At 38.2% G+C, this 119,472-nt stretch overlaps 3 protein-coding genes and 1 non-coding gene across 11 annotated transcripts; 2 read left to right on the top strand and 2 right to left on the bottom strand.

Moving 5' to 3' along the window:
• Positions 1–1,870: 1,870 nt before the first annotated feature.
• Positions 1,871–3,827, bottom strand: LOC113047615 (relaxin-3-like). Its single transcript, XM_026208979.1, has 2 exons — positions 3,487–3,827; positions 1,871–2,369 (listed from the first exon to the last, which is right to left on the bottom strand). Exons 1-2 carry the CDS (start codon positions 3,647–3,649, stop codon positions 2,107–2,109), a joined length of 426 nt encoding a protein of 141 aa, XP_026064764.1. The 5' UTR covers positions 3,650–3,827; the 3' UTR covers positions 1,871–2,106.
• Positions 3,828–5,686: 1,859 nt separating this feature from the next.
• Positions 5,687–32,659, top strand: LOC113046668 (MHC class II regulatory factor RFX1-like). Of its 8 annotated transcripts, XM_026207554.1 has the most exons (20): positions 5,691–6,044; positions 10,835–11,175; positions 12,457–12,566; positions 14,570–14,665; positions 14,937–15,093; positions 15,178–15,260; positions 16,746–16,843; positions 18,710–19,148; positions 20,715–20,914; positions 21,064–21,183; positions 21,267–21,400; positions 21,626–21,744; positions 21,849–21,958; positions 25,300–25,451; positions 25,682–25,779; positions 27,296–27,445; positions 28,749–28,957; positions 29,293–29,446; positions 29,630–29,675; positions 30,865–32,659. In XM_026207554.1, the coding sequence occupies exons 2-20, from the start codon at positions 10,839–10,841 to the stop codon at positions 31,023–31,025; spliced, it is 2,973 nt and encodes a 990-aa protein (XP_026063339.1). In that variant the 5' UTR covers positions 5,691–6,044; positions 10,835–10,838; the 3' UTR covers positions 31,026–32,659. The 8 variants fall into 8 exon arrangements, with proteins under 8 accessions (XP_026063336.1, XP_026063335.1, XP_026063338.1 ...); XM_026207551.1 differs by having other exon boundaries at positions 5,687–6,044; positions 14,937–15,260; positions 20,733–20,914; XM_026207550.1 differs by having other exon boundaries at positions 5,687–6,044; positions 14,937–15,260.
• Positions 32,660–38,331: 5,672 nt separating this feature from the next.
• LOC113046667 (glutamate receptor ionotropic, NMDA 2C-like) lies at positions 38,332–102,786 on the top strand. The gene is made up of 13 exons (XM_026207549.1): positions 38,332–39,367; positions 61,973–62,414; positions 71,530–72,128; positions 80,617–80,731; positions 85,697–85,908; positions 93,252–93,420; positions 94,252–94,405; positions 95,378–95,503; positions 95,983–96,212; positions 98,449–98,609; positions 98,708–98,895; positions 98,972–99,204; positions 100,558–102,786. Exons 2-13 carry the CDS (start codon positions 61,989–61,991, stop codon positions 102,142–102,144), a joined length of 4,200 nt encoding a protein of 1,399 aa, XP_026063334.1. The 5' UTR covers positions 38,332–39,367; positions 61,973–61,988; the 3' UTR covers positions 102,145–102,786.
• Positions 102,787–118,253: 15,467 nt separating this feature from the next.
• Positions 118,254–118,361, bottom strand: LOC113047685 (U6 spliceosomal RNA). The gene has a single exon (XR_003276343.1). It is a non-coding gene; the product is annotated as a U6 spliceosomal RNA (small nuclear RNA).
• Positions 118,362–119,472: the final 1,111 nt, after the last annotated feature.

The following is a 119,472-nucleotide window of genomic DNA, read 5'->3' as shown; positions in this document are numbered from 1 at the left end:
GTAACAACACTTTGACCCCCAACTTTATACACAAATGTAGCATACCTTTTAAATAAATAAACGATAAACTTTAGGCTTATATTTTAATTTTGAACTCAATTCTACTTGCCCTGTCTCTTTGCTTTGGTGTGGCTGGTTAAGTGAATGACCTCTGCGTGACGGACAGATCATTAACGGTTTGTCTATGTGGTAATACATCGGGCAGGACATCCAAAAGTCCACCTATCTTTCATAGTCCTCAAATATAGCTTTTCATCTGAAATATGTATGTAACAACTTTACATGGCCGCTCAATCTAATGTTAACCTACAGAAATATGCGCTATTGAAGTGTGTGTGGAAACTGCACAGCAGCGCTCACAGCAGGACAGATGCTCTCACTTGCTCTTAAAATACTCCTTCATTTTTGGTCATACAGATAAAAGTAGTACATTTTCAAATCTGTATAGATTTATTTGTGTGCACTCAGAATAACAATGAAACGGAATAACAATGGAAAATGTGTGTGTTAGCATGGATGATTTACATTAAATTTAATGTGTGCACAATGTGCATTGTTTAAGATTGCTTTCAGTTCAATAAAACAACAACAACAACAAAAATATTGTTATTTAACTTAAGTGGTCATGCTATGATCTGTACTGTATTATTTTTCTTTTTAACTGTAACTAACAGATTCTGGCCAAAAATAATACAGCACAGGAGTGTGAGGGAATGGAAGTCATTCTTCTGGGATTGAAACGGGACAGGAACTTCCCCCAGTTTTTCCGTGGGATTGGGATTTTTTTTTTTTTGCAGAAGTGGGACGGGAGAGATTTGAAAATTCACTCCCATGTCACCCTCTAATAAAGACCCCATTTTCATAAATAGAATAAAACAATGGTATAAGTTGTTATAGGGGATGTCCCATACTATATACAAAGCCTACCTCACGTGAAAACTTTTTACTGCAACTTTTTCCAGATATGGGACATTATTACACTTTAGAAGGCTGTAAAGACCTCATAGAAACCCAATGTTCAGTTCTTACAGGTTATGTCCCCTTCTATCGACACACCTCATGTAAAATCATTTTACTGCAGCGTTTAAAGATTTTTGTCATTTTACACTGTAGAAGGGTATATAAATCTCTAATTTCTGATAAAGTTGAAGACACTAATAGCCACTTCTTGTAGGGGATATTTCAGATCATATTATGGAAACCTACATATGAAGCTATTTTGGGCATCTATGTGAAGGCGATCTGAAAGTGCACTCTTTCTGTGTTGCTTCTGAATCATAATCATACTAATTCACGAGCACACTCATTTCATTCGCGGCTGGCTAGACCGTGTTTCTTTTAACTGCAGCTGGCTTTACCACAGTAAAAATATGTGCTTCATACTGTAACTTCTAAATGAATTGACCTGAACTGAACTGAACTGAACTTTTTTTTTTTTTTTTCGGATGCATAAATCAGAAAGGACTTATTTATTTTGATTTTACTTCTTTTGATAGGCAAATTTATGATCAGTCATAATTCCTGCATCAAGCAAGTGGTCTTTAGGAAACACATTTTTTTCTCCTTTTGAATGGAGCTGACATTAAAAGGATCCGGACGTCTGCCGACACTAATGAGATACTAATAATAACTTGTATTTTGGATTTTTTCTAATTTAAAACAACAACAGCTGAACAAATTGAGTGAAAAAAAAACATAATTTCACACACACACACACACACACACACACACACACACACACACACACACACACACATATATATATTATTAAACGTTTTCATAAATTGTTATGGCTAATATGGTTAAATATGCAAATGAGCACAAACTGATTCATTAGTGATTAATGCAAATAATCATTTTTATTCATTTACTCTAGATAAAGATTAAAAAGTGAACACATTGCATTGAATGCAAAAAAATGACATGACTTTATAACAACAAACATTCTAAAATCTTTAGTTAAATTAACTGCAAGATGCACAGGAGTTCAATGCAGACCATTTACAAGTCTCAAGCACAATATATGAATGGAGATTGAAAAAGTCAGCACAGGAGAAGTACACACACACACTTTTTATTCACTCATGCTATAGAGCAGTTAGTCTCTCAGCAAAGGGAGCTGATTTCTCCTTTGCTGCAGCCCCACTTGCAGCAGGCGTTGGACAGTCCCACCACTACATCACGTCCTTTTCTGTCCACGGTACGCAACGCTTCAAGCACCTCCTGTGAAATGAGAGAGCGTGCTGGCCTGCTGAACTTTTCCCCTTGTGCCAGTGATGGAAGATTTGAGTCAGGGGCATGCTGGGAGGATGGTGCAGCACTGTCTGGAGCATTGCTTTCATACGAGCTGAATAAGTCCAGTATTTCATCTGTGAAATAAGAAATGCTGTTGCATGTAATAGTTGTAAAACTATGAATCACTATGATTTCTGGTGAAGAAACTCTATTCAACTCTTCTTTTTCTAAGTTTTAACAATTCATTAAAAAGAAATAGCAAGTTACACATTGAATTAAACATTGAATTTTGAAAAAGAAAGACTAGTGTTTTGCTTGTGGAATGTACTCCAGTAATGATTTATGCACAACTCCTAAAGAATATATTAAGTCTGTACGCTTTGATGAATTTGAAAGATATCAGGGTTTTGACTAGTTTTGAACTTTTTTCCGATCATACACCACTGGAGTTGATAAGATTTGTTTTTTTTTTATGCTCACCAAGGCTGCATTTATTAATTCAAAATACATTAAACACAATAATATTGTGATAAATGATTACAGTTTAAAATAACTGTTCTATTGTAATGTCTTTTAAAATGCTTGTTATGCAAGCAGAATTTTCAGGATCATTACTCCAGTCACATGACCTTTCTGAAATAATTCTTCTATGCTGATTTGCTGCTGAGAAACATTTCTTAATATTGTCAATGTTGAAAATGTCTGTGCTGCTAAATATTTTCAGGATTCCTTGATGAATAGAATGGTCAAAATGTGTATTTTTTTTATAACATTATGAAAATGTGTTTAATGTCACCTTTGAGAAATTCATTGTGTCTTTATCGAGAAAAAAAGTATTAATTTTTCTTTAAAAAAAAAGAATGAAAGAAAGAAATTTAACTTTTGTCCAAACTTTTGAATTTTGTTATTCCATAAGTGAGTCCATAGTTTAAAACATAGTAAAAATAGAGATTAAATATGTATATCTACATGTTTGTAATATTGTCACAACCTAGAATTCTGCATTTTAATGTTTTGTGTTGCAAAAAATTTCAAATCCAGCATTTTTTTTTCTGTATTAAAATGAATTTTGTATTTTTAAAATGAAATCTACTATTGCTCAACATAGTTAGAGATTAAATATGTATATCCAAAATATTTAACTTGCAGTGTATTTGTAATATTGTTCCAAAATTATTATTTATTATTATTATTTTTATTGATATTGTTTTTAAATTTGACAAGTTTTACCAAACCTGCTCTACAACTAACCTGTGTTTGTCAAGGAGCGTTTCCACCGAGAGCCTCCGCAGGTGAAGATGACAGCGCGGATGAACTCCCGGCCGCATAGTTTGACTCCATACGAGGGGCCGTCCAGTGCCTGTACTCCAGCCAGCAGCAGACACACTGCGAGCGCTGTGGTTTTCCACATCATGCTGAGAGCAGATCTCCAATGACAGCAGCTGTTGATGTTCAGAAGCTGTTTCCTGCTGAGCTCCCTTTGCTTTGGAACCAGGTGCCTGTTTGATGGCGAAGTTCTGTGATTTTACACAGACCCCTGTATCTGCTTATAAAGAGGTGAGGGGCACACTTGCACAAACCCCCCCAAGCAGGAGTCACAGATAACCCTCTGAGATAGTGGCAGAGACCTTTCCAGTAACAAAAGCATGAGCAGGAAAGGTGGATGTGTAATTATAAGGGCATTCTGTTACACGAAACACTCTTTCTTCATTGAAATCGATGAATCATATTTGCCATACGACTCATGTCAGGACATTGCATTACGAACATCAGTGATTTCTCTTTACATGCAGTGATTTAATTAAGATGTCTGACTGTTTTTTCTACTGTATTAAATTCATTGCAGTTAATCTTTTTATTTACATTTTAATGCATTTGGATGATGCTTTTGTCAAAGTAGCAAACTTATTTTGCATTCAAAATACACATTTTAATAGTGTTTCACATTACATGGGACTCGAACCTATGACCATCAGTTCTACTGTTTGAGATAGTGAAATGCTTTATTATTTTTATCAATTAAAAATAATGAAATTAATAATGAAAGTTTTATGTACATGTTGTATATAATGCTTTAATAGGGACTTACATTGCATTCAAGATACACACTTTATCAGGAATCGAACCCATGACCTTGATGTGCCTGTTTGAGCTACAGATTTATTATTTTTATTTAAAATGTTTCAATTTAAAAAATGATTAAATTCATAATCAAAGTTAAAATGTTTAGGTGATGTATTTTTATTAGACATATTTTAAGCCATGTTTGTTTCCAGGTTTTGACCTGTGAGTAAAGTGTGTTTATTTTTAGAAATGTATTTTGCCAAATATGACAGCTTTATTTATATATTTATAATCTATAAAGATTTTATCCAAATCAACTTACATTGCTTTCATGATACACATTTTATCTGCATTATTCATTACCTGGGATCTGAACCCATGACCTTGGTGTTGCTATAATTCTCTATTCTTTGAATTACAATGCTTTATTATTCTTAATTAAGAATAGTTACATTAATAATTAATGTTAAAATATATAGTTACATAGTTATAGTTGTATTTTCATGTTCAAAATTTTAAGGCATGTTTTGTTCAGGTTAAATGTAAAGTGTGTTTTATATATGTATGTAAAAAAGTGTTTTATGTTCATATCCACCAGGTGAAAAGGCATATCACTTATGAAAGCAAGAGCACAGCCCCCCAAAATCTGTGTCCTGAGTTCACCCGAATGCTTGTTTTACATTCTTTGCACTTCACTGCATAATTTATTTTTACAATTTTTTTCAACAGACCAAGTGATGACTGTGAGCTGTAGAGGTTAAGAGACAAAGAGATGTAGTGAGCATGGCATTTTCAAAGTGTGATAACACAGTCCATTGCACACGAGCAATCCTTGCATCCACATGGACAAAGGTCACCAATTTCCAAAATGACAACAGAATAATGAATTTTTAATGAATGGGAAGATAACAATGACAACATCGTGACATTTAGAGAGACATTATCCACAATATTTGACGCATGGAGGATGCATGGTGGCCATGCAAATATATGTATAATTTAATAGCATATATATATATATATATGTGTGTGTGTAGCATATATTATTTGAAATCTTATCAAGAAGAAGTCATTTTCTCTGGATTTATTAAGTTATTTTAAATATATGCAGTTCATTCAAAAAACAATATGAGAACAAAATTTTATGATGAACCGAACCATGAACCTGAATTTCGTAATTAAAATGAATTCAAGTGTAGGTGATTTAAGTGTATTATTATTTTTTGAAGGTCAAATGGAGTAGAAGTGTGGCTGGTTTTCAAAATACTTTTGTAATACATCACATTTTATTTCATATATTTCGCTTTATGTGGATGAAGAGTGTGTTGGATCTTGTGCTAAAAGCTCTTATTCAACGAGGATTCAGATCAGATTTCATTCTGACGTAAACCCCACGGACACGACTGATTTGAGATCAGCACACAAAAGCGTGAGGCACGGTTATGGTTATGATTGACACGCTTCAGACGAACCCGGTGACGTGTGTCACATTTGCTGCCCGCTTCCACCAATAAGAAGACGCGGCGTTATACTTATTGTACCCAGGCCAATCAGAGCGAAGGAATGGGGCGGGAACGCAGCGAGTGGGTAGCAACAGTTGCCCGGGTGAAGACGAAGCGCCATAGCCACGGTAGTCGTGGTGACAAGAACCCAGCAACGAGAATCAACAACAACAACAAACCGATTCACTGAAAAAAAGCGTATTAAATCCAGAGTACCGCTGGAAGAGTCACTGGAAATAAGAGGTGATTCCGTTTTTTATATTTCATGTGAGGTCTCACTGTGTGGAAAACGGAAACAGGTGCGAGGATGATGATGTTTTCAGCGTCTATCGATGTCCAATAATCATGATCGGTGAGCGGTCAGATGCGTCTCTCTGAGGACAGACATTGTTATTATTACCAGCCTCCTCCAGAGCTGCTCGTTGTTATGATCATATACTAGTCAGGTTGTACAAAATGGCGGGTGTTGTTTGCAGTAATACGTGAGTCTCCATACACACACATCGCTGGATGTAGCGCTCGGCTAGCGTTGCTATGGAGCTAGGTGTGATAAACGCTGTTGGCATAGTTACACCGTCGACCACGGTGACGAAGCTGCCGTTATTGGCGGATAAAGCAGACGAGCCCCTGCTCTTCGCCTTTACTGACCACTCGATGTCTACTGGATATGAAAGCATCTGTAATATAATGCGCCCGGGTCGCATTCGAGTCAGTCAGTGCATTGTAAATAAGATGCAAAGCAGGAGCTTTAACTGCGCAGGTCGAGATGTTCGCACGAGCACGAGCAGATTGTTTCGTGAGGTGTACACTGTGTCACTTCATCCGTTTAGGTTATGGATATACTAACCAGTTCATATTGTTTATTTATTGACATTTCTATTGGTTGTAAATATGCCTTATGGGTGCATATGCGTATGTTATAGAAGCCAATACCTGTTCATTTATGTAAATAATACATTTCTAAGATATATATTAGGTTTTATTATCTATCTATACACACACACACACACGTAACGTTATAAGGAAACAAAAGCAGCAAGGTGTATACAGGCTTGATATGATTTGATTATAACATAATTTAATCATCAATTTTGCAGATTAGAGTAACAGCAATGAAGAAAATTAGTACTGACACATGGAATTTGACATTGATTTAGATTTTTTATTGACATTGATATTTGTGACCCTGGACCACAAAACCAGTCAAAAGTAAAAACACATCTGTTCCATCTTTATTTGACCCTCTAACTCTAGCACTTTCTATTCTATTTTAATTCTGCTTTATATATTTATACATAATATGTATAATGATATATATATATATATATATATATATATATATATATATATATATATATATATATATATATATATATATTAAGCAGACGCTTTCATCCAAAGCGACTTACAAATGAGGACAACCGAAGCAATCAAAATCAACAAAAGAGCAACAAAATGTAAGTGCAAATGACAAGTCTCACTTAGCCTAATGCAGTAAACATAGCAAAGTATATATATATATATATATATATATATATATATATATATATATATATAATTACGAAATTGAAGTCAGGATCATGATTCGATCATCACAGAATTTTGTTCTCATATAGTTTTTTTGTATGAATTGCATATATTTAAAATAACTTAATGAATCCAGAGAAAAATGAATTCTTCTCAATAAGATTTAAAATAATATATGCTATATATATATATATATATATATATATATATATATATATATATATATATATATATATATATACTTTGCTATGTTTACTGCATTAGGCTAAGTGAGACTTGTCATTTGCGCTTACATTTTGTTGCTCTTTTGTTGATTTTGATTGCTTCGGTTGTCCTCATTTGTAAGTCGCTTTGGATGAAAGCTTCTGCTAAATGAATAAATGTAAATGTAAGTAGCTCAAGTGTATTTGTAGCAATAGCCAATAATACATTTATTACAAAAATTATCTATTTTTCTTGTATGGCAAAACTCATTAGGATATTAAGTAAAGACCATGTTGACCTATGTAGAATGTACATTTCCTACTGTAAATATATCAAAACTAAATTTTTGATTAAATTAATATAGCCTACATAGTTAAGAGCTTCATTTGGACAAGTTTAAAGGCGATTTTCTTGATATTTAGATTTTGCACCCTCAGATTCCAGATTTCAGGTTGTATCTTAGCCAAATATTGTCCTATCCTAACAAAAAAATTTCAGATTTTTCCAACAGATTCCTGATGATGTATAAATCTCAATTTAAAGAAAAAAAAAATCTTTATTACTGGTTTTGTGTTCCTGGGTCATATTTAAGGTTTTACAGACAATGATATTGGATTTTCAAATATCGAAGACACTATTTTTATAGAAATGCACCTACTATTTTTTGTGTGTGTGTGTCCATGTCCCACTTTGTGTTCTTGGCAATAGTGTGTGCCCTCATTCATTTGCATTCGTTAAAGTGATCAGATTACTGGTAATAGGACACCAAACTCTCAGCCTTCCCTCCTCTTCTTTTTGCTGGCCCAACAATGGTTGTAGTCTTTAGGGCTTTCCTGGAACCATATGGTGGTGCCAAGGTGGTGATTAGTGATAATAATGAAAACTCAACTAACTTTCTTAGTGTTATTAGCTATGGAAAGCATCTTCATTATTATTGTTCATACTTAGACTTCTTACATCAGGGCATAACTCATCCTACACTATTGACAATGGTGATTTGCTACACCTAGCAAAAGATGAAATAAAGAATTGAGTGCACGGCTCTCTCAAAAGCTTGATTCTGACTGCTCATTTTGCATCATTAGAGGTATAATATCCCACAGTAACGAATGCTGTTAAAAGCATTGCTGAATAACGGACTGCTCATCCAGTAAGCTGAGGCCAGAGCTTCTTCCATGTCTCTCATATCACACCTCTAACTTGCTCTCTTCATTCATAGAAATGCAGCTGCTACCATCTTGAGTCTCACTTATCCATTGTATTGAAACTGAATTCAGAAAACTGTATTATTAAAACTATTGTTGTATTGTTTCTTGTTGCCAGGACAACTGTTTTACATATTTCTAATGGTTTACGGCAATAAACAGATACGATTTTAACTGTTTCAGCTCAAACCAGTGTTTTATTCAACATATTTGGTGTAAAGCTGTGTAATAATTGGTTTGACTGTACGTATGGTTTGATTTGTTTGCTTGTCTTGATAATATACATTCAGTCAGGTGTTATCACAGAATAAACCCCTAAAAAAAGGGGATCCGGGCCCTGATGTGAAAAATTATGTCTTGCTTATTTATTTACATTAAGACACCTATTGCCCTAGCAATACATAAGAATACAGCATTTCCAATCATACAAATGTATCTACTGTGCTGGGAAAAAGTGTTGATTCCTGATTTCTTATTTTTTTTGCATGTTTGTCACACTTTAATGCTTCAGATCATCAAACAAATGTAAATATTAGTCAAGATAACACAAGTAAACACAACATGCAGTTTTTAAATAAAGGTTTTTATTATTAAGGGAAATAGAATCCAAAACTACATGGCCCTGTGTGAAGAAGTGTTTGCCTTCCTGTCAAAACTGTGGTTTATCACACCTGAGTTCAATTTGTCTAGCCACGCCAGGCCTGATAACTGCCTCACCTGTCCGCAAACAAGACATCTCTTAGATAGGACCTGCCTGACAAAGTGAAGGAGACCAAAAGATCCTCGAAAGTTAGACATCATGCCGTGATCCAAAGAAATGAGAAAGAAAGTTATTGAGATTTATCAGTCTGGAAAAGGTTATAAAGCCATTTCTAAAGCTTTGGGACTCCAGCGAACCACAGTGAGAGCCATTATTCACAAATGACAAAAACATGGAACAGTGGAGAACCTACCCAGGAGTGGCCGGCCGACCAAAATTACCCCAGAGCACAGCAGCGACTTCCCAAGAGGTCACACAAGACCCCATAACAACATCCAAAGAATTGCAGGCCGCCTCGCTTGCCTCAGTTAAAGTCAATGTTTATGACTCCACCATAAGAAACAGACTGGGCAAAAATGGTCTGCATGGCAGAGTTCCAATACGAAGACCGCTGCTGAGCAAAAAGAACATAAAGGCTCTTCTCAGTTTTACCAGAAAACATCTTGATCCCCAAGACTCTTGGGGAAAATACTCTGGCGAGACCAAAGTTGAACTTTTTGGAAGGTGTGTGTCCCATTACTTCTGGTGTAAAAGTAACACCGCATTTCAGAAAGAGAACATCATACCAGCAGTAAAATATGGTGGTGGTAGTGTGATGGTCTGGGGTCAGGACCTGGAAGACTTGCTGTGATAAATGGCACCATGAATTCTGCTGTTTACTAAACAATCCTGAAGAAAATTGTCTGCCCATCTGTTCGAGACCTCAAGCTGAAGCAAACTTGGGTTCTGCAGCAGGACAATGATCCAAAACACACCAGCAAGTCCACCTCTGAATGGCTGAAGAAAAACGAAATTAAGACTTTGTAGAGGCCTAGTCAAAGTCCTGACCTGAATCCTATTGAGATGCTGTGGCATGACCTTAAAAAGGGGGTTCATGCTTGAAAACCCTCCAATGAACAATTACAATTACAACAGTTCTACTTAGATGAGTGGACCAAAATTCCTCCACAGTGCTGTAACAGATTTATTGTAAGTTATCGCAAATGCTTGATTGCGGTTGTTGCTGAGAAGGGTTGCCCATCCAATTATTAGGTTTAGGAGGCAAACACTTTTTCACACAGGGCCATGTAGTTTTGGATTCTGTTTTCCCTTAATAATAAAAACCTTCATTTAAAAACTGCATGTTTTTCACTTGTCTTATCTTTTAGTAATATTTAAATGTGTTTGATCTGAAACATTCAAGTGTGACAAACATGCCAAAAAAATATGAAATCAGGAAGGGGCCAACACTTTTTCACACCACTGTAAATGGGGCTTTCTATTTTCTTTTGTTTTGTTATATTGTGTATATATTATCATGTGAATCTGTGATTTAATTTTTCTTTCATTGCCTTCAGTCCAATGGCAACTCCAGCGTATGTGAGGGAGCTACAGCAGACCTCCCAGCCTCAGGGAGGCGGTGTGACTCCCACATCAGGCCAAGCTGCCACCGTGACGGCAGCTCCCCAACAATACCTGGCTGAACTTCAGACTACAGGGGCCACGGCATCAACGGACCCGCCCACCGGCCAGACCACACCCCCTCCCTCTCAAGCACAGAAGAGCCAGGCAATCGCCCTGGCACCGCCCGCACAAGCCCCGCCCACTCAGACTCAATATGTCACGGCTGAGATTCAGAGCTCAACTACGCAGTCCAGCAGTCAGACTACACCACAGTACATCGTTGTCACAGTTACAGGTAAGAGTAAAAGAACATCTTACCTCAACCTAAGAATAAATGACGCGCTATAGTCTCTGCTCAGAAACAACTCCAGCTACCAACTCCAAGGTCATGAGTTCGATTCCCAGAAAGATGAGGATAAAACATCTGTCTAATATTAATACTAGGGGTGCTCCGATCAAGATTTGAGGCCCATCGCAGATAACAAAAAGCAGTATCTGCCGATCCGATCACCGATACTGATATTTTTAAAGCCTTCTTTTGTCATGTAGAATTAATTATTTATAGTGATGATCCAAATCATGATTTTTAAACATTGGTTCAGGGCCTGAATTTCATTTTTGAAAATTGATTCCTCTCTAAGGTGACTTTTGTGAGAGGATTTAAATGTTTTTTTTTTTGTTTTTTTTTGAGGGGTGGAGGGGGCCATTTTTAAAAAAAATATGTATTTTTCTCACCTAAATGTTGGATCATGCTCTGTATTTTTGTTTTTACAACTGTGTAATTGTTGCACAATAGCTTACACAGCACAAGCCCGATTTTGTGAGCTGTATTTGAGGTGCGGTTCACACATGCTCTGTTTGCAGTGTGTTTGTAGTCCATCTGTGGTACAGAAGCAGCACAGACTGCCCTTTCACACACGCGTCTGCTCCTGATCCAGGGCTGTTTACCACAGACACAACATTTATCCATTATTTAGATTTTAAATCCAAACATTGTTACCTAAAAAGCTTTTTCAACATTGTGATTCTTTTTTACACAGTGCAGTAATACAATCTTTCATCAATTATTCAGTGCTTTTTACTTTTGCATTTACTTTTCAAGTTTTAAAGAACTTTAATTAAGAACTTCAAGAACTTTAAAATTATTGCCTTGTTTATCTAAAATTACTCTTTTCCTTTAAACCTAGCCAAGAAACCTTAGTCTATGTACTGGCTGTGAAGTAGACTTTAATTATATGCATTTATGGTGTAATTACTAAATTTTTGTGTCAGTGCATGTTCATATTTACCACAAACAATAAGCTGTTACTTTAATTAACTGCGTGCAGCACAGCAAAAAATAGACTCTGTGTGGAAACTATCCCCGAACTGTTGCAGACGCTCCACTCCTTAAAACACTGCCAGACCGCAACCGTGTGTGCAGTGAACGCTTCAATCCGTTAACATGAGCACTGCAAAAGGAGTGTGCCTGAGCATTGAAAACTGTTTATTTAGCGATTATCGGCCGATTGTGATCGGTAGCCGATAAATCGGAGCACCCTTAATTAATACACTCCTCCATTTTTCCTTCCAATAGAGGGTTCTCTTCACTCCAGTGACTCTGTGTCCGATTCTAGTCCCCCTGCTGCTGTAATCCAGACTGGAGTTCCTACACAGGTGGTGCAGCAGGTGCAGACCTCCCAACAGGTAACCCTAACCCTGTGTGTCCAAATACACAGTAAAGCCACCTGCACCACCACTCCCCGAAACAAGCACTACTTGGATTGCACTGAAATAGCATCAAGGGTTAAATCAAGAAATAACTGAACATATACACTTCTGTTATATTCAGCACGGATGCACTGAACAGCATTGCTATCACATGAATAATTACTGTTTGAAATATATTCAAACAGAAAACCGTTCTTTCGAATTGTAATAATGTTTCAGGATATAACCTTGGTGAACCAAAGACAGGTCTTTCAAAAACATTTGAAAAACCTTCCAAATCGAAACTTTTGAACAGTAGTGTAGATACTGTAGATGAACAGACCGAAACACAAATCTTTGGAATTATATGGCTTCAAATTCAAGGTTATGATAACAAAATATGTCAGTGAAGCATATACTGTATCTGTATTGAAATGAAATAATTGAAATGTGTTGAAATGAATGGATTATAATTTGTTTTTTTTTCGACATGTAATATCTAAAATTCTAGAAAATACAGAACTTTTCTTTCATACTTAGTGCTTTTTAAAATAAAACTTCAATATGGTTTAATTAAATGAGATTTGATCCAATCAGAAGACGTGTTGTTGAAGCTTAGAAAACAGTTTTTAAACACCTGGGCCTCAGTCAGTCCACAGATGGAAGAAATTCAGCTCTGCTTGTTGTTTGAATCTGAGTTTTGTAGAACGGCAGTTCTTAGAAAAAGGCTTGCCCTGCAGTCTTCAAACACGAGTCGTGACGATTGAGAGATTTTGCTGTTGTCTACCATCACGAATACCCTGAAGGGAGGTAACCACAGAGTAAACAGCTGCTCACAAAAAACAAAAATGTGTTAAAGACAAATTGGTGGTTTAACAGTTCTGCTGGAATGTCCAAACGATTCTGGTAAATACACACCGAGCTAAATAACCTTTTCTACAGGATAACAGCTGTATATCATCCACAGTTGAGCAACTGTATGTCCAGATGTACTGATGCAGACCATCACGCAAATCCATATAATGTGCATTTTTGTCTTAGATTTAACAATAAGATTAATTTTAAGGTTTAAATGAATGTTCCCGTTTAATCATCACTAAAGCTTCCATTTATAAATGCATTACTGTAATAATTGCTTTTATAAACTGTAAGTCATACACTACTGTTGAAAAGTTTGGGGTTTTTGTATGGTTTATTTTTAGGAAAAGGAAATTAATTTTTGTATGGTTGCATTAAATTTGTTAAAGGTAACCATAAAGGGCATTTATAATATTATTAAAAAAAATATTTCAAATAAATGCTGTTCTTTTGAACTTTTTATTCATCAAAGAATCTTGAGGAAATCGTATCACATTTTCCATTATATATATTAAATGGGTTTTTTTTTTACATTACAATTTTTACTGTATTTTTGGTCAAAGAAATATGGTCTTGGTGAACGTAAGAGACTTAAAAACATAAAGTCTTCTCGACTTAATGGTAGTATACCTAAAACATACTTAAAGGATCATTTAGTCTTATTGTGTTTTGGCTAGGAAGTTTAGATTGCCCAATATCATTATAGAAATACTCTATTCACAGTAAGCTGCAGTTTATTTCTCCATAAGGGGAAGGTTCTGAAAACAGGAGGGTTACTGAGGTAAACCAAGGCTATTCAGGTTAACATGTGATCATCTCTGCCCCAAATACATTTTATTAGGCCACTGATATGATATGATTGATCTTATTTTAAACACAAGTGCATTTCTTCAGGGGTAAAGCTTTTTAATGAGAAAAATAAAATAAAAAATAGTAAGTTACGTGTCTGAGAAGATTCTTTTCTGTAACTTCTTTCATTCTGTGAAAGTACACACACACATACAAAGCGTCAGAGCTGTACACCATGGCCCAGTTTATGGAGAAATAAGATTGCCGTTTGCAATTCTCACTGTAGTTTTCTTTCTTTTTTTTTTTATAATGCAAGCTAATGTTTTTCATTCTTCCCTGTAATCTATTACCAGAGGTCAGTAGTTCAAGCCACATCTCAGACAATGAAAACCGAGCCGGGCACGCAGCTGAATGTCACCAGCCTACAATCAGTGCACCTGACACAGGAGGTGAGCGCTCGCACTCATATAAATGTGTGTTGTTCTGTCAGTAAAGACTGGCTTTGCAGTCAAATTGATGCCAATGATGTTGTCCAAGTTCTCTCTCTTTAAAATGCATTTTATGTGACTCACATTAAATAGTTTGAACGTTCACAATCAAATCATCTTCAAATGTATTGCATTAAAGGAATTTCTCATCTAGAAAAAGTGGCTTAACTATTCCTTTAATGCAAAGTCCACTAAGCTTGCCGTCGTCTAACCCTCTGACGGTTGCTTTCAGAACCCTTTTCTCAGACAGAGAGGAAGGGATGCACAGAGAGAGAGTGAAGTGAAGAGACAGATAGAAAACTGGTTGGAGTGTAGGCCAGCAGTAGTACTACTAGAGAAAAGCAGTAACCTGTTTGGAGACAGTTTATCCTATGCATCTGTCAGTGGAGGTTTGCTGGATTACTCATCCTGTTTCCCCTCGTCTCTACCTGTGGCCTATTCACCCATCACCTTCTCTCTACCCGTCATGTCAGTGAGCTGGGAGACAGACAGGGTCTCCTACACCTCTGCTCCGGTGCCAGATGTGCACCTCTTTGAGATGTCCTCAGCCCATAGCGTAGGTGACTCTAGTTAAAACAGTGTTGTAGGTATGTCTGTGGTCAGCCAGTGAGAGTAATTTGATTTTGTTAGATCATTTAGTACAGTGATTTGCAACCCAGGGTCTAAGTCTAAATAAAAAAAAAAATATGATGCACACAATATTGTTCAAAAGTTTGGGGTTGGTAAGATTTTTTTTATGTTTTTGAAAGAAGTCTCTTTACTCTAATCAAGGCTGCATTTATTTGGTTAAAAATACAGTAAAAACAGTAATGTGAAATATAATAAAAACTGTATTTTATTTTAATACATTTAAAAAATTTCAGCTGCCATTATTATTACTCCAGGCTTTATTGTCACATGATCCTTTAAAAATAATTATTATATGGTAACTTGCATTTCTTATTGTCGTCAATGTTGAAACAGTTGTTGTTTATGTGGAAACAGTGATTTTACTTAGATTTCATTTAGTTTCTTATTTTTTTTCTTTTCATTGAAAGCTCAAATGAACAGCACTTAAACAATATAAATGTATTTGCTGCCACTTTGATCAATTTAATAAAAAATAATCATAAAAATGGTACTGACTCCAAACTTTAGTATACAGTAGTAGTCTAGATATACATACTATCTAAATATATTAAAATAATTTTCAGACCCACTTTATATTAAGTGGCCTTAACTACTATGTACTTACATTTTAATTAATAATTTAGTACAATGTACTTGTTGTCTACATAAATGTTTTTACATTGTACTTATATTTAAAAAAAAACGACATGTAATTACATCTGTATTTAATTTCTGTAATTACATTTATAATTACACTGTTGACCCATACTTTACACCTTAACCCACCCCTAAACTTACCCATACCTCCAACCCTCTCCCTGACCTTACCCCATCCCACCTCAATAGCAGCAAAAGTGTTTTACAATACAATATGAACACAATAAGTACATTGTACTTAATTTTTTATGTAAGTACATAGTAGTTAAGGCCACCTAATATAAAGTGGGACCATAATTTTGTTTTTATAAAACAAAAAAATGAGTTAAAAAAAAACATTTGTTTATATATTTTCTTAATTAATTTTATATTATCAGTAATATATTTTATATTAAAACGCTACATAACTTTTAAATCTTAATAAAAGCTAAGTAAAATAATCCTAATAAACTCTATTTATAGACTTTGTGAGTCTATTTTTTCACCCACAGTATTGATTGTTTTTATTTAAAAAGTGAATTTTTGATAGTTTCCATTATGTTAATGATGAAAAATGCTATCCAGTGTAATATGAGTTTAATGTTGAGGACAAGCACTTGAACCTTACTGCTGAGGTTGTTTTTTGGAGTGTACATAAGACTTAGGTTGGGAAACACTAAATTAGTGCATTGAATGTGGCTGCAGGCACGTTTTGATTGTAGATGTAAATTTATTGCAGAACTGTGATCGCCAATTTTGCCTTCTTAATTTGTGTTTTGGTGTTTGTGCGCCGCAGGTACAGCAGCAGCTCCAACAGGTGCCAGTACAGCATGTGTATACTAACCAGGTGCAGTATGTGGAAGGAGGAGATGCTAACTACACCACCAGCACCATGTGAGTGTTTACAGGAACCCACATTCAGCCCCAGTCCTGTGCACATGTGCAGGATCAGCTACAGGACTTCCTGAATTAACAGCTAGCTCATGGTTAGCCACTGTTAACCATGGGTTAGACAAACCTTCACACTTGTATTTGAAAAAAAGATCAGCACTGCTTGTAAAATATGAATATCAATTGTGGTGTCAAAAGATATTCAGCATGAAAAAAAGTTGTGCTTGTTTAAAAACAGACAGCCAACTAGTGCGTTAAATCATGATTAATCGCTTCCAAAATAAAAGTTTTGTAATTAATAAAATTAACAGTACACATGCATATATTATGCAAACAAATCTTTTATTTTGGATGCAATTAATCACAATTATATGTTTGACAGCACTACAGCCAACCATAAACTGTCATTGAATTCAAGAAATAAGCCCCAAGAACACTGCACATTGTGCCTAACAACGCCCTTTAGTTGTTATCAATTCACTGTAAACCATGGCTTCACAGGGCATATTGCTTTTATAAAACCGTTATTCCATATGCTCAAATATTCACTGAGCAGCAAATCAGCATATTAAAATTATTTCTGAACGATAATGTGACACTGAAAACTGGAGTAATGGTGATGAAAATGTAGCTTTGCATCACGGGGATACATTGCAATTTAGGGCCAGTTTTACTAAACAGGGCAAATTAGCACGAGAGCGCAATTCCAAAATCGCACAGATGGGAGGGGAAATGTCTGTGGGTGATTTACAGACAACACGTAAATTAAACAACACTGACGCAACATCTCATTTACATATCGACTAATGCAATATACCAAGTGCAGTGCAAATTAGCGAACAAAGAAATAAAGAAGCCATATTACGTTTAAAAGAACCAGAGGCCAAAAAAATGAAGGTTTGCAAGAAATTTTGATAGACCTGGTATTGCGTGACTAGTTGGGGGTTCCAAGTCGTCTTTTATTTCCTGAAGCAAATTAAAAATAACATGGCTTGGGAAACGATATGTTTGGACAATGTGTTCTTCTTGCTTTCTAAATCAATTAATACATGTGGAAAAATCCTCTCCCTTCCACCACATGTCTCTGTTCTCCGCGGTGCCTCCTAGCAATGATAATTGTAGCCTTTTCAAGCGCAAAATAGTTTAAGACATGCTTTATTTGGGCGTTAAATAATGGCGCAAATACCATTAATTTGATCTGACAAGTGTAAACGTTAGTAAAACGCATTGCATGATTCATTTAAATACTCTCCACCCATACACTTTTCGTCTGAAAGAGAAACTCCTAGAAATGAATATTCAATAAGTTCAGGCACAAAAATAACTGTCCATTCTTCACTGACATCCTGACAGTACTTCCAAATCCTGACAGTACTATTTTAACTCCAAAAGATGGTTTGCCCTGGCGAAAGCTGTTAGTATAACCGCCACTCTTATATATTTTGAACAGTAATTATAAATTATAATAATGTTTTATATAGTAACTGTATTATTTTCTATCAAAAAATCTTACCAAACCATACCTTTGAACATGTTTTTTTGTCTCTGTAATTTTCTTCAGAAATCCAGACAATATAAAATATTACGTTTTTTATTATTAATTTAAAAAATATTTAGATATGAAGTATTGAAATAGTACTTATTAAAAAAGGTCCTTGTGCTTAAATATGTAGATAAATAATCATTTTAACACAGGATTTGAAAAGTTTTAAATCTCAGAACTACTAATTACTAACCCAAGGTTACATTTCAAAAGATTTAAATATGCAACAAGACTGTTTGGAATTTTATGTCTGAGCAGCCCAAGGTAGTAAAAGTTGTTCAAACGGAATACTATTCAGAATCCTAAGCCTCTTCATTTTCTCCCAGTCGTTCCAGCAGTTTCCCGTACACAGAGACCCCTCTGTACACCCAGACCACTGCTGGACCGTACTATGAGACCACCCCTGCCTCTGGTTCTGAGGCCACGTCCCCCGGCACCCCTCTCACTGTCTCCGTGACCACGGGATCCCCCGGGGTGTCCATGTTTGTGGCGGGGACGGGGCAGATCGTGGCCAATCCCACGACAGCGGCAGTCACAGCTGTAGTGGCAGCCACTGGGACAGCGTCGAACGGTTCTGGAGATTCTGGAGGCGAGGCTAACGGTAGCAGCGGGAGCTATGTGATTCAGGGCGGCTACATGTTGGCTGGCAGCGGGACCGGCAGCAGTGGAAACGGTCACGGTTATCCGCACCCCACTCGTGCCTCTCCAGCCACCGTGAGTATAAACGAAGGCGAGGACAATAGCGTGCCGTCGGCAGACAAAAAGGTATGACGACAGCAGGGGCGGGGCTTAGTCGTCGCTCATCGCCACTCACAGATCCCCACCTCTTCCCGCCACCCAAATGATTTTATACGCATGGTGATCTCATTGCTCTGTTCCACATGTCAGAGAGCACAGTGTTACTTCCAAGTCCAAATTTATTTCATTTTCAGTTTTATTCTATGAAGAAAAAGTCATCAGATAGACTTGTCGGAACAGCATGCGTTTCAGTGATGACGCATGTCCAGTTGACATGTAGCTTGTCAGTGGCGCTTGCTAAGGCTTTCACTGTGCTGTCATATTCATTGTTAAAAACATTCAAATTCAGTCATAACCATATTCATAACGTCCATGAGCAGCTTTCCAGTTTTGCTGCGCATTCGGTTTACAAAATTCCTTTAGTTTAGCATTTTATTGATTTATCGTTTCATTGCATACTCGTCTTGTATGCCACGGCACGCAGAAACAGTTGTCGAGAGGCATACAGAGCTGTGCAAAAGTGTTTGCCCCCATCTGGTTTTCTGTATTTTTGCATGTTTAGACACCGAATGTCATCAGATTTTTGGGGATGCATACCATTCTGTAAAATGTGTGCATGTCATGTTATGTTTCTTTAAATACTAGAAATGAATTAGTTATTAAGTTAATAGAAACTAATACTTGTATTCAGCAAGGATGCTGTAAATGAATCAAAAGTAACAGTAAAAACATTTATATTGTTACGAAAGATCCTAGATAGATATTTCAAATTGTAATATTACAATTTTTACTGTATTTACAATCAAATAAATGTAGCCTTACTGACTTCTTTCAAAAACATGAAAAAATCTGGCCCCAAAAAAGTTGACTGATGGTATGTGATTTTTTTCACCAAAAAACAAAACAAAACACTTTGTTGTTATGTCTACCGAACAGTTCTGCTTTTGATTCATCTGTTGGCGCACTACTTCAAACTTGATTTATTGCACAACTGAAACCTTGAACTCCAAAGAAATGAAAGACCAGAAACTTTGTTCCTCTTTTACCACCAGACTGTATGTTAACACAATCATATATGCAATAAACATAATATAAAATGTGCACAGACTCAGTGAAAAAAAATCAGACAAAAGACCTGTTCACAGCACTGTATGCTTTCATGAAGCTGTCAGAACGGAATGTAAAGACATTGCTAAATAATGCCATTTGTTGTACATTCAAGGAAATTGTATTCATTTAAAGTCACCATGAATTTAAAAAACTCACTGCAAACTCACATTTCGGGTTTAAAACATCTGCTTCTCATCATCCAATCAACTCGTGACAATAAAATCAAGCCCCGTTCAACATTGTTTTCCACTTTGAGTATTTTGTTTCACTTTAAAATGAACTAAAATGTGGTTTGTGAATGTAGTTTACTGTTGACTTTAAATGAATTACACTATGCATGAGTGTCTGATTACAGTCCGCATGCAAAAGGATATGCGCGGGTTTGCAGCTGGTTGTTTGTGTGTTGTCTGTTCTAGGACATCTTTTAGCCTGGGCTCTCTGTCTGAGTGTGTGTGTGGCTGTTTGTGTGTCTTATCCCGGCAGCTGTCCTCTGGCCCTCAGGTGCAGTGGTTGTTGGATAATTATGAGACAGCGGAAGGGGTGAGTTTGCCCCGTTCTACTCTCTACTGCCACTACCTGCTGCACTGTCAGGAGCAAAAGCTGGAACCCGTCAACGCGGCATCCTTCGGAAAACTCATCCGCTCGGTGTTCATGGGGTTGAGGACCAGACGCCTGGGCACACGGTGAGAGAAAGAGAGACAAAAAAAAATCTACAGAATCCAAATTCTTGAATGGAGAGTCATGCATATAGATGTATGTGTGGATAGAAGCCTCCATGATCCTCTGGTTCAGGTCATGCAGGTGCACTGAAGCTTTGGTGTGTTTGTTCCAGAGGGAATTCCAAATATCACTACTATGGACTTCGGATCAAAGCGAGCTCATCTCTGCTCCGGCTGATGGAGGACCAACAACACCTGGCCATGAGGCAGCAGCCATTCTCCCAGAAACAAAGGTGGACACATGTGCTCTCTTTCATTATTTGCTTTCAGTCTCGCTGGTTCCTGTGTTTCTCAGTCTGGTCCTGTCTCCCTGAAGGCTGAAGCCGGTACAGAAGGTGGAGGGAATCACTAACGGAATGTCGTCAGGATCTGGACAGCAACAGCAGCAACAGCAGAGCTCGGGTCTGTCGGACATCAGCACCCAGGTCCAGCAGTACCAGCAGTTTCTAGGTAAGTGATATCAGTGTGAACTTTTAATGTCAGAAGCGTAAACTGATATGCATGCAAAAGCGGTGCTGATCCCACTTCTAAGTTACAAATGTGAAACGTACCTTTACCCCGGGGTTTAGAGCGGAGTTTCGAAATACCCATAACCCAGGGTTAAACGTGTGAAAAGCCCTCACATGGATTTTTACAACAAATCATTATATTGTTTCTGTTATCACTGATGTTTAGATGCGTCCCGAGCTCTCCCGGAATTCCCTGATGTGGACCTGCAGGGTAGGGCTTTACCCGAGGGCATTGAGCTGGAACATGTTAAAAGCTTTCAATTGCTCTACAGAGAACACTGCGAAGTGAGTCTTCTCTGTTCTTCTCTGTTTGCAAACAGAGATTGACTGTCGACATCACAATGAATATCTGTGATATTGATTTTTACTGATGTTATGTTTTTCTTCAGGCCATTTTGGATGTGATGGTCAACCTTCAGTTCCCTTTGGTGGAGACTCTTTGGAAAACGTTTTGGAGGTTCAGCGAAAGTCAGACAGGAGACTCAGCAACCCTAGCTGTGTAAGTTTGCTTCTCAGTTCAGTCATGTCAAGGTTTTCACAGTTTCCTGCTTTCAGGAGGATTTTATCAAGATGGTTCTTGGGGGGTTCTACTGAGCAAGGGTGGCAATTGGAAGTGCCTGTAATACCAAGTTTTAGACATTGTTCAAATAAGTACAAGATAGAAAAAGAAGGAATAAATAAAGAGAACGTTTTTACGATAAAGCCAAGTAGTTTTGAAAGACATGAGTTTTCAGCTGTCGCTTGAAAATTGTCAGGGATTTAGCATTCCGAAGAGGTGGGAAGATCATTCCACCAGCCAGGAAAGTGATTTTGAGCCTCTCTGTGATGGTACCACAAGGACTCACTCACTAGCGGATCACACTTCTGGGGGGATGTAGATTCGTAATAGGGAGTGGAAGTAGGTGGGTGCTGAGCCTCTGACTGTTTTATATGCAAGCATCAATGTCTTGAACTTGATGCGAGCCACAAACGTTAGCCAGTGCAAAGAGAGCTGTAACATTGGCTCTTTTGGGTTCGTTGAAGACCAGTCATGCCATTAAATTCTGAATAATTTGTAGATGTTTGATTGTGCTTGATGGAAGTCCAGCCAGAAGAGCATTGCAGTAGTCCTAGAAATGACAAGTGCCTGGACAAGAAGTTGTGCAGCATGCTCCGTTAGAAAGGGCCTGATCTTTCTGATGTTGTGCAATGCAAACCTGCAAGATCTAGCAGTCTTTGAAATATGGTCTTTGAAGGTCAGCTGGTTATCAAAGGTTACACCAAGATTTCTGACCGAAGTTGATGTGGAGTTGTAGAAGAGCCTAGCTGGATGGAGAAATCATACTATAGAGTTGGAGTGGCAGGGAAGAAGCTCAGTCTTTGCCAGTTTGAGCTGTAGGTGATATTCTTTCATCCATGCCGAGATGTCCGCCAGACAGCCTGAGATCCGTGCAGCTATCATTGGATCATCTGGTTGAAATGAGAGATAGAGCTGTGTTTCATCAGCATAACAATGTTAGAGAATCCATGTGCCTGAATGATGGGACCCAGTGATGTCGTGTATATGGAGAAGAGGAGGGGTCCAAGAACTGATCCCTGAGGAACCCCAGAGACAAGTTGATACCCCCCCTCCTCAAGCCACCTGAAAGACCTATCAGTAAAATAGGATTTAAACCAGTAAAGTGGGATCACATCTCTGTGAGGGCAGACAGGAGGATCTGATGATTGACAGTGTCAAAAGCAGCAGATAGATCCAGCAGAATACAAACTGATGATTTGTAATCAGCTTTTCCAATCCGCAAGGCTTCTGTGACTGACAGTAGTGCAGTCTCCGTTGAATGGCCTCTTCTGAATCCTGACTGGTTAGCATCAAGTTTGTTGTTCTGTGAAAGAAACAATTATATCTGGTTGAAAACAACTCTTTCATGGGTTTTCACTATAAACGGAAGGAGAGAGACCGGTCTGTAGCTATCTGTAAGAGATGTGTTTAATGTAGGTTTTTTGAGCAGTGGGGTTACCCGAGCCTGCTTGAATGCAGTGAGGAATGTGCCTGTGAGGAGAGATGTGTTGATGATGTGTGACTGCTGGTAAGAGTGTAGGAGAGATTGCTTTGAGGAGGTGTGAGGGGATTGGGTCTAAAGGGCATGTTGTAGGATGGCTGGAGGGGAGAAGTTTAGATGTTTCTGCCTCAGTGAGGGGACAGAAAGAGAAGATGGGAGTTTTAGCAGTTGGTGTGGTTGGTTTGAAGTCCTGTATGTGTGGGGCTGAGAACTGACTACTTATCATTCTGGTTTTGTCTGTGAAGAATGTGTTTTGAAGAGATTACGTGTGTCTGGAGGGCTGTTGATCTTGTTGTGGAAGTATGAAGATTTTGCAGTATGAACTTGACAGAGAAAGATGAAAGCAAAGACTGATACATCCTCAGGTCTGACGGATCCTTTGATTTGCACCATTTTCTTTCTGCTGCCCTGAGTTTGGTCCGGTGCTCTTGAAGAACATTAGATAACCAGGGGTTAGAAGGGCCAGCCCGTGCTGGCTTGGGGAGAGAGGACAAATATCGTCTAGAAAAGAGGTTAAAGTAGAGCATAAAGTGTCCGTTGCTGCATTCACATCCAGAGATGAGAAATGGGTAGGTGAGGGAAGAGAGGAGGATACTACGGAGGAAAGATGAGAAGGGGAAAGAGAGCGAATGTTTCGTCTAAAAATCAACGGTATGAGGGGTGGGGGCACACAGGTAGCAAAATGTAGTTTAAATGTAATGAAGAAATGGTCAGAGATATGTAGGGGTTTTACCAGAATTATGTCTGCCATACAATTGCGTGTGTAAAGTTAAGTTGGTTGCCTCTTGCCTGATTTGTGCGTGCTTGTATTGGGAAGTCATTTGAGATCAACAAAATGGAAGGTCTGTAGCATAAGGCTTATCCAGATAAATGCTGAAGTCACTGAAGTGAAAAAAATCCCAAGTAAGTGCAATCAAAAATGCAAACGGCAACGAATATACAAAGTAGAAATTTGCAGAAATGAAGTATTCCTTCCTCGCAGCAAGTGATAATTCGAACAGCAGATCTATAAACAAGTATTACGCAAAACACTCATTCGCAAGCCTCCGTTGATTTTATATATATATATATATATATATATATATAAAAAATTATAATAAAAAAAATTATATATAATTTTTTTTTTTTTTTTGCAGAAATACTGTATTTAAAAAATTGTTATGCTAAATTTAGGCAAAATGAATATGATTACATATTCCGTATGGTTTTTTTTTTTTTTTCATGTTAAACTGAACTTCAATTTTGACAGGTTGCTGTGAAGACCTTTAGGTTTCTGTATGTACATGATATGATGATAGTTTTTCATAAAATAAATGGTTAAAATGCTCATGAATTGAGATTGTAGAAATGATGTTCATGTGTTTATGTACTCTCATATTTTTAGTTTAACATGCAATGCAATGCAGCATTCCTCAAAAGCCTGATGGATTATATTTGGTACTCACATTGTAATACCATTTTTCTAGAAAGTCGCTTCAGTCCAGTAAGTGTTTGTCTTGCAATTTAACTAACAATTATAAGTTATTCTTATGTTTACTTAAAAAAAACTGATTTCACAGCAAAAGGACATGTGTACCATGCCCTGAAGGTGGATGTTTTTAGAATGAGACTAATAAGAGTATCAGTCAGACAACAGATTGTAGCTGGTTTTTAATCAGTTGTATATAATCATGTTCAAAATTTAGAGACCTTATAAATTTGCATATCAGATATGATACAGTAGCTTTAGGGTTTAGGGTTAATGAATAATAAGACAAACTTTATCTGTTTTTTTTTTTATTTTAATTTTTGGCTGTCTTAGGCATGACGAGTCTGAGAAGAGGCTGCCCAAGTCATGTTTGGTGGTGCTCTGTAAATATGATCCAGTGCTTCGCTGGAGTCGTGACTGTGATAACACACTGTACCAGGGCCTGGTGGAGATGCTCATCCCAGACGTTCTGAGACCTATTCCCAGTGAGTTCCGGCATGTTCTCTCAATACAGATTTACTTATTACTATGCAGCAGTATGTGCCAGAGCTGGTGGTGATCCATCAGGTGAGTCACATTCTGCCAGGAGTGGCCTATTTTTACTCGCATTGACATTCGCTAGTTTAGATGTAGGTCGACATTCAGGCTGCTGGGGCACCAATTACTGCCACACAACATCATTTATTTTTCTGAAGTATCTTAATTCTTTCTCCAGGTGCCTTAACGCAAGCCATCCGAAACTTTGCGAAAAGTCTTGAGAGCTGGCTGACTAATGCCATGATGAACATTCCTGAAGAGATGGTCCGCGTGAAGGTCAGTGATCGCAACAAAGTACTAATATTTAGTAAGGAATAGCTCACCCAAAAATGAAAGTTTGCTACTCACCCGCTGAACATTCAAGATGTAGGCGAGTTTGTTTCTTCATCAGAAAAGATTTGGGGAAATGTAGCATTTCAACACTTGCTCATCAATCCTCTGCAGTGAATGGGTGCTGTCAGAATAAGAGTCTAAACAGCTGATAAAAACATCACAACACAGCGGTTTTCGCAGAAATATTAAGCTGCACAGCTGTTTATTGAACAATAAATCAGTGTATTAGAAGAAGGATCATGTGACAATAAAGACTGGAGTAGTGACTGCTGAAAATTCAGCTTTGCCATCGCAAATAAATAACATTTTAAAAATAACAAAAATATTCATAAAAAAATTAATCTTACATCCCCTAACTTTGAACTGAAGTGTACGCCTTATTTGCTTTCATTACATTTTATCAGCGACCTTTCACTCTGGTATTTCCGACATTAGTCAGCCACTACAGTCAATACCACAAAACTCCTGTTTTATGAATGACTAATGAAAGTTAGTGCTGACAGGAAGATAACATGGTGTGCTTGTGACGCATAGTCAGAAATGCAGTACTTTTTTAAAATAATTTTTACATGTCTCTAAGGTTTACTTAAAATAATAATAATAATATAATAATAATATTAATATAGTTTTTTGCACAAAAATCTAATTAATAATATTTTTATAACTCTCATTTTGAACCTAATCAGACACTGTTATAATTGGCTAGCGCCACTGCATAGGAAACAGTATCAACGCCCCCTTGATATTGCATGTGTGTTTTCAAAATAAAACTATCATTTCCAGACATAGCATTATGAAATAACTGAAATAACTGTTTGTGATGCAGCTGCAGTCAGATCTAGTACTTCACGCTTTCAACAAGTATTTCTTTGTGAACTCTTCGTAACACTGTGCCTCATTTACAAAACAAAATGTTCCGATCAGTCCTTTGACATGATCTGGTGTGCCACTAAAAATAACTATCCACTTGTTCTTTATGTTGGATGATATCTGTAAAAATATGCGAATGAGCTTTTTAAACCAAACGGGTCAAAGCGAAAGTTCTTTCAATCGATTTGTCCTACTGACGACAAAGCAAACTCACATCTGTATACTTTAGTACTGTAGTACAATTACAGTGATTGTAATTTATATTTGCTTTTGACGTGACGCGACACTTTCGCATTCCCATTCAGCGTAGTCAAGTGTCAGCCGTTAAGCGACTGAACGGCAGTGGGCGGGGCCTATGGTGTCTTGCTCTAGAGGCAGTGTTTATACAAACGACTGTGCGCAGGTGACATCATATTGCCCCTCAGATCTTGATTAAATACATACTTTGTTTATAATGAGGAGGATGTTTGAACCTGTAAAAATTGCTGGATGTATTAATGGTACAAAGACAGAAAGAAGTGAAATATATGGCAAAAATAGATTTTTCTTTCTTATTGCCTCCTTTCTCTGTGAATTGGTCTTTGTTTAGGTGACGTCCGCAAGTGCGTTTGCTCAGACCCTGCGCAGGTACACCTCTCTAAACCACCTGGCCCAAGCAGCTCGTGCCGTTCTGCAAAACACGGCACAGATCAACCAGATGCTCAGCGACCTCAACAGAGTGGATTTTGCCAATGTGCAGGTGTGTGTGACTGGACAACTCCCTCATGTTTCCAGGCAGAGTTGAGGCTGTATTTATGATAGACCGTATTTATGAGGGCTGACCTAGTGCTATAATCAGTCACCATCTGACATGAACTCACTTTTTGACATACAGTTGTGTGTTTGTGGTCTGTCTAGCTGTCAGGGAACGGAAACACAAGTGAGTGTTTAGCATAACATGCAGTTTCCTTAAGTCATTTAAAAAGGGGTTACGTTGTCATTAGTCATTTAGGCGATGATTTTATCCAAAGTGACTTACGGTATACATATTAAAGGGACAGTCACCACAAAAATGAAAATTCTTTCACTGTTTACTCACCCTCATGTTGTTCAGACATGTATGAACAACATGACTTTTTTTCCTGAACAACATAAAAGAAGATATTTTGAAGAATACATGACTTTTTTTCCTGAACAACATAAAAGAAGATATTTTGAAGAATATTGGTAACCAAACCATTTCTCTTCCCATTGAATTCCATTGTTTGGTCAAAAAACGCAATGAAAGTCAATGGGAACTGAAATTGTTTGGGTGCCGGTGGTCTTCAAAATATATTTTTTCAGGTTCCATAGATAAAAGTAGGTCATACAGGTTTGGAACAACATAGGGGTGTTTTTTACTGTTTTATTGTACAAGTTACCAATCCTGGGTGAGGTGTCTTTGTGGGATGCAAAACATTTTGGGTTACAATTTGGTCATAGCTTTAACCGCTACACCATACCAAAAAGGGAAATACTAGCCTTTCGAGAAATTTTGAGAGGAATATCAATGTACGTGGCCTTTGCTAAAGAGAATTGAGCTATAGCTTACAGACCAGAATATCATAAAGATATGGGATAATGTAAAAGTTCATTGTTAACCTGCATGTTATCTTCCGGCCATTTTGACTGAGATTTTCCAAAAAATGCTACTTAATGTTATTGCACTGGTCTAAAACTTACTGACTTTGCTCACACAGGGAACACCTTCCTTCAAAAATTTTTTCATTTTTGTATTTGTCATAATTTTTTCCCCCAACACTTGTGCCTGGCCTACAAAATGTATTTAAAAATTTCTCATTATGCTATATTAATATCTGAGAAATTCTCCTCAGTTTTTTTGAGCGACCATTGCCACAATTATCCACAAATAATCTTTCTTTCACTCCTTAACTGAGGCCTCTGACCAATCACGCAGCACAAGTCATTTTGTAAAAGGTAAACTGAATTAGGTAAAGGCTTCTCAGCTCAGCACACGGGTTCATGGCTGTTTGGTTTAGTCTGTGTTTGTGAATCTCTTGTAGGAGCAGGCGTCCTGGGTGTGCCGGTGTGAGGACCGGGTGGTGCAGCGGCTGGAGCAGGACTTCAAACTGACCCTCCAGCAGCAGAACTCTCTGGAGCAGTGGGCAGCCTGGCTGGACGGTGTGGTCTCGCAGGTCTTAAAGCCCTACCAGTCTAGCTCGGCCTTTCCAAAAGCAGCTAAACTCTTCCTGCTGAAGTGGAGTTTTTACAGGTGAGCCTCCAAAGGTTGTACCAACATTAGGTTTGTGGACATCACAGGGAATTTGGCACGAAGGACAAGAAGATCATGTGACGAATCAGTTCAGTTCTTAATCCTAGATCTACTGTCCACAGTTGATACATAACACAATATTGAGTTTTTAGTTAATTACATTAGAGTCAAAAATGTATAACAGTCTTCAGATCGCGTGCTTGGTTTTAGAAGAGAGTTGTAATGACTGTTGGACCCAGTAACTGTAATGTCAAATATGTTTCTCACTTTTACTCATCAAACTGCTCTCTTCTGGTTTCCACACTTCCTGTATCTTTTCTTTGTTCTCTCTTTAGCTCTATGGTGATCCGAGACCTGACTCTCCGCAGTGCCGCAAGCTTCGGCTCATTTCACCTAATCCGCCTGCTTTATGATGAGTACATGTACTATCTGATAGAGCACAGAGTTGCCCAGGCCAAGGGTGAGACTCCCATTGCTGTCATGGGAGAGGTACAAACACACTCAGAAACAGAAATCTTTACCTGATCTTAGATGCACTTCTCATTTCAGTGTGTAAGACAAAACAAAAGTGCGTCACTTCTCTCATAACAGGATATTAAACTGAGGAACTGTGACAGACAGATTGTGACTGTAGTGTTTTATATTTCATAATTCTCTCTTTTGCTTCTTAAGTTTGCAAGTCTTGGTCGAAGTTTGAACCCACTTGATCCCGATAAAGGTTAGTAGTTTTACACCCAAACGCCAAAGACACAATAATCAAGTCACAGATTTGTAGTAGTTTCTTCTTCATTTACTAAATTGAGGTTTTAGTGGGAAAAAACAACAACAAATAATTCATTTCCCAAAGCATGCAAACAACCACATAGGACTGCACTAAAAACTCAGAACAACACATAGCGACCAACAGGCAAACAGCCAATTAAAAAAAAAAAAAATATTTACTTTATTTTACTTATATGTGATTATAATTTGAATGCAATTTTAAAATTAAAACTATATAATATATATATATATATATATATATATATATATATATATATATATATATATATATAATCCATCTTATAATTTTAATTTTAAAATTGCATTAAAATGATAATCATATATTATAAAGTGTATATATATATATATATATATATATATATATATATATATATATATATATATATATATATATATATATATATAAATTATTATTTACAGTAACGTTTAATAAATGTACGTTGAATAGAGTCAGTTAATGTATTTCAAAGCAATAATAAAAAATATTTTGAACAAATATTACAAATAAAAATACAAAAATGTATATTGATTTGGTAAAATGTATATATATATATATATATATATATATGTAAAATAAAGTAATTATTATTTTCACTAAATTTCTATTTTGTAATTTTAAAATATTTAAAAAGTCTCAGATGGATTAGACATATTTTGAATGAAGTAATAATTCTTATTAATATTAATGAGCAATCATTTTTATTTGTGATTTTAAAATACCAGATTATCATTATTTTGAAAGAAAATTCAAAAATATTAATTTAAAATAGTAAAAATATCAATATAAAAATACATCTAATTTATGATAATATTTTAAAATTGTATATGTACCAAAATTAAGTGGTTATTAATTACAGTAATTTATCATTTAAATTATGTTTGAATGTAATACAAAATATTAAATATATTATTAATATTTTGAAAACAAAAATATTACCAACATTGATTTGGTAATAATAAAAATTTATATGTATTTAAAATAAAGTAATTATTATTTTCACGAATGTACAAAGTAATTTTAAAGTTTATTGTCATTTTAAAAGAATTTAAAAAATATCAGATGGATATCCAATGTTTTTCAGTACTGAATAAAATCGATATATCTCTATGTCTTTGTGTCTCAGAAGAGGAAGAGGAGGAGGAAGAAGACAGTGACGATGAGTGTCAGGAGTTGTCTCTGCAGTCTGATGGGGGCGCTATCGGGGACGAATCTCTGGAACCGCCCGCTAAGCTGGCTCGAACCGACCAGAGGGTTCTGTTCAGCACAGGAAGCATGGAGAACTAAGAACTTGAATACACACGTGCACCTACAAGCACACATCACATAACACTCACCCAAAAACAGAAATGCTGCCGCTGCATACTTACACAACATTTCAGATGCTCATATGTACATTTCCATGCCTGTCGACGTCTCTAATGCACATATACACAAGCGTTCACTGAAACACAGAGACACATATAGCGCCAATCCACGCCCTCACACACACATTACATGAACACCATCACCGATCACATATCAAGCTCTTAGACAGGGTGAAGAGGTCACTAAAAATAGCTCTCGAGTCTCGAATCTAATCCTGATTCTGTCTCTTTTAGCTGTTAAGACGCAAGAACACACACAAAACCTGCTGCAACTGGATCCTAAGAGTCGTTCGCGATGGACTGCACTCTGATTGGCTACTGAAATCTGAATCAAACTGTCAGGCAAGCTTTTTTAACCTGAAATGGTTGTTAGGGAGAAAAGATGGACTGTAAGTGTGAGTGTTGTGTGTTGATGTATACTTTCTGCCTATCCGCGTGTTGTTCGTGTGATTGTGAGTGACCCGGGACCTTACCGTTTTTAATCGGCTAGCGCCAACGCGTGTGTTTTTGTGCATGTGTGAACGACCGTCCGTGGTTCTCAAGAAGTGTTGATAGTTGTTTTCGTCAGTGGTACCTTTTTAAGTTCTTGATGCCTTCAGTGACTGCCATGTCATTAAATGTTTTAAGCATATTACAGCCCGGCTCTTTATAAACTCAATTTCCCATGAGTCTACTGGGTGTACGTGAATCAGCTGGGTTGTGTAATGTTGCTTTTTTTTTTTTTTTTTTTTTTTTAGGGCTAGTCTATACATACCTCTGCAAATGAAAGCAGTTTGCCAGAAATAGAAGGAGAGGGTTTTTTTTTTACTGTCTGGGTTTCCTTTCACTTCTTACTTTTTATGTGTTCTTTTTTTTTTTTCTATTTTGTTGCACTTTTCCTCTTGCCAAACGTCAGCCTGAGCTTGGCACAAGACATTAAATGTTTCTGTCCTTGCATACTTTTTTCCTATGGTCAAAAAGTGTCAATCTCAATGTGTACAGCGTTGTCTAACACTGTGTAGTGCATATTTGCTGTGTGTTGGAGATCTGGATATTTTACTAGAACCCTTCAAACAAACTTGACACCACTGCCCATAGTAGCTAGGAAAAGTAGAGAGTGAAATGATCTTTGGGCCATTTCCTTCTCAAGACTCATCCGTTCAATTCCGTTCTCGTGTCGTGGCATATTTAATGATAAATTTGAGAGAGCTACAGGACATTCAAACTCTAAATCCCATATCATTCAACATATGTAAATGATTTCTGCTGTAGATGCTGACTGATCTCAAACCAGCATGATGCTTTTCTTGCCCTTTGATTCTCTTGACAGAGCCACAGGAAACATATCAGAAGATCTGGAGATCCTCTCTGTATGACAGCCGCTTTCATAAAAAAATGAATTTCCCTTTTCACTTTTTTGAAGTTGTTTCCATTTCTCGCTCAAAAAAGGGGGGGGGGGCAGTGTTTTGAGTAATCTGAACCATGAGAATGGTTGTGCCTTTGCAGTTATCAAATGAAGTCCAGATGTTTTTAATTTAAAAATACGAATAAATTAATAATTTCTAAAATTGTGAATTGTGTCGACTGTCTAGTTGTATGTACTGGCATAATTTATTTTTTTGTCAACTACGGTTGAAACCATCACACCTACGCTGTGATAATGATTCGTCAGTGCCTTACTAAATGCAGGCTTCACATAAGTGTGCCACATCCTGTCCAAAGCCAGCGAACGTGACAAGGAAACATCGCTTGTGGTAAAGAGAGGGGGTTTATGAGCTCACTTGCCAAGGTACTTTCCTGTCAGATTGTCACGTTATGTATCTCCTAGACATTTCTGAGAAAAGCGGCCCATTGATATCGAGAAAAAAGAGAGGGCAAAGCCAGCCACACTTGATGGTACAAAGAACCAACAGAAAGAAAACTGACTTCCTTTCAGAAATGAATTACATGTGTTTATATTACATACTTCGATCAGAAGTTAGCAGTCAGTTTAGAAACCTCTTGTACTCACCACACACAGTACAGACCAAAAGTTTGGACACACCTTCTCATTCAAAAAGTTTTCTTTATTTTCATGACTATGACAATTGTAGATTCACACTAAAGGCATCAAAACTATGAATTGACACATGTGGAATTATATACATGACAAAAAAGTGTGAAACAACTGAAAATATGTCATATTCTAGGTTCTTCAAAGTAGCCACATTTAGCTTTGATCACTGCTTTGCACACTCTTGGCTTTCTCTTGATGAGCTTCAAGAGGTAGTCACCTGAAATGCTCTTCCAACAGTCTTGAAGGAGTTCCCCGAGAGATGCTTAGCACTTGTTGGCCCTTTTGCCTTCTGTCTGCGGTCCAGCTCACCCCTAAACCATCTCGATTGGGTTCAGGTCCGGTGACTGTGGAGGCCAGGTCATCTGGCGCAGCACCCCATCACTCTCCTTCTTCAAATAGCCCTCGATGCCTTCAGTGTGACTCTACAATTTTCATAGTCATGAAAATAAAGAAAACTCTTTGAATGAGAAGGTGTTTCCAAATTTTTGGTCTGTACTGTGTCTATATATAAATATATATATATATATATATATATATATATATATATATATATATATATATATATATATATATTTATTTATAGGAACTCTGTTGTTAACTAAAGCATTGCAAAGGCAGGGACTTGTTCCCTATAGATGCCTCTGTGGTTCACATTGCAGGAATGTTTACAGTAGAGAGAAGTTCAGAAGGTCGGGTGGAAATTTTCAGTCAGACCACAAAGAGCTGGTTTCTTTTGCTGTTTGCTCACTTGTAGATTTCCCGGTTTCTTATCAGTTGTTCGTAGGAAAGCATTCTGTAATTTCTTAAAGATCTTAAAACTGAAAACTTTGTGGTAGATTTTTATCCATCCATCCATAACACGTGTTTAGCACAGGTACTCCGGGGAGCTTCTATGTGCCATCAATAGGGGGCAGAATAATACTGCTTGATTTTTTGGCAGTGTTGTTGGCACATGGCATAGGACAGCTATAGTGGGACATTAAAATTAGACATCAGACACCACAGTAAGCTGTGTGTTTATCAAACCTGGCGTATTTTATTTGAATTGCACACTCATAAAAAAATAAAGGTTCTTTATTGGGATAGATGGTTCAATGAAGAACCCTGAACACTGTTCAACTTTTTCACTGCACAAAACATTCTTTATAGTTGGGAACATAAAAAAAAAAAAAAAAAAAAGATTCTTCATGCTAAAGTTGTGTCCCAAATGACTCCGCACTATACACTATGCACAAATTCAATACACTTTTTTTTTTTTTTTTTTTTTTAAATCAGTGCCATCATCTGGTGATTTGAAGTGCACTTTTTCTTTTTGGAGTGTGAACACACTTATAACACTTTATATATATATATAAAAAATGTAATCGAATGAAAAATAAACAAAGTATTTTGACTTCACTTGGTCCAAATTCACAGGTTAGAGTTCACCAAACTTGAGCTTTGGCTTCTTTGCATGTGCTTGCGTTTCAGGTCTCCTGCATTAGCATTCGCATGCATATGCATATTGATTCATATATGAACACTGGTCTGTGGAACGAAGAGTGCACACCAAGTTTAAAGAAGTGCACAACTTTAATGTAGTTTAAGTTTCATCTAATCTGGCACCATACAACAGCTCCAGTACTTGGCTGCAGCTGTTTGCCCAGATGCTTAAGCTTCTCAATTATATATTTATATGGTAAGTTATATGTCTTTAATTACAGCTGTACTTCAGAGTTATTATATCATTTAAATAGTTTAAGCCCAAGTACTAAAATCACAAGACATGTCACTCGGCGGCCATTTTTGAAACGCCTCTCAGGCAAGCAAGCTTACAATTAAATTTCATATTTGAAATCGACAATGCAATCTGATATCAACTGTATCATAAAAGTTGTTTATTTGGATCATATGGCATTAAAAAGTTTATTTTTCAGGCTAATCCAGCCAGTGTGCATGTGCAGTCCTAAGCGCACGTCTCAGAGGATTGACTTTCTATAACAACCGGGACTTCGGTAGATGCAATGATGTGCTGACTTTACTGGTTTAGGTTCATTCAGAAGGCGGAGCTTCATCTGATAGAGAGGCCATATTGACCGTTGCATTTTTCCCCATTCAGAACCATATGAGTGACGTGTCTTTGATGATACTACTGTACTTCTGATGTGCTTCCTAAATTAAGCACTGGACACTTTTATTCATTACTTTTTATCTGTTAACATTTTTATATGCACTTGTTAACCTGGACGAAAAAGTGGTACAGTTGATGCAGCTCAACATATTTCAAATGGTGAGGCAAAACACACTTTACTCTGCTCCTGCGACGACGGAAAACAAAGATAAGTCACAGAATAGAGAGCAAGAGGGCACTGGAAAGAGGGACGTGCAGGTTTGAGGACGTAAGCTGAGCTGCTGTTGTTCAATACTCCGAGACGTCTGGCTATATTTGGACGTCTCCCCTGAGATCTGGTCCATGCCAAGTTGGGCCTTTCCCCCCTCCTTTTCTCGTTTTCCGTCAATCCCCTGACAAATAATACCAATTTTTCCACATGACGAGGAAGAAAGCTTTCTTTACATGTCAAGATTTCAAACGCACGTGCCTGCGCTGCCTCTTTTATATCTCTCTCCTGTTGTTCCTGTTCGGCGTTCTAGTGTGTGAAACGCCTCGGCCAAGTCGTGGAGAGAGAGCATATGCCCATCTCTGCCTCTCTCTTTCTCTCATCCTGACATGTGTGTCCTCCTCCGCCCAGCAGCCACCTGTGAGTCTTCCTGTGTCCCTTCTGCCATTGCTCCGCAAACGTTCAAGCTAATCTCCAACTCCTCGCCAGCGGGAACTGCTGACGTGCTAACGGCCGCAATCAGCGCTGACGTCCGACCACAGCTACTGCTAAAGGATGTCCTTCTCCAGGCCATTACATTCTTATAATAAGAAAACCACTTTATTAAAATACATTTGGACTCTTCCGAAGAAAATATAAAAGTTTTTTTTTTGTCCATTACAATGATGGGTGGTTTCATAGTGTAACCATCATAGACTTTAAGGGGTTTAATGTCCACAGAAGCAGAGTGCTTAAAGTGTCAGCGAAGTTTAACTAGGTAAGATGCGAGTCGCGAAACATTTAATATATGACAACTCAAATGTTATACGACCAGCGGTAATATCTAGTGATGCAAAAACTTTCTTTCTTCCCAAATATGTTTAGCTACATTGTGTTTCATGTAAATTAATTCCTAATGGAATGTGACGAGACAAGAAACATTTTTCATCATCCAAATATCCTAGTATTCTCTAGGACCAGATTTCTTTTTGTGGGCTTTTAGCTTGTATTTTTAGGGCAGCAGAGAGAGTCAGGAACAGTAGTGAGGGAGAGATGAGATGAGGAAATGAGCCAGGCCTCAAACCTGGATCCCATGAACCAACAGATTGTACTGTCCACACCAACAGATGTTATTTTTTTAAAGGTCTTTTTAGACCTATAAATATAGTCTGGATATAGTCAAAGCAAAAGGGTCTTATTATGACAAACAATGTGCATTGGCCATATAGCCATTAGTATATCCACTTATTTTTGACTCCCACGTCCCACTAAATGATGTGGATTAATTATGTGTGAGTTTTGTGATTGGTTCAAACGCTTTGACAGAAGATGTAGCATAGGTCATAGCATCCTACATAGCATCATAGAAGATTATAGCATCCTAAATTTGTACATGCTCATACTTTAAAGGGGTCATTGGATGCAAAATTCACTTTTGTGAACTGAACTGAAGTGTATGTGTGTGTGAGTTTTAATCCTCATAAATCATTACCACTTTCTCAGATCAAGCTGTTCACAGATTCTTGGATCTGTGACGTCACACAGATTGAGGTGTTTTGTTGTTGGATGTAATAATAAACAGCAATCATCATTTACTCCCGACATCTGACCCACTGAAGATACAGTGGATTAACATTACTATTGTTTCTGAAGGGAATGCACCCCCGATCTACTGAAATGTGTCTATGTTCGCGCAAATAATTTGTGAATCATTTGTTTCACCTACGGAAGAAGTGTGTAAAAAATTTTTTTATTAATCTTTGCAAATCACCTTTCCTATTAATGTACTAGTAAGTATTAGTAAGTAAATTTCACAATGAATGCAGCAAAAGTTTACCCAACCCACGGATGAGAGGGGCGGGGTGAGCAGAGCTCATTAGCATTTAAAGATGAGATCTTTTAATCAAGGTATGCTGTAGACTTTTCATTAAGACCCTAAAGAATCAAATAAACTTGTGATATTTAGGAAACGTGCTAAGTTCACATATTTGTTTCTCCGAAAAACAATGCTACAGCCAGTTATTCAACTTTGAAAATGTGCATTCCGTGTCGGAATGTCTGTTTTTGATTTGGTCTGTGTGATTCCTCCCACTGATAGTTTAATCAATAATATTTAGACAGTCCAGGTTACCAGTAGGAGGAAAAAACATTGTAATGCAGCCATGAAAACGAGCACATGAACCAGATCAAATATCACACATTATATCTGACATATGAATGACATGTGAGACATGTGAATGACATGTGAGTGACTAAATGAGGATAGAATTTTCATTTTTGGGGAACTCTCCATTTCTAGAACCAATATGCACTTTAAAGGTAAACAAGTTCTAAAGAGGTTTTTACAGCAACAGCTTCAACAATTCAGTTCAACAGTTCAACAAGTTGAACTTTGCATATTTGGATGCCAAGATTCCTGAATTAACCAATCAGCACCCATGACCAGAATAATGGATGGATGAATGAATGATGATTGCTTGTACTTGTGTGTTTTCACTTGCATAATTCAAACATGTAGGATCTCTTCTGCCTCTCAACGGTTTATAACACCTTTTTCACCATTAAAAAAGTGAGTCAGCGAGATAAATCCACCTCCTGAGCTTTAGCACAGAGAGAAACTTCAATTAGGCTACAGCATTTGAGCTGTTGGTAGCAAAACCCAAACTAGATGCTGTACACACAAGTATATGGATACAAACAAGATTAGAAAGTAAAATTTGTGGCGATGCCGAGAATATTGCATTCCCCGAGTATGAAATTGCCACCAATATTATGTCTGGACTTCAAAGAATGAGAGTAGAAATGCCTCCCAATCACAGAAGCCATCTGTTTAAGAAGAGTTATTTAAAAAGAGAGAGAGAGAGAAGATGGTCTAGAGGAAGGGAGGAGGGAGGGAGGAGGGTTAGAGAGAGAGAGAGAGAGTTAGAATAAATCCTTACCACATAATGATTACGGCTCACAAGTCCTGCCTCTGATATGGAGTGCAGAAGGAGCCGGGATTACAACTACAGTAATCTGAGAACCGCAAGTGCACTCCACAGCCACAGACCAACACATCAACTCCAACAAAACATCAAGGGTCAGGCGAAACCGAAATGAGACATGTGCGAACGGGACATCGCTTTACAACTACAGAAGTCTAGAAAATAATTACAAACTCCAGAGAATCAGAGGCTAAAATATCTGCTGGCTAGCATTCAACAGCCGGCTAAATCAGAAAGCTCCGCTTGCCGGCCTATGCCACCTGTGTGCCCTTTTAACTGTCAGTTTTTGGAGTAATCCATAGCGTCTTCTACTGGAATGAGGACTACACTTGAAGAACATGTTGGAAACAAGTTAACAAGGTAAACAAAATTTGTTCGTTGGACCGAAAGGACTTTGAATACACAGAAAATTCCATTTTGGAACAACAGCCAATTCAAAATTCTATTTCACCCTAATGTTCTTTTTAACACAAAACTGCAAATTTATGAAAAGCACTGATTGCTCTTATCTGATTTGGACCCGTCCAATGAGAGTTGAGACGCAAGCGTCCACGTAACCAGTGACCATCCTGGACAAGGAGCTCTATGCGCGTCTGCACCAGGACACTTGTGGACAGCCGTCTCCTGCCTCTCATTTCTCCTCTGGCATCCGCTCTCCCTCCATCTCTCCACGCCACCTCCTCTTTTCCTCCCCCCACCTCCCTCCATCCGTCCCACCCTCCCCTCACGGAAGATGATGTGACCTTCTGCCAAACTGCTAGAGACCATGCCACTGTCACAGTGGGCTGTTCTGTCTACACTGAAATAGAATCAAACAAGAGCCACGAGAGAGAGAGAGAAGGAGGGGGGGACGGGGGAAAAAAAGACGAAGAAAAAAATCAGGACGAGTCACGGAGGAGAAAATGTGCTGTCGGGCGTCCGGGCTGGATGTGGTTTGCCAAAGCAGGTAACTGATCACCTTCACTTCGGGCAGGGATGTTGCTGGCACACACATACACTAAGATGCACTTTAAACAGGATTTTTTTTCTTTTTTTTTTGAAGTTGCGTACCTGTTAATTTGGGCTTTTAGTGACAGAACTGGTAATTTGTGCAGTGTGAAATGAATGCTAAGTGTGTGGGTTATGAATCATCCTGAAAGTGCCTTACTGTGTTCGGACAGTGCTGCGAAACTGTGTCATCTCAAGTGGGTGCACCCACAGGTTGGATGCTTGTTGAAATAGTAAAGTTTTCATTCATTCGCCAGAAAACGAACCTGTAGATGAATGCATGTTGTTGCTGTAGTATGTCACTCTGTGGATCCTGACTTGCAGGTACAACAAAGATCAATCACTTCTCACAGCAGATGGAGCGCGTTTCCCATTAAAGTCGTGTGCTGGAATGTTAAAGCGACAGAAATTGAATTCCGTTGAGAGGTGAACTGAGAGATCTTGGATAGGAAGCAATGAAAGCTTTCAGTAATTACTGTTGGGAGCAGTTATTATGGAGCACACACTGACGCATTTGGGATTCGTCCTGCTGGAGCTGTGATAATGTGCCACTTTCGTAGTGAGAAGAGGGTGCTTCATAAGAACAAGGTGGATGATGGAACGAGAGCTAGCCTATTTGGGATGGCTAGAAAAAGACAAAAGCTGGTCTATCAGATACAATCACAAGTAATCTTGTACAAAATGTTCATGGAAAGTTATTAGGAAATCACAGTGGTGGGTGACAGTTTCAAAATTAGAAAGAGCCCGGCTAAATATATGCTCCAGGGCAAATGGAAAAACATCATCTCGATTATAATTATAACTCTTCAGGCATCACTCATATCAAGATGATTTTCAGGAATAAAATATTAAATAGTAAAACAGGAGATGATTAGTAAAAACAACTGTTGTTTTCAGTGGAATATGAGTAGAATTGTAATTTATTAGCATTTATGTGAAAAATTGAAAGATTTTGTAGAATGACCTGATTGCCCTTGTATCCTTGTTCTCCTTCAGAGCTGTTTTTTTTTTCATAGAATAATGTTTTCTGAGCTGAGATATGACCTGATATGATTTTACTTTTAATAATAAGAATGAACTTTGCCCTCACAGGAATAATGTCTATCATTAAGCTCATTCGCTGATGAGTTATGTTGTATAGTTATAAGCAAGTAGACTGGATTGAATTGTCTCTGAAAGCATATTTGCTGCAAAATGTACAGAAGATCTGGCACTGCATGTGTAGTGTGTGTGCTATGAAGGACACAGTGTACATTGTAGAAGTGTAGGACAGTTACGTCAAGTGGCCGGCTGTTACGTCAAGACTATGAGGTGTTCTCTCCTCATTCGTGATTTAATTGCAGATTCTTTACCATCTTGTGTAAATCAGTTGAGAAATCATGTCTAGTTTTTCAAAACTGTTATGAAGCACTTCACCAGATTTCTCAAGGTTAACCTCTTGTAAGTCTGCAAAAACTATAGCTTTATCTTGTCATTGGGCTAATACACTCAAATGTTCGCCTTTGTTCCTAATTAACCCTTACAAGGAATATATTAGTGCCTTGGGGGTGCATATTATTACCTTGATTATTAGTTGATAATGTGCAGATCATGCACAAAGCTGTACCTTTGAGGAAACCGTCCCAGTAACAAGCTAAAGCTACAATTGTTCACATTTTTCACACAGACAAGACACTACAGAGTTTGCAATTTGCACTTGCCGCAACAATTGCTAGTTGGTTGTTTATTGGCCAAAGGTAAAAAAATTAAAATAAATAAAAAATATGAACAAAAAAAAAAATTCCAGTCTATGATATTTTAGGTCCTAGATGTGGCTCAGTTTCCTCCTTTGATGTTTGTTTCCTAGTTTGATGTTTGTTCAGTTGTAGAGCTAATTTAAAGCCTTTTAAAGCCTGACATTTAAAATAATAGAATATTTCTGAACCTTTAGATCAAATATATTTTTTTTTTATCTAAAAATTCATATGTAATTTTTTGTTGAGTATCATATTTGATGCATCTGGCTTTTATGGCTCATATGATATAAGTGAGATCTTTGTAACAGTATAGCAGACTGAATCATTTGTCACTCTTTATCTCCAATATTTTGTCTAAGTAAGATCATATTTAAATGCCTAGCTTTATGATCAAAGCTCTGAGGTTTTTGATTGTGGGGCACATCATATAATAATACATGCCATAATAATACAATGATAATCGAGAGACATGCAAATAAACATTGCTCAAAAGCCTGATGTATCATATTTTCACTTTTTAACATGATTTTTTCTCAAATATTATGAATGGATCATTTCAATTTTGCTCCAGTCAAGTAAGTTATTCTTACAGTACATTTACTTTATAAAAATCAGTAATAATTTGACAGCAGGAAGTAGCACGTGTACCACAACCTGAAGGGGGATGTTTTACTAAAAGCACTTTGATTTGGTAAAAAAATATTAACTATCGGAAGGCATCTACTACAGTAAATAGTGTTTTTCAGCAAAGGTTTGATTATATTGATAATTTAGAGACTTTAGAAATGTTGTGTATCAAATATGATACAGTAAGCTTTAGTAAGTATCAGCAATAGTAATAGAAACATACAATCTTCAAAAGATCCAAAATTGTCCGTCCCAATTAAAAAGAGTGAGGATGATCAGAGGAAGAGCTTGGGAAAGTTGAGCCAAGACATGGAGAGGGTGAGTGTGCGCTGGTTCTCAAATGCCCTGTGCTCTTCTGTGTGTGTGTGTGTGTGTGTGTGTGTCCGTCCACCCTGTTGTGTGGTGGACAAGTCAGTGCGGTGTGGAGCCAGCGAACCCTGGGATCAATGCATCTGTTCTCTCCTTACACAGAACACAACCAGCATAGAGCCGACCTAAAATTAAAATGAAATCCAAAAAAACAAAAACAAATTATATATATATATATATATATATGAATCAAATCTAAAATAGTAATAATACTAAAATAATCCTGTTTGCAATACACTAGCATCAAAGTGGCAATGTTTGCATGAACAAGCAGCACTTTATTTCTTCATGAACTTTGTATTTCGAATGTTAGAGTTGTTTTCTGTGTAACAGGGTGTCGACTAGTGCAAATGGGTCAAATCAGCAGTCAAACAGACATTTCTAAACAGATGCTGTCTTAATCCCTACTACGGCCGAACATGCACCACATATCCACTAAACACACACACCCATATTCCTCATATTAGATGTGCACAAAAACCTGTTTGTGTAACACAGAGTCAGTAGCGCTATTCACCACAGGTGAACAAACACACTTCTGTAACAGTGGGACTGTTCACCAGTTGATGTGAGGAATTACATTATATTCATTACGTTGTCTGAGATCAGCCAATGCGACAGAACGACATTCAATCTTTGCACAGAGACGCATGGAGTAGATGAATTACTCTGGGGCAGCAGTGCTGCTCTTGCTGGCAGTTTAATGAATAGATGTGGTTTTATGGAGACGCCGCTGAAAGCCGTAATGACAGTGCAGTAAATGCAATGACCGTTTGAACTATGACTGGTCACCAGAAATTACAATTCTGTCCTCATTTACTCACTCTCGTGTAGTTTTAAACTCTTATGACCTTCTTTCCTTGGTGCAGCTCAGTGGGAGATGTTTTACACAATGTTCACGCAGCTCTTGAGTCTAAGTGACGCATAAGTATTCCACATATTATGAATTCACACAGTAGCTTAGTGTGAGGATCTGACCCAAACTTTTCACATTAGGTAGTGTTCTCAAAGTGTGGACAAAAAGTCTTACAGGTTTTGAACGACAAGAGGGATTCAAGAGTGAATGGTGATGTTTTATTTTTGGTTGAGCTGTTTCTTTAAGAGGGTTTTGTTGTCCAGTATTTGAGATGAGTGACTGGCACTGCTCACACCGCTTGATGAGATCCGTCTCTCAGAAACACGACCAGAGCTGCATCACACCGCACAGGACAATGCCTCGTCAGCAAGTTGTTACATTATGTGTTGCCCAGAGCTGATCAGCTTAATGAAATGTTTCAATGACACTTAACTGACTCCATCGGTGAGGAGAACCTGAAAACAACAACACACACTTAACGGTCCTTCTCAAAATATGGAGAAATGTTTTTTTTGTTTTAACAACCAGCTGTGTTTGGAGTACCATACTAACATTCAGAAATGCAAAATAAATGTTTTCAACTACAAGAATTAAATGTGCAATGTGAAGTAATGATAATAATGCAGCATAGTATTTTTGAAACATTTATGCAATAATACCTGCTGTCTCTGTTTTTAAATGTACGCACCATACAGTTCATATTGATAAATGTGCAAATATATACTAAACAGTATTCAGTGAGCTAGCATTCCATTCTGGACACATTTGTCCGTTCTACCTCTGAATTTGACTCTGAATTTTTTTTAATATATTTTTTAATATTCAGTTGTTTTTAGATTTATTTTTAATTTACATTAAAGGTTTTTTTTTTTTGCACTAAAGCTTCTCCTGAGTGATCTAAATAAAAAGAAAGATGGGTGGATGGATAGAATGACTGAATGATAGATAGAACTACAGAAAGGTAGATAGATGGATGGATGATGGGAGGGACAGATGTTTGTTACCATATTATGAGAATGGAAATACACCTGATTGTAACGACTCTTTATTATGAATTTATGTTAAAGGGTAGAGAGGTTAGTGATGCAAATGAGCCCAACCCAAAAATATTACATGACAAGCGTGACACAGCCACTGTGGGACAGATGAAAGAGCAGAGCTTGCAGGACTGCTCCAAGGTCATGTAGGGGAAACTGTACATTTTTTAAGCAACAAGCTCCCATGGCCACATAATCTGTCAATCAGTGTAATTCCTTTGAGAAACGAGCTGGAAATGAACATTTCTCCTTTACTACAGGTGGAGATGTGATTATGCACGTGTCTCTCTCTCACACACACGAAGCTCCGTTGGCGGAGGAACCTCCGTTGGCACTCAGGTGTAACTGTCAACAAAACACGTGTTTGTATTTGTATTCAGAATGCAATCCAAGTGCACCTTGTCCACTATAATGTCCTCTGGCAAAGAAGAAAACAGAACACTGTAGGATGCAAAGAAAAACAACAGCAAACACCAAGCATGGCTCTGCTCCCCTGCACTGCAGCATAAGACTCTTAATGGGAATATTCTGTCATTAATTCCTCACCCTCATGTCGTTCCAAACTCGTAAGACCTTCGTTCATCTTCTGAACACAAATTAGGATATTTTGATGAAATCCGAGAGCTTTCTGACCCTCCATAGACAGCAATGCAACTGAAACGTCCAAGACTAGTTTTTGTGACATCAGTTATTCAACCATCATTTTTTGACGATACAAGAAAACTGCTGCGCAGGTGAGTTAACCCCATAATTTTAGCAACAATGTCAACACTAATCAGTGTGTTACAAAATAACCACTGACTTTCACTGTATCGGCACAAAAAGCACAGATAGAAACAGGAATTTGTCAAAACATCTTTTGATATGCTTTGTTTAGTATCTGGTCCTAAATATAGTGAAATAGTGAATAGTGAATTCACATATAGTAATAAAAAAGACTTTTTTGTAAAAACAAGTATTTTTCACACTACAGATGTGACTAACACAGCTGCGTCCCTTCCCTGTGCAGAACGTCACGGAAAGTTACTACATTTCCAACACATGGGAGACCGAGGGGCAAATGGGTGTCAATCCACAAGGCAGATTACAAAACAAAGTGGTATGTTTATACACGGATTACTCTGTGTGAGTGGGTTGGTGGCAGTGCGAGCTGGAGAAAGCGAGTGTTTTGTGTGAGCCGAGGAAAGCAGATACACTGCCGTTAAAGCAGTCCAGTGACATCTGGATGAGGGGAGATGCCTTCGGTGGTGGATGCCTCGGCTTCAGCTTAAGGCCGTCTTATCATGATCCCACACTCCAAACTGGGGCAGTTTGGTTAGAGAGTCAGACTTGTCACCAGAAGGTCATGGGTTCGAGTCTCAGGTCCGACAGGTATTTCTCTCCACTGGTGAGGTGAGACTCTTGAGCAAGGCAATGGGACAACATGCTTGGCCACACGTTACTTCACTTAACTTCAAATAGCACACACATCACACACACGTATCTATATATACATGAAAACCCAGTAGATGATTTTGCTGCGCACCATAACCCAACCTGCACTGGAGTTTAGTGTTAACAGCAGTGCCATATAAGATATATGGAGTCTACGGCTTCAAGTGTCAAGTAAAATGGATCGTTGCCCCTGCAACACATTTTCAATTCCAACGTAATCTGCTGCCTTTAAGATGTTATTACAGTTAAACAGCCTGGAAAAAATCCTCACTCTGGCGCTAAAACAGACCAAAGAAGAAAAAGAAAATCTGTTTGTTGTGCTAAGAAGGTTGACAGTGAGTGAGAAATGTGTTTGGCGGAACAGATCTTGATGGATGGACTCTTTGCATCTTTCTAGGACTCTGGGTTAATAGAGATCTTTACAGAATGTCCCAGGCGCTGGTCCAGGACCAGATCCGTGTCCTTTCTGATGGTCAGGATTAATGCTGATGAGAGAGAAGCCATGTGAAGAAGGTTATAAGCTTTTTTTCTTATATTGAGAGTTTAGGATGAGACTTATGCATAAGGGGCAAGTGTTAATGCTGAAACCAGTTGCCGTGTTTTTATTTTTGTTTTTTGTTTTTTAAGTTTCTTTGATTGCTAGTAAATTTCACAAATAATTACAAATTAACGGCAAGTACACATTGAGTTAGAAATAAAATTTTGTAGTAAAAAACAAAAACCGTATTAACTCGAACAGTATTTTCTTGTAAAATCTACTTCAATAATCATTTTATATTTGTGACTCTGGACCACAACAATACACTGTATGGGTTAAAATTATAGGTTTTTCTTTTATGCCAAAAATCTTTAGGATATTAAACAAAGATCATGTTCCATGAAGATATTTAGTGAATTTCCTACCCTACATATATCAAAACTTAATTTTTGATTAGTAATATGCAATATGCAATTAGCAATCATTTTTTATGCTTTGCTAATAACTTAATCTGGCAATTTTTTTCAATATTTTTGCACCTTTAGATTTTCAAATAGTTGTATCTTGACCGAATATTGTCTGATCCTAATAAACCATACATCAGTGGAAAGCTTTATTTAGCTTTCAGGTGATCTACATATCTCAATTTTGAAAAATGTACACTTAATGGTTTTGTGGTCCAGGGTCACATATAACATTGGTAACACCAATACAATTAAGTAAAGGGATAAATATATATATATTTTTTACATGTTGTTTTTAAATTGTTTATAACATAATGCTTTTTTTTTACACTGTGAAATGAGTTGTAAAATGCAAATCACTGAAGTCATGCATGTGGCTCTTTGACAAAGAGAACCAAGCCAGACCATTTTTAATATGTTAATACGTTTTATGTTAATATGTTAAATGTACTGATTTATATGAACTATACAATGTGTAACTTTAAAAACTTTTAAAAAAGGCATGATAACTAGATTCCTTAAACAATTTTAGGATTAAATGTATGCTCATGATAATAATAGTTTTTTAATTAACTTTTGGCATTGTGCAGTTCACTAAATGTTCCTGCGGTGTGACTAATGAATGTTTACCAGTTCAAATATTCCATGCAGTCTCTCAATTAACATAAGGTCATAAAATGCATGCATAATAATTAGATAATGTTGTTCGGATAGAGAGTAGCGTGTTACACCGCAGGACACTTCTGTGATTATCACGTCACAGTACCTATGTATGCATGAACTGATGATTTATTATTTATTCGAGGATGTCATGAGTGTAATGGAGGAAATGGATAGCCTTTGTATTTGTTAGACATAAATGCCAAACTAAATGCTTAAATCACTCTTAAGTCAGTGAGTCAGACTGTAGCGATCTGAGATGTGAGTTAGTAACTTCTTAAACTGAAGTACGTCCGGTTTATGATCAATCAAAACGTGGGGCTTATTGAGTGCTACTGCTATAGATAAAAAAAATAGTTGCGTCACATTTAGCATCTGCCCATACAAATCAAGGTCAGCCCTCTATTTAAAATATCTCATTAGAAATACTGAGAAAGACTTTGATTCTTACACAGTGAAAGGCAGTAAGATTTGGCCAGCTCTAGAAGGCTGTGTTAAGTTGGAGCAGTCACCTTGTGAGGCGTTTGTCTACCTGCAGCAGCTCTCAGAATCAGTCAGTGTCATGTTAAGCCAGCACGACTGCTGCATGACTGTGCTTTAATGAGTCGTAATGGCTCTTTAATGGCTCGTTAAGCCACAGTCATGCAGCAGTCTTAATGAGCGCATGTGCACATGCTAAAGTACGCTGTCAAACACAATACCACAGAGAGAGTCCGCCCAACTCTCCAGGCCAGACAGGTTAACTTGCTTCCTGTTTCATGTCTCGTAATTTACCTTGGTTTAGAAATTCACACCGCAGTTTAGGTTTAGCACCTCAAAAGCTTAATATCCAAAAGTTTTCAGTAGCCTTAACCTAGTGTTAAGCATAGTGTGCTAAGCTTATAAGAAGATGTAGGGCAACCAGAGAAACCCTTGATATTGAGAGCATGGCTTGTGTGATGTGTTTTGCTTTTGTGGTTAAAGGTTTGTTGAGTCAGTTGAGTAGGTCATGATGTGGCAGGTTAGCTAAGGTTTGTGGGTTGAATTTAGGGGGTCTTGATTTTGTAGATTGGTGTGGGCAGAGAGCCACTGCCAGCAGATGGTGTATCTACACTCTTCTGCATGCAGAAAAGCAATCTATTGACACCCAGAAGTATGGACATTAATAAATATTTATATCAGAAGTATTTCATTATGTTATTGTAGATGTGTATATAAGATGTTTTGGCAGCGACCATCTTGCAGTGTTTGACAAATAATAATACAAAAGAGAATGTAAACCGACTACATTAAAATCCTATTAATTACTAAAATGTAATTTTTTTTATTTATTTATACTGTACCTGGAAAAATTGCATTTAATGTAAAAAAATAAAAAAATAAAAAAAATAATGTAATGACAATTACTTTTTTTTTTTTTACATTGCTGTATTGGTTATTTGCCATTAAAATAATATTTAATTTTAATATATTACTTACGTACAGTATAATAAGTTGCTTTGTCTGTGTCTCTGTCTGTGTGTGTGTGTGTGGGAAGCAAGGTCCTCTATTTTGATAAGCATTGGTCATGACAGATCACAGTTTTTATTGTTAAAGCATAATATTTAACAATATTTGCAATAAATTCTTCTTCTTATTATTGTTATTAATATTTTCATCATCATCATCACTTAATTCCCGCTCAACACCTTATATTTTAAATGAGTATGCTTCTTATTTTTGTTATCACTTACTGTGCTTTGCGGAAGTAATAATTGTTTTTTCTTCACATTTTGTTATGCTGTTGCCTTATCTTAAACTGCTTTAAATTACTTTTTTTCCCCACATCAGCCTACACTCCATACACCATAATGACAGAAACAAAAACAGAATTGAAACAAGTTAAATAAGTCCATTGCATAAGTATTCAATCCCTTAACTCAGTACTTAGCTGAAGCACCTTTACAGCATCAAGTCTTTGTATGATGCGACAAGCTTTGCACATGTGTATTTGGCTGACAGACATTTGTAGGTTCGTCCAGAAATATTGCATCTTACTGTGTGCCTAGGATCCTGTTTGTCCTGTTGGAAGGTGAACCTTCTTCCCCGTGTCCGAGCTTCTGAATGCTCTGGACCGGGTTTTCATTAAGGCTCAATATTTAACTCTGATGAGTCCCTCAGTCCCTGCCGCTGGAAAACAGTCCCACAGCATGAGGCTGCTACCAGAACGCTTCACTTTTGGGATGCTACTCTGCAGGTGATGAGCAGAGCTGGTTTCTTTCAAACATGATGCTTGGAATTGAGGTTCATCAGACCACATAATACCCTTTCTCACAGTCTGAGGGTCCTTTAGGTGCTTTTTGTCCAATTGTGTTTTCCTGTGTCTCCTCTGAGGAGATGTTTGAGTTTGGCCACACCTCCATAAAGCCCAGATCAGTGGAGTGTTGCAGTGATGATTGTCCTTCTGTAGATTCTCCACATGTGATCATGGAGCTATGAGTGACCATCAGGATTTTGGTCACCTGTCTAGACAAGCCCCTTCTCCATCAGTTGCTCAGTTTGGCCAGGAAGCCAGCTCTAGGAAAAGTCCTGGTCGGTCCAAACGTCTTCCATTAAGGGAAACAGAGACTACATGCTTCTGTGACCCTTCAGTGAAGCAGAAGTTTTTTCTGATCTCTTCTCCAGACGTGTGGCTTGACTCAAACCTGTTTCTGAGTTCTGCAGGCAGTTTTTTGACCTCAGGGCTTGCTTTTTGCTCTGATATGCATTCATCAGCTGTTAGACCTTTTCTGAGAGGTGTGTGCCTTTCCAAATCATACCCATTCAATTAAATTGGCCACAGTTTAACTCCTCATGAAGCGTGACATCTAGAAGCGATACAAATTCTCCTGAGCTAAATTTCAACTGTGCCAGATAAGGGTATGAATACTTATGCAACGGAATCATTTAAATTCTTTATTTTTCATACATTTGCAAAGAAGTAAAAAACATTTTTTTTTCTTCTTTTTCTTTTTTTGTCAGTATGGTTTATGGAGTGTAGACTGATGTGGAATAAAGTAATTTAAAGCAGTTTAACATAAAGCAGCAACATAAAAAAAGAGAATGGGTATGAATACTTTCGCAAGGCACTGTTTGCACATTAGGGTGTTTTTATGTCACAGCTGATGTTATTAAGTTCATATTTATTGCATTATTTTCAAGTCATGCTGATATTTGTGGTGGTGATAGAGTACAGTACAGTCAGCTGTCTGTAACCATGAGCTCAGCGTGGAGCGTGAGGATCATGATGAACGGCTGCTGGAGGAACAGAGAGAACGTACATCTGCGCATTAATGTGACAGCTTGTTACAGATGTTTATCACCAGGCCATAATGACAGGCATCATTTCATCAAGACAACAGGAGTAAATATGAACCTGGAGCTTGTCAGGGCCGATGACAGACAGCCGGATGTTGAGTTACGATAGCTACGAGGTGAAATCTGATGGCAGGCTGAATGAATGCTGCTCTTCAAACATTCGTCAGCGCCACAGTCACCAGATTCAGATTAAAATGGAGCGCCGACCTTGATCTGATGTGACAATAATGGCGCCTGTTTATTGACTCCACTGTTTGTCCCAAAATGAGATCAGTGAAGGTGCGTCTAATTTAAAATGATCCTTTCACGTCTCCTACACGTCCATGGGCATTTAATGGGATCAGTTTGCTAAGCAAGCTGCATTATTAAATTCTTATTTTAACCTGAGACTTTTTTTTTTTATCCTTACTTAAATCATTTTAAATAATTTAAATATGGCAAAATCCTATATAATAACAACAATAATAATTATTATTATATGCTCATATTTTCTATTTATATATATATATATATATATATATATATATATATATTGCATCACAGTAATGGCTCATATTAATTATCTTTATTTTCTTTATTATCTTAATTTAAATTATTTTAAATAAGCTTAAACATGGTAAAGCACCATATATTATTATTATTATTAATACTACTACTACAGCTACTACTACATGTGTCACACCCTCAGCTCGTTCCCTCAGCCCCAGTCACCATTGCCAGTCACCATCCACTCAATCTCCCATGCACCGCCCACGTGAACCGTCACCTGAATACTAATTACCTGCACCTGCACCAGCAATCACCACACCTTTAAATACTCACCTCACTCACTCACTCACCGGCTGGAATCAAGATTGCATGGACACTCTTTGTGGATCTTCTGCCTGCTCCTTGTGGACCGTAATTGTGACTCTGTGGAGATTCAGACACAGCGATTAAGGGAAGTGACTCTTTGTTGTCTGGCTTAGCTTTGTGCTTGAACTCACCAGTTGATCAGTGCTTGAAGATTCACCGTCTGTGACCTCACTTACCTGCTCTGTTAAAGTCCTATGTTAATAAAGCTTCACGAAAATACTTACCCGTCTTCTCCTCTCCTTGTGTGGATGTGACAGGATTCCAGCCCCAAAAAACAGAACTTCATATCTCCCATGGATGTTAACGCTGCAGCTCAGGGAGCGGCTCCGGACCCGTTCACCGAAATGGTGACTGCCCTCCGCCAAGTACTACAGTCAGTTTCACCACCCACCGAAACCGGTGCTTCCGCCACCAACAGCACGCCCCTTGCACGTCCCACGTGCTATACGGGTGAACCGAGTGGCTGCAGTGGGTTTATTCTGCAGTGCTCACTGTTCGTCAACGCAAATACCTGTAAATTCCCCAATGAGGCCACCAAAGTCGCCTTTGTGATCTCTCTTCTCACCGGACGAGCGCTACAATGGGCAGAGGCTCTTTGGAGCTCCCAAAGTCCAGTTCTATCCTCATTCGACGCCTTCGTCACCCACCTCCAGGAAGTGTTCGGGGTGGCTCTAACTCCTCTCTCAACCCATGATGAACTCTTAAATCTCCGGCAGGGAGCCGCTGAAATACACGACTACACTCTCCGTTTCCGGACATTAGCCGCCACCAGTGGTTGGAACCAAACTGCCCTACTAGCTGCCTACCGTAAAGGTTTAAAGCCCCAGATCAGAAAGCAAATGGTCATTTACGACGATAATGTCAGTCTAGAGACATTCATTACAAAGACTATAAATGTTGCTCAGCACCTCTCGGCTTGTGCCTCCCCGGCTTCATATGCCATCTCTCCATCGGCCAGAACGCCCTCGCCCCAACGAGACCAGGAGGAACCCATGATCACCGACTCCTACCGCCTAGATGCCTCTGAACGGAGACGCCGCATCCAGGAGCGGCTGTGTTTATACTGTGGCGAGGCCACTCACCTGATCCACGCCTGCCCGGTCCGTCCGCCTCGCCCAATGGTGAGTACAGTCTCAATTACCCCATCTGTATCTCACATACCTCATATCAAAGCCCAGATAACAATTAACTCACGTAATCTTTCCATCCATGTCCTGGTGGATTCCGGAGCCGCAAGCAACTTCATCTCATCTCACTTCGTAACCAAGCACCGTATTCCCATCATCCAGAATGAGACCACTTACCGTATCACTACCATCCAGGGATCACCATTAGGCGGTGGCAAAATAACTAGAAGGACACACGAGCTACAACTCGTTCTGCCCCACGGACACCGGGAACAACTGGCCCTCCTCGTACTTCCTCGCGCTACCGTTGACGTCGTCCTGGGTAGGCCGTGGCTGGCCCAACATAACCCACAAATCAACTGGAGCACAGGGGAAATCCAGGCATGGGACCCGGAATGCCAGAGTCACATTCACCGTTCACCAGTCCAGAGTTCACAGTCTGCGCCACCGCACCTTCAATTGCACTCCACCTCCATAGGAAGACCTGCCCTTTACTCCTCCTACTCCGATGTGTTCAGCAAGGAACAAGCCACCCGATTACCGCCTCATCGGCCCTGGGACTGTTGTATCGACCTGCTGCCAGGTGCCAAGCTACCACATGGGAAAATATATCCACTCTCCCGTCCTGAGCAGGTGGCGATGGAGGAATACATCCAGGAGGCTCTCGATCAGGGGTTCATCAGACCATCCACATCTCCAGCTGCATCCAGTTTCTTCTTCGTCCCCAAAAAGGATGGCGGACTTCGACCATGCATCGACTATCGGGTGCTAAATGACGCCACCGTCAAGTTGGCCTACCCATTACCACTCGTTCCGGCGGCTCTGGAGGAACTGCGCGAAGCCAAGGTGTTCAAAGGAGTTTCAAATCTTGATTCCAGCCGGTGAGTGAGTGAGTGAGGTGAGTATTTAAAGGTGTGGTGATTGCTGGTGCAGGTGCAGGTAATTAGTATTCAGGTGACGGTTCACGTGGGCGGTGCATGGGAGATTGAGTGGATGGTGACTGGCAATGGTGACTGGGGCTGAGGGAACGAGCTGAGGGTGTGACACTACCCCCCCCCCACGGGTGACTCCAGGCACCCTAGAGCGGTGACGGGGACGACCACGACCTCTGGGAGCCGGGCGGTCCGGGTGTTGTCGGTGGAACTCTTCGAGGAGAGCCGGATCCAGGATGTCATTGCGTGGTACCCACGACCTCTCTTCGGGACCGAACCCCTCCCAATCTATGAGGTATTCCAGGTGGCCGTTCCGCCGCAGTGCCTACAACCTGATCCGTATCCAAGAGGGAGACGAGTGGAAGACTGCCTTCATCACCCCTGCCGGGCACTACGAATATCAGGTTATGCCCTATGGGCTTGCTAACAGTCCATCCATCTTCCAGAGTTTCATGAACGAAATATTCCGTGATTATCTCCACCAATTCGTCATTGTCTACATAGACGATATCCTGATCTACTCCCGGAACATAGAAGAACACCAAACCCATGTCTGCCACGTTTTACAACGACTCCGAGACCATCACCTCTACCTAAAAGCTGAGAAGTGCGAGTTTCACTGCACTACCGTCTCCTTCCTCGGATACGTGATCTCTGCGGAGGGAGTTCAGATGGAGTCTGCCAAGGTGGATGCTGTGGCCAACTGGGCGGAGCCCACAACGGTGAAAGAACTCCAGCGTTTCCTTGGCTTTGCCAATTTCTACCGACGCTTTATCAAGAACTACAGCCTGCACTCAGCTCCTCTAACATCCCTCCTAAAAGGAGGTCAGCGCCAGCTGCGCTGGACACCCCAAGCTCGAGAGGCCTTCAGCCATCTTAAACACCTCTTCACCTCAGCACCCATTCTTCGACATCCTGACCCGTCCAAGCCTTTCGTCGTAGAGGTTGATGCGGCCAATCACGGCATTGGAGCCGTGTTATCCCAAAGGTCTGGTGAACCTTGCTCACTCCATCCGTGTGCGTACTTCTCTAGGAAACTCTCTCCTGCCGAATGCAATTATGGAATCGGAGACCGTGAGTTGTTGGCCATTAAACTCGCCCTTGAGGAGTGGCGGCACTGGCTAGAGGGAGCCCAGTTTCCATTCACTGTTGTCACCGACCACAAAAATCTCCAATATCTGCAGAACGCCAAAAGACTCAATGCTCGTCAGGCTCGTTGGTCACTCTTCTTTGCTCGCTTTAATTTTCAGATCACGTATCAGCCCGGTCACAAGAACACTAAAGCAGATGCCCTGTCCCGTATGTACTCACCAGAACCAGACACCAACAAGCCTGATTCGATTCTACCACCCTCCGTTTTCCTCGCGCCCATCCTCTGGCAGATCGACGAGGAAATTCGAGCCGCCACCCTCGAGGAGCCTGCACCTCCGGAGGTTCCCACGGGTCTTATGTACGTGCCCACAAACCAGCGACTCCCTCTACTGGAAAGTGCGCACACGTCACCTGGCTCAGGACACCCTGGCAGCAGGCGAACCCTCTCGCTCATCCAGCAGAAGTACTGGTGGCCAAACATGGTTCGTGACGTTACACGGGACATCCTCGGATGCTCGGTCTGCGCCGTTACCACCACACCTCGTCAACTTCCCGTGGGTAAATTACAACCACTGCCCATTCCTCGCCGACCCTGGACCCATCTAGGGGTGGATTTCGCCACTGACCTTCCCCCCTCACGGGGGTACACTACCATCCTGGTTGTTGTAGATCGTTTTTCTAAATTCTGCAAACTAATCCCTTTAAAAGGTCTTCCCACAGCGTTCGAGACCGCCGAAGCCCTCTTCACCAACGTGTTCCGGAATTATGGCACTCCAGAGGACATTGTATCGGACAGAGGTCCTCAGTTTATCTCCAGGGTCTGGCGAGCGTTTTTCCAACTCCTCGGAACATCCGTCAGTTTATCTTCTGGATATCATCCTCAGACCAACGGCCAGACCGAGCGGAAGATTCAAGAAATCTCACGGTACCTCCGTACTTACTGCTCCCAACACCAGGATACCTGGAGCCAGTATCTGCCGTGGGCTGAGTATGCCCAAAACTCCCTTCGCCAAACCACTACAGGCTTAACCCCTTTTCAATGTGTTTTAGGCTATCAACCACCGCTGTTTCCCTGGTCAGGAGAAGTCTCTGAGGTGCCCGCGGTAGATCACTGGTTCCAGGAGAGCGAGAGGGTGTGGGACTCAGCTCACATCCATCTCCAACGGGCAGTTCGGAGGCATACAGAGACCGCTAACCACCGCAGATCGCCTAATCCCGTCTATCTGCCTGGAGACAAGGTTTGGCTCTCCACTCGGGATATCCGCCTCCGACTGCCCTGCAAAAAGCTGAGTCCCCGCTACATAGGGCCGTTCACCATCCATTCCCAGATAAATCCCGTCACCTACCGCCTGGACCTACCACCACGCTACCGGATTTCACCCACGTTTCACGTCTCACTGCTAAAACGTCACACTGATCCAGTTTCTCCTTCCTCCACAGAACCGGAACCGCCTCCCCCTCCAAACCAACCCGAGATCCTCGGAGACAACATCTACCAGGTCCAAGAGATCCTCGACTCCCGGCGGCGGAACGGCCACCTGGAATACCTCATAGATTGGGAGGGGTTCGGTCCCGAAGAGAGGTCGTGGGTACCACGCAATGACATCCTGGATCCGGCTCTCCTCGAAGAGTTCCACCGACAACACCCGGACCGCCCGGCTCCCAGAGGTCGTGGTCGTCCCCGTCACCGCTCTAGGGTGCCTGGAGTCACCCGTGGGGGGGGGGTAGTGTCACACCCTCAGCTCGTTCCCTCAGCCCCAGTCACCATTGCCAGTCACCATCCACTCAATCTCCCATGCACCGCCCACGTGAACCGTCACCTGAATACTAATTACCTGCACCTGCACCAGCAATCACCACACCTTTAAATACTCACCTCACTCACTCACTCACCGGCTGGAATCAAGATTGCATGGACACTCTTTGTGGATCTTCTGCCTGCTCCTTGTGGACCGTAATTGTGACTCTGTGGAGATTCAGACACAGCGATTAAGGGAAGTGACTCTTTGTTGTCTGGCTTAGCTTTGTGCTTGAACTCACCAGTTGATCAGTGCTTGAAGATTCACCGTCTGTGACCTCACTTACCTGCTCTGTTAAAGTCCTATGTTAATAAAGCTTCACGAAAATACTTACCCGTCTTCTCCTCTCCTTGTGTGGATGTGACAACATGCTTATTTTTTATTTATTTATAAATAATGTATAAATCATTTAAGCAATAAATAATGTTTTTGCATCATAGTAATATCAATATGGAAGTCAAATTGTTTTTTGTTTTTTTTTGTCTTTAAAATAATGTCACTTATATTTACCTTATTCAAAGCATTTTAAATAAGCATACAATAAAAAAAGCCTTATTGTTATTATTAATATTTTTTATATAAACTTTATAAGCCCTTATCAAAGCATTTTAACAAAATTAGGCACTTTATTATTACTTTTTTATGGTTATTTGGCATGAAAATAATTATCACTTTAAACATTATATTATGCTTTTTTAATGATTTGTAATATAGTGATTATACATAAAGCTACACAGTACGTTAAAGAGTCTTTTGGCTCTTGCATGCAGTTTTGCCGGTGTGTTGTAATTCTTGTGCAATAATCAGTTTTATTTCATCTGATAGTTCAAGCACAAGAGGAGAAGGTTTTTTCCAAGCTTATTAAGTTGGCCTAGTAGTTCCCTTTTATCTCTTGATATTACAATCAAACTCCTGGATATGTGCCATTTTAAGTAGGGGGTTATGGGAAGGATTGCATCTTTAAATGTCACTGTACCATTATGAGGAATTTGCCGGAGTCAGAGTGTGATGGAACTAGAGTTGGAATGTAATTCCCTTTGCCATATCAAAGTCTCGGAATGCTGTGAATGAATGGGAAAAATGAAATCGGGGATGGATGGAAATACTTTCCAAAGAACTATACTTTTTAAAAAGGTCTAGTCCTAATATGTGAGGACTTTAATGGGAATTTTTAATGGGATAAAAAAAAAAAACCTTCAGAAAGCAGACTTCAGCTCAGAAACGGGTTGAGCTTACAGAGATATTTTGGTACTCTTGTTAAAACTGATGTATGGTGTCAATAGCAATCAATAAGACCTTTGTGACTAGCTTTTCTTCTCTCTTGCCTCCACTAGAGGGTGTTGAACACTTCTTTGAGGTTTGAAGCACTGTATTTAGAGATTGATCAGACCTGCAGAATGCACACTTAATCTCCATATTTGTTATTTTTTGCTCAAGACATTGCACAAACAAAAGACGTGTCCAAAAAAAGAGTGCTGGCGGATAAGGAGCGGAACACGGGAGGGAGACGGAGGGGCGCTTCATGCCAGGATGGATCTGCAAGCGTTACTTTGATCTAATCTGGTCTATGTTCTCAGAGGCAGCACTGATTTACATGAGCCAAATCACAGAGGTCACTAATCTGAGCAGACACACAAACTTTCTACTGATACAGCTCGGGACAGCCAAGGACAGTGACACATATTAAACCCACGCAGGGAGCCAGAGAATAAAATAGTGTGTGAGAGAGACGAGGGGAATGAAGTATAAGTGATAGACTTGTAGATCGGTGGAATGGATCTCAACTCTTAAAGGTGGAGGGTTTTATTCCTCTACATCTGGGAATTGGAAAACATACAAAGCATCAGTGTTTGCATTTCCCAGGAAAAACATCCTAAAGATTGCTAGTTTATAGCTGTCTCTGGATATTAAGATTAGATAGAGAGAGAATGTTATTATGTTGTGGCAGGCATTGCATTTTAGCACCGAACAGTTATAGGGGTGCAGATGGCTCTCAAACATCGTGAGGTATGCCCTTTTAACAAACATTTTACCTCAAAATTAAAGGAAAAGTAAAAAAAGATATTTGTAGTCAAGAAGAAGAATATTTATAGTATATCTAAGATTTAATTAGTCTTTTTTTCTCAAAAAAATTAAACAAATTAATTTGTTTTAATTATATTAGATATATATTTGCATCACAAGAATGATAGTGAGGCTTGTCACAATATAAAGCACCATATTGCTATAAAAACTAAGCACCATGTTATTATTATTTTTATTTATTTATTTATAAGCACTGAGTAAACAATAATTTTAGCAGTAAGTCGAGCAGTAATTTGTCATGAAAATAATATCACTTATATTTACACTATACAAATCATTTTAAATAAAGTTAAACATTCTAAAGTAACATTTTTATATTGTATTTTTATATAAACTTTTTTTTTTGCAATACTCAAAGAATTATAAATAAACTTAGACAAGGTAAAACACCATATTTTTATGATTATAATTATATGCTTATTTTTTATATATTCATTCATTTTTATATACTGCATGAATAATATATGTATTTTTTTTATTTACATTTCAAGAATGGCATTGAGGAGGTATAGTAATTATTTGACATTGAAATAACATCACGTTACATATTATATTATATTAGATTGTATTATATTATATTATATATTTAAATAAACTGTTTTTATTGGTTGTTGTGAAATGTGACATTCTTAAAAGGTTTCGTGAGACTCAACCCAGGTTCGAGAAGGAGGCTCATTCATTTCTCATAATTACTGGTAAAAAGGTAAAAAAAAAACGTTTGATTCTACAACCCTATTAACTCATGTACATCACCATTCACTGTACGTATAGAGTTATGAATAATGCACCTCACTGTCTGCATTCACATCAGTTACAGTAGCAATTTATATCAATGAATTGCTGAACATTTCTCACAGCTGTGATAGCGAACAAGTAAATGTAATCAATCAAGCGAACAGACGAGCTCGTGCATTGAAATGAGTGTGTAGCCAGTTTATGTCGGAGCTATTGGGAAAAATGAGATGGTGCCTGTTTACCTTTGTTCCACTTGATGGATATTTGTGTAAGTGCTTCGAGGCAGTGCAGGCCGAGTGTCGTGCGTCTCTTTCCTCCGAGCAAGCATGCATGTGCAATCTGCCAACTGCTGTGTTCACATCTGTCAGTGTCACTGTAGAAAATATCCCACGTTGCCTTAGCTCGTGTTTACCAGTAATGTGCTTTAATCAAATTCACCACGTTTGAATTTGGTTCATTTGTCCGTCTGACATATACCTGAATTAAATGGCCATATCGACAAAAGTAATGTGGTTGATTAGGTCACTGATTACATTTTGCACTTTGCTGTGTCTCGATAATTCCTCCTGTAGCACAACTTGATTTATATCCCTCACGTTTGGTGCAGAAAATGGCTTTTAAGGGATAGCTTACCCAAAAACAGAAAGTTCTGTCAACATTCACAGAAGAAAGGAAGTCATACAGGGTTGGAATGACTTGAGGGTGTGTAAATGACAACTGAATATTAACTATTAACTTTGAGGTTTACACATAGCAAGAGTGCAATTTCAAGGTCATAACATCTGGGATTTGATTGACAGCTGAAGTTTTCCAGGTGTTCAGTTTTAGAATGACCTCTGTTACGTCTGATGAATAATTCCTAAACATCGGTTCGAAATATGGTTCAAAAGTTTACGGTCAGTAAGATTTTTTGTAGGAATTAAACATTTTCTGTTCTATTAACTTATGCATTAACTTAATCAAAAGTGTAAAAGACGTTTTAAATGTGGCAGATATTAATAACAGATTTCTGTTTCAAACAAATGCTGTCACTTCTATCAAAGAATAATAAAAAAAAAATCAGTATGTTACCATTTTTATCAAATCAATACGGTGTGTACAGTATATATGAGACATGTGATACAGGGTCGGTGCAGGAATAAAGTGATCTCTGCCACACGAGACCGTCAGATGAGGTGATACCATCAGGCCATGAAGCATGACATACTAGGGGGGATTACAGAGGATTACATGGTGTCTGGCTCATGAGACACGCTAAATTTGGTCAGCATGTTAAATGTGGCATCTCCGTGGCACTCGCCCCCGGGCGGCCGGACAGCTAAAGCCATTCAAAGACCTGAATCCCTTTAAAAACAGTGCTGAGTCTGGCGGATAACCCCACGCGTCCATACGGATGTTGTTTAAGGATCGCTGCTTTGATATCACTGGACTCAGAGCGTGAAGGAAGATTGGGCGAGTTAGAAATGGAAAATGATAAAAGAAAGCTGAAATTAACCTCAGTTTTATGTCTGAGGTTTTTCTATCCACAATGGCGACTTAAAACAAGCTTTAAAATGCAATAACGTTACTTTAAGGCCCGCGTTTATAGCATCTATTGCCTATTGACTTTTAATATCAGGGATTATGTTAGACGCTCTGCAAAAATAAAGGACAAAAGGGCACACAAGTTAGGGGTCATAAATCCCCACGCTCTCCATTTGTTGAGAAAAAGAGATTTATATATATATATATATATATATATATATATATAGTGGCCAGCATCTGTTGGATGTGATTTGAGAGCGGTGGCTCTTAGGACAGCAGCTGGACAACCCATTGACTCCCTGACTCTAATGGACTTTAACATTTAATACAAGAATAGTCCTAAATGGTTTGCTTTGTTAAAGCTGACTGACAATGGTACGACATCTGGATTATGAAGTATTATTGCAATGTTTTTACATGGATGAAACTGATCCTTTTACAACACCACACCTTTTTTTTCTCTGTGTGCAAAACAGTTTAATTCCTTGTGTGCGAATTACACAGTGTAAAAATATAAAAATAATAACATCCTTTGGAAATGTTTTTCAGTACATCATGAAATGTGTTAAAAGGTAGAATGAAGAGTGGAGAATGGAGTCAGTCTGAGGTTTTTACATTTTAATAAATGATTTACAAAGACAAGCATTTTGTGTTCCAATGAATCATTAACATTTTTTTAAATTAAATTTTATTTTTTATATCTAATTAAATGTTAATGTAACGTCCTTAGGCAATTGCACCATAGCTGATTTTTTATTAATTGAAAACAGTAATAATTTAATGTATAGTTTACAGAGGAAAATTTATTTACTGATTAGCTTTTTTTTCCTGCCATCAACAACAACATTTCCTGTCAATCAATTCTGTGTTATGAACGTTGCCAGAAAAAAAAAAAAAAAAAATCATATTAAAGCTAAATCTCTCAGATGTAGTTTTAACGAGACTTAGAGCATCTGTGGAAAGCGAAATAGTGGTTAAACATGTTTTTGAAATAGTATGTTTTTGAAAAAGTATGTTTACCTGCACAAATATTGTTTGTAAGGCCAATTCATAATGCATAAATAAACATGAATGTTTGTAGTCGTAGAAGTAAAACATACTATACATAAACAGATATAGTGTACCTATGCACCACTGCACATGTGCACAAAATATTTAAATCCAAAATATAGTCGTATTCAAATGTTTACATGCTTAGATATTTCCTGTTGATCAGATCAAGCTCAAACAGATCAATAAAGGTGTTTACATGAAATCTGATTGAGCCACAATCCGATTACTAAAGGATTATTTGGGTGCATGTATGCGTAGTTAATGTTTACTTCTTTATTGTTTTGACTTCTTTCTGAGGTGCTTTAAGCCTTGATTATATGGTTCAGCCGTGCTTAAAGTCCCCCATCCCCTGTGATTGACACCCGATTGTGTTTTCTTTCATCCAGGCAGTAGGCGACTGAGATGGGCGTTCATCTAGGCTGTCTCAGCGACACACTGTGGCTGCCTTTGCTGCTGCTGCTGTCTGTCCTCTGTGCCCCCCGCTGCCAGTGCCGCCCGTTCGGGATGGTCGAGCCCACCGTGAATGTGGCGGTGGTGTTCAGCGGCTCCGCCTACCAGATGGAGATCAAGGGGCGACTGAGCCGGGAGAACTTCTTGGACCTGCCGCTGGAGGTGAACCCCATCACTGTGCTGGTGAACAACACCAACCCGCGCACCCTACTGACGCGCATCTGCGACACGCTGGCTGCTAACAGGGTGCACGGGGTGGTCTTTGAAGATAACATTGGGTCCGAGGCCGTGGCGCAGATCCTAGACTTCATCTCAACGCAGACGGCCGTGCCCATAGTGGGCATCAGCGGGGGATCTGCCGTTGTCCTGCCTCACAAGGTCAGAGTCCAGCACCGTGCCAGTTTCTGAGGTTGCTTGACCTGGATAGTTAAACTCTGATTTCTGGGTGTTCATGCTGGGATAAGATTCCCTCAGGGTTCTTTCATGGTTCGCAACAAAGATTCGTAAGGGATAATGTTTGCTGAGCAGCACAAATAAACCATGACAAGGTCATCCAGACCCTGATGTGAAATGCAGAGTTCCTGAATAACCCTGAAGGGGGTTCTTTTTGGCTGACTGTACATTATCTGGCTAATTACGCGGTTACCTACCAAGTAAATAAATAAATCACCACAAAATATTGATTTGAGATGAAATAATATTATTTGAGAAGAAATAGAGTACGGAGTACTACAAGAAAAATGAACTAGCAAAGCTTTGTATTGAACTAGGGACAACGGTCTAATATACAGTTTAATGGTAATCATACAACAACATTTGACCTTAGAATGTAGAGAATGAACAATTAGAATCAGGTATTCAAAATAGTATTCATTATGTCTTACAAAAGGACTTTTGAGTTATTTGAAATTTCATTCTTTCTTGTTTTGTTACTTTTTGCATTCCTACAACTCAAAAAGAGCATAGTGCTAGCAATGTCATGGGTTCGATTCCCATGGAATGCATCAACTTCTAAAATGCATGAACACAATGCAAGTCACTAAAATGTTTGTGAAATGCAAACTTTCATCTAGTTCTGTTTCCCAAACTGTGCTCCACTTGTCCCATCAACATAAGTAGCATTCCTACAGTTTGAACAGAACAGCATGGAGCTGAAAACGGCAAGGTTATGTGTTCAAATCCCAATAAATGCTTGCATGATTAATGTAAGTTGCTTAAAAACAGTAAATGTACTTTTCTGAAACTGTGGTATTTTTGTGTCTTCAAAATGAGTAGCCTTCCTGTAGCTCAAACAGAAGAGCATGGTTCTAACAACAGCAAGGTCATGGGTTTAATTCCCATGGAAAGCATGCACTTTAAAAATGAACACCTTAGTGTAAGTAACTAAAAACCATTTGTAAAATGCACAAATGCACTTTTGGGTCTGAAACTACTGTCTGTTTGTTTCATCAATGGGTAGTATTCCTGTTGGTCAAACAGAAGTGTGTGATGCTCATAATGCCAAGGTCATGGGTTTGATTGTGTAAAGGTTATGTAATGAGTACTGCTGTGATAAAAGTGTTTTTACCATATTATTGAAACACTGTTGCACACCCGATAAAAACACATTCATGCCAACTAAACAGACTAACCTCTTGATGTAAAACAGATTTGTGTCCAAACCAAAAGCTCTAGTGTGAAAGCAGTATTATTTGGAGTAGCTGGTTGATTTAATTGGCCATTATGAATTTTCCTATTCCATAAAAAGCTATTTAAGTGGGGCTTTGTTAATACAATACTTGTATGACTGAGCAGTATGAGTCCCTGCTGAAAAGTAATGAAAAAGTCAAATTAGGCACAAGCAGCAGGCTCTCAATGCTGAAATATCTTGGGATACAGCATTGTTCATGTTCATTTCCAGAAACCCTTGTATTTTAGCACAGCACTGGGGGAATTGTCTCTAATTAGAGAATCATCATTCATCATGTTATCATTATTTACAAGCTCTATTGATTTTCCCAGTCTGAATATAGTTGGCCATTGGGTTAATTTCCCAAAGTTTTGCTGTGCAGTAAAAAACATTAATGTTAATTTACTTCATATATTATACATGATGCTTTGGAGGGGATGAATATGAAAATGATAATTCCACAATGATAGACCATTTTTTGCAGTTTTTTTTTTCTTATTAAGTTTCTTATTAATTTTAGACTAGACGAATTGGAAATTTAGATTTTTACTCAACCTTTGCAATTTTTACATTTTCAATATCAATATCAATAAAATTGCTGTGCACATGTACTAAGTAAACTTTTGTACACATAACTTTTACAAACTTAAAGTAATTTTCTAGCAGAAAGTCTAATCTAGGTGGTATTACCTGAGTTATTTGTGAAAGAGCCTGGGAATGGATGGATCATTAGAGAACTATTGAACATGGACAGTGTAAACGAAGACCACTCTTTCTCTAGATGTGCGTCACTGTGTTGGTCAGCCACTGAAGTGAAACAGAGATCAGCTGACCTTTACTTCAGTTCAGAATAGAGCTGCGAGGGACAATAGATGATCCCTGTCTGTTTTATTGCTTCTATGCAAATCACCATGAACAATGACACACAGCACATTCCAAGAATAAATACAGAAATATAATGTTTATTCAGGGCACAGTAAAATGGACTGCTGACGTCTAGAGCTGAGACGGCTGCTTTGTGAGTAGCAGTATTTCAGCATCTGACTGTATTTATATTCCAAACACTCGCTGCAATAGAGCAGTTAACTCCTTTTTCTAATGCTAAATCCATATATCTGCATGGCGATGAAAATCTTTATTGCTAAGAGGCTGCAGCACGGCTAGTGGAAGAATATTGCAGGTTCAACTTTCAATAAATCTGTCACTGCATTTTTAACCAGACTAAAAATGTTTTACATATTACATAACGTTCTTTACGATAGATTTGGAAATGCAATGCAAATAGAATATATATATATATATATATATATATATATATATATATATATATATATATATATATATATATATATATGTGTTTCATACACTGAACATAGCTGTCATTTTTGACGGTTCATTGCCAGTTTCCAAAAGTTTTTTGTGTGTGTCTGTACCTTTAAGACATCTGTACACAAAAGTTGATTCCTATCATTATTGGCTTGCATCTTCTTAAGAGTCACTGCTTCAAATGAATCCGATTCAGAAATGTAGTTTGCGTTCATTTGTTACAGAAGTTTAGGTCATATTTAGTAGTCTGTAATGAGTAAGTGGCAGGCTCTCCACTAATACAAGGTTCCAAAACAAAATAATCACATTTAAAAACATAAAACTCAGGATACAATCAAACAAAATCAATGGCTAGACTGAAAGCACTCAAAACTGCAGGACAAATTCACAATTACTTTAAGACATATTTCCTTTAATCAGTGGTTGATTAACAGAAATGAGAACATATGTAACCATAATAATCTAAAATACTGCTGTGAAAGTGTGGCCAGCTTAGGCAGAGATAAATACAAATGTACTACTTTCCCTAGGGCTTTTTTTTTTTTAAACAAAAACAAAGATGCTGGTATCGATTAACTGATAGGAATCGTTCCAGGCAAGTCAGACGAGTTCTTTCACCTTCATCCATTTCCTGTTTATTAGACATCTACTCCAGGAATAAGACACGGAAGGATATTAGTCCGGAAACTAATTTTGATCTGAGAGTTTTGTGCAACACTTAAAAAATTACAAATGGGACTTTTCACAGCAATGCCATTGAAGAACTATTTTTGGTTCCCCAAAGAACCTTTCTCTCTTTTTAAGTGTGAAGAAAAATTTAAAAATCCACAGAAACTTTTTTCACTATAAAGGATCTTTTGTACAGTGGAGATTCAAAGGCTCAATCAATGCTGATAAAAACCTTTATTTTTATGTATTTAAGTATGCATTATTCTGCACCCCTCTTACTGAGCCAAACATGATCATGTGGCCATTTCGGTCATCTGTTACCTTGAAAAACAAAGGCAAAAATCTTTAGATATTCATGGCCATGCCTTTGAGCCTACACAACAACCAAAATCCAATGTAGTCAAAAACATTTTTTTTTTATTGTTGTCCTTGCGAGCCGTGTACAGAATCTAATCTTGTAGGAAGCGAGCGTTCATACTTCAAGCGTACGATGAGAATGAAATCATTGTGTGTTTCCTCTCAGCAGTCAATCATGGATCAATGTGGCGCTCGTGCTGCCTTCAGACACCGGGAGATCCGGCAGACGCCGTTAACTGTTTTCAGGCATAAGGAAATAGAAAGGCAAATGAACTCCTCCTTTGCCAATGTACCTTTATGATTTGTTCATAAGTTGTATTGGTTCACTGAGTTTCAGTGATATTTGCTTTGCCTAGAAGCTCCTCGGAGACACCGAGCGAGAGATTTGCTTTATCTGGCCGTGTGCAGAGCCACAGTGGACACAGTGGACTCTCTATCTATCACACACATGGAGAGACACACACAGAGAAGTTTCCTTTGGAGATAAAACGCACATAAGCGGCTAAGCTTTTATATTTCTCGTTCGACTGGACCAGAACACCTATAGTGGAGTAATGAGCAGAGATATCAAGAGAAAACCAAAGAGAAAGGAATATTTGTAAGAGTAGCCAACAATACATTGTATGGGTCAAAATTATAGAGTTTTCTTTTATGCCAAAAATCATTAGGATATTAAGTAGAGATCATGTTCCATAAAGACATTTAGTACATTTTGTATTGTAAATATATAAAACCCTTTATTTAAAATTACAAAAAAAAAATAATAATTTTGATTAAACTTCTCAATATTTTGATATGTTTGGACCCGAATATTCCAGATTTTCAAATAGTTGTATCTCAGCCAAATATTGTCCTAAAAATCCATACATCACGCCTATTTATTCAGCGTTCAGATGATCTATAAATCTCAATTTCATGCTGGTTTTGTGGTTCCTGGGTCACATATGTTCTCATTTGTTAACATTAGTTTATGCTTTAGTTAACATAAACCATGAGCAATACAACTTTACAGCATTTACTAACCTTACAATCGTTCATTGTTTGTTCACAGTAAACGTTTATTCAAAAAAGTATTAGTAGATGTAGAAATGACCATTGAATAAGATTAATAAAGGCTGTAAGTACTGTAGTTCATCTTATCAAAATTAATAAACAAATAAATCATTAGTCTTACTGGGGCTAATATATTGAATGTATCCTAAATATGCACAAAGAAATCATTTTTGACAAATGAATAATATTAGTAATAATAATTAAAAAGTAGTAATAATATATTTATATTTCTTAACTTTTTTTTTGGATTTTTATAGTTTTACATTAAATATCTGGTTCTATAACAAGAATTAAATAATAAAAAGAAGAAAAAAGAAAATCGAAACAGTTTTTTCCTGTTCTTTTTCCGATTATATAGCCACGTGTAAAACATTAGGAATTTCTGTTTGGAAATCTTCCAGAATGACATCAGTAGAATGACAGAAGGAATGAGTTTCTGAAGGGATTTGAGTGCTGTTGAATACCAGAGATGCTCTGCGTGGCTCTAGGATGTTGTGGGTGCTTGCCAGGGCACTGCTGTGTAGTTGCTAACATGGTTGTAGCTCATTATTATGTGTTTTATGTGTCTGTTCAATGTCTCGTCAGTATTCCAGTCTGCAGATACGGCTTAGGTACCTCCTTCAGTGCAAGTCTATTTTTTGCTGCTTTCATAATCCAGCAGATGGAAATTGTAAGTTTGAAGTCTGAGAAACACAACAGCACACCTCGTCTCAACAATCCACGTGATGTCTGTGCTGAATTACCTCCGTAGCATGCAGAATTATTGTTCTCCCTGTAGAGACAGGCACTGGCATGTTTACAGATAATGTGGATAAAATAACATTTAATGTTTGTTGGGTAGTGACATATACAAACTGTGTTAACACATGAATATGGTGCATGATCTGTTGGTGAACTGAACACTGTCTGTAATCTTTGAGGGTGGTCATCCTTCCAAAGCTTTGCGTTTAGATGCAGCTCGTGATTTCAGCAAAAAGGGGAGGAGACAGTATTTTAAATTAAAATGCATGCTCAGACTCTTAGCCAATTACGCTGCATATGGATGAGAGAGAGACAGAAAGATTACTTTTAAGATGACATAAACTTGACATAATCTCCACTGGGAATGCATTATTATCATTATGTAATAGACTACAGTCTGTTCTCCATTCAGAGGCGTTCCACGTTAGAGTGATTTGGCACATTACGTTTTTTTCTCAGTTGGTAAATAGTCTTTTGGTGAAGAGATAAATTAGTGTATATATTTTTGAACATACAATGATCTGAGTACACCTATTACAGCATCCAGCACCAAAGTCCATGAGTGTTCAAGACTCACTTCTTGTGTGGATCAGCTGCCAATATATATAAAAACAGCAGTATTATGAAATATTATTACAAGTAAAAATAACTGTTTTCTATTTGAATGCATTTAAATGTGATTTATTCCTGCGATGTGCAGCTGTATTTTCAGCATCATTACTGCAGTCTTCAGTGTCATACTGATTTGCATTTATTGTGATTTTGAAATCAGTTGTGCTGTGTTCTGCACACTGTCAACTTTCCATAAAGTACATGTTTGGCAAATTACAAAAGCAATATACACTGTAAAATATTATTAATAATCATAATAATAAACGTAATTTTTTTTATAGCGCTGGTTGGCCTTTAAAACTAGAATCTCAAAGCGCTACACAGGAATAAGACCCAATAGAAGATGTAGAAACAATGCATTAATAAAACCGGAATATAGACAAAATACCAAATAAAAACAAACCATGAAAATTTCCACAGGTAGAAAAAATAAAAAGATTATAAAATAATCAGGTTATTAAGATTTTCTTATTGTAGTCTTCAATTGTAACAATTAATAGCAATTTTTGTGTTTTTTCTAAACCATTTTTTTTTCAGATTAAAAGGCAGATTTATTATTTAAATTTGTAAATGTTTTCTATCCAATTTTTTTTCTCTCACACAACTAGTTCTTGATACATGACCAAATGTCGTCATACCTTCAATAATCAGGCAAGTTAATTCAAACAAGATGCAAATAATTAGTTTCGGAAGCTACATATATTAAAAACAATTATATAAATACAAATCTATCAGAATCAATAGCATTAAACACTCTACTGACAGATTGTTTCTTTCTTCTTATCTCTGAAATGAGATGCTGCTGATAAGAATCTTAATTAAGGTGACTCATTAAGCTTAATTAAAGTCTTCATTATTCAAGGTGAACACAAAAAAAACTGAAGGACGCAGTGGTTTCAAACAAATTCTTATATGATAAATATTGAGGTTGGGAACTCAATAGTTTGTAATGGGACCAGATTATAAATACCTAACCCATTATATTGCTCTAACCAATTTTTGGTGTCGCACCTTGTACTTTTTTAAATGCAATGGTCGTTCAATGACACAAGCGTTCAAGCACTGTGATTTTTAGAGCAGTTAAAGGGGTCAGCGAACAGGTGGAATAAACGGCAACGTCTCCCGTTCCCAGCCTAATGAACAGGCTTAGCCTACTTTCCCAATGCTTTTGTCTGAAGGACATCACTGTGTTATGCTGAAAGTCTCTCTCAGGAAGCGGTTCAATATGAAATCCCCTTCTGCTAGCAGTTGGCCTTCATCTACTAGATAAAAACTGGGTCCAGTTTAGATTCAGTCCCTGTATACTCTTTCTAAAATGATAAATGTTGTTTAAAATACACCTAAGATCTGCTGTTTCTCTGAGATGTTTGCAATCTTTCTCTTGGGAATAAACCTTTTAGAACCAAATATCATGTCCATGCAGTCAGATCTTTGACTGTAGACTTTTCTTAGATGATAGAAGTAAACGTGATCTTTGGACTGCAATATAGTTGCCTTTATGTTCTTCAAATGCTTGTAATTTGACCTTATAATTCTCCCCGGGTCCATGGGAACTGTACATTTGGATGAAACCAATCTTTGGGGAACTGATATTACAGTATGTTTTAAAATGATAAAATTGTTATGCATGGATGATTAAATATGCAACTGCCAAGTAAAAACACATTTCACCTGAATAATAGTGAAGAATGTGATTATGGGCTATAAGCAATTACTTTTTAATTGCTATATAAATATTTTATTGTAACCTCATTCGCAGAGTGTGCTTTATTTGTGCCACATTAAGCACAATTAAAGAGCATTTATAAAACAATTAGTTATGGTTCTATAATTAAATTGGATGATCTGTATTCAGAGATATTTTGAACAGGCAATATAAAGAAAACACATGTGACAGAATATCATTTGATTTCTTTATTAATTCACCAAGTTATGGTGTTATTTACTTATGATGACAACCATGATTATTCTTATATTAATATACAATTATAGTTAATAAAATATTCATATTTAGTAGTTAACATGCTTTAGTTATATGTAATAATTATTTTATTTAAATATTTAAAGTTAATAATAACAACAATGACAACAGGTAAAATACTATTATTTATAATATAAGTAGTAGTAGTATTATCTATAATTATATATATTATACAGTTTGTTTTATATTTTGCATACTAAAATAAAGTTACATTTATATGAAGCTATAATTTATAATAATTATAAGTAATGTTGTTATTTATTTAGATGATAATGACAGTGATACTACAAATAAATGCTACAAAATATATTTAATTTGTATGCTATAGTAATAAATAATAGTTATCATATTTAAATATTTAACATACATTTATAATATTAACATGAATGACAATAATAATAGCAACAACAATAATTGTCATTATTCATATTAGTAGTAGGAGGAGGAGTATTACTTATAATTATAAAATCTTTGATATTTTATAAATTAAAATAATTTGTTATATAATAACATAATATATTATAACATACAATATTAATATATAATAATATGACTATATAATAATTCATAATTTTTATATTTAAAATGTTTATTTTGAACAGTCTATGTGTAATACACCTATTACTGAATATTTTTTAGATTCTATATTAATGCATCAAGTTATGCTGTTTATTCAGTTGATGATGAATATATTATTTGTATTTATATAAAATTATAGTCAATATAATATTACTATTAAGTAGTTAATATGCTGTACTTTTATAAGTTACTATACTTTAAATAAATGTATAACATTAATAATAAAAATTCTTATTGGATATTATAGTAGTATAAAATATTTTCATATTTCATAATTTATAATAATTTAATATATAAAGTAATAATTATAATAATAAAAATAATAGTTAACATTCAAATTTGTACACACATACAGTATATAGCTTTGGCAAGCATATACACACAAAAAGCTATATATTTGAATGCAATCATATTTCAGTTACACACAATGAATGTTTTTGGTTTTAAGAGCTAGAAGCAATATGGAGAAATGAGGTCAAGCTCTCACTTTGCTGTCTTTCTCACAGGGTGTTGGTTCTTCCTTCCTTCAGCTGGGCTCTTCCGTCCAGCAGCAGATTGCCGGGATGTTCAAGATGATGGAGGAGTACAACTGGGACAGTTTTGTGGTGGTGACCAGCCTGTACCCTGGCTATGACACCTATGTGGACTACATCCGCTCCTATATCGATACGTCTTACTTCCTCTGGGAGATGCAGGACATCTTGACATTTGACATGTTGGCCGATGGCTTGAACGACCTCCGTGCCCGCCGGTTACTTCAGCAGATCGACGCGCAGGTGCTGCTGGTGTACTGCTCGCACGACGAGGCCCAGTACCTCTTCACCATGGCCAGGGAAGTGGGTTTGGTGGGTCCGGGGTATATCTGGTTTATCCCCAGCCTTGCAGTGGGAAACCCCAATATGCCTCCCCCAGACAGCTTCCCCATTGGATTGATCAGCATTATCACCGATCGCTGGAAGATGAGCTTGAGAAACAGGGTCAGGGATGGTGTAGCCATCGTGGTGAAAGGAGTGGAGAGCTTCCGCAAACAGAGAGGGTTTATTCCTGACGGACACATGGACTGTCTGAGTCCAGAGCGGCCATCCACCAATGACACTCTCTTCAGGTGGGTTCTCACAGTTATTATTTTAGTGCCACTAGTGGTGGAGATATTACCCTTATAGTGAGTTCAACTAAAAAATACAATTCAGTCATCATGATCTCAATCTCGTGCTGTTCCAAACCTGCATGACTTTCTTTGTCCTTTGAAATGTGGAAGAAGATATTCGGAGGAATCTTGGTAACCAGGTTTCAGTTGCAGTGTATTTATTACTTTTTTGCCCGTACATTGTTTGGTTACCAACATTATTCTAAATATCTTCTTTTATGTGCTTGCGTAAGAAATAAATGCATACAGGTTTGGAACAACATGAGGAAGAGTAAATTATGACTATATATATATGTATATGAATCAATATAATATACAGAATGGATATTTTTATACTTGCTGGAGTTTACATTTAACAGTGTTATTACATTGTAAGTGTTTTTGAAGATTAGCTTTAATGTGAGCTTTGCAAGATGGCTGAGGTAATCTACATGTAAAAAAAGAGGATACGTTAACAAATAATGGATACCAACAAACTAAAAACATTTAATATTGTCAGATAATTAATATGGTAAAGATATATTGTGCATCCCTATTAAAAACAACTGCTGAAGCTTTGTCTTTATTATAACAGAGTCATTTTCTGTAGTGCAAGGGGTTGTGGCCAATATACTAAAAGTCTATCGGAAATAGGTAACACAAATTAAGTAATAATACTTAAAGTCCATCAGAAATTAAATGAATTTCAAATGGACTTTGATTTGGGATGCACTAATCCTAATACCGCTTACTGTTTAGTTTGGACACAATTTGGATACAGCCATGGTATGAGGGATTTTGGACAACAGATGGAAGATATTAGGGAAATCCACATGTACAAATGTGCTCTGTTATGAAATCTATGATAAGGTTACAAGAAAACTCCCAAGAACCTTTGGATTTACCTGACCCAACAGGATCACCTAAGCAAAATTAAGGTGAACGGATATTAAGTGACAGGAAAGTTTGAACTTCTGCCAGCATTTTTCTGTAGCAGGGCCAAAATCCAGGGTGCTCACTTTGCAGCACATTGGCCAGTCTGTGCCATCCGGATTTAGATATAGGGATCAGAGCGAAGATATAACTTGTGATGTGCCCTTTCTTGCCAGGGCTGCCCAAAAGAGCAATCTGGTGCCATCTGTGCCAGGGAACACAACAAATCCTATTTCGTCAGACAATGTTTTAATCATCCAAAGGGGGCCAAGGCAGAGAGAGGTGCTCTGTGCTTGGTGCAGTCCAAGGTCACTGGGTTATAAAGCATGTGGGAGATCTGTAAATGTGTGTGCAAGGCTGTAAAATACCAAAAATATAGTGGATATTATATCATTATTAAAGTAAGAGTTTACATATTCTCATGTAATTCTCCACTTTTTGACTGTCATTTTTGTTTGTGCAACACATAAAAATAATTTTCGTAGAATCTTTACTCTTTGCAAGAACATTCATATACTGCAAAAAAATCATATTTGTTCTAAATTTTTTGGTTTATTTTCCAGTTAAACTGTTTAATTGAAACAATACACATTTGCATTACTTGAAAACTAATTAGGAAGTCATGTTTTGTAGGGGAAAAATGGCATAAATGTCATAAATTAGGTTCCAAAGTGAAGACATTTATGTTGTAAAATTGTAAAGTAGCTTCACATTTACCGTTTGTGGAGAAAGCTATCCTATAATGCCATTACAAAATGGTCAGTGGGAAAATAAGTGAAAAATTGTGGATTGATTATAAACAAACAGGTATTTAAAAACTGAGAATTATAAGTAGTCCAGTCCCTGCTGAACAAAAAAAAAAAAACATCATCCTAAGCTGGTTTGCTGGTGTTAGCTGGTCTCCCAGACTGGTCAGGTTGATCTGTTGGCAGGTTTTAGAGAGGGTTTGGAAACTTTCCAACATGTCAGGCTGGGAGATGAACTGTCCTCTCAAGTAAACCACAGCTAACTAGCTTGGACATGTTGAAAGGCTGATTTAAACCAGCTAATGTTTAATTAAAACTCTTTTACCTAATAATTATTAGCACTTAGAGTAATGCTCTGTTAGCTTAGCTACATGCTAATGCCAAACTTAAAATCAGTTGTGACTCTTTGTAAAAGCACTATTTGAAAAAAAATCATGACAATTAGCATAATGTCTCAGAAAGCAGCTGTCTTTGTAGGCAGTGAGGCAACTTGTTATGTTCTGCACATTAGCATAGCAACATGCTAATTCCAAATTGTATTAAATCAATTGAACGTTTGCAAAAACTTACCCTCCTTAGTTACTGTTGCCATCTCCGACAAGCCAAGCCACTCTCACACTACACATGTTTTCACTTAGTGAAAAAAATATTGCAGAGCAAAGATAAAACTGACAGCACACAACAGGCAATACAGAACAGGCTACTTCTGGTATGAAACAAGGTCTTATATTTAATTTTTTTTTCTCCATTTTTTAAGAAATACAAATACAAAAAATAAATAACACCTCCAATACAATTTTTTGTAAGATGGTTTTGGTAATTTAATGTAGTTGTTATCACGCTGATATATGTTCAATTGTTAGTTTTTGTGATATGTTTTTATTTTAGCTAGTAATTTGATGCTATAAAAATGGGGCGTGTCGTTATGGTTGATTGGGTCTGTGGGATTTGGGCAGGAGTTTGATAACACGGCTCCACCTCATGACACGAGACTCTGGCTCTAAACGAATCTCTACTCCACAGACTGGCTCCAAACGAAACTCTATTGTGCAGACTCTAAACAAATCTCTACTCCGCAGACTCTGGCTCTAAACGAATCTCTACTCTGCAGACTCTGGCTCTAAACGAAACTCTATTGTGCAGACTCTAAACAAATCTCTACTCCGCAGACTCTGGCTCTAAACGAATCTCTACTCTGCAGACTCTGGCTCTAAATTAATCTTTACTCCGCAGACTCTGGCTCTAAACGAATCTCTACTCTGCAGACTCTGGCTCTAAACGAATCTCTACTCTGCAGGCTCTGGCTCTAAACAAATCTCTACTCCGCAGACTCTGGCTCTAAATTAATCTTTACTCCGCAGACTCTGGCTCTAAGCGAATCTTTACTCCGCAGACTCTGGCTCTAAGCGAATCTCTACTCCGCAGACTCTGGCTCTAAACGAATCTCTACTCCGCAGACTCTGGCTCTAAACGAATCTCTACTCTGCAGACTCTGGCTCTAAACGAATCTCTACTCCGCAGACTCTGGCTCTAAACGAATCTCTACTCCACAGACTCTGGCTCTAAACGAATCTCTACTCCACAGACTCTTGCTCTAAACAAATCTCTACTCCACAGACTCTGGCTCTAAACCAATCTCTACTCCACAGACTCTTGCTCTAAACAAATCTCTACTCCGCAGACTCTGGCTCTAAGCGAATCTCTACTCCGCAGACTCTGGCTCTAAACGAATCTCTACTCCGCAGACTCTGGCTCTAAACGAATCTCTACTCCGCAGACTCTGGCTCTAAACGAATCTCTACTCCGCAGACTCTGGCTCTAAACGAATCTCTACTCCACAGACTCTGGCTCTAAACGAATCTCTACTCTGCAGACTCTGGCTCTAAATTAATCTTTACTCCGCAGACTCTGGCTCTAAACGAATCTCTACTCTGCAGACTCTGGCTCTAAATTAATCTTTACTCCGCAGACTCTGGCTCTAACGAATCTCTACTCCGCAGACTCTGGCTCTAAACAAATCTCTACTCCGCAGACTCTGGCTCTAAATTAATCTTTACTCCGCAGACTCTGGCTCTAGCGAATCTCTACTCCGCAGACTCTGGCTCTAAATTAATCTTTACTCCGCAGACTCTGGCTCTAACGAATCTCTACTCCGCAGACTCTGGCTCTAAGCGAATCTCTACTCCGCAGACTCTGGCTCTAAATTAATCTTTACTCCGCAGACTCTGGCTCTAACGAATCTCTACTCCGCAGACTCTGGCTCTAAATTAATCTTTACTCCGCAGACTCTGGCTCTAAGCGAATCTCTACTCCGCAGACTCTGGCTCTAAATTAATCTCTACTCCACAGACTGGCTCCAAACGAAACTCTATTGTGCAGACTCTAAACAAATCTCTACTCCGCAGACTCTGGCTCTAAACGAATCTCTACTCTGCAGGCTCTGGCTCTAAGCGAATCTCTACTCCGCAGACTCTGGCTCTAAGCGAATCTCTATTGCGCAGACTCTGGCTCTAACGAATCTCTACTCCACAGACTGGCTCCAAACGAATCTCTATTGTGCAGGCCCTGGCTCCAAACGAATCTGTATTGTGCAGACTCTGGCTCCATACAAATCTGTATTGTGCAGACTCTGGCTCTAAACCAATCTCTACTCCGTAGACTCTGGCTCTAAGCGAATCTCTACTCCGCAGACTCTGGCTCTAAATTAATCTTTACTCCGCAGACTCTGGCTCTAAATGAATCTCTACTCTGCAGACTCTGGCTCTAAACAAATCTCTACTCTGCAGACTCTGGCTCTAAGCGAATCTATTGTGCAGACTCTGGCTTTAAACGAATCTCTACTCCGCAGAATCTGGGTCTAAGCGAATCTCCACAGACTCTGGCTCTAATCGAATCTCTATTGCGCAGACTCTGGTTCTAAACGAATCTCTACTCCACAGACTCTGGCTCCAAACGAATCTTTACTCTGCAGACTCTGGCTCTAAGTGAATCTCTACTCCGCAGACTCTGGCTCTAAATTAATCTTTACTCTGCAGACTCTGGCTCTAACGAAACTCTACTCCGCAGACTCTGGCTCTAATGAATCTCTACTCCGCAGACTCTGGCTCTAAAATAATCTTTACTCCGCAGACTCTGGCTCTAAGCGAATCTCTACTCCGCAGACTCTGGCTCTAAATTAATCTTTACTCCGCAGACTCTGGCTCTAACGAATCTCTACTCCGCAGACTCTGGCTCTAAACAAATCTCTATTGCGCAGACTCTGGCTCTAAGTGAATCTCTACTCCGCAGACTCTGGCTCTAAGCAAATCTCTACTCCGCAGACTCTGGCTCTAAACCAATCTCTACTCCACAGACTCTTGCTCTAAACCAATCTCTACTCAACAGACTCTGGCTCTAAACCAATCTCTACTCCACAGACTCTTGCTCTAAACCAATCTCTACTCAACAGACTCTGGCTCTAAATGAATCTCTACTCCACAGACTCTTGCTCTAAACCAATCTCTACTCCACAGACTCTTGCTCTAAACCAATCTCTACTCCACAGACTCTGGCTCTAAACGAATCTCTACTCCACAGACTCTGGCTCTAAACGAATCTCTACTCCGCAGACTCTGGCTCTAAACCAATCTCTACTCCACAGACTCTGGCTCTAAACCAATCTCTACTCCGCAGACTCTGGGTCTAAACCAATCTCTACTCCGCAGACTCTGGCTCTAAACGAATCTCTACTCCACAGACTCTGGCTCTAAACGAATCTCTACTGGCTGGTTTATCTGGTCTTCCAGCCTGGTCATTAGTGGATTAGCAGACTGGATTTAGAGGGGGTTTGGCGTCTTCAGCTGGTCAGACTTAAACCAGCACTGTCCATCTTAAACCAGCTAAAACCAGCCAACCAGGTTGATTTTAGCTGTTTGTTTGTTTTTTTCAGCAGAGTATAAAATATACAGGTGCTGGCCATATAATTATAATATCATCAAAAAGTTGATTTATTTCACTAATTCCATTCAAAAAGTGAAACTTGTATATTATATTCATTTATTACACACAGACTGATATATTTCAAATGTTTATTTCTTTTAATTTTGATGATTATTACTGACAACCAAGGAAAATCCATGTTTTTATGTTCATACTTTTCAGTTGGCCAAGATTTCAAAATTTGTTATCTTTGTATTGGTTTTAAGTAATATTCAAATTTTTTAAGATACTGAATTTGGAATTTTCCTTAGTTCTCACTTATAATAATCTAAATTAAAAGAAATAAACATTTGAAATATATTTCACAAAAGTTTCACTTTTTAAATGGAATTCGTGAAATAAATCAACTTTTTGATGATATTCTAATTATATGACAAGCACCTGTATTATCAATTGTTTATTCTCCCTCAAAACAGAACAGTATTTGAGACACGTGAGGCTACATGACGGTTAGCATACTTTCTTGGAAAGCTGCTGCCTTTGTAGACATCGAGGCAGCTCACTAGGTTTTGGCACAGAGATGAACACATTAATATTCCCCTAGTAGCATGACCTCTTGACAATATAATCTTGCTTTTGAGGGAATTTATTTCTCGTTACTCATTCAGTTTTGAGGCATAAAGATAAAATGCCACTGAAATAATCGCAATCCAGAAAAGTCACCCTCGTTATTGATGGGCCGTTTTTAATTAAGTCTCTTGCGATTAAATCATTTTACCTGTTAATGAGATTACAGCAGATTATCAGATTATGCTGGCTTTTCACACAGATGACTCTCAGACGTGCCTATAACACTCACAGCAAGACCAAATTATGCTGCACGATGAATCATGTGGCTGCAATTATCTGATTTATTAATGCTTTGAACATAAGAGCAAATGTTTTCAATATTATGAGGTATGATGCAATCTTCAGTATCAAAACTGTATCAGACTTTCAAAGCGCTAATTGAGCTTGTTCTGATGATATATTCCACTTGATCTGAGATGCTGGTAAACTTGATCTGATCAATCACAGTAATAAAGCCAGTGCTTATGTTTAAAAACGATATGAGGTTTTTGGTCTGCATTATGAAGAGAAATTGTACTTTTGATGTCTCTAATGGGGAGAATTCAGAAGATGTTCCATTCACAGTTTATGGCCAAATTTAAAAGGCAAAAGGTTCAAAGCTAAAATCATCAATCCAAATTCCACTGAGACAGAGAAAATATAATGCAAACCATAAAATCTATCTGGAGAACAAACAGAGGACCAAGAAATGAGCTGGGGAATTATACAGTTCACAATCTTTAGAAATGGATTTTAGCCATTTTCCTAAAGCATCAAAACATCCACCCCTAGATTTAAAATATCAACAAGTAATATCAGGAATTTTCAAACCCCCAATCTAAACATTACAGTTCGGCACATAACTTGTTCTGCAGTGATTGTAGTGCTAGTGCTAGTGAGAGGTGAACTTTAATTTTGACGGTGGATCATTGTGATGGTTTCAGCTGACATTGGTTATGCCCCACGCTGAGGTGTGTCTCTGGTTCCAGTGGAGGTTCCTCTGGGAGGCTGAAGTGGAAGTGTTGGCATGGTTTTGGCATTTTCCGTAGCTGTGGGAATTTGTTTCAGCAGAACAGGTTTGCAGAGGTTTTTTTTAAAGCCCAACAATAATAACTAGCATGTTGTGAAACCCAGAGAGTCCAAAAAATAGCTAAAATTAAAAACTCTATATGAGAGCAGGAACACTGTGAGACAGATACACCACAAAACAGAGTCTGAATTGACTGAGCTATGTTGCTAGGGTGTTCTGGAGCCAGTTGCATAAACATATATAGCCAATATGTTAAAATTCGACCAGCTAGTAATTTGCAAAGAGGTAATCAGACTTACTTTTTGGATTCAAAGTGCACCATTCTCCCTTTAATAAGTTATAACCAGCCTTAAAGAAAAAAATATAGAACTTTTTGAAACGTTTAAGTATTTAATGCAGCCAGCCCCTGATTGGTTTAAATGCATTAATTGTTTTTGCCTTTGTGTTGCTATGTTGGGTCTCGGATATTTTGTATGCTTTTTAGAATGTTATTTTGTCTGAGATGCACAGACGCCTTTTCGAGCTTTGTTTGAAATTGTTTTCATTGGTGAAACAGAAAAAAAAAACAGACAACATTGTGTCTAAAATGTAACTCACTCAATATTCACTTATTATTCAAATGTTTTTTTACTGTTGTATATAGTTAATATCACATTCGCAATCACGAACACATGCTAAAAGGAAAATCCCACTCTTGCTTGCTACAACTTTAACTATATCGTATCCTACAAATCTAAGAAACGAAACCCATAAAGAGATATTTTTTGCTTTCATAACTCGATTCATAGGGGCATTTTAACTGGATCCAAAATAGGCTTAAACATGCAGTGAATGCTTTTGGAGTCTCAAGACGTTCTTTATTTTATTTTATTTTATTTTTTGCAAAGTGAGTGACATAACTGTTATCGTCAGCTTACATTTTGTTAAAACAACAGTTACAATATATAATTTCTAGGGAGTTCTGTGTGGTTTGAACTATTTTCTTGGATGTTTGTTCTGTATTGTTTCTAGTATGTTGTTATGCGGTTGTTAGGGTGTTTTTTAGGTGGTTACTATGTGCTGCTTAATGACCACCAACAATAAGTACAGTATTAAAGTAAAACCTGAAATATCATGCTTTCATTCTTTTTATATTCATATCCTTTAGTGCTAAATGATATGACGTGATGTTAATTAAATATGGAGATTGCTGAACAGTGATGAGAAAACATCTGTCTGACTGTTTTCACAGACATATGCTGAATGTGTCCTGGGAGAACACAGACTTTTCCTTCAACAGTGATGGATATCTGGTCAACCCTTCCATGATCATAATCACTCTGGACCGCGGGAGACAGTGGGATAAGGTACGAATGTTTTAACTTGTAAAACTATAAAACATATTCCATCATACTCGATTCAAAAGGTTGCATCTGCAATGTCGGCATCAATTTTAATGCACCTCTGCAGGTTTCTTTTCCTTCAGGCTAGTTGTGAGTCAAAATGCCATAGATAAATAGCACATACACCTTAGCGTTATTAGTTTGAAATGCACCAGCTTTCACTTTTTATGTTCAGAGAATGGAAATTGAAAATGTCCTATTAAACATTTATGTTTTTACCAGAGTTAGATTACATCGTCCGTGCACTGTCTGCTTTTATGAGCAAATCATTCTCAGATGCTCTGTTTTATAGTGGTCACCATGAATGATTGCACATCCACGCGGTTGGGTTCGTCTTCACACATCAGTGATAGCAGGCGATACAAATTGAATTGAATTCATTTATGGAAATGTGAACAAAAAATTATTTCAGTGAGTACTTTCATGCAACCCCAACACTGTTTACACGGCCAGTGGGAAAGGTGCCCAAAAAAGACTGTTTGTTTTGGTTCAGGGCCTCAAAAAACTGCATCCAGCAGTCTTTAAGCAATTACTCACTATTGATATTCTCTTCAGGTTGGACTCAGTTCATATTGGGTGTGGAATCTTGCCCAAAGCTTCCTGGCAGAGGCCAGGCTTTTTCCCCTTCAGGTGGAGTGAGGTTATATCAGGAACTGAAAGTGATGCAATGCTGGTCTGGATCACCACTGAGAGAGAAAGCCATAAAAAATGGAACAAAGCTCCAAATGAGATGCTATTTCAAAACTCTGGAGACTTAGTGGACTTAGATTAAATATCAACTTTATATCAAGTCTCAGAAGTACGGAAGGCCATTTCTGCCACTTACTAAAAAAAATAAAAAAGTTAATTGCAACTTTCAATCTCACAGTTCAGAATTTGTCTCTGCATTATGTAATATAAACTCACACTTTCGAGTTATAAAGTAAATATCTTTTTATGACTTTTTCCCCCTCACATTTGCTGGTTCATATCTGACCATTCTGAATCAGTTCTCAGTATTGTGAGATAGTATAAACTTGCAATTGCGAGAAAAAAAGGCATAGTTACGAGTTCATATTTTGCAATTCTGAAAAAAAAAGATGTAAACTTGGAATTCAGAATTGTGAGATAAAAAGTAATTACCTTTTTATTTTTTATTTAGTGGCAGACACAAACTTCCATACTGAAGTTTCTCACTAGAGCTAATAATGTAGATATTATAGCTGAGATATCACAAGAAATTGATGAAGAATATTGTTCTCCATTTAATCTCACTGCTGCCTAGGACAGTTGACCCCAAAATATTGTTTCATTATTTACTCAACTTCATGTCATTTCAAAGCTATTTGTCTTTATGGTAACACTTTTACTTATTAATCACTTATAAAGCACATATTAATGTATAGGACCATGTTTTATATCCCTTAATCCACCCCATACCTAAACCTAAAAACAAATTACAGTATAAGGTTATTGAGGCAAACTTTGGAGAATTGGTCTCCAAACTAAAGTGGAACGCAAAAGGAAAAATGTTGAAGTGTGCCATTTGCTAATTTCAACTGGAAACTGATGCTTTTTAAGCGTCAAACAAGATAAAAATCCATCATGAAGTATCAAATAAGTAGTCCATCTGAACTGTGCATTATTTTTGTATGTAGTGGCTTTCTGTAAGAAATAGACAAAATAGAAATAGTATATGATGGCTTTCTTTATGCAAAGCTATCCTTTGGCTTTACGAGGCATTAGAGGTAGTATGGACTACTTTATTGATAATTTAATTAAGTGTTTGAATCCTTTTGGAAGCTTTAAATCTCTGGTTCCTATTGCAAGTGTATGGCCATGAGTCTTTCTCCTTTTGTGTCCCACGGAAGAAAGAAAGTCATACAGGTTCACAATGACATGAAGGTGAGATTTCCTTTTTCTGTGAACTCTTCCTTTAACAGATATTTCTCCCTTTGTGCTGCAGTCACTCTAGCTTTGTTATCTACTGTCTTTGAGCCTGATAAACAAAGAGGGAGACTTTTTTTTTTTTACTTTCTTCAAAGAATGAGGCCTCTTTCATCCTGCACATGTATTCACAAGGAGTCTTGCTGCATGATGACAGCAGGCATGACGAACTTCTTTTAATGAAACGGACCGTCTCTCTGTGTCGTACACATGGCTCTCTCAGCTCTTGTTGACGATCGGTCTCTCATGGTAAAGTTCATTGTCCCTTGCCTCAGGTGGGAGATATACAGCTCTTATCTATGGCTGTTTTGCACATCTATTTCAGCACTGGGCTGAAAGAGTGCTTTTCCATTCCAGGCCTCTGATGTAATTTAGTGTGCAGGTAATTTATTTGGCAGCAGATTGTACTTTTCAAACACAGTGAGGCTGAAGGCCGGTGATAACTCTTTCCTTATGACTTGGCTAGTGTCATCTTCCAATGACAGGTTTTGTCAGAAGCTGCTAAGGTGTCCTCGGGTGTCAGAGGAGGAGACACCAGAGGCTGGTGTGCTGTGATGCAGAGTAAAGCTGCAAAGACCTTCTCCACTTGTGTCTGCAAAAGAATTACTGCGGGATAGAATGCAATTGGTTGTTGAATTGAGAATATGCAAATTATATATTATAATGCAAAAGATAAATGGATTGCTCACACCTTTATGGAAAATAAGGTGCACGTCCACTGACTGATGCACATCCAGTTCTGGGTATTGATTTAATGTGGAATTCTGAAAAGCACGATGCGCATCATAATTACTATGATCATCAATAATATGATAACTAGCAGTATAAATGACTTTATGATTACATGATAACTGACACTATCTAAATAAGTGCTATGATAACTAGCAGTAGAAATGACTTTACTACTCTATGGTAACTTGTCACTATCATAATCAGTACTATAATAACTAGCTAGCAGTATAAACAACCTTACAGTTACTAGAAGTATGATAATCAGACCTCATAACTACTGTAGGATAATCAGTACTATGATAATTAACATAATAGACAACTTTGTCAATAATATGATAACTGACATTATCCTAGCGACTTTGTGGTAATCAGTCTGATAACTAACAGTATACACAACTAAGTAAAATGATCACCAATATTATAAATGACATTGTCATAACTATAGTAGCCCTGATAACCAACACTATGAAAACAAATGTATGATTAAAAGCACATTGCTAACCAGGATTATTATAACTAGCTCTGTATGATACCTAGCAGTTTAAACAACTTTATAATGACTTGCACTATGATAACTGACACTATCATAACTATCATAATCAGAACTGTGGTAGCAGCCTAAATAACTGTATGATTACTAGCACTGTGATAACCGACATTATCATAACTAGTTCTGTGGTAATCGATAAATACTATGATAACAAGCAGTATAAATGACATTGTGATACTAGCACTGTGACAACCAGCATAAGAGAACTGTTACACTGTCTAAACTAGTACTGCGCACTGTACTATAAAGAGTATAAATGCCTTTAAGATTTCTATGATAACTAACACTATAATAATTAGTACTATTATAATCAGTACTATAATAGCTAGCAATATAAACAAACATATAATTACTAGAACTATGATTATCAGCATAACTGAAATCATAATTACTGTAGGACAGTTGATACGATGATAACTAGCAGTATAAACAACTTTATAGTTACTAGCACTATGATTGTACTGTCTTAACTAGTACTGTGATATTCAAGACTATCATAACTAGCTGTACAGTATACACTGCATAATTGTTAGCACTATGATAACTGACACTATCATAACTAGTACTTTTATAATCAGTACTATGATAACTTGCAGTATAAACAACTTTATGGTTACTAGCACTATGATAACCAGCACTATGACAATAGACGCGATTATAATTAGCCTTGTGATAATATATACTATGGTAACTAGCATTATAAACAACATTATGATTATTTACTAGCACTTTGATAATTCACACTGTCATAACCAGAACTCTGATATTACTGTGTGAAAACCAATGGTATGATAAGCAACACAATTATTATTAGCAATGCTGGCATTGTTGCGTTTCATATATTTAGATGGTTTTGAAGTGGCTCACTGAAGCAGGCAGCATTTATTTTTGTAATGAAGTATTGCATAACTTTTGACCAAATCTATGTTTGGATTTAAGGACTATCAATTTCCAAATAAACCCAAACATTCTTAACTGCGTATACAGTATGAGTTATTTCATGAGTTAACACGATAAAACTGTTTGTCAGAAAAGAAACCACACGTGGGTTTCCAGTCAGGGACTAGTTTCTCACCGGATGACTAAGTGTGGACAGTCTCTTGCTTAATAAAAATTAGTAATTCGTTTCACTCAGTGGTTTTGAGTTTCCCCTGAGCTGTGGTCTATATGTTGATGAAAGGAGCTAGCCGATTTATTACAATTTGTCTAGATTGCTAAGCACCATAAAATCTAATGAATATAGTTACTGCACAAAGATTACTTGCATCCGAACTAATAAAAGCATAACCGGCAGAAAGTGCTGACTCTGAGATTTGCATCAGCTTGGAGTCATTTAAATACAGCCTTGCTTTCATTTCCTTGATCAGGTTGAAATATAAAGTTCTCACATTGTATATGGCACTTTTCTCTTGGGTCTTGTCTTTGCTCTAACAGGACTAACAATGATGTGTGTAAAACCCATTGAAGAGGAAATTAACAAAAGCCTCTAATTCTGCACAGTGAATACATAACAACCCAAGTGTAAACACAGCAAACACAGAACAATGAAGATAAATAACAGTCCTTCAAGTCCTTTACTTTGCACATTTGGATACTTAGAATGCATGAAATAGAGGTTGGTTTTCTGTCTTTGTTTTATGAGTGTACGCTATTTCTTTTATTGAACCCCATGAATGAATTCCAAAGCTTTAAGCACATTAAATTCTCTCTCTCTTTAACAGGTGGGGAATTATGAGTCTGGTATCCTGCAGATGAGGTATCCTGTGTGGCCACGTTATGGGACCTTCCTGGAGACTGTGTCTGATAACCGTCACTTGACAGTGGCCACACTGGAGGAAAGGCCTTTTGTGATTGTCGAAGCTGTGGATCCTGTCACTGGCACCTGCCTCAGTAACACTGTCCCCTGCAGACGGCAGTCAAACAAGACCGAAACGTAAGTAACCACGTTTTTTGGTCTTCATAATGACTAAAGTTTAGCTAAAAAGAACATTCTTACATCATTGAATTACCCTCATGCTGCTCCAAACCGAACAGAACTGAATTCTGCATGCCCATGAATCCTCTCATCATAAAGAAATACAGAAAATACATAATAAAGAGATTCGTTTAACAGCTTCCGTGATTATAATGGGATTTTTTGCATAACTTGCGCTAGACTACTCACAACTCAAATAAATACAGAAACACACTGCATGTGTTGCCAAGCTGATGAAGATGTTTTCTTAATTTGCTGGTGTTTTCTTAATTATTATTTGCATGTGTTGCAGTGTGTTAAGCTCTCTCAGCCACCATACTTCCACAATTTAATGCATTCTTGCAGAAAAAAACTAACATATATTTTATTGCCAGTGATAAGGTAAATACCCAGGAGCCTCTTTGGTAACCTTCTCCAGTCCGAAGCTGCAGTGGTCATTATCAGCCAACCACAGAGCACAGTCAACTCCTGACATGCATACTTGAGCACTTTATCAAAGGATAATTAACGGAGACCTGGGCTCATCTTAAGAGATAGAGACTTTATCATATTACTGAACAGAATGAGCAAATGTTGCTGTCTAACGGTTTCATTGCTCTTCTGTTGGATATAATTCTGGCTGCAGATGGTCAGGTGTTGCTGTTATTTTGAGATGCCAGATTTTTGCAATAATGAATTGGATAAAGCAATGTGAGACAGATGTCAACATGGATAATAGAAACTAAAGAGGGTTAAAGGGAATTACTGTAATATTATATTATAATTATATATGTCTTCTATGGCCTCTCAGACATGTGACCACACTCTACATGCAGTGCAGAAAAATACTACTAACTTAACTATGTTTTTCAGTATGTACTGTAGCATTGCAAATTCTGATTAATTTGAGTGATTATTATTTATAAATTGTTAATTTGGTAACACTTTAGTATAAGAATCATCTGTCTGTCTGGAATAACATGAAGAAACAGAACAAACTGAGACAGACTCAGTCCAGAAGAACTGTGGTGACGTCTTCAAGATGCTTCAAGAAACCTGCATATATATATATATATATATATATATATATATATATATATATATATATATATATATATATATGACATTGTTTTTGAAAGCACCCTCATTTTACCGCAAGTGCTAAAACTTTTTCACAGTTCTGTAGATTACAGGTAGGTTCTTCAAATGTCTTGCAGACGTTGCCACAGTTCGTCTGGAAATAGTCTGTCTTGGTGTTTTACGGAATTGTTTTGTATTAATTGGCAGCTCTTGTTGTAACGCTTTAGGATCAGTTGTCTGTTTTTGGTCTTTCACAACCTGAGAACTGCCAGCGTTCAGCTCTGGTGAAGAGAACTGGATACTCACCTCATGAGAACTGAGTGATAATTAGCAGAGCTGATTAAAGCTGCGCTGGACTCAGCAGAGGGTCTCAAACCCCTCACGCTCTGCCTCCCCTCTCTAAACACACACACGCTGTTGTGCTCGACCCATTGACATGTTATTTAAGAGTCATTCCCTCAGGATGTTCCACTCATTACATTCAGGCCAAATCTGGAGGGCTCCCGGAAACAGCAGAAATAAAAAAACAAAAAAAAACAAAGCAAGTTAGTATGGATGAGAAATAGACATACAAGATAATTTAAAAGTAGCCGCAAAATAATTTTGACACTTACAGCATACTTAGACTGTCAGACTGTCATTGCATTGCTGTCCAAATGTGTCCAGATGTGTTTGGAGGGGCAGGGCTGTCTTTGTTTTACTGCATGTCTGTTGATGCTGTGACTGATGTCCAACAAATAGTTGTGTGGTTTATGGTGATGATAGCATGTGCTGTTGTGTGGGTGGGTGTTTAGTGTGACTCATTGCCTCTAATCACCTTTATGCCACACACCATTAGTCAAGAGGTTACAGGGAAGGTTAGAGAGCGCTCTCTTCCTCCTCTCTCCTTTTCTTTCTCTTGTTTTTGTCCATCTTTATTAGTGCTGCTTTCTAAGGCATGCATTTGAACATACATTTTGCCTTAAGTTTTAAGTAACTTTGGTAACTTTCCCTGCACCATTTGCACTACAGAAATAAATGTTACTTTAGGAGAGGTGTGCTATAAGCCCACAACAGGTGCTTTTCGCACTGCATAGTCCTAAATATTTAGTTCCAGGAACTACTGTATCCAGCATTGCTATAGAACCATTTTCCCTTTCAGGCCGTTTTTCTGGTTGCATTCACACTGGTAGCAGGAACTCTGAAGCAGCCGACAGTGACGTCTTTATTTGTGGCATTTACAAACATCAACAACTAAAAAATGGAGGATGTTGTGTTCCGAGCAGTTTTTGTTGTGTTGTGGGTTTCATGTTAATGGAGATGGAAATGGAAAACACAATTTATGCAATTAAAAGAGCATGAAAATCTGACTAAATCTTCTATGACAAATTGCAGTGTTACATATCATCAAGACTGAGAAAAAAAAACACACTATGCTGAAGACAACAGGCAATAATGCTCTTTTCCATGTTCATGGAGAAAATATTTTTACATGGCTTTTTAAAAATGCTGGGTAGCCAGTGTTTCGTATGTGTTTGGCCAATCAGCGTACACTTACATCACGGGTATAGTTCTGCTTTAGACCCTACTCTGAAGCTGGAATGCATTTAGAATGAGAACAGAGCTTATATACTCCAGGTGTCGACTGATGATTAGCTAGATCTATGAGTAATTAATGAAAAAGCAGCAACTTCCACCAATATTTCTAGGAACTATGAAAAGGTTTCTTCAGTGCAAATGCCTCTTTGATGTTGGACTCTTTTGACTTGGGCAAGTGTGTTACATCCCACTAGCCGCCTAACATCCCCTCAGAACACCCAAGGAACCATCCAGAACCAACTAGAAAACCCTAACAATGACCTAGCAACCATCCAGAACATACCACCTCTATACTGCTTACACTCAAAAACACACACACACACACACACACACACACACACAGAGAGAGAGAGAGAGAGAGAGAGAGATTCATGCTCCCTTTATTGCCTGCAGTCCATGTTAAACCAATATGGAGGCTTGCTGTTGTTTTCCAGGGTTGCAATTCTGGTTGTGAATCCAGACTGAAGATCTGGCTGAAGGCTGTGCTGTTTATCTTTCCTCAACCGTTGTGAAATGAAATGGAGCTCTGAAAACAAATAATGCTCAAATGCAGAAAGCTGAGCCAAAAATAATGCTCCTGAAGGCACACATTTTAGCTCAAATCACAAGTGCTTGAGAAACATTTTAAGCATATCGATTGCATTTCTCTGAGTAAGTCAACCTGTTGATGTTGCAGTCAAAGTGTTTCGGATGGCTGTTCTGCCACACATCTCACTAATGTGAACTGGATGGACATTTCTACCACTTCAGTAATGCATTAACCCACTCCCTGAAACTGGTGCTCTTCCTCGCTACAACAGCAAGAATCTGCACTTAATATTGATTTCTGCAATTACTTTCTGCTTTTTAGAGAGAGGACAGCAAGGGGGCGGGATCGGGAGATGTAAGAGTCAGGCTCAAACTATGCATTGCTTGCCTGAACACTATAGATTAGAGCGTCTGCACATGGTGATCACGAGTTTTCTTCTAATATCAACACCAGGTTGATCCTGTTATGACTGTCAATAAATAACATTTTAAAGAAAAAACAGGTAGGGTTAGGTTTAGGCTCGAACTATTTCGCTTTGCTCCAGTGAAAAATGTTCTCAAGTGTTTTACAGAAGCCTGTAACCAGATGTATTATTTCCACATTGGCTATTGTAGTAATGAAATAAACTTATGTTCATGTTTCTGCAACAGATGTTTACCATCTATTATGCCTTTCATGAGAGCTGGATTCAAAACTGAAAACATTTGTCATAGGCAACAGCTTAAAATGATTGTATCATTAACTAAACGAAGCTGAAATAAAATGTAAATGTTTGATTAAAAATGTAAGTAACTTAAAATTAGAAATTTTACCCCGACAATTAACTGAAATAAAATAAATCCATGTTGAAGTACTAAAACTAAAATTAAAAAATAATAATAATATGTAAGAAAAACTAATAAAAATGATAAACTTATACATTAAAATGAAACCTAAAAATAATATAATATTATAATAATATAATAGTGTATACAAAACGGATTTTTCTATTTTGATTAGTTAAATTAATTAATTTTTTACTTATTTAATTATTCGCACCTGATCTAACAACCCATTTTACCTGCAATTTAGGCAACAAATGACATAAAAGCAATGTGAAATCTGATTTAATAATTTGAATTTAGAGAAAAATGTACCTTAATCTAAATTGTATTTTAAATCAACCATGTAATAATAATGTAGTTTGGCTCATGCATTCATGTGTCGGATTTCATTTATGTGTTTTAGTTCCTGTTTAGATTTTCTGTGCCAATCAAAACAAGGTCTAAGACATGGAAATCAGACTCATATAACATGACTATTAAAGTTACATGTATATAACTGAATAAATACAACAAGATGTCACTTTCTATAAGAACAAAGCATCTGAGCAACAACAGTGTTATACTAACGGCAGCATGTACAATCTCTGTACAGTAACAGCTCTTATCCGATTCTGCACGCCGTTTCTCTTCCATCTTTATTTGTTTGTGATTAATTTGAGTTGGATTTGTTTTGGCCCGGCCCGGCTGTCCTTCCATCTGTCACAGCTGCGATGAAACACAAGGACCCATCGTGACGGCCACTATACCCATCCACCCACTCAATGCTGACGTCACGTCTCACCATCAGTGCTCCCGTAATCCCCCCCTTTTTAGTTATTTGCCATTTTTAGGTTCTCCCAGAGGATTTTTTTGTGTTTTCATATGTGCCTTGATGCTATTTAGACAGTATATCCACAAAAGCTCCTTGTTATACATCAGAATGCATTGTTATTCCCTGTCTGGCCGTAGAAAAGCGCAACCAGCCTCCGTCACTGCCGTTAGACAGCGTAAATGGATTTATTGTTGCTGTCGTTAATCACTCGTGATTGGATGTAAGTTTTGCCTCAACATTCATAATCCGAGAAACAGGAAACAGGCCAAGACTGAGGAAACAATGTAATGTTAATGAGGCACAGCCACCGCTGAAAGATATTTCATTTCAGATATCTGCACAGAAATGGCCCTTTTTGTATTTACTTGTTGACGGTGGCAAATGGATTGCCACTGAACATAATTACAAAACTAGTCTGAGTAACTAATAACAGAAGCAAATAGATTATATCCAAGACCTTGTTCTTGTATGAAGTCTGACCTATTTCAAACGTCTTGTGTACAAGCTGCACATCGCACGTGAGATTTAGATTCAGATTTGCAGTTCAGATTCAGCTGCTGCTGTGGCAGAGCAAGTACCTATATACATCCACGAGATGCTACTGTGAACATACTGCTGATGCACATACAGGACAGTGCCCTCCATAAGAATTGGAATAGTAAAGACAAAATTGCTCTATTTGCTGTGGAGTCATGAAATCTGTTAATATGTTTAAAAGATGAATAAGATACAAAACTACAAATTGTCACATTTTATTATTCTGTGTTTCAACACAGATTGTTTTGACAGCTTAGAAGTTCAGTAGGCTACTTTTAGAGTTTCCTCTCCCTATCTGATGTGAGCATAAGTATTGGAACAGTTGGCTCACAGGTTTTTCTAAGTGTTCAGCTGTGTCCTGTTGCATTAATTCTTCAGATATTTAAAGCAGGGGATGTGTTGCATCAGTTATTTCCATTGCTTCTGCATTCTGAGTCTTGCATACGATGATGAGACACACAAACCAGGATGAAGACAAGGGAGCTGACTTCGAGAGAAAAGCAAGCAATTTGGATGCTAAAAGAAAAGATTTAGTCAATAAGAGCTATAGAAGAAAGATATAGCATGGAGAAATAAAGAGTTTGGAATCTACCGGTGACATCAACAACAAACGACGACCTGATCGGCTAAGAAAAACCACAGTAGTTAATGACAAACAAAATCATAGATGCTGTGAAAATGAACCATAAAATATGTGTCTGTAAAATCACCAACAACCTCCAGAATGATGGTGTTGCAAATGATCCTAAGGCATACAGCCTCATGTGTAAAGCTTGGTAGAGGTGGTGTCATGGCATGGGCATGCATGGCTGTCTCTGGAACAGGCCCTCTCAATTTTAATGATGACTTGATGTATGATGGGAGCAGCAGAATGAATGCAGAAGTCTACAGAAACATCTTGGCTACCAATGTTCAAGAAAATGCCACCAGATTCATTGGGAAGCACTTCATATTGCATTAGGACAATGACCCGAAACACCCTGCCAGGTCAGTCAATGTGTTTATCAGGGTAAAGAAATGGAAATCTAAGATTGCCCAAATCAATCTCCAGATTTAAATCTGATTGAACATGAATTTCACCAGCTGAAGAGGAGACTAAAGACAGAAACTCCCCAAAACAAGCAACAGATGGAATTGGCTGCATTAAAGGCTGGAGAAAAGCATTTCAAAGCATAAGACCAAGAGTCTGGTCATGTCTATGGGTTGCAGACTCACTGCTCTGATTGCATGCAAGAGATCTGCAACTAAATATTAGCTTTCAATCTTTTACAGTTGCCTTAAATTCAACTGTTCCAATACTTATGCTCACATCAAATAATGGGATGAACTCTAAAAGTGCTGTCCTTTTTATTTGGTAAAACATGTATGTGTTGAAACAGCTTATTTGACAAAATGTGACATTCTGTAGTTTTTACTTTTACTAATATTTGCAAATTTCTTGACTCTACCGCAAGCAGAGCAATTTTGTCTTTACTGTTCCAATATTTATGGAGGGCGCTGTATAACATATATCCAAAACCCAGATATGTTACATGCATGAATCATCCTGTAGCAGATCTAGACAGGTGGAGCTGGGGAAGGTGGAGGGTTTCTGAAACATGTCACAGCAAGCACTAGCCAAATATCTGAATGTTGAGCAACATCTTATTGGCTGCAGATATGAAAAGAACCAATCAGCTGCACCACGTTGAGTAATGATGTGATTATATCAGATTGAGTCAGAACCTGCGCCATCAAGAGATTCATGACAGAACTTTGTATTTACTTATTTGTCCTTTAATACTATACATCACTGGTCCATGTAGTCTTGTTTTTTAAATTTCTTGTGAATACTACCATTGAAAATGACATTTCTGGGTTTATGACATCTAAATGAAAAAGAGAACACATTTTCTTTTTGTGCAATTTTGGTATTGTTATCGAACTTAAATAATATGGTAATGATCCTGTTGTGTTCCCACAGGATAGTCGGGCACACTGAGCCTTACACCAAACTATGCTGCAAAGGTTTTTGCATAGACATCTTGAAAAAGCTCTCTCGCAACATCAAGTTCTCCTACGACCTCTACCTGGTCACCAACGGCAAACATGGCAAGCTGGTACGAGGGATCTGGAACGGTATGATTGGAGAGGTGAGAAAACCAAACATTTCAGTTTTTATTTCAAGTCGACAGAATTCACCTAATTTACTTACTTAATACACATTGCTGGTCTTGTTTTGTCATCTTCAGGCCCTAATACTTTTCAATCCTCTTCCATGTTTTCACTATCCAATCAATTCCTGATGGATAAAATCAAGTTCCATTCTGCATTTTGTTAATTAATACTTCATTGGCCGTACAGTAAGCAAAATGGGTTGCAAATGCTTTTCATATAAATGATTTGATATGGCAGACTAGTTGTGTAAGTTGTTTAGTAAACCTAAATCTAAATGAGAGAAAGACTGTTGACTGCTGAATGCATCTAACAGCTTGTTCATCCAAGCGGACGTGACTGGCATTGAAATGACACAAACAACCTTGCAAATAAACATCTCCATCAAGTAAGTCGACATCTGATGCACAGCGACGTCTAAAGAGTTTTAGATGTGGCTTGTGCTCCTGCCTTGTCCATCGTTTTTTTTTTTGTTAGAAAGACTATTGTGTTCATTCAGGCATTATGCATAGTGTGGGTTAACCAGAGAGAGAGAGAGTCTGGGCTCTCTCTCACACACACACACACACACAAACTCACTCACATAGTGGTTACTGGACTAGCACTGCCACAACAAACATGTTTCCGGATATTAAAGCCAGAATAAAACAATTCTGTCATCATTTCCAAACCCATTTGACTTTCTCTCTGCTGTAAATTTCTACAATTCTTAATTAACCTCATATATATATATATATATATATATATATATATATATATATATATATATATATATATATATATATATATATATACATCTTTCTTCTCAGGTGTTTTATAAGCGAGCGGACATGGCCATTGGCTCTCTGACCATAAATGAGGAGCGCTCTGAGATCATTGACTTCTCTGTGCCGTTTGTGGAGACGGGCATCAGTGTGATGGTGGCCAGAAGCAATGGAACTGTATCTCCATCAGCCTTCCTGGGTAAGAAATCCTAGGGTAAAATGAAATAAAGTTACAACTATTAATGAACTGAATCACACCGTATGACGTTACAATGATTTTTCAGTATTCAGAAACATAGGACTTTCTGAAAAATGGCAAAGCTGGTCATGTTTTTATAGCTAAGTGGAGCAAATAGTACTCTGTGTATGTGCAGTATCTTTGATCCCTTACGTTACTGTTGCTAACTAGGCCTTTCAATACATCCCAAAGATTTGACTAAGGTTTGCCATGCCTAATGGTGTTTTTTTTATAAATATATAATATTGCACATAAAGTGCTAAAATTGATTTACTAATATTCTTAAGTGGGCTGAAATGAATTGTGACATTGAAAGAAATCCCACAGTAATGTGATTAAAAAAGAGAAGAGCTTAAACTTTGAATCTAAAACAGTGTTGTTTTAATATTGTTTATGTGTTTATTAATATTTATAATTAGATATTTTTATATTTACACTTCATTTTAATTGTAGTGTAAATTCTATTCATCTTGTCTTTACATTTTTTACAACAGTGACATATTTTTGGTTTGCAGTGGTTCTTATCCGACTGTAACAGTGTTGGTTTTTGAATCCTGTGTTGACACTATTTCATTTTCACTGATGTGGTCAGTTAGACAGTCCATAAATCCTTTTGCACATTTTTCCCATAACACTGCAAACAATAAACTTTTCCAGAACCCAGGATTCATAGCAAAATACACTAGCATAACTTTCATTTCATGAAACAAGATGTAGTCATAAATATTTACAGTGCTGTCTTACTCGTGTGTGTGTGTGTGTGTGAGAGAGAGAAACCAGTGTTTCTCGTTTAATGGCGTATGAATTGTGTTGACTTTAATTTGCACCTCACACATACAGATTTAAAAAGCTTTTACAGTTCTACAAGAATAAAAAGCATGTCCTCCGGGAATAACGTCATTTGCTTCCTCTGTGTTTGTCTCTCTCTTCCAGAGCCCTACAGCCCAGCGGTGTGGGTCATGATGTTTGTCATGTGTCTTACAGTCGTGGCGGTGACTGTGTTCGTGTTTGAATACTTCAGTCCTGTGGGCTACAACCGTAGCCTGGTCAGTGCCAAAGGTCAGTGTTCACCGCCTCTGCTAGCTCTTCAGGAACTGTGACAGATGTCAGGAACACAGGCAACCTGAAACTTCATCATACATGACAGGTTTGACAGAGCATAAGCTAGGAGAAAAGATCATTCAGAGGTAAAATAATTAATTAACCTATAATAAAGCACATAATGTGCATGACTATATTCTACATCCCTAATTCTACCAACTTAAGAACTACCAACTATTAATAATTAGGAGTTTATTGAGGCAAAAGTCATAGTTAATGGTTTGTTTAAGGCGACAATTGGACTTGAAGATAAAGTGTGACCAGAAATATACAAAGCAACAAGTAAACCACTGTTTACTAGAAACTGTTTACATGTTGTTTTTCCCATTGCAGTACCAAAAATGTACCAAACCATAACTTCAAAGCCGATTATAAAAAAATAAATAAAAAAAGTACAACCAAAAAAAAAAAAAATACTTGAATATTCTCTATTTCAGATCCAGGTGGTCCGACGTTCACCATTGGGAAGTCGGTCTGGCTGCTGTGGGGGATCGTCTTCAATAACTCAGTGCCCATTGAAAACCCCAAAGGCACCACCAGTAAGATCATGGTGCTGGTGTGGGCTTTCTTTGCCGTGATCTTCCTGGCCAGCTACACAGCCAACCTGGCAGCCTTCATGATCCAGGAGCAGTACATTGACACTGTTTCTGGACTGAGTGACAAGAAGGTAAGAGCCGCCAGCATCTCTCTTAGCCAAATGGCTGATCTAGGGCACGAGTTTTAATTAAAACCGTCACTCTGTGGAACTAGGAGATGAATCTATGCTGATCATATATATGGATATGTACACTTTCATGATGAAATACTGTGATTCGAGTACTAATCACTAATTTGTGTCATTTTAATAAGACGTTTATGGACAATTTCAAGCATTAAAACTGTTTTAAATACTGGAAACATGAAAGAGTACTTAGAGGTGCAAGTATGATGCCAAAGTTTTTGTTATATATATATTTTCATATGCTGGTGTTGTTAATCGTGTAGTGTAGACTGGGTATCGTTTCAGAGAAACTCATGACTCATGGTAAAAATAATCAAGGATTGTTTTTAGTTGTAATGATTTTGTTGCTTCAGCATTTTAAAATGTGTCTACTAATGAATAGCGTGTAGCCTGAGCTGCCTAGTTAAATATTTATCCTATTTAGATAACTCTGTGACACTATTTTAATCAGCTGTGAAGTGATTTACAATGATACTGAAGGCTGTTATAGCTGACGAGCTTCAGATGGAAACTGTTGAAAGAACAATTTCGAAGACAAAGTTAGACTTCAAGCCACAAGACTGTCATTAAAGAGCCACGTGGGTTGACTACCAGGGAATTAGACACTGACAGCAAGATGTGTTTGTGTTCATTTGGATTCAGGAGTGTGCTTGGGAGGCATTACACAAACAACGAAACGCCTGAAGGGGAAGAATATCACGCAGTGATCTGAATGTTGCTTTAAACTGTGTCACTGCTTGCTTAGCTGCAGTTTAGTAAGCTTGTATTTGTAGCAAAATAGTTTTTATTTATATACAACATTTTTGCTGTATTTTTATCGCAACAAACATAAAGATGATAAAACATTTAATAAAATTAGTACAACAGAGAACTATTTTTGAAAGTTATTTGCTCCAAGTAGCAAAACAGATTCTGTAAAAGAATGTAATGTAATGAAAAATAATAATTATATAAACAATTTTATTGATTAATGATGTAGCATCATTGTATTAAAATAATATTCAAATAGAGTGGACATTATATTAATCATGATCAGTGTTGGGGGTAATGCATTACAAGTAACTCGAGTTACGTAATCAGATTACTTTTTCAAGTAACTCATAAAGTAGCATTTTGTATGACCCCTCTTATTTTGGTATAATAATTAACATTATGCAGATACTGAAAAGTGTATGTGAATTTATACATGTAATATTATATATTAGGTAAATTACACGGACGCGTCACTTTCAACAGGTGTGTGAAAACAGGAATTTTCTGCTCTACGTTACTTTTTCTAAGTTAGCAGTAAACTTTTGGTGTGGTCAGGGCCACGGGACAGATGAAAGACAACGCTTATGCTGTCAGATGACAGCAAACACACTTCGAATGAGGCATTCACTGTTACTGGAGTCAGCCAGAAGACAATCATGTCCACTCGTTCCTTAGAGACTGTTCTCCTTCATTCACACCAGCAAGGTTACCTACATTACAGCACAATTATTCATGGCTTGAGTTCTGAAGTGCTGTCTTAGTGGCAGTATTACATTTATTTGATATTACATTAAGGACCCTTAATGAATACGACCAGAATAATGTAAAAACTAAATGAGGAGAAATTTAGCAAGGGAAAAATAATGCTGAAAATCCTTGGATGTTTGGTCCGGCGGCTGAGATAATTTCTCGTCTTTGTGAGGACAATCTGAGGTTCAAATATTAGAATATAAACAGAGCTGAGAACTAATTGACTGAGAAGCACTTGGGTGCTTGAGACAGAAAAGAGCATTGATGGCCCAGTGGCTTTAGTCTGAGTTTTATCACTGCAGCCATTTTTTTCCCTCTTCCTGAGGATCAATTTCAGTCATATTCTCACTTGGAATTAGATCGTATTTAATGTGGCATTTGCAGATACAGAATCGTGAGAATCCTTGGATGAGGGCGAAGACGAAGGCTGAACCTAAAAATTACCATACAGAAATCCAGCTTAAAAGCAAAATCAATCACACTTTCCAGCAGCGTAGCATTCCCAGGCAAAAGCCATTACTGGCATATCTAGCAGTCCTGGAATCTATTAACATGCATTAATCCTTAACCAAGAAACTCATCCAGGGATCTATTTTTACCACTTCTTCCACACTTGGACTGCACGTTGTTCACAAAGTTAAATTTAAACATGCTAACTTGTTGAAATCTTACCTTTCAGTTCCAGAAACCACAAGACCAATATCCTCCATTCCGGTTTGGGACCGTGCCCAATGGCAGCACAGAACGAAACATAAGGAGCAATTATCCTGAAATGCATTCCCACATGGTTAAGTACAACCAGAAAGGTGTGGAGGATGCGCTCAACAGCCTCAAAACTGGGTGAGTTTACTGTAATTGTCTCTTGAAGCTTTGAAACAAATCTGTCTGCAGTATATTATCTTCTCTGCTAACATGTATCGTTTCTGTACTGCTAACAGGAAGCTGGATGCCTTCATATACGATGCAGCTGTGCTTAACTACATGGCTGGTAAAGATGAAGGGTGTAAATTGGTGACAATCGGTAGTGGGAAGGTATTTGCAACAACAGGCTACGGTATCGCCCTTCAGAAAGAATCTCGCTGGAAGCGCCCCATAGACCTCGCTCTTCTCCAGTTCCTTGCTGATGGTAACTTCAAAAAAACGTACTTTTGCTGGAGGAGCTCTGGTTCAGAAGTCTGACGGAAATGTATTATGTATTACAGGTGACACTCAGAAGCTCCAGACAGTGTGGCTCACTGGTATCTGTCGTAACGAGAAGAAGGAGGTGATGAGCTCTAAGCTCGACATTGACAACATGGCCGGAGTGTTTTACATGCTTCTAGTGGCCATGGGTCTCAGTCTGCTGGTCTTTGCCTGGGAACATCTACTATACTGGAAGCTACGGCATTCTGTCCACAACTCTGAGCGCTTGGACTTCCTGTTGGCTATTAGCAGGGTAAATTTTATGCCGTCAATTTTCTGAAATTAATTTCACTTTTAATCTTTGGTGTTAACAAATTGTTATGCTTAGAACAAGGTTACAAATGCAGAATGTAAATTAACCAATTCAAAATGATGCATTTGCAATCTTTTTTATTTTATTAAATTTTTTCACAAAAGAAATTTGTAAGAACAGTGCAACAAGAACATAAGTGCAAATGAAAATTGTACAAAAAAGGTACCTTAGCAGAGACTTTAGCAACACACACATGTGGTGAAATTGTTGTTCAGGGGAACTCTGGGCAGTTAACGAGCACAAAAAGTCAAGGGAAAAGCTGTTCAAATTAAATTAGGGTTTTAGGGTCCCTTTTAAGTACATTCTTAAGCTTAACATTTGAACCACTTCATAACTTGAAGACCACATTTAAAGGTAGAATATTACAAATGCATAGGCAGCTGCGTTTCTATTGGCTAATTACAGGCACTTTCAGAGATAACTATAATGCTGATAAACAGAGAATCTTATCAGTCACTGACAGCTCTCCGGGTAATTTAACCACCTGTAAAATCAGCGAATATAATTTTTATGTGGTAAAAGTGAGCTTGACTTTAATTCATCTACGTCATTGCAGCAAAATGATAGAAAATCAATTTTGTGAGACTTTTGCCATTCATTACCGTACTTTGTTTTCCAGTATTTTAAAACATTTTCCAATCAAAACATTAGGTACAGTATAGGGATGCACATTTCCATAATAACTGATGAATGCCCACCTCGAAGCACAGCCAATTATGTGATACTTTAAAGATACATATGAAGCACCTACCGATGAAATGCAATACAATTCACCCCTATTATGATGCATTGTGATGCATCATCACAATACGATGCGATGGAAAAAATGCTTTCCAATTCAAAAAAGATAGTTCACTTTTATTTTTGGTTATTTGTAATTATTTGGCGGAAGATGCAGCTCTACCTCTGCCATGTAAATCTACATTTTATGTGACTCGCAGGACACGCATTACATATAAAATATTAGTTACAAATTATTGGTCAGTTTCTAAATAATAAAAGTATAGCACGTCTACTAATAATTATACATTTATTACTGGTGCAAGTAAGTTAGAAATAATGCATCGTGATACAAATGCCAACTTGTACCCAGTGCACACTTTTTTAAATCGATACATCGCATCAACTTTTATGCCAATGCACCAATGTGAATTGGTGAATCTTACCATCCCTAATACAGTGGCTTTTAAGTAGATTGATTTTACTATATAGTGAGGTGAGAATTCTGTTTTCCATGGCACATAGAACTTTTAGGTGGATGCCACCCTTATTTTTCTTATTTCTTCTCTGAAGGGAATCTACAGTTGCTTCAACGGTGTGGAGGACATTGACCGTAACGGGAACATGCAGAGCCCAGATGTCACCACCAGTTACACTCAGGCCAATATGCTGAAAATGCTCCAAACCGCTAAGGACATTGTCTCATCTGCAAGAGTTGAAAACTCCCTGGACAATGCCACAAAGACCATCGAAAACTGGAGTCGACGTGATCCAGAGGCAGCCAGACCTAGCCTTCCTACCTGCCTCATAGGGACGGACTTCAGCCATAGCCGCCTGCCCTGCATCGCCAGTGTAATGGACAACCACTCGTACCCTCAAAACATGGATAGCACCACACAGCACTTGCTAGAGAAGCCTCACATGGGAACACATCCTACCTCACTCCGCTACACTCTTCCCGCACGCACCACCCACCACCACATCTACGAACGAACACTACCCATATCTAGCCTCAGCAGTCCCCATATTGCCATGAGAGACCCACCACCTCCCACAGCCCCGAAACCCCATGTGTACGTGGACCAGTCCTGTCACCACCCTACCTCTCGCTACGTCTCTTACCGTGACTTTCAGGTACCAGACATCTTTGTGGAACACCAGGAACCTTCGGGAAGCCAAAAACAATACATGGCAGGTCTGGGTCGCAAAAAGAGGTCCCACAGCTACGTAGCAGCATCTCCGGAAACTGGCCGAAGGGGCGACTATGATGTTCCCCAGTCTTGTCTGGCTGAGCTCAAAAGCAACCACCTAGTGGAAAACCATTCCCATACCACACCCTGCATGAGAAGCCAATTCCAGAGACCTGGCTCTAGCTGCAACTCCTGCACGAAGCTGTATCTAGAACCGGAGATGGATGATGTTCCTCTTCTGGGGAAAGATAAAATGAACCGCCGCGCCTCTTTTCTCAGGGCTACATGGAGTGGTGACAGGATCCGGCAGCTGGATGAGAAGCCCTCCACCTCTGCATCCTCTACCAGTTGCATCAACATGCCTGATCTGTTCCCTCGAGTGGTGGTGAACAATCCCAAGCCTTCGAAGATGTACAGCAGCAGTGGTAACAACCTACGCTACAACATGGCTGTGGAGCCAGCCTATCTGGACCCAGCCCACATGGGCACCTACCCGTACAAGCCACAGAAGTTTAAGTACTCGAAGTCCATCCGCCTTCCTTCATACCGGGAAGCCATTCTAAAGAATACGGCAGCCCTTCGACGCTCCTCTTCCACACTAGTGCACGGACACTATTCAACGTACCTGAACTCTTACACAGACATGCCGGTGTATTTGGGTCCTCTTCCGCAAGGACCTGCTCACTTCCATGAGCATTCCAAAGACACGTGCCACCTGTTTCCATGTGTCAACCATTGCCCGGAAAATGCCGCTTTGGTTCCCCGGTTAGGCAGCAGACCTGTGTTTTACCAGAGCACTGCTGTTGGAGGCTACGAGGGGGCCAGGCGCTCAAACGAAGAGTCGTTGCACACTGTACCAGTCTCTTCCGTGCGCAGGGACCACAGGCAGGTTCTAGTGGCACGGAACGTACACAGTCCCTATGCCCCACGGCCCTGGGGTAGGGTATCTAGTCTGGAGTCAGAGGTTTGAAGGCTTTTGAAGAGACAGTTTCCCTCAAACAGTGAGGGAGAAACGCTGGGAACTGCTCAACGAAGTCAAGCAAAAAAATTAAAAGATAAAGGTGGACTAGAGGTGGTAATCTCAGTGCAATAATACCCTCAGACAGCAGGGATGGGACGAGGGAATGTACAAGTGATTACTGTGGAGACTTGTTTCAGTATTAAAAAATATGAGTTGAAAAAATTAACTGTTCTTAATCTATAATCTATTGATTGTTATTTAAACTGTTTTTAAATGCAATTACACTCATTCTCTGCAAACAATTGGATGTAGCATGTTTTAAGGCAGCTTTACAACCAAAAGGGTTTGAATTTAAAATCTGTTTTTTATTTACGCCAGGGGATTCAACCATTTTAAATCTGGAGAACCACTGGAGAATTTTATATCATAGCCACACAAAAATGTCTTCCAAGAATTTTTCTAAATCCAGAAGTTTGAGAAAGCCATTAAGTGTCCAATTTAGTCACTCCACCGATGTAATTCAGATCCGATTTCAATAATGGTGAAGAATTGATTTGCCATCTGTAGTTCCACTCTGTTTAATAAATGATGGGATGGCCTTGGGGCCAAATTAAAAGAACTACTGTCTTTGTCTCTTCTACAAAAGAAAAACCAAGTGAAACCAAGTGAAAACGATTCATCAAACAGCTGCATGGTTAAGTAATTTCTTATCTTGATGCATTGAACCAAACAAGTTAAATTTAAGCTCTTACATCTTGCACAGACAATCTCCCAAAAGGTCTTGTGTTACCAATACAAGGTGCTTATCGGCTGTGAAGTAATGGGGATTTATTTTTGAAATTCTAAAATTATTTCTAGTAAAACCAGTGATGAATAAATGAGTGGCTTGGTTTTACAAATCCACCGTAAGAATGAAACTTTTATAAAACAAGAACTAGCCATCGAAATATACAACCTTCTGAAATATGCATTTTGTACTGGTAAGCCTAGACAACCAATGTCTACAAAACACTGCATGGATATATACAGTAGCCATGTAAATGTACGCCAAGATTATTTATGACTAGAACGAAGAATGTTTCATGAATACAATTTCACTCTTCATTCGCTCTACTTAGTGACAAATGCATTACCATTAATACTTGCCAAATGGAAAAACCATTACATCTGCAGATTCTGCTGCAGGACTCTGATGTATCATTGCAGGGAATGCATGGACTGTATTAAAAAGGCATACACGGACACATTAAACAGCTGTCTTTTATTTGCTGACCTCCTGTTTTGAAGCAGACTGTGGTGAAGTCGACGCATGGTGAGTAGGTCAAATGCTGACGCAGTGTGCAGGTTGCATGCTCTAGAGAGTGGTTTAATCCCTCTCACCTTCCTATGTCTTTAAGATGTGATGTGGGTTGCTAACATTCATCTTTCTTTTTGAGCACCGCTGTGGTTTTACCCATTCCTGAGAGCGCCAAGAGGACTAGAAGGGCTCCAGCGCTGGGCCTGTAAATTGCAACGGTCAGTATAATAATGGTTGGACGAATGGGCTGATTGACCCTGGGGAATAGTATGTTTAATCACGCCAACTTCGGTTGATGCACATCTGGGCAGTGAGCCAATCATCAGGGACATGATATTGACCTAAAGTCACCACAAGAACCAGGCTTTTGAATGAAGAATGAAACCTTGAACTCTCCTTACGGCAGTACTAGGGGTAGTTGTGTTGGTGGATAGAGTTAGCACATGTAACAGTGTCATTCAAAGCTGCTGACAAAAGTGAGATTTGGTGTGGATGTGTGCAATTCATTTTTCCGGTCATTGTTATCAGAGCAAGTTTATCTGCCAACTTCCCAATCACAAGATTTACTGTCTCATCTCATAAAGAGAATGCAGTTGGCATGAGAGGCTTATCCTCTCATCTCCACACCCCGATCTGTGATGGTGTTTGTCTGAGCCACAACATGAATAATTGGACATTGGCAGACACTAGTCAGATGACTTTGGGGCTCATGAATGTACATGAGTGGGAGAGAAAGGCACAATGATAACTGGGACATGATGGATGGATCCTGCTCAGCCCCTCTGTTGGGCGGAGTTTCAGGGAAGAGTGGGCGTGGCTGAAGAGCAGAAGTTTAAGGTTTTAAAGATGACCGCTGAAGGAAACAAACGACATCAATATTGAAAGCCCTTCACTGCTGAGATTTATCAAAGCTTGATGACAGATCTGTTCTTTGGGCGATCAATTTTAAGCCTATATGAGCTATCATTTTTCATAACCGCAGGTGAATAATGGTTTCGAGGGGCCTTATTTAATTGTATCTAATAAGAAAGGTGGGTTTGTTGACATGGCAGATTATACAATGTCATTAAGGCTGTGATCAATGAATGATGAATTCTGTTAAACGAAGAGAAGCAAAGGAAGATTTTGAGACTGTAGATGCGCACCAGGAACCACTTGGGGGTATAAACTGATTTATAGCTGCATATCGTCGTCAATGTAAACATATTTGTTGTAAAATACATGTTTCTGAACCAAACCAAACAAAACTTGTTTCTCTTTATACATTTTTTCGGTTTGGTATATTACTTCTATGTATAAGCTTTTTAAGCATCAATACTGAATCTAGGCTATAACACACAAGCAGACCGTATGAGCCAGACACTATCACATTAATGCAGGTGGTAAAGACCTCATCAACAATCTGCTTGGCATCCACCCAGGTTCCAACAGTCCCCGGCTGCAAACTATAAGAACTGCCATTTCTATGTGCATTGGCATGAGGCTTGATTTTGTGGGCAGATGCCATGACATCTTGGGGAGTTCATCAGTGTGCACCATGAGTGAGATGGCACATGGGCAGTAAAGCTGGTGTCAATGCAGCGAGCAGGGCAGCGGCAGATTGTGGACCATGATGGCCTCTGATCTTCATCATCCATTACTTTATGGGTGTGCAGATGGGTCTGGCTCCCATTGGGAGGTCCCTCTCTGCTGGTCACTCAAATGGACTCTCACATCTCTCATGGGTGGTTAGAGATGAGCTGTTTGGATAATGGATAAAATGGCTCGACAGATTACAGAATGAAAACTATTCATGCATTTTGTGAGGAAAATCTGAATGGTGTATGCATGTTTTTTCAAGTTTTTGTTTTCATGACATCAATTTTAGTAATAGCGTCATGTTATATTCAGTCATTTTAGTCATTGGAATTTTTAAATGAGCGTAAAAATAAACCAAATGTAAAGATTGTATATACTATTTTAAACATGCGTCAATATTTAACAAAATCGACGTAAAAACTTGCCTTGGTATGAAGTCTTCAGACTTTAACTGTCCATATTTAAGTGCTACAGTAGCAAAACTATAAATCTTTATCATCGTTTAGCTTCAGTGACTGACTATAATCATATTTTTTATCATTGGACAAAAAATCTTTGTTGAATATTTATGTCAGTAATGTCAAGTTCTGGGTCGTTTCGTGTGCACCATATACAGTATGTTATTCCATTCTATTTTCTGCGAGTCATTCCCAAAATGAACCATTTCTGCGATTCCGTGGTGTTGGTATTCAAAAGTGGATTCTGTGTTCAGTACCCTGATTTCCAAACTAAACGTCCCAGAAGAGCCCTATACTATGGCTCCCCTAAGGGGTCAACTTTGTGTTCTCTCGCAAAAGCACAAAATATCATTTTTGCTCATACCTCACATTATTTCCATCACAGTTGTACACCACAACCCTACACCACAGTTTTACAAGCAAATACAAAGTTTCTCTTGTGAACATAAAAGTACAAAAGCACTGAATCACAATGTGATTAAAAAAATCACGTGAATGTGGAAAGATAACAAATAGTGTCTTAGACTTCTTGATTCTCTGGAAATGACTCTTGAAATCGAAAAAATTATGAATCAGAATCAGAACAACACTAGATATAGTCCGTCATCAAAGTTCGAGATTCTTTTTCAGTCAAGGCCATTATTACAGTGTGTTATACCAGATTGAGTTTAAACATCCATTTACTAGCATTATTCTTCTTTGGGGATTATTCTTTGCTTCTATGACTGGGCAAACTGGCAAACTGCCATCCAATGAAGCGACACATTGTCACTTAACCAGCAGTTCTACCAATTAAGCACTTGAAGAGCTTGTTCTGATGTATTGAATCTGAGAGGTGCCCTAGTGATCTTCTGTCATCTCATCATGTGTTAATTTTATGATTCTCCTATATGCCAAGAGCTAAACACACACACAGTAATTGATTCTTCATACAGAGAGCAGCTATGAAACAGCATTCCCTTCACATCCTCGCACTGAATAAATTACCTCACACTCCATAAATTTTCCCAGATGTTAAGAGTCACCTTGAGAATAGCTCTCCGGATCCTATCAGTAGAGGAGGATTGTGTGAGGATAGAGAGAGAAATGGCTTGAGGCTTGAGAGAGGCAGTGCAAGTCCAGCAGACAACACAAAATGAAGACAAAGATTAGAACTGCATGCTAATGCAAAGCATGTGTACACATATATTCACAAGCAAGCTGCCAATCTGAGGCTTACATTTGATACAAGCATTTATTTTATTTTAAATGCACTAAATGAAGTGCATGAAAGTAAAACTTAAAACTGTGAAAAATGATCTAAAATGTACAATATTCCTCAGTCAGGGTGGAAACTATCAAATTACTTCATCTGGCATTATAATGAAATCTCTTTGAATTACATTTAATTTGGGGGGTTTTTTCTCAGCAAATACTGATATGTGATTAATTGAAATTAATTTGATTAATTATTCTGCACATGGTGTAATTAAATTGATTACATTATTTAATCAGTTGACCGCCCTACTTCACAATAAATCAGTGAAGACAGTGAGGTCAGAGCAAAGGAGCTTTTCTAATATATCCAAAAATGTCCTCTTCATTTCTCATGCAAATAGAGCATGAACATTTCTTGGCAACACACTGGTACTAATTTATATCATGTCTTCCAGGGTTTGAACTGTCGGCTTATCAGCCCAGACCTTTAGCCAGTGAATCATCACTACACCTCTATGCAGGCTAAAGTTATATGGACTATAGAGGATAAATTTGAAGGCAATAGTCAGAGCATACATACTATTTTAAAGAACAGTTCACCCAAAAAAGAAAAAGAGAGTTCTATCATCATTGACTCATCCTCAAGTCATTCCAAACCAGTTTGTCTTCTGCGGAATGCAAATTTAGATATTTAGACGAATGTTCACACTACCCGTTATATATAATGAAAGTATATAGTGACCAGGGCTGTTTAAAAATCAAAAGAATAAAATCACCATAAAAGTAGCCTAGCATATAGTATGCATTGTATGTCAAAGTCATATGATAACAAACTGAGATTGAAGTCAATTGTGCATGAGGACATTGAAACTTGGAGCTACAAACAGATTGAAGCTCTATCCCTCACAGCCTCAGTTTTATCCATGACAAATGAATCATGGCGTCTACTCTGATTAAAGTCTATGTGGAACTTCTTCGGAAGATTCCCGCTGATGTCAGCATCGATTGATTTCCATTTGCATAGCATAAGCATGAAATCTAATTACTGCCCGCTGTTATCATCTCTGAAGTCCACGCTCTCGTTATTGAAAGCATTGTAGGGTAGGGTAGGTTCCTGGAAACCATTAGCAGAGTGTTACAGGAAACCCTAATGTCCTTACGTGGCACTGATGCCTAACGCCGGGGCCACCAACTGTTTCAGGTCATGTGACGGAGACTAACGCCAGGAAGACGTCCAGCTGCTTTGGGTTTAATCCCTTTGAGCGTGGCAGACCGTGGACACATGCATACATATATACATGTGGGTGGACATGTGTATCTACTAATGGACTGGGTTGGGCTGGAGAACTAATGAAAGAAATCCACCTCCCTTCAGCTTTGTGTTCCCTTTCTTCCAAGTGACACACAGCTCCTCCCTGTTGTGATCATTACCAAGATCTCTCATTAATTGTTTCCAAGGAGGACACAGAGGAGAATATCACGTTTCTAATACTTCTGTTTCCTTATTAGTTGTTCATTCCATGTGAACAACATTTGTTTTGTCGTATTGTGTTTTTTATTGGGGTTATTCCTGTAATGCAGTTCTTTTTGAACTCTGTAACTTTAAATAATGGAAAATGATGTCACTACTTGGAGGATGGTGTCATTATGGACTATTAGGAATAGGAACATTGTCTGAAGACCAAACAATAAAGAGCAACAATAAAAGCATTTATAGTTTATTGACTTCACTGATGGAAAAATTGAATTTGGTTCGTACATGCACAAAGTAACATGATGCGGAATTCTAATTCTGGATACAAATGAGCTTTGGTGAATGGGAAGACAAGTAATGAGCAAATTTTGTGATGCATTATTCCTTTAAAGGAAAAACCAACTCTTTCACAGAACAGCTTTCAAAATTAACACCATTAGAACAATTATTGACAATGTCAATTCGGAAAAGAGATTGTCAAATATGGGACAAGTAATCCAGATTGATGGTGAAAGAGATGCACAGCATGACCATCACCATCATGCAGGTAATCATGATCACAAGATCTTTGGATTGATTTTCCCCACCTAGTAGACAAGAACCAGACTGAAATTCCTTTAAGGGGACCTTTTACCCTCTGGTATCCACGGAACGTCCCTATGTCAGAGAATGGCACAGAAACGGTCTTTTATAGATGTAGATGCCCAAAAATGAACAAAAGACTTATGAATGAATATCAGTCCATTGCTTCACTCCATATCCATTTATGTGTAACCCACACATTTGACTATCATGTTTCTAATCACTTATTGTGTATGTCTTTTAATAACTATTGAACAGCTTAAGGATTCATATTCATGTTTAGTGTGTGTTTGAATCTTCTTGCTTGAAACGTTTCTGACCATCAGTTATTTGTCAAATGTATCATTCTTGTTATAGGAATCATGTCCAAACTGAAACCCTACAACAGCAGGAAAATTCGGACCAAGTGATTGATAAGATAACATATGATTTATCTATGAGGGTGGAGAAACATCGCAACACCCCGAATAAAGAAAATATCTAGTTGGTCAAGACAGCATTTGAGGTGTGACCGAAAGGCCAGTTTAAAAACTCAGGACACCATCAAATTTAGCTTTTTAGCATTTGCTTTTTAGTGTTTGCTTTTAGTCGTCACTGTTCTTTGAGCACCGTTCCAGTGTGCTTTGGCCTGCACGCCTGCTGCTACTTAGCCACGATGAGAAGAAACACCACCTATTCTTCTTTTACTTTAGTTTATTTTCTTTTCCGTTTGAGAGTTTTGTGTGCTGAGTTAAGTTTTGTAACGCCGTGTCTCGGAGTCTGACCTCGACTGCCCGTTCAACTTCAACCAGCCACACAACTCCGTCTTCAGCCAACGCCCAGCCACGGCTTCCCAAGACGTCACTTCAGCAACTACTGAACTTCCAGCCAATCAGTGACATCGGGATACCCCTTTCAAAGACAACAAAGGGAACCCCCATTACACAGGCAACGCAAGTAACTTTACCTCCAGACTCTGATTTTGTACTGGTGTATCTAACATAATTTTAACCCCATTGAGGAACTCAATGCGAGGGTTAATTAATTGATTGATGGTTGATCATGTCTATGCAATTTAACGTATTGCTGTAAACTTGGGATTCCACATTTTCATTCTCTCAAACTCATCTTTCCCTATCTTTCTGCAACTTGTGTGCAATCTTGTGTTTTGTGCTTACAAGTTAATGTCTTAAACTGGCGATCTTGTTACTGTGCTAATTGATAGTGTTTTCACTATACTTTGGATATTAATATCCATACAGTTCAGTGAATCGCAGGGCGTCTCAGTGATCAGCCGTGAAACAGTGATTCTGTTCAAATTCCCTTTAAAATCTTAAATGATTCCCTTTGAGCTAAATTGACCTGTTTCCCTTACATCAGTAAGTTTCTGGTTGGACACAATTATTTAAGGATTCACCTCATTTCAAACAAACCCCTTGTGACCACCGACCGTGTACAAAACATTTAAGCAGTCAGTGATAAAGTGAGAAACAAAACGCCATTCATAAACGTTTCATGCATTATGGCTCCCAATTATTACAGCTGAGAGAAAATGAGGCCAGATTGTTTAAATGCTCAATCATTATTAATTACCCAGAGCTGTTGATTCAGTTTTCCTTAATTTAAGACCTTTGAATTATTCAAGTGTAACAAATTTAATAAACGGTACTTGAAAGACAAATACCTGCTGCGGCACCTGCCACTCTGTGCACACTAAAACTGACCTGGGAAACATTTGTTTTTGTGAATATATCAGTACGCATGTGTATTTCGTTTTTTAGAGAAGCCAAGAACTCATTCTTTTGAGTTGGTGCCTTTTAGTGAATTGGTCAAATGGCTTTGCAAAATGGTCGAAATCAATTCTCAACTCAATTCATTTGGACAACTGTCTCACTGAATCATTTGAAGCAGTTTCTCAGTCAAGTCATTATGACTGTACAAAGATAGGCCAGAACACAGAACAAATAGAGCACGATCAGTTAAAGCAAGATGATGCTTTTTGAAAAGGTAACTTTGGGAAACTTAGTGTTGCGTTTTAATATGAGCCTGTTAGCACTGAAAGTTTTCCTATGTAAACATGCACAGGAGGCATTTGTCTCTTGCCACTGCATTTTCACTATTTCTCTCTCTCTCACACACACACACAGGAGTGATGCATTTTGTAGACTCGGTACATGTCAAGTTAAAAAGTTTTGTTCTGCAACACCTACACATTAACCTTGAAGAAACTACAAAATAATTCTCTCAAAGTTGAACTGAATGTTTTAGTGGTGTTTTTGCCAACATTTTCTCCAGGGAAGCACACCCTTAGGCCCCTCTTTACATAAGCTTCTTCTTTACTTTGCCATTTCTGTGCACACCTTCAGACGAAAACTTGCAGTGTGGTCCATCACACCCTTATTGACTCTCATCAGTTTGTACTCCCACACTTCACTTAACGAATGCACTTGCTTGTGTTTTTTTATTATTTTTTATTTCACTCACCTGAATCAAAATTGAACACATGCATAGCGGATCCTTTTAGTCACTGATTTCTCTGGCAAAGCCAAACACAGCTGATGATACTCGCAGGAGAAATCTACTGTAATACACAGACTCATAGTTCCACTTCACAAAGTTTACAAGCAGCAATGGCTGGCCTAGGGATCGTAAAGTGTTTCTGTAATTTAAGGGGATGAAACTAAATTCAGAGGCAAAGGGGTTTAGTAAATCCATGCTTAAAACATCATTACTTTTCAGTAACACCTAGACGTTCAGAAATAACATTACTGGGAATGTCAGCAAAACTTTCTTATGACATATTTTTTGTTAGATGGGATGACAACCTCAAATCATGCAATCTAGAGTGTTTGTAAAATAGGCCAGATTCAAAGTTTCCAACATGTCGGCCACATCTCTGCCCTGACATTATGGGCCCTATTTTAACGATCTGAAACGGAAGTGTCAAAGCGCGAAGCGCAAGTAAGTTTGTGGGCGGGTCTCGGCGCTGTTGCTATTTTCCCGGCGGGATAAATGGCTCTTGCGCCCGGCGCAAATCTAAAATGGGTTGGTCTGAAGTAGCTTCATTATTCATAGGTGTGGTTTGGGCGTAACGTGAAATAAACCAATCAGAGCGTCATCCAACTTTCCCTTTAAAAGCAGGTGCGCAAGTTCCATTATGGATTGCTATTATTATGGCGTATTTACCAGGCGCACGCCAGGAGCGGTTCACAGCCGAGGAGACTGATGTTCTTGTAAGAGCAGTGAAAGACAGAGAAGTTGTGTTGTATGGGGATGGGAGAAACCCACCCAAAATAGCGTCGGTTAAACAGGCGTGGGAGGAAATAAACACAATTGTTTCATCGATTTTTTTTTTCCTGGTTCTTGACGGACAAACCAATTTGTCAGATGTCCTTATACATATATGACCTCAAACAGGTCTGATCCTTAATTACTACAATTAGCCTGAATAATTTGTAAGCTAGATTTATTTTTTCACATCTTCGTGGCACACCACAATGATTTCCGTCATCTCATGTGTTAATATTTTTTTTAAGTGTAACAATTTATGATTTGCAAAAATAACTGTTGCATCTGTGTAGATTACATGAGCAAAGTCTATGCGCGTTGTGCACGCTATACATTATGGTCAAGCATGCGCCCTTAAAATAGCATAATGAACAACGCGCAACGCGCCACTGACTTTAGACTAGGTTTTTTCTGGTCAGTGGCGCAATTGTTTAATGGAACAGCAAAATAGCACCAGGGATTGTTTGCGCCGGAACACGCCTCCTTTCTTGAGCTGAACCGCCCAGGGAGCGCAAGTTCATTCACTAGTTTAGCGACGTGCCTCTGTGGAGGGAAAAGCGCGCTTTGCGCGGGTGCAAAATAGGAATGACACATGCGTCGGTGTACAAAGTCAATTGCGCTGGGTGCAAGATAGGGCCCTATAACTATTAACTATAACTATTTATTCTATTTCAGATTTAGTTTCAGCCTCCTGTGGACACAGTGGCATTGTGATAAAGAGGCGCTCACCTGAAGGAAGTGACCCGCGCTACAAAGGACAAGCATTCATTTTCTTGCCTTCTGGCATGATGTGAGATGAGAGGAGAGAAATCCCGTTGTTTGTACTCTGGGATCAACGTGACTCCCCCTTATAAGTGTTCCACCTTTCTGCCAGGATCTGAAATGGACTAATAAAAGGCCTCAATGCACAGAGAGAGAGGGAGAGAGAAAGAGAGAGAAAGGTAAGGATGGTAGAAATGTGACTGGAATGAAAGGAGGGAAGGAGCTAAAACAGCGCAAAAAGTGATTACTGAACATTTAACAGGTCTGGGACTTTTTATGTGAGTGGAAACTGCTGTTCTCCCTCAGAGAAATCATTCTGAGGGAAAGCTCCATTACGGCGTTCATCCCTCCCTATCACTGCTAAATGATCAGACACAAATCTCCCATCATTCCCTCATACTAGTCATTGCCACGTTTGACCTTCATCAGTGGAAGAACATTTTTCCTCCTTTCACACTACAGTTCATTTCAGGCACTTTCAGCAGTTTTATTTTTTAAAGCATTAGATACATAAATCTAATCTTATTTTTTTTGTGTTGGAGGATCAATCGGATATAGTTTATAAATTAACTTAATATAAACTCAATATTAAATTTTGGTTAAAGGGGTAGGTTCAGGGTTACTACCTAGTTATTGTAATTACTACAATAAGTACATAATATGCACATGAGGAACAGGACTGTAAAATAAAGTGCTACTAACAAGCTGTATTTCACTAAAATGTAAATAAAATAATTATAATAATGCTTCAAATGAATAGATAATAAAATAGCCGATATTGTATTCAATTTGACATCTTTTGGTCAACCTTAAGAGGCTGCTTTTACTAACTTGAGGTTACAGGCCAGTTTTGAGCTTTATTTGCAGAAGAAGATAGACTGATTAACTTCAAATGTGACAAAGTTTTGACTGACAGCACAAACTTATGTCTAATGATATGAGACATCATGTATTCTCAGATTGTTTGACATAAACAACATATTTGTTTAAAAATGGATTGCGTGTCTGTCCTCCAGGCATGTCATTTTTAATCCATTGTCAGACTCGATAACAGATTTGTCATGATGATTTTTTTTTCCTAGAAAGGGACTGTTACTATTATTACCAGCTCTGTGAGCTCTGAGAGGCTAGGGTTTTGGGCGATGTTTGGCTGCATTCATTACGTTAAGTTTACAAAAAGTTTATAAATCATGTATCATGGTTTCAACCAAAATATTACGCAACATGACCATTTTCAACTTTGATAATGATATGTTTAATAAGCAGTTGATCAGAATATTAGAATGATTCCTGAAGACTTGTGTGAGTGCTGAAAATTCAGCTTTGCATCACAGGAATAAATTACAGTTTAAAATATATTTAAATAGAAAGCCGTTATTTTAAATTGTAATAATATTTCATAATATTACTGTTTGTAGTGTATTTTTGATTCAATAAATGCATTCCTGGTGAGCATAAGAGACTTCTTTACCTGGGGTGGATATTAAAAAATCTTAATGATTCCAAACTATGGACCAGTACTATAGTTTCTGACTATATTATGCAATCAAATCGGTGTCCTAAATGTGTTACCAACAAAAACTACTTAATAAAAAAATGACCAGACATCCCAACTCCATGCGGAGCTTCAGCAATAATAGGGCGGCAAATCTGAGTGCAATCTGTCCCACAGTCCTGCCTGGAAACATTGTTCCTGGGCAGTGGTTTTTTGCCACTTCAGTTTCGGAGTCCAACAGAAGAGGGCTTCTCACGAGCCCAATGCCCTAATTAAAATGGATGAACATTGCTGCAAACGGCCTGCTATCATTTGTCAAACTCTTGCCGTGCTTTGACAAGCAAAGTAGAAATAATTGCTTTTTAGTGTAATGCTACAAATTCCAGTTAGCCAAGGTGAGCTGCGCTGGCGGCTCCAGTTGCCAGATTGCGTGCATCTAAATGTTGGCGGTGTTTTTTTCCGATCGACAGATGCTCAAAAGGCAAAGCTGTGCCCACACCTCCTTTTTGTCCATCATAATCACGTTTAACTGTTCTAGCATTGCTAAGATTTAATTCCTGATCATTGTTTTATCTTAATTTATCCATCAATCTGTCTCTGTTTTTATTGCCATCTCCATTCAGTGCACAATTTTTAGTCCGGGAAAAGTTTTACTGTGCAGGTGCCAAAACAGCACCATCTGTCTCCTCTCGACCACTGTTGGTGGCACAGAAAGCGATATCCATCCATGCCACGTCAGGAGTGAGTCAGGGCCATACGGGTCGTTTTTACAGCTACAAATTTAACACCCACGGCTCCGGACAATATACTGAATTCTTATGAAGTAAAACAATTGGTCTATGCAGGAAACATAAAAAAAAAAAAAAATGTAATACAAAAATATTGAGAAAACAGCAATAGAAAGAATTGGTCAGTAAATGTAAGCTGGGAGTCCACTAAAGAATGGCTGCATTCGAAATCACATACTTCCCTTCTGTCTAATAGGTGAAAAACAGAGTAATATGTTCAAATTCAGTACTCATAAAACTTAAGGCAAAAAGCCCCTGGATTACCTACTATTTACGGTGAGATTCTTAATGTAAGTGTGTATCCAGAGGACAATTTGCTGTCCCATAAGGCCATAGGAGATGACAACAAGATGAATGTAGTATGTCTGGATTGTGTCTGAAATCTCATACGGAGTAGATACTGCATTTGAATAAGAACTTACTTCAGTCAGTCTATATGGAATAAATGTGCCAAGTTAAAAGTGCCCATCAGATGCTCATCTGAGGACTTTTTGCCTACTGTCTTATGATTACTAATACGTACACTCTTACAAATAAAGGTTATAAAAGAGTGGCTTCACCGAGATATCATTTTTGGTGCCCCCAAAAATCTTTCAGTGAGCAATTCTTAATTTTAAATTCTCAGTTTTTTCTTAGTATGAAGAACATTTTAATGATATACATCCATTTTTTGTCCACTATCAAATACTTTTGATAGTGGAATGTTCATGGATGGAACCATCGATACCTACTAGAACCTTTATTTTTAAGAATCCACTACACATTACACACAGAATTTTTTTATTTTTTTGCCAACTATACAGAAGTAAGGATATTTGGACACAGGGTTTGTCTACAGGTCTTCGCCAAATGGATGCTTTTGTTTGAATCTTGCTGTTCAGCTTTTAAAAACGTGCCTCGATGGACTTATGCACCATTAAACATGCCTGTTCCATTATACACCATCTGTTTTTTTTCTGTGTGAATACCTTATAAGAAACAAACCTAATCAGACCAGACTTTAAACAAGACTCACCATGAGTTAAACGGTAGAAGAACGTAAAAATGCTACATTTAAAAAACCTGTTAAATGGTTAACTATAAGTTCCTCTATTATGGTGAAAAACTGTATTGGACATTACATGTAATTTTATGGTATTATACCATTTTTAAAAGTGGAGGGGAAAGAATGTAGAATTTACAGTATATAACCGTAAATTGACATTCCCAGAATTCCCTGCATTATATATCAAATTTGATGTTTTTCTGTTGAAATATGTTTCTTTGTTTGTTTTTTCTTAGAATTTTCAAGAATTCTGGCAACCACAGCTGTTGTTTTTACTGTAAATTTTACAGATTTGTTTTTTTTACAGTACGTGGCAACTAGTTGATTAATCAAATCACTCAGACATTCCATGTATTTCTGTTCAACTACAAAGAAGAACAGGCTATTGACCCCAGCTGAAAGCAAGACTGAGGGGTGAAAACAGGGATCCTTGATACTTACTGGCGAACAGATGTTGGGCACCAGGCGAGTTTCTTCCCCTGTGAGCATCTGCCATTGCAAATTGATTACCCAGGGGTAGAGCAGCCTGTGCCACCCGCTCCAGACTAATCGCATCTGTTGCTTTGATTAAGAGGAGAACAAGCTCTCAGCCTGGTCCTGGGCCACCAAGGGACTCAAGACTCATATGGTTAATAAAGAGTGGACCGAGGGAGGGAAAGAGGGGGAAACATGTCTGTGAGTGCCAGCTGGAAAAGGAGAAAGGTGTAAAAATGGAAGCGATGAGGAACACATTGCAAAGTGTCCTATCAAACTGTAAGTTAATATAGTTACAAGCGATTCGGTCTTGAGCTGAGTTTAACTGCCATCAAACCTTTGCAAAAGATACAGATCTCCCTCTGTCTCACTGTAATGGTCACTCTTTCCTGCTCACATCCAGTTCAGAACAACCATTGAATAACACTGTAAAATGTGTAGAAAATGATGATCAATACCCAGCCTCTGAGCTCTTTTAATTACAGCGAGATTGAACGTCACCTGGGAGGGATCCACAAACTAGATGCAGCTGTTCCCCCAAGAGCACTTAGCAATTCACCCACTTAAACCACTGAAAATAAATAGCCGTTAACACAATCAGTCTCTAATATAAAACCAAAATTCCTCCCCAGCTTCCCTATAGACCTCTTCAAATCTCATATGTGATCTGACATGAGAGGATATCATCCTAACCCCTGATGAAGGTTTGTTCAGTTAATCACTACATTAACTTGGCAATAACGTGGTCCAGGACTGCGTTTCTAGATCATCTTTAGCTCAATATCACTTCATGTACAGTTACTTATTTCTTCATGTTCTCGTTTAGTCGCACCAAACCTGTTGTTAATGAAGGCTGTTTCCTGATGCACACCAACGCTTCACATATCATCACTGTATGCTCATGTGTAAATATTGATTTTTAATTGAGTTTCTGCAAACACAATGCTTCGCATGTGAAGAGCAAACAAACACCTGATGATTAATTAGCCCATTACTGTTGTGTTTGTTTCATTAGCTAAAACAGCTCATTTCTGAGGGGGAAAGGGGAAACATGCACGCACATTTTTACAAAACTATTTTTCTAGTTTAGATATTGTATGCCGTGCAATGCACAAGAATATTTGTTAATTCTTAATTTTTTTATATGTTTTCCTTTTTTTGATTATTTTCATTCATTTTCAAATTTGAAATCATGTACCATCAAGGCCAATATCACAGATGTCAACTAATCAACTAATATTTAAATGGTTAACATTATCTATTTAACATAAAAATGTTATTGCTTTAGTTAAAATCAGTGGAGGAAGTTCATTTTCTTCCATTTCAAAGCCAATTTTGTGCTTAAAAATCACTTAAAAAGTGAAAGTGACATTCAGCCAAGTATGGTGACCCATACTCAGAATTTGTGCTCTGCATTTAACCCATCCGAAATGCGCACACACACAGAGCAGTGAACACACACACACACACACACTGTGAGCACACACCCGGAGCAGTGGGCAGCCATTTATGCTGCGGCGCCCGGGGAGCAGTTGGGGGTTCGATGCCTTGCTCAAGGGCACCTAAGTCGTGGTATTGAAGGTGGAGAGAGAACTGTTCATGCACTCCCCCCACCCACAATTCCTGCCGGCCCGGGACTCGAACTCACAACCCTTCGATTGGGAGTCCGACTCTCTAACCATTAGGCCACGACTTCCCCTAAAAAAGATGGAGCGCTTCACGGATTTGTGTGTCATCCTTTCGCAGGGGCCATGCTAATCTTCTCTGTATCGATCCAATTCAAAAAGTGCTTAAAAGTCCAAACTTAAAAGTGCATGATTAAGTTATAGCAACATTTTTACCTCGACACTGAATTTATCCAACTTCATTTCTTAATAAGCTTAACTTGATTTTTTAACAGTGAGTTTAATAAGTTAAAGCAAAATGACTTTTACAGCCAGTTAACTTAGTCTACTTACATATTTTAGGGCATCTGAGTTTAAGTTTTCAAGTTGAAGTAGGTGGAATAAATTTTATGTCACAATTGATCCTCACTATCAAATATATCCTACGCTATCTCACGGCCAATTCGTACGTATTTTACGAGGTGGATTAATCGTACGAATTTGTACGACCTCACTCGTACGATTTTATACGATTTGTCTAAACCCCAGTGAGGGTTAGGTTTAGGGGCGGGGTTAGGTGTAGGTCATTCGTACAAATTCATACGAATTGTGCAACTCGTAAAATACGTACGATTTGGCAACAATTGTATGAATTTGTACGAGTGTGGTTGTACAAATTCGTACGAATAAGCCACCTTGTGAAAAATGTACGAATTGCCGTGAGATCGGGTTGAATATATCAGTTGTGTAGGCCACTTCTAAATAGATTCAACCATCCCTAAAAGATCAGAGAAACCGATCATAATCAATCTGATGTGATTTCATGAATGACGAAGAGTTAGTGAAACAGAAAAAGAGAGAGGTAGAAATATTACTGGAGAAATTACCACATCAGGAAAATTACATAGACTATAAATGTGACTTTCACTCTAGTGGCTAAAAGACCTTTTCTCAGGCATTTATCTGACACCATAAATCCCACTTTTATGTCAGTAAAGTAGAAATGGATACTTCATTTCTTGAGGAAAAAGTAGCCGCTCACAAAGTTTCCTGGGTGAGTTTCTGACAACTTGATTTAGGTGTATAACACACTTCTCAGCACAAGAGCCATAATTTGATCTTCATGTGAAAAGTGTTTCACAGCTTCACAAGAAGGTGATTTTATGAGATTGCTATGTAGGAACAAAGCAGAAATGTGTTCAAGTCGGTTAAAATCCAGGACAAGAGAGAACATGAACATGATTGCATATGTGCCCTGCATATTTCATCTGTCCTTGACACACAACAACATCCTCTGGTCTCCAATCTAATTTAAT

Source organism: Carassius auratus, chromosome 28 (genome assembly GCF_003368295.1).
Source record: "Carassius auratus strain Wakin chromosome 28, ASM336829v1, whole genome shotgun sequence".
NCBI lineage: Eukaryota > Metazoa > Chordata > Actinopteri > Cypriniformes > Cyprinidae > Carassius > Carassius auratus.
The sequence above is the reverse complement of the archived record's forward strand: the minus strand, read 5'-3'. Positions and strand labels throughout refer to the sequence as shown.

What these genes read in the sequence shown, in the direction of transcription:
- LOC113046668 (XM_026207550.1), top strand. Translation starts at nt 10,839, where the DNA reads ATGGCAACTCCAGCGTATGTGAGGGAGCTACAGCAGACCTCCCAGCCT. An exon ending in ACCAGACGCCTGGGCACACG is followed by an intron (nt 20,915 to 21,063) that starts GTGAGAGAAAGA and finishes TGTTTGTTCCAG; the next exon opens with AGGGAATTCCAAATATCACT. An exon ending in AAGAGATGGTCCGCGTGAAG is followed by an intron (nt 25,780 to 27,295) that starts GTCAGTGATCGC and finishes GTCTTTGTTTAG; the next exon opens with GTGACGTCCGCAAGTGCGTT.
- LOC113047615 (XM_026208979.1), bottom strand. Translation starts at nt 3,649, where the DNA reads ATGATGTGGAAAACCACAGCGCTCGCAGTGTGTCTGCTGCTGGCTGGA. An exon ending in ACGCTCCTTGACAAACACAG is followed by an intron (nt 2,370 to 3,486) that starts GTTAGTTGTAGA and finishes CTTATTTCACAG; the next exon opens with ATGAAATACTGGACTTATTC.
- LOC113046667 (XM_026207549.1), top strand. Translation starts at nt 61,989, where the DNA reads ATGGGCGTTCATCTAGGCTGTCTCAGCGACACACTGTGGCTGCCTTTG. An exon ending in GCGGGAGACAGTGGGATAAG is followed by an intron (nt 80,732 to 85,696) that starts GTACGAATGTTT and finishes TCTCTTTAACAG; the next exon opens with GTGGGGAATTATGAGTCTGG. An exon ending in TAGCCTGGTCAGTGCCAAAG is followed by an intron (nt 95,504 to 95,982) that starts GTCAGTGTTCAC and finishes TCTCTATTTCAG; the next exon opens with ATCCAGGTGGTCCGACGTTC.